Source organism: Pleurodeles waltl, chromosome 8 (genome assembly GCF_031143425.1).
Source record: "Pleurodeles waltl isolate 20211129_DDA chromosome 8, aPleWal1.hap1.20221129, whole genome shotgun sequence".
Classification (NCBI taxonomy): Eukaryota; Metazoa; Chordata; class Amphibia; order Caudata; family Salamandridae; genus Pleurodeles; species Pleurodeles waltl.
This window is the reverse complement of record NC_090447.1, coordinates 1394023449-1394167627: the sequence shown is the minus strand read 5'-3', so window position 1 is coordinate 1394167627 and position 144179 is coordinate 1394023449.

The window sequence follows — 144179 nt, the reverse complement described above, 5'->3', positions numbered from 1 at the left end:
AGTCCACACACCCAACAGTCAGTTGTATTGATCACTAACTGATGTTGATGTAACAACTGGACGAAGGAATTGTTAAAGTATTCAGTTCTTCTGATGAGTTCATGCTGGGGAAGAGTGTGAAATAGGTGCGGAGAGATAGTAGAAGAAGATGTAGAGGTAGGAGAAGAGACAACTTTTTGCTGCAGAGTAATAATGATCCAGTTTACAGATGCCAAAAGAATACACGACAATATAATGACGCATAGAGCAATACTACAACGACTACATATTTCTTTACAATTATTCTTTACATTTTTACTTTCTCTTTTATCTAATGTAGCCTCCATCTTTCTAAGTGGATGCTCACGGCAATCTTCCTCAATCACTGTAGTCACGATTATCTACCGTCCTATGACACTGTGAGGTCCTGCAGGCCTATTGCCACTTACTCAGGTCGTAACTAAGACTCCTACCGTGACCCTGCAACCGGGATAGAGTACTACATAGGAGAGAAATTTACAAGTTCTTTGGTCTTGGTCTCAAATTATAGCGTTCCTGTCCAGAGGCAGTCTGGTTTTGAAACAATGTTCCTGGATTTGTCGTGTTCAAGCGACGATGCGATGGTATTGCTTCTTGAAGGATATCGTCGTCCTCTTTCTCAGAAAGTGTTCCAATTAGACGTGCATCACTGAATGGTACAAATTGCGGAACTTTCTCACTTTCAGAGTCACTGATGCCTCTACGGACCCACTGATCGAAAGGCAAGGGCAAAGGCACTTTCTTGCAGTGCACGGCATGCACCCAGTTTTTCTTTCCTTCGACTTTAACTGCTGTTCTTGTGGTCAAAAGAACCAGGCGTGGCTCTCTCCATCTGGGCTCTAAATTTCTCTGTCGTTGGAAATTTTTCGTGCAGACCCAGTCACCTGGTCGGATGGAATGACCTGGGTCTGTGGAAGCCTCTGGTAGAGCACTCTGAACCTGTTGATGAAGAACACGCAATTTAGTTGTAAGGTCATGCAAGTAGTCAATCAACATCGGGTATGGCAAGTCTGAGTATTTCTTAGGGCGAGGAACTCCCCATACATTAGCTGGGCGACCAAATATCACTTCGTAAGGGCTAAGCCCCAAACGAGAGTGTACTGCTGTTCTGGTGGACAGAAGAGCCAATGGTAAAGCATCAGGCCAATTAAGTCCTGTGCTAGCTTGCACCTTAGCAATTTTAAGCTTCAAGGTTCCATTGTAGCATTCTACTAAACCAGCCGACTGTGGGTGATTCGCCGCGTGGAACTTCTGTTTTATGCCAAGACCTGCACAAACTTTTTGCATGACTTGACCCACAAATTCGCTCCCATTGTCACTCCAGACAATGCGCGGCAAACCAAACCTAGGGAAGAATTCTTTCAAAAGTATTTTGGCAGTTGATAAAGCAGTATTGTCCTTCAGAGGGTAGGCTTCTACCCATCTAGAAAAAGCACATACTACCACCAGAACATATTTGAGGTTGTTGCATCGTTCCATGTGAATATAATCGATCTGCAACACCTCAAATGGATATGTTGGAGGAGCAAAATGACCTGCTGGAGTTGGGGTTCCCTTTCCCGGATTGTACATCAAGCAAACAATACAATGTTTTACTACATTATTTGCACACTTTGGGATCCCCTCATTTTGCCACACTGGAGCCAGAAGTTTACATATTCCTTTTGCACTTAGGTGAGCTGGACCATGTGCCATAGTAACTACAGGTAGTACATAAGCATCTGGTAACAGCCAACGTTGATGTTCTGATAATTCAACCCAACATCCCATCTCATCTAACATTCCTGTACTTTCCTTCCACTTTCTCAACTCATTCTCCGTAGCCTCTCCTTGAATTGATTTCACACTCTCTACTGTATCTTCACACATTCCCTTTTCTCTTACGCAGTTTGCGGGACCTGCAACATACATTCGACTTGTGTTGTCTCTGGCTGTCTTTTTCGCTACCTCATCTGCAAATGCATTTCCTCGACCAACATCGTCCACAATCTTTTTGTGTGCACTACACTTCACGATTGCTATCTGAGTAGGCATTGTAAGTGACTCAAGAAGTTCAGTCACTAATTGACCATGTTGTATCTTAGTACCATGGGAAGTAAAGAATCCTCTTTCCTTCCATAAGCGCCCAAAGTTAAACGCTACACCAAAAGCGTATTGGCTATCAGTGTACACGTTTACTCTTTTTCCTTTGGATAACACACACGCTCTAGTTAAGGCTATCAATTCAGCTGCCTGAGCTGAATTATGTCTAATGCGTGCTGTCTCCACAATCGTATGCAAAGTAGTAATAGCGTAGGCTGAAACTGTATCTCCATTCGGGAGCTTGAAACAAGAACCATCTACCCATAGTGTTCCATCTGGATTCACTAATGGCGTGTCTTTTAGGTCAATTCTACCCTTAGTCTCTTCTTCAGTACGGAGAAAACAATCATGCTGTTCAGAGACATCTCTCTCTTCTGGAAGAGGCAACAAAGTAGCTGGATTCAGGGTATTACATCGTTTGATGTGTATGTGATTAGCCAAAAGCGTCAGCTCATATCCGGACAACCGAGCACTCGTAAGATGCTGCGTTTTTGTCCTATTTAGTAAAGTATCCACTGCATGTGGCACCATAACAATGAGAGTATTATCTAGCACTACTCCAGCAGACTGTCGAATAGAAATTGCTGCTGCCGCTGTCGCCTTAAGACAACTAGGCAATGCTTTAGCTACTGGATCTAACGTAGCTGAGAAATATGCGCATGGTCGCTGTTGATCTCCAAAACGCTGCGTTAAGACTGACAATGCACAACCCTCTCTTTCGTGGACATAGAGCGTAAAGGGCTTACTGTAATCAGGAGTACCCAATACAGGAGCAGAACACAAAGCAATACGCAAATCAGTAAAACTCTTCTGACACTCGTCAGTCCACGGAAGAGGCTGAGGCGTATCTTTTAAAGTTAGCGCCAACAGCGGTTTAGCCAATAAAGAGAAACTCGGAATCCACTGTCTACAATAAGAAGTAATGCCCAAAAAGGCACGTACCTCTCTTTGTGTGGATGGCACTGACATTTGTGCAATTGCCTGAATTCGTTCGGGGGTCAATCGTCGTCCCTCCTTTGACAAGAGATGACCCAAATAAGTCACCTCGCGACAGACATATTGTAATTTAGAAGGAGAAACCTTGTGATTCAGATCAAACAAATGACGCAACAGTGCAACGGTCACGTTTTTGCAAATCTCCTCTGAATCAGCTGCAACTAATAAGTCATCCATGTACTGAATGAGAGCGGCACCGGACGGTAAGGAAAAGGCATCAAGATGACATTTTAGAGCTTGACTGTAAATAGAGGGACTTTCACAATAACCTTGAGGTGCGCGTTTAAACCGGAAGCTTCGGCCTCCGAGGGAAAAACCAAAAATATCTCTACTCTCTTCGGCGATGGGAATACTAAAGAAAGCATTCTTTAGATCAATAACTGAAAACCAAGTCGCTGTAGAAGGTATCATCGTCAACAGAGCAGTGATATCTGGGACTACAGGAAACTGCGGTACGACAATCTTGTTTACCTCCCGAAGATCAATTACAAAACGATAAACAGGAGGCTGAGAAGGATCAGTGCGTTTAAGAACCGGAAGAACAGGACTGTTACATGTATTTCCTCTCGTTTCCTCAACCACACCCTTCTGAATCAAATCATGGACAATTTCCAGAAGTGCTTTCTCACCTTCAGTAGAGATTCTGTATTGCGGAATACGTGGCATTTCAGCATTGGGCTTAAGAGTAACAACATAAGGTGGGATCTCAAGACAACCAACGTCATTCGGACCCGTAGCCCAAAGCGTTTCGGGAAGAGAAAGCAATTCAGGTGGGAATTGATCTTTTGATAAGTACATTGGACTAGTCATTTTCTGTCCTAGAGTGAGGTATACACCAGAAGGTGAACAATATATCGTAGCATGCATTCTTTTTAATAGATCTAAACCCAACAGATTTTCACCACAACCATTCGTCAGAAGAAGCGGAGCTTCTAAATCATAAGGGCCTATTGAAACAGGCAAATGGCAAGAAACTGGATTGCGAACAGGGGCGCCAGAAAATCCTACAGATACATTCGTTAAGCCAGACAAAGGTGCGCCAGGGAGTTTAGAATGAATGATAGAGCTTCTCATGGCACCAGTATCTAAAAGAAATGGCTCTGAAACACCCATTGTAGTGACATTAACATAAGGTCCATTCTGATCCACTGGAATTGACGTAACCCCCTTACTTTGTCCATGGCTGTCCTATTCAAAATGAAGACTTTCATTCCCTCCTTCAATATACTGATCCTCACTGTAATACTGTGTAGACCTAACATTTTGCTGGTCAAAGTAATTTCCGGAATTTGGAGGAACAAAAGAACGCTGCTCTTGGGTTAACACACCTCGACCTCTACCTCTATTTGCTGACTGAGGACCACCACGACCTCGAGAAGCAGATGTTGCTCCATTACGCTGCAACAATGCCAGACAACTGTTCTTAAAATGACCTTCCTCCCTACAATAAGCACATTGATTGGGACATAGCAAAGGTCTTGGAATGAATGGTTCAGGCTTTTGATACAACCTCTGAAACTGCGGAGGCTGTTGAAACTGAGGCTGAACATAACGAGGAGGATAAGCCTGTTGCAAGAGAACTTTAGTTTTTAATTCTTTCGTCTTTTTCTCTTGTTTTTCCCTTTCTTCTTTGTCTCTATTTTCATAATATTGTGCAGTAGCCAATATCTGGGCGGAAGAAGAAACTACCCATGAACTCTCGGAGTCTTTTAGCTTGTGTGATAGTTCAGGAAGCAAGTTATATACGAACTTATCCACAAATAATCGCTGTCCCCCTTCTGTAGCCATATCTTGACCACTGTGATCAATGAATGTCTCCTCGAATCGGGTAAAGAAATCGGAAACACTTTCATCTTTCTTTTGTTTACATGCTGCTAGCTTATCCCAATTAACTCTCAAAGCAGGCATCATTGTTTTCATTAATGTAATAATCCTACCAGGGAGTTCTGAGATCAAAGCGTCGGGCTTTGCACCACCTACTTGACCTCTATCTGCGGCAATAATAGCGTTCCAATCGCCGCCTAATTCTTGAGCGTGATCCTCTCTACGAATTTTAGCCCATATTGTCTGTGGAACTACATTTCCCATCAACATGTCAATATCTGCTAGATTCATAGTACATGCATCAACTGTTTGCGACAACTCTTTATAGTAACCAGCAGGATTTTTGCGTGAATCTGGTAGTGACTGTTTAAGTGCTAAAACTTCAGACCTTTTCCAGGGGACATGTATCCATATGCGCTGAAAATGCGCAGGAATAGCTGGATTAGCACCTGCTGCTGCAACTTCTTCCTTCCATATTGGAGAAACCTCTCTCATGGGGTAGTTTTTCAGTGCTGTCCTAACTGAAGGATCAGAATCAGGAAAAGTCTGTGAGAACAATAGGGATCTGAAAGAAATAAGTGTTCTGACAGCGTTTTCAACCTTAGGACCCACAATAAGTCCTTTGTCAAAGTCAGCCTGAACATCTAACAGATCCTGTGGGACCGAACCCAAATTCATATCCTCCCATTCTTTAGCGAGAGTATCGCACATAACTTTAAAAACATATCTCTGCGTAGGTGCATTCATTGCAGAAAGGTGGACATAATATCAGACGTACTATATTGGGGACCCTTCTTGATCCATCTACAAGCAAGTGAGTCCAATTTTTCTCGCTCTTCGGAGTCTGGGAATTGACTACGAGACTGTCTTCGAGAAAAAGCTGGAGACACATTTAAAGCTTCAAAGAAAGGTGATAAGAGACCAGAGACAGTATCTGCAAATCGCTTACGCATAGATGGAGAATTTGACATAAGGATAGGGGACAAGGTATTAGGTGAATTAACTAAAGGAGCATTAGGAATTGCCAAAGGAGCAGAAGGCAAAGGAGTTAAAGGCAAAGCTGGCATAGGCAATACTTGAGGAGGCAATTGTGGAAAAGCTGGAGCAGGCGGAAGCACAACTGGCGGCTGAACAGGCTGTAACATCGGGGGTGCATTAGCACCTTGTACATAGGGCGGAGGCAATTTCAATAAGTGGGACATTAAGGAATCTTCCTCAAAATCTTTTCTCTTATCAAGGGAAGAGATAGGCAACGTCGGATAGCATTTATCTATTGCCATTCGATGCTGTCTGTCTGAAATTTCCATTGCATTATGTATTTCATCATCTTTGAATTGCTGAGCAGCCTGTATAATCGTCATTCCCTGTGTTTTCCTATCTCGTTTCGCTTGTTTAATTTCTCTCTGTTTGGCTTCCTTACGCCAAAGGCGAAAAGAGTCAAACATTGCCGGCCGGGCTTTTCTTTTAAATAACGTTGCTTCTAAATTATCTAGCACATCAGTTTCGAAACTACCATTTTCTGGCCATTTTAAAACACCATCTTTCTTTGTATATCGGGTCCATGTCTTATTAAAGGCAATAGGACCAACACCATGTTTAGAATAGAGCTCATATGTGGGAGTTCCAACCGAAGGAATCGGACAGGAGTCCTCAAGCTGGGAGTCCCTATTACAACCAAAGCAACAAAGTTTTCCAAACTTAGTCAGACCAGACATCTCACGATTTTTACTGGCTGTTCACAAACATCAAGGGGTAAAACTTTCAGTTTACACATCACAAATGCACTTACCCCTCGGCTTTGGCCACTGCAATGGCCAAATCTAAGGACCTAAGGACAAAACAAAGACCAAAATTTGTGGGCGCGACCCACAAAATACTTAACTAAGGATGTCTTCTTACACCAACAGAGGCCCGTCTATCGTCTCGCTTTACCATACATCATCAAAGAAAGGGCCAAGGCAGGGCGGCAGTCAGGGCAGCAGTCGTCAGTAGCCGTCAGGAAGGAGTAACCGCGCTGAAAAAGACCTTCGGACCACTTCGACATACAGGGGTCGCTTGACGTGGCTCGCGATTCCTCCAGAATTTTCTTGCGGGGTTCCTCACGACCTTCAGGCAGAACCGGTACCGCTGAAGCCGCCCCACGTTGGGCGCCAGTTGAAGAACCAGAACCTTATGGGTCTGGCGGCGCAGGGTACGCCTGAAATCTCCTTGGATTCACCTGCCTCAACTAACAGAGACACGGGACACTCTGTCAGGCGTAAAAGATCAGATTTTATTAGCTGCAGCTAGTACAGTTGTCCAAGAAGTACACAAGGTATGTTCTCAGGAGACTGCCACTTTACTTTGTGGCGCACAATCTTATATACCGTATAAAAACCATTTATTAACTACATACACTCCCAGAACACATAGAAAGGAGCCAGTAAGAATAATGTAAAGATAGAACAGAGCCAATAGAAATGTCGGAAAACAAGACAGCACCAATAGAGGGAATTGGAAAACAAAGTATCAAGTGACTTAAGGTTGCCTCCCCTCCAGCTGTGTTTGTCACCCCTCCCTTGAACTAATTCATTAACCGATCCACAACGAAGTTGCATGTGGTGCGATAAGTTTGTGTGCGTTTGGAGGACAGTTGTGAAATGAGAGAATACTAGCAAAGGACAGCGAAGGCCAGACGATAAGATAAGATCGGCGGAGAATAGTGTGAGCCTACAGATAGTTGAAACAAGGATTAGAAAACCAGACAGGGATTAGTGTACTCGGTCAGACCTTAATACCAGCCTTGTAAAGATAGAGGCAGAAGGCTGTTTTGAACACCATGTTGCAGAATAAGCAGAAAAGGCAGAATGGACTTCGTTCGCTGTGCTGCCTGAGTGAAGGCAACATAAAATGGCGGCGGGCCACAAAATGGCGGGTCGATACGATCGTATTAAAAATCGAATTTCCTCAACCGGCCCTGAGCTGCTGGTGTGGTAACTTTGGGGTTGCCCTGAACCCCCAACGGTGGGCTACCTGGGACCCAACTTTGAACCCTGTAGGTGGTTTACTTACCTGCAAAACCAACAAACACTTACCTCCCCCAAGAACTGTTGAAATTTGCACTGTCTAGTTCTAAAATAGCTTGTTGCCATTTTTGTGAAAACTGTACATGCTATTTTGCTGATTCAAAGTTCCTAAGTTACCTAAGTGAAATACCTTTCATTTGAAGTATTACTTGTAAATCTTGAACCTGTGGTTCTTAAAATAAACTAAGAAAATATATTTTTGTATACAAAAACCTATTGGCCTGGAATTGTCTTTGAGTGAGTTTTCCTCATTTATTGCCTGTGTGTGTACAACAAATGCTTAACACTGCCCTCTGATAAGCCTACTGCTCGACCACACTACCACAAAATAGAGCATTAGAGTTATCTCTTTTTGCCACTATCTTACCTCTAAGGGGAACCCTTGGACTCTGTGCATGCTATTTCTTACTTTGAAATAGTACATACAGAGCCAACTTACTACACCCCGTTAAATTAAATGTTGAAAATATGTCCCTTGCGCTAGCATGTTGCCAGGAAACACTACCTGCTTTCAATGTTTGTGGTGTCCAACATAACTGCATAATGGACCTTAGTTGGCTCTGTCCGTGGTGTAAAGATAACATGTCACTCTGTACTATGTCTATTGCAGAAGAGACAATGGTGGTCATTACAACCCTGGCAGACGGTGTTAAAGCTGCGGTAAGACCGCCAACAGGCCGGCGCAAAAAAATGAGCAATTACGACCGTGGCGGAAACCGCCAACAAAGACAGCTACTTTAACACTCCAACCGCCACGGCGGTACAAACAAACAGCGCGGCGGTCACCACCAACAGACAGGCGGGAGACAATGTACCGCCCACACTATTATGACAGGCCAATCCGCCACCTTTTCCGGGGCGGATTCACCGCAGATAAAAACACAGCGGAAACAGGAATTTCGAAGGGAAAACGGTCACCTCATCACACTCAACGAGGACACCATGGAACCGGATCTCCAAATCTTACCTGCAATAGTCTTCCTGCTCCTGTACCAGGAGCACGAACGCCGGCGGCGAAGAGCACGGTGAATACTGCACCTACGACACGGAGGAGGGGTCGAGGCAAAAAACAGGGACACGCAACACCCCCACCCCCACCCTCACCCACTACAACACACACACACTAATACATATCTATACATTATAGTTACACCCTCCAACCCCCCCAGAAGAATGCAAAGACAAAAGGAAATGAGTGTAACCATTGTAATATATTAAAATGCAGTACGCAAAAATATACATATTTACACTATTAACAAAATATACACCAAGAATAGTAGTCCAGGTATTGCACCTTTTATAGTCCGTGGACCACTGGGCCCAAAATGCATGGGGGAGGCCCACACTCGATACCAGATCAAAACAGAGAGAACACTGCAGGGGCATCAGATAGAAAAACAACAGGCACCTCAGGGGGACGGGAGGGGGGGGCACCTCAGCCGGATGAGTGCACGACGCCAGATCCACGAGGGGGCTCAATGCCTACTGTTCAATCCTGGGGAGTGCAAAGCCACAGTCTCTCAAGTCTCTACAATGGGTGGTTTGCCCACTGCATTATCCAGGGGAGTGCAAAGCCACAGTCTCTCAAGTCTCTACAGTGGGTGGTTTGCCCACTGCATCATCATGGGGAGTGCAAAGCCACAGTCTCTCAAGTCTCTACAGTGGGTGGTTTGCCCACTGCATTATCCTGGGGAGTGCAAAGCCACAGTCTCTCAAGTCTCTCCAGTGGGTGGTTTGCCCACTGCATTATCCTGGGGAGTGCAAAGCCACAGTCTCTCAAGTCTCTCCAGTGGGAGGGTTGCTCACTGCTTCATCCTGGGAAGTGCAAAGCCACAGTGGATAACAGTCTCCACTGGTTCTGGAGGGGGACTGGTGCCCAGAGTGCTTCATCCTGTGAAGGACAGAGGTAGTGGATGCATGTCTCCACTGGTTCTGGAGGGGGGCTGGTGCCCAGAGTGCTTCATCCTGTGAAGGACAGAGGTAGTGGATGCATGTCTCCACTGGTTCTAGATGGGGACTGGTGCCCAGAGTGCTTCATCCTGTGAAGGACAGAGTTAGTGGATGCATGTCTCCACTGGTTCTGGAGGGGGAATGGTGCCCAGAGTGCATCACTCATCCCGTGATGGTCCCAGTTGCGTCAGTGCCCCTGAGGCTCATGGGCTAGCAGTGCTTGAGTTGGCAGTGCCCTGTTCAGTGGTGCTTGAGTTGGAGGTGCCCTGTTCAGCGGTGCTTGAGTTGGCCGTGCCCTGTTCAGCGGTGCTTGAGTTGGACGTGCCCTGTTCAGCGGTGCTTGAGTTGGCCGTGCCCTGTTCAGCGGTGCTTGAGTTGGCGGTCCTTCATGGCCCAGCGGGTCTTGTGCTGGCCGTCCTTCATGGCCCATCTGGGCTGGGGCTGGCAGTCCTTCATGGCCCATCTGGGCTGGGGCTGGCGGGGCCCTCCTGGGCAGCTGGGCTGGGGCTGGCGGGGCCCTCCTGGGCAGCTGGGGATGGGGATTGGTCCTTTGAGATCTCCCATAACACTCCTTTCTGCCACTTCTAAGCCTTATTTGCTGCTGCTTCTTTCTCCCTCAAACGTACATGCTTTGCCACCTGTTTCTCCTGCTTGCGACTACCCACTGTTTTCATCCAGAGCTTCCCACATCCCACCCCTGTGCTTCTCCTCTTTCCACCTCCAAGGACCTATTTAATGGCAGTGGTGACACGCTGCTGGGGCACCAAAGGCGTGCCAAAGGCCAGCCATCTATGCCCGATGTCTGCCCAGTGCAAGAAGTCTAGCCCTCTCCCAATCCATTGTAACAATGCTGTACTCCTTCACTCACTCAATCCAGCTCACTGCTCTGACGCACTGCCACCATGCCTCACCACACATCACAGAAGGAGCCTTCAACTGCTCTGCCTACTACCTGACCAGCACCACCTAACAAGCAAACACACATTACACGTAACACACCACCTACCTCTCTCCAATCAATTAAACCTTCAAATGGCCGCACACATGTATCTCATCCTACCTAATCAATGCTTGCTCACTTGGAAGACATGCCATATCCATCTGGGACCTGCTTGAGACCTCTATATCACATCTCCTATTCCTGATGGGAATATGGCTGAAAATCAGGGCCTGACATCGCCACAGCCATCGTCGCCAGCTACATCAGACAGGACTGACAGCACAAACCCGGAGGTTGGCCGGCCATCATCTATAAAGACTTTAACACATGCATGGCCACCATGGAAGCAGTGATCAGCTTCATACAATATATCAACATCTCAATTTTCATCTGCAGACCACCGTCAACTTCAACTCCACCCTCCATAGCACTTTGGACTTCTGCCCACCAGGACCTCGCCAGCTTTACCAAACGCTTTTATGTCTTTTTTCCGTCGCACCACTCCTGATCACATCAAAGGCCTTCATCCTCCTAGGAAACCTGAACTACCACATTGATGACACTTCAGACCCCAACTTATCAGCCATCCTGGATAGCCTTCAAAACCTTAGTCGTACACAAGAGGTTAAAGAACCTATGCACACTGCTGGGCACAACTTGGGCCCTATCTTTTGCAAACCTCACCAACATCACAGTCAACACACCCACCACTGTCACTTGGTCAGACCATACCCTGGTATACTTCCTGATCAATGTACCAAATCGCAAGAGAACCGTCATGACATGCACAGCCCGCTGTCAATTGAAAAATGTCATGGAGGAAAACTGGGCCGCCATCCTATCAGAAAACACCTCATCTGAGACAGCCATGGTACAGATGAACATCAACAATTTCAACAACTGGATCAGTGCCTTCGCTGAAACATTGGCCCCACTCAGAGGAAAGTAAACCAAAATATCACAAACCCTGGCTTGCTGATACACAGAAGACCTTTGGATGTCCAAAAAAGACTGCAAGTAGCTAGAAAGAAAATAGAGGCTGAACTGAAACCCCTAGGACAGAGACACATACAAAGCCACATTACAAAGATGTCACCAGAAAATCAAAAACATAAAGAAGAGTTACCTCTCAGACTGCATACACCCAAGCACCAATAAAAGCAACAACATTTTTACCATGGTAAGGGAATTCACACCACCTGTATCTTCTACCAACAATATCACCATCTCTCAGGAACTAATCAACCAGCTCTCTGAATACATAGACATTAAAATTAACTACATGTACAGGAGCTTCAAGGACCAACTTAAAATCAGCCATCTCACAGAGACCTTTCCAGTTTCAGAAAGAAAGCACACTCTGCACATCTGGAGCTTCATCACCATCAAGGAAATAGCAAAACCCATGTAAATCACCCATCCAGGGTCCTTTTCTCAGACCCCTGCTCCTACCACATCTTCAAGAAAGGACTCACTCTTATCAGCAGAACCCTCGCTGAAATACTTAATAGCTCCATCATCACCAAAACCTTTCCAACAAGCAGCCTTCAACACACTGCTGAAGAAATCTACTGCAGACCCCACCAAGGTTGCCAACTTCTGTCCCAATTCTTTACTGCCATGCCCAACCAAGGCCATAGAAGATGGCATTTGAGCTCACCTGACCGACCAGAAAATCCTCGACATCTCGCAATCAGGTTTCCAATCTAACCATAATACTGAAGTGTCCCTAATCACAGTCACCAACAACATCAGGTTGATCCTGAACAGAGGAGGGATGGCAGCCCTCATTCTCACAGACAGTCAAGGGCTTGTAGACATTCACAGAAACACACACAGATACCCACACAGAAACATTGATATGTGTGGATACTTTCAAAATCACTCTCACTTTGCTCTGCTGAGATATCCATTAACCTAGAAGCTTTACTGATCCTGGCTCAGTGATGCTTATCTGTTATTTGCCATTCAGCCTGGGAAGGTATGGGTGATATAATGAGAGTGGTATGGCTTGCTAAATTACATGATGCTTTACCTTCTCAGCACACAGGAGATTGAGAAATTTAGGGCCCAGTTCTATGACTTCTGAACTGTGGGAAAAACTAAAACCAGCACCCAGGTACCTATTATGGATGTGTCACGTAGGTTCTCGGTATCCTAATGAGACTACTGGTTTTGGGGGGCAGAATCACCTGCATTGTGGGGTACTGAGCACAATCCGACACCACGTGACACCTGTCAGCCCAATCCTGGGTTTCCAGGGAGTCGCGTTAGTCTCAAACAGGCAAAGACAAACAGAAGCAGACTATAGTTCAATAAGGTTTATTGAAGTAACTGAATCTTAGATAAAATGGCATGTATTACAATAACTAGGATGATAAAACACGCTAGAAGCAAAATTGTGACAAGAAGCGTGAAACACTAAAACAGTCCCACCATGCTGTCACTAGAAATAATATGGATATATATTTCCTACCTAAGCTATGTTAGACCACAGCATTATAAGCCCTAATCCACCCTTCAGGTTTCCTCCCTGGGAAGACATCCCCCTATACCTGAGCAAGGAAGCCTGTTATCTAAAAAAAACACCGTCCCCATATAGACCACAGATTTGGCAGTCTAAGCAAGCAGCTACAGCGAAGACTTCAGCAGTCAGCATGCAATCATGGTTATCGGGCTGGAATCTCCCTCAAATGTGAATGGGACATAGAAGTGTTTTTCTAATGAAACAGCTGATGTTCTAAGAAAAAGTCCCCACGTACGGATATGTATATTTCTGTGAATGTTGGAGACACAGCGTAATACTTTAGCCGGCATCCCTATCTGACTGCAGCCTTCAGGAAAGCAAAAAAGTGAAATCAATGCTGTGCTAAGAACGTAATGCTTTCCTACGTGAAGGAACAACCAGATAAAGAAAATAAAACAACACCACAAATATGGCTAATGCTAGAAAAACAAAGCAATGCTGACAAAAAATGTAACTGGGCTGAAGTGCACAACTGCAGGCCTAGTTTGCTAAAATAACGTGTCTAAAACATGGCTAAAATAGATATACAACACCCTCCGTTGCCAGTTCAAAGGTGGTTAAAAGCCTAAAATGAAATATGAAAGCTGTGAAAACCTATTCATAAAAGCATATAAACATGTAAGTCAATAATGATAAGTTAAAAGACATTTGAGCACGGTGTAAAAGGGGCAATTTAAAACATCAGCAGTGGCGCCAATAAAACTGAATTCAAAGGTAAATGTCATTTTTTAAATCTCCAGTTATATCCGGGACAATTGAAGCCATGATATGTTCCACTTCGGCAGGTGGTAAGATAGCCAGATCATTTCCAAGGAAAACCAAGGAGCACTCATGTTCCAAAGCCTGAGCTCCAGCTGAGGCAGCAGCATTCCGTGTTGTGCCCAAAGTTGAGTTAAGAGCTGCATAATCCACAAAGGGCAACTCATAGACAGCTACCCATAGCAAACGCACCCTCAACACGCATGTCTGGTAATGAGCCCTCAATGAGAACATTATCAGATCAGCGTCCAATGACAGTAAGCACCGCATAGAAAGACAAACTTTCAGTGCATGTTCAAAAAGGTACCAAAGGCATCGAAACACGGGCTGCACACCATCCAAAACTGGTCTAAATGACAGAGACCGGTCACACTCCAGTTCTTCCAGGAGTGGTGCTCTGAAATACTGCATCATGCGTTCACGACACAGTTGCGCTGTTGGAAGTGCTTTCAGTCCTCCTTGTTCTGAAGGGACAGCCATTGTGCAGAAAAAATAGCACCAGCTGAATGTCACTTATTATAGCCAAAGTGATCAGAAATCCACTGAAAACACTTAAAAATATTCAAGGTATTAAGCCAAATATAGAGGAAAAGGTGTGAACAAAACTAGAACCAACAGCCTTAAAGAAATGCACAACCCCAGTAGTACTGGACGTTGTAAATGTTCGTCCCATGAGTTCACCAAAGTGTCTCGGAATGGGACTGAATCTATGCAGATGACCTCGCAACTTGAAGAGTGTAGGTCTTGTGCGCAGATGTAAGCGCCACATGGTTCTAAAACAATAAAGCCTTGAGTCTGCTCAACTTGTCAACGTCTGAAGTAGCAGAATGAGGCCAAATCTCTGCTACTTCCCTTTGTTGTGTAGGGGAAAAAAGGACATTCCTGCAACAGGTGACAATTTGTGAGATCGAAAGAAATTAAGCTATTCCGGCTCGCATTCCACAACAACTCTCACTGTTAAGGAGCACATAGCTTCCATTTGAGAGCACCTGGAACACAAGTCTAATCAAGGGAACTGGAACTCCCTTCAGGTAGTAAGCCAGGTTCGCTGCCGAGGCATTACACGCCCCATGCAAAGACAGTTGCTTACAAGCCATTGCATGGCTCAGAGAAGTTTTGCATACCATGCAATGAAAGCCCTCTTTCATGCCATTGAAACGTTTGTATGAAAAGGGAAGCACTCACACCTCATGTATATAACTATCTCCCAGCCTTTCATATCTGCCTACTGGAATGTGTCTCAAGCAGGATGTGAATTGAAGTGTTGAAATAGGCATATTAATAACCCTGTGTATTAACCATTCAGCAGACGGTATTTCAGCCACAGTAAAAGTTGCTTCCTTTTGAGCCATTATTTGTTGTTGCCCTGTGTAAGGAAATGCCTCCTTGGCATGGTTACCCCCTGACTTTTTGTATCTGCTGATGCCAAGTTATGATTTGAAAGTGTGCTGAAGCCTGCTAACCAGGCTCCAGCACCAGTGTTCTTTCCCTAAAACTGTACCTTTGTTTCCACAATTGGCACACCCTAGCATCCAGGTAAGTCCCTTGTAACTGGTACCCCTGGTACCAAGGGCCCTGATGCCAGTGAAGGTCTCTAAGGGCTGCAGCATGTCTTATGCCACCCTAGGGACCCCTCACTCAGCACAGACACACTGCTTGCCAGCTTGTGTGTGCTGGTGGGGAGAAAATGACTAAGTCGACATGGCACTCCCCTCAGGGTGCCATGTCAAACTCACACTGCCTATGGCATAGATAAGTCACCCCTCTAGCAGGCCTTATAGCCCTAAGGCAGGATGCACTATACCATAGGTGAGGGCATAGGTGCATGAGCACTATGCCCCTACAGTGTCTAAGCAAAACCTTAGACATTGTAAGTGCAGGGTAGCCATAAGAGTATATAGTCTGGGAGTCTGTCATACACGAACTCCACAGCACCATAATGGCTACACTGAAAACTGGAAAGTTTGGTATCAAACTTCTCAGTACAATAAATGCACACTGATGCCAGTGTACATTTTATTGAGAAATACACCGCAGAGGGCATCTTGGAGATGCCCCCTGAAAACATACCAACTTCCAGTGTGGGCTGACTAGTTTTACCAGCCTGCCACACACCAGACATGTTGCTTTCCACATGGGGAGAGTGCGTTTGTCACTCTGTGGCAAGTAACAAAGCCTGTACTGGGTGGAGGTGCTTCTCACCTCCCCTTGCAGGAACTGTAACACCTGGTGGTGAGCCTCAAAGGCTCACCCCCTTTGTTACAGCGCCCCAGGGCACTCCAGTTAGTGGAGATGCCCGCCCCCTCCGGCCACGGCCCCACTTTTGGCGGCAAGGCCGGAGGAGATAATTAGAAAAACAAGGAGGAGTCACTGGCCAGTCAGGACAGCCCCTAAGGTGTCCTGAGCTGAGGTGACTCTGACTTTTAGAAATCCTCCATCTGATTCCCCCAATAGGATTAGGGATGTGCCCCCCTCCCCTCAGGGAGGAGGCACAAAGAGGGTGTAGCCACCCTCAGGGCTAGTAGCCATTGGCTACTAACCCCCCAGACCTAAACACCCCCCTAAATTGAGTATTTAGGGGCTCCGAGAACCTAGCAAGATAGATTCTTGCAACCTGAAGACGAAGAAGGACTGCTGACCTGAAAGCCCTGCAGAGAAGACGGAGACACCAACTGCTTTGGCCCCAGCCCTACCGGCCTGTCTCCCCACTTCAAGAGAAACTGCAACAGCGACGCGTTCCACAGGGTCCAGTGACCTCTGAAGCCTCAGAGGACTACCCTGCATCTAAAAGGACCAAGAACTCCCGAGGACAGCGGCTCTGCTCCAAAGAAGAAACAACTTTGCAACAAAGAAACAACTTTAAAAGGACTCCATGTTTCCCGCCGGAAGCGTGAGACTTTGCACTCTGCACCCGAAGCCCCCGGCTCGACCTGCGGAGAAACAACACTACAGGGAGGACGCCCCAGCGACTACAACACTGTGAGTAGCCAGAGTTGACCCCCTGAGTCCCCCCAGCGACGCCTGCAGAGGGAATCCAGAAGCTCCCCCTGACCGCGACTGCCTGCTTCCAAGAACCCGACGCCTGGTAAAGACACTGCACCCGCAGCCCCCAGGACCTGAAGGATCCGACCTACAGTGCAGAAGCGACCCCCAGGTGGCCCTCTCCCTTGCCCAGGTGGTGCCTACCCCGAGGAGCCCCCCCCATTCCTGCCTGCTTCGCTGAAGAGACCCCTGGGTCTCCCATTGAACTCCATTGCAAACCCGAAGTCTGTTTGCACTCTGCACCCGGCCGCCCCGTGCTGCTGAGGGTGTACTTTTTGTGCTGACTTGTGTCCCCCCCCGGTGCCCTACAAAACCCCCCTGGTCTGCCCTCCGAAGACGCGGGTACCTACCTGCTGGCAAATTGGAACCGGGGCACCCCCTTCTCCATTGAAGCCCATGTGTTTTGGGCACCACTTTGACCTCTGCACCTGACCGGCCCTGAGCTGCTGGTGTGGTAACTTTGGGGTTGCCCTGAACCCCCAACGGTGGGCTACCTTGGACCCAACTTTGAACCCTGTAGGTGGTTTACTTACCTGCAAAACCAACAAACACTTACCTCCCCCAGGAACTGTTGAAATTTGCACTGTCTAGTTCTAAAATAGCTTATTGCCATTTTTGTGAAAACTGTACATGCTATTTTGCTGATTCAAAGTTCCTAAGTTACCTAAGTGAAATACCTTTCATTTGAAGTATTACTTGTAAATCTTGAACCTGTGGTTCTTAAAATAAACTAAGAAAATATATTTTTGTATCCAAAAACATATTGGCCTTGAATTGTCTTTGAGTGAGTGTTCCTCATTTATTGCCTGTGTGTGTACAACAAATGCTTAACACTGCCCTCTGATAAGCCTACTGCTCGACCACACTACCACAAAATAGAGCATTAGAGTTATCTCTTTTTGCCACTATCTTACCTCTAAGGGGAACCCTTGGACTCTGTGCATGCTATTTCTTACTTTGAAATAGTACATGCAGAGCCAACTTCCTACACCCCGTTAAATTAAATGTTGAAAATATGTCCCTTGCGCTAGCATGTTGCCAGGAAACACTACCTGCTTTCAATGTTTGTGGTGTCCAACATAACTGCATAATGGACCTTAGTTGGCTCTGTCCGTGGTGTAAAGATAACATGTCACTCTGTACTATGTCTATTGCAGAAGAGACAATGGTGGTCATTACAACCCTGGCAGACGGTGTTAAAGCGGCGGTAAGACCGCCAACAGGCCGGCGCAAAAAAATGTGCAATCACGACCGTGGCGGAAACCGCCAACAAAGACAGCTACTTTAACACTCCGACCGCCACGGCGGTACAAACAAACAGCGCGGCGGTCACCACCAACAGACAGGCGGGAGACAATGTACCGCCCACACTATTATGACAGGCCAATCCGCCACCTTTTCCGGGGCGGATTCACCGCAGATAAAAACACGGCGGAAACAGGAATTTCGAAGGGAAAACGGTCACCTCATCACGCTCAACAAGGACACCATGGAACCGGATCTCCAAATCTTACCTGCGATAGTCTTCCTGCTCCTGTACCAGGAGCACGAACGCCGGCGGCGAAGAGCACGGTGAATACTGCACCTACGACACGGAGGAGGGGTCGAGGCAAAAAACAGGGACACGCAACACCCCCACCCCCACCCTCACCCACTACAACACACACACTAATACATACCTATACATTATAGTTACATCCCCCAACCCCCCCAGAAGAATGCAAAGACAAAAGGAAATGAGTGTAACCATTGTAATATATTAAAATGCAGTACGCAAAAATATACATATTTACACTATTAACAAAACATACACCAAGAATAGTAGTCCAGGTATTGCACCTTTTATAGTCCGTGGACCACTGGGCCCAAAATGCATGGGCGAGGCCCACACTCGATACCAGATCAAAACAGAGAGAACACTGCAGGGCCAACAGATAGAAAAACAACAGGCACCTCAGGGGGAAGGGAGGGGGGGCACCTCAGCCGGATGAGTGCACGACGCCAGATCCACGAGGGAGCTCAATGCCTACTGTTCAATCCTGGGGAGGGCAAAGCCACAGTCTCTCAAGTCTCTACAATGGGTGGTTTACCCACTGCATTATCCTGGGGAGTACAAAGCCACAGTCTCTCAAGTCTCTACAGTGGGTGGTTTGCCCACTGCATCATCATGGGGAGTGCAAAGCCACAGTCTCTCAAGTCTCTTCAGTGGGTGGTTTGCCCACTGCATTATCCTGGGGAGTGCAAAGCCACAGTCTCTCAAGTCTCTCCAGTGGGTGGTTTGCCCACTGCATTATCCTGGGGAGTGCAAAGCCACAGTCCCTCAAGTCTCTCCAGTGGGAGGGTTGTTCACTGCTTCATCCTGGGAAGTGCAAAGCCACAGTGGATAACAGTCTCCACTGGTCCTGGAGGGGGACTGGTGCCCTGAGTGCTTCATCCTGTGAAGGACAGAGATAGTGGATGCATGTCTCCACTGGTTCTGGAGTGGGGCTGGTGCCCAGAGTGCTTCATCCTGTGAAGGACAGAGGTAGTGGATGCATGTCTCCACTGGTTCTGGATGGGGACTGGTGCCCAGAGTGCTTCATCCTGTGAAGGACAGAGGTAGTGGATGCATGTCTCCACTGGTTCTGGAGGGGGACTGGTGCCCAGAGTGCATCACTCATCCTGTGACGGTCCCAGTTGCGTCAGTGCCCCTGACGCTCATGGGCTAGCAGTGCTTGAGTTGGCAGTGCCCTGTTCAGTGGTGCTTGAGTTGGCGGTGCCCTGTTCAGCGGTGCTTGAGTTGGCGGTGCCCTGTTCAGCGGTGCTTGAGTTGGCCGTGCCCTGTTCAGCGGTGCTTGAGTTGGCCGTGCCCTGTTCAGCGGTGCTTGAGTTGGCGGTCCTTCATGGCCCAGCGGGTCTTGTGCTGGCGGTCCTTCATGGCTTAGCGGGTCTTGTGCTGGCGGTCCTTCATGGCCCATCTGGGCTGGGGCTGGCGGTCCTTTATGGCCCATCTGGGCTGGGGCTGGCGGGGCCCTCCTGGGCAGCTGGGCTGGGGCTGGCGGGGCCCTCCTGGGCAGCTGGGCTGGGGCTGGCGGGGCCCTCCTGGGCAGCTGGGATGGGGCTGGTGGGCCCTCCTGAGCAGCTGGTCTGGGGTTGGCGGGGCCCTCCTGGGCAGCTGGGCTGGGGCTGGCGGGCCCTTCTGGGAAGCTGGGCTGGGGCTGGCGGGCCCTCCTGGGCAGCTGGGATGGGGCTGGCGGGGCCCTCCTGGGCAGCTGGGCTGGGGCTGGCGGGCACTCCTGGGCAGCTAGGATGGGTCTGGCGGGGCCCTCCTGGGCAGCTGGGATGGGGCTGGCAGGGCCCTCCTGGGCAGCGGGGATGATGGCGGTCTTCTCCGCCATGCTGCTCTTCCCAGACTTGCCTGGTTTCTTGTGACCCTTCCCCACCTTTGGAGGTGTCACAGCTGAGACCACACTCCCACCGGGACCCCTGGGAGTGGCTTGGGTGGCTGGAGTCTTCCCCCTCTCCCGCTCGGCACTGGCCAACCGCTGATGCTTCACAGGGGGGGGGGGGACTGGCTGTGCTGTGGCTCCGTGCCACACTGGCTGTCCTGGTGGCCGGTGCACTCCACATACCTGTGACTAGAGGCACCACTGGTCCCGGAGATGTTGTGGCTGAGGTGCTACTTCGGGACCTATGAGATGGACGGGGTGGGGGAGGTGTGGGAAAAAGGTCAAGGCTGTGCAGGAAAAGTTTTTGGGACACACTGGGATGGGTAGCTGGTGGGGGTTTGGGAGTGGAGGAAGAGGTGGTGGTTGTAGGAGGTGTACGTTTGGTGACTTTGGGTGAAGGTGCATGCGTTGGAGGCTGTCGTGAGGTGGATGGCTGTTGGGTGGGTGTGTGCCTGCGTTTGTGTATCTTGGGAGGGGGCATCACAGACACACTGGGAGGGGACACAGGGGACGTGTGAATGTTAGTGGGGGTGGTGACTGCACGTGAGCGGGTGTGCTGGTGGGTGTGCTGGTGAGGGACGTAGTGGCTGTAGAGGTAGTGCATGCAGGTGTGTGTGTATACGAGACTGGGAGGGAGGAGGGAGACGACGAGGAGGGGACACAGTGGAGGCAGTTGATGTTGGTGTGTCTGCATGTGTGTGATGCTTGCGTGAGTGCCTGTGGGATGTGTGGTGCTTATGTTTGCCTGAGGTTCCCTTGTGTGGTGAGGTGTGTGCAGGCTGGTCTGATGATGTGCTTGGGATAGGCAGAGGTACAGGGGATTGGGTCTGGGTGGAGGAAGTTGGAGGGGGAGGCTAGACACAGGGACAATGGCTGCCATCAGTGCTGAGGCCAGAGTTTGAAAGGCTCGGTGAAGGGCCGCCTGACCAGAATAAATGCCCTCCAGGAATGCATTCGTTTGTTGCAACTGCCTTTCTACACCCTGGATGGCATTCAAAATGTTAGACGGCCCAACAGTGAGTGACCTGAGGAGGTCAATGGCCTCCTCACTAAGGCAGCAGGGGTGATTAGGGCAGGGCCTGAGGTGCCTGGGGCTAAGGTGATGCCCACCCTCCTGGGTAAGCGGGCACGGGGCGAAGGCTGAGGGGCTGCTGGGAGGGCGGTGCTGGTAGGGGGGGTGGCGTCTGTACCTGTAGATGTGGGGGGCACAGATGTTGCCGCCACCACAAGGGAGCTCCCATCAGAGGACAAGTCCGTGTCGCTGGTGTCAGCTCCTGTCCCCGCCATGGAGCACCCCTCACCCTCCGTCCCACTGGTGAATTTTAAGTCCGTAGTGTGGCCCTCCATGGCCATGTGGGATGCAGCTCCCTCGTGCTCTGGTGCCACTGCTCCCCCGAGTGATGATGCTAATGCACACAAGAACAGGGAAACCACAAAAAGGGGGTGGGGCGACAGAAGAAAGACATGTTGAGTGCATGGATTACCGCTACCGTTGGTGGATAAGACAGAAACAGAAGCCCCTTGCACTACGCCGCACTCTTGGGCTCTACAGTGCAATTCCTGGGAAATGGCCTACAAGGCTATGGACTACATCTGCACACATAGATGACACAGGGGCATGAATAGCTGCACTTGGCACTCTACATAGGTGGGGTGGGGGGCCACAGGGCCATGCCTTATGGAGGGGCCTAGCCTATGGAACTCGCCCTGGCCTAGGGAAACCCACAGCCCTCCTCCCCCACCCAGACAACTCCACTGCACGCAAAGTCAGCTGAATAAGAGTGTACTCACCCCCTTGTGTCTGCTGTGATGCCCTCAAGCGCCCATCCAACTCCGGGTATGCCACCGCCAGGATCCTGCACATCAGGGGGGTCATGGTCCGACGGGCACCCCTCCCACTTTGGGAGGCCATCCCCAGCTGAGCCTCCGCCATATTCTTGCTCCAGCGGCGAATGTCCTCCCATCTTTTCCGGCAGTGGGTGCTCCGTCTGTGGTAGACCCCCAGGGTCCGGACGTCCTTGGCGATGGCACGCCAAATATCTTTCTTCTAGTGGGCGCTGACCTACATGAAATGTACAGGGGAAGAAGAGAAGTCATTACCAACTGCACCGTCAAAGTGATTGGCCCCTATCCCTACCCTTGCGATGTGGCACATGCACCCACCGTCTTTCATGCACGCAGAACTCTGCCCCCTTCCCTCTTACATCCAGCCCTCTCCACCCAGGCATAGCCCATACGACATGCTCCCTGTGTACTTACCTGTTTGTCTGGAGGACCGTAGAGTAGCGTGTACTGGGGGAGGACCCCATCAACGAGCTTCTCCAACTCCTCCGATGTGAAGGCAGGGGCCCTGTCCCCAGACACACGAGCCATTGTCTCTTCCAGACCAAGGTCACAGCAGCACTTGCAGTGTAGGTCCTCTCCTGTCGAAGATCAGGTATCGACTGATTGAATAGATAGAAAATGCCGGTCACGTCACCGCCGGCGTACATCGTCATTGGCTCCTGGGACCCATAGGGTCTAATGTTAACCAATGCAGCATTGCGCCGCGGTCTTCGATCGCCTACTGCGAAGGTGTACAACGCCAGGGCAGTTACCTCACATCCCATTGTCCCACTTTGGAGGTCAGGCAGCCGCCATTTCAGGGGTCCACATTGCCTAATTTCCAACTGCATCACACATACCTAGGCCTAGTCTCAACACACATACAGGCCACCTATTGTGTATGATTGGTGTTCTGGGTAAACTGTGTGTATGTACCTCTCAGTTGTTTGACTCTGTGGTCGCTGTTGTCCTTCATAGGCACCGTCCGCTGGGACATGTGAGGAGATGGCGGAATCCTCCGGTGTACCGACCGCTGGTGGACCTGTCGACAATGGAGGAAAGACATTTGATAATCACCTACAGGTTTGACCGTGCCACAATCCAGGAACTGTGTACCCAGTTTGAGCCAGACCTGATGTCAGCAATCCACCATCCCACAGGAATCCCCCCTCAAGTGCAGATGCAAGTGGGTCTTTTCAAGCAACTGTGGCCATGGCATCAGGGATGTCCCAGCCTATGTTTTCCAACGTATTATCCAGAGTGTTGTCTGCCCTGCAGAAATACATGCAGAGCTACATCGTTTTCCCTCAGATGGAGGATTTTCCTACAGTGAAAGGTGACTTCTATGCCCTTGGACATATCCCCAACATCAGAGGTGCCATTGATGGGACCCATGTGGCTTTATTCCCCCCACAGGAGTGAACTGGTGTACAGAAACCGGAAGAGTTATCATTCTATGAATGTACAGATGGTATGTTTGGCAGACCAGTACATCTCCCATGTGAATGCCATGTTCCCTGGCTCAGTGCATGAAACCTACATCCTGCGGAATAGCAGCATCCCTTATGTGATGGGTCAACTCCAGAGGCACTGTGTGTGGCTATTAGGTGAGCCCCTGGAAGCAAGACAGTGGGAATGGTTGTCTGGGGTTATCCCTCCAGGTTAGTGTGTGTCTAACAGTTGTCCCTCGCCATTTGCAGGTGACTCTGGTCACCCCAACCTGTCATGGCTACTGACCCCAATGAGGAATCCCAGGACCAGGGCAGAGGAACACTACAATGAGGCCCATGGGCGAACTAGGAGGGTGATCCCGCTGACGTTCGGCCTCCTGAAGGCCAGGTTCAGGTGCCTCCATATGACAGGTGGATCCCTATTCTACTCACCAAAGTAGGTGTGCCAGATCATCGTGGCCTGCTGTATGCTTCACAACTTGGCTTTGCGACGACAGGTGCCTTTTCTGCAGGAGGATGGTCCAGATGGCGGTGTTGTGGCAGCTGTGGAGCCTGTGGACAGTGATGAGGATGAAGCAGAGGAAGAAGACATGCAAAACAGGGACTCAGTGATCCAGCAATATTTCCACTGAAACACAGGTGAGAATACATTCCTGCCTACTACATGTACTTTTCAACTACTACCTCTCTACTGTCTGCCGTTTTCACCCAGTCACTGAGTTGTCACTTTCCCTTACTGTAGGAAGTTGGCTCTGTATGTACTATTTCAAAGTAAGAAATAGCATGCACAGAGTCCAAGGGTTCCCCTTAGAGGTAAGATAGTGGCAAAAAGAGATCATTCTAATGCTCTATTTTGTGGTAGTGTGGTCAAGCAGTAGGCTTATCAGAGGGTAGTGTTAAGCATTTGTTGTACACACACAGGCAATAAATGAGGAACACACACTCAGAGACAATTCCAGGCCAATAGGTTTTTGTATAGAAAAATATATTTTCTTAGTTTATTTTAAGAACCACAGGTTCAAGATTTACAAACAATACTTTAAATGAAAGGTATTTCACTTAGGAACTTTAGGAATTTTGAATTAGCAAAATAGCATATACAGTTTTCACACAAATGGCATATATCTATTTTAAATCTAGACACTGCAATTTTCAACAGTTCCTGGGGGAGGTAAGTGTTTGTTTGTTTTGTAGGTAAGTAAACCACCTACGAGGTTCAAAGTTGGGTCCAAGGTAGCCCACCGTTGGGGGTTCAGAGCAACCCCAAAGTTACCACACCAGCAGCTCAGGGCCGGTCAGGTGCAGAGGTCAAAGTGGTGCCCAAAACGCATAGGCTTCAATAGAGAAGGGGGTGCCCTGGTTCCAGTCTGCCAGCAGGTAAGTACTCGCGTCTTCGGAGGGCAGACAAGGGGGGTTTTGTAGGGCACCGGGGGGGACACAAGTCAGCACAAAAAGTACACCCTCAGTGGCACAGGGGCGGCCGGGTGCAGGGTGCAAACAGGCGTCGGGTTCGCAATAGGTTTCATGGAAGACCAAGGGGTCTCTTCAGCGATGTAGGCAGGCAAGGGGGGGGCTCCTCGGGGTAGCCACCACCTGGGCAAGGGAGAGGGCCACCTGGGGGTCGCTCCTGCACTGGAGGTCGGATCCTTCAGGTCCTGGGGGCTGCGGGTGCAGTGTCTTTACCAGGCGTCAGGTCTTTGAAGCAGGCAGTCGCGGTCAGTGGGAGCCTCGGGATTCCCTCTGCAGGCGTCGCTGTGGGGGCTCAGGGGGGTCAACTCTGGCTACTCACGGTCTCGTAGTCACCCGAGAGTCCTCCCTGTGGTGTTTGTTCTTCACAAGTCGAGCCGGGGGCGTCGGGTGTAGAGTGCAAAGTCTCACGCTTCTGGCGGGAAAAGTGTGTTGTTTCAAAATTGCTTCTTTGTTGCAAAGTTGCAGTCTTTGTAGAACAGAGCCGCTGTCCTCAGGAGTTCTTGGTCCTTCTAGATGCAGGGTAGTCCTCTGAGGCTTCAGAGGTCGCTGGACCCTGTGGAACGCGTCGCTGGAGCAGTGTCTTTAGAAGTGGGGAGACAGGCCGGTAGAGCTGGGGCCAAAGCAGTTGGTGTCTCCGTCTTCTCTGCAGGTTTTCAGCTAAGCAGTCCTTTTTCTTCTTAGGTTGCAGGAATCTATCTTGCTGGGTTCTGGGAGCCCCTAAATGCTCAATTTAGGGGTGTGTTTAGGTCAGGGGGGTTAGTAGCCAATGTCTACTAGCCATGAGGGTGGCTGCACCCTCTTTCTGCCTCCTCCCTGAGGGGAGGGGGGCACATCCCTATCCCTATTGGGGGAATTCTCCATCTGCAAGATGGAGGATTTCTAAAAGTCAGTGTCACCTCAGCTCAGGACACCTTAGGGCCTGTCCTGACTGGCCAGTGACTCCTCCTTGTTTTTCTCATTATCTCCTCCGGCCTTGCCGCCAAAAGTGGGGCCGTGGCCGGAGGGGGCAGGCAACTCCACTAGCTGGAGTGCCCTGAGGTGCTGTAACAAAGGGGGTGAGCCTTTGAGGCTCACCCCCAGGTGTTACAGTTCCTGCAGGGGGAGGTGAGAAGCACCTCCACCCAGTACAGGCTTTGTTACTAGCCACAGAGTGACAAAGGCACTCTCCCCATGTGGCAGCAACATGTCTGGTGTGTGGCAGGCTGCTAAAACTGGTCAGCCCACACTGGTAGTCGGTTAAGGTTTCAGGGGGGCACCTCTAAGGTGCCCTCTGGGGTGTATGTTACAATAAAATGAACACTGGCGTCAGTATACATTTATTGTGCTGAGAAGTTTGATACTAAACTTCACAGTTTTCAGTGTAGCCATTATGGTGCTGTGGAGTTCGTGCATGACAGACTCCCAGACCATATACTCTTAAGGCTACCTTGCACTTACAATGTCTAAGGTTTTGCTTAGACACTGTAGGGGCATAGTGCTCATGCACTTATGCCTTCACCTATAGTATAGTGCACCCTGCCTTAGGGCTGTAAAGCCTGCTAGAGGGGTGACTTATCTATACCTATAGGCAGTGTGAGGTTGGCATGGCACCCTGAGGGGAGTGCCATGTCGACTTAGTTGTTTTATCCCCACTAGCACACACAAGCTGGCAAGCAGTGTGTCTGTGCTGAGTGAGGTGTCCCCAGGGTGGCATAAGAAATGCTGCAGCCCTTAGAGACCTTCCCTGGCATCAGGGCCCTTGGTACCAGAGGTACCAGTTACAAGGGACTTACCTGGATGCCAGGGTGTGCCAATTGTGGAAACAAAAGTACAGGTTAGGGAAAGAACACTGGTGCTGGGGCCTGATTAGCAGGCCTCAGCACACTTTCAAATCATAAGTTGGCATCAGCAAAGGCAAAAAGTCAGGGGGTAACCATGCCAAGGAGGCATTTCCTTACACTTACGGTTTCACAAATGTGGGTCCCAACGTGTGTCATCTGCTTAGATTCCTCATGGACTAGAGCTGTGTGACATAGGTATGTTGACATTACTATTTCAAGAACATTTTGTCACTGTATTTGCAAATACACTATTTCGAAATCACAGACAGACTCCAGATCATTTTGTGCTTTAGGTGTGTTTATTTAAATGCAAAATATTGGAGGGGGAAGTTAAATGGTGAGGGGTGATGGCGGAGGAGTGCCCATGGCAGCGTCCAGTCTATTAGTCTCATAGGTGCATTGCCCATATGGGCACTGGAAGTGGAGCTGGGGCAGTTTAATTATGGACAGGGTGACAAAGTGGGACAGTGGGATGACAATCAGGGTGGTCTCATTTCTTGGCGGGGTCTTGGCATCGTGCTCTGTCTTGTTTCTTGATCTCAGGGACCGTTTGCGGGGTGGTTCTCTGTCTGCAGGGGGTGGGGTGCTGGTGGGGTGGTCCTGTGGCAGGGCGTCCTGTCCACTAGCGCCGGCGGAGGTGGTGGGCAGTTCATCATCCATGCTAGTGTCAGGGGCCCCCTGTAGTGCCACAGTGTCCCTCCTGGTGATAAGTAGTTCCTTCAGCACCCCTACGATGGTGCCCAGGGTGGAGCTGATGGTTCTGAGTTCCTCCCCGAAGCCCATATACTGTTCCTCCTGCATGCGCTGGGTCTCCTGAAACTTGGCCAGTACCGTTGCCATCGTCTCCTGGGAGTGGTGGTATGCTCCCATGATGGAGGGCCTCGTGGAGAGTGGGTTCCCTTGGCCTGTCGCCCCCTGTCACACGGCAGCCCTCCCAGTTCCCCTGTGTTCCTGGGCCTCCGTCCCCTGGACCGTGTGCCCACTGCCACTGCCCCCAGGTCCCTGTTTTTGTTGGGGTGGTGGGTTATCCTGGGTTCCCTGTAGTGGTGGACACACAGCTGATTGACGTGTCCTGGGGACGGAGGTATGGGCCCACTGGGTGGGTGCTGTGCTGGTGTTTCCAGAGGGGGGAAGGTCTGTGGTGGCCTGTGCCTGTGTGAGGGGAACAGACTGTCCAGAGGTCCCCGATGGTCCGGGCTGGTCATCTAGATCCAGTTGGACAGAGCTGCTGTCATCAATGTGGGCCTCTTCTGTGGGTGGTGTGGACATGTTTGGACCCTCCTGTCTGGTGACATTGGGTAGTGGTCCTGCAGGGGTGGAAAGGCATGATTATTGCATCTGTGTGTGTCATGGTGTGCAATGGGTGGGTGACCGTGTACCCCAGTGCTAGCATTCCTGTGTTGGACCTAGTGTGATGATGGTTTAGGGGGCTGTATGGGTATGTGCAGTGGGAGTGCTTTAGTGATGGGTGTCCATGCTTTGTTGTTTCATGCAGGGTTTGGTGTTGGGATGGGTGGTTTGTGATATTGGTACATTTGTGAGGAGTTGGAGTGATAGGGGTGAGGGCGAGGGTGGGGGTATGTGATAGCATGCAGGTATGGTGGGGGATGTAATAGTTAAGATTTGACTTACCAGAGTCCATTCCTCCACCAACTCCTGCGAGGCCCTCAGGATGCAGAATCGGCAAGACCTGCTCCTCCCATGTTGTTAGTTGTGGGGGAGGAGGTGGGGGTCCGCCGCCAGTCCGCCGAACCGCCAGGTGGTGTCTTGAGACCACGGAATGCACCTTCCCCCGTAGGTCGTTCCACCTTTTCCTGATGTCCTCCCGATTTCTTGGGTGTTGTCCCACTGCGTTTACCCTCTCCACTATTCTTCGCCATAGCTCCATCTTCCTTGCATTTGAGGTGTGCTGAACCTGTGGCTCTACCCGGACGATTTCCTCCACCATGACCCTGAGCTCCTCCTTCGAGAACCTGGGGGTCTTTGCCGTGCAATGGGGTGGTGTGGGTGATGTGTGGGGTGGTGTGTGTGGTGATAAATGTGGTGATATGTAGTGGTGTGTTGAGGGAGGTGCGTGAAAGTTGTGTGGTTGATGGTGTTATGTGTCTGTGGATGCTGTTGTACTTGCTGGTGGTGTCTCTCTCTGTGCTTCATTCTCAATTTTTGGTAATAGGGGTTTGTGTGTGATGTGGGTGTGTGTTTTATATAGTATTGGATGTGTGGGAGTGGTGTGTGTATGTGTATCAGGTGTGTGTATTTCGAATTGTCCAATGTGGCTGTGTTTTGTATGTGTATGTGTATTTTGAGCGCGGCGGTGTGTACCGCCAATGGAATACTTTGGTTGAAAGACCACCGCATGGATTCGTGTGTCGTGATAGTGTGGGCGTATTTCTGTTGGCGTGACTGTGTCGGTTTTGTTTTCGCCAGTTTATCACTGACCTTTGGTGTGGCGGACTTGTGTGGGTGTCTGAATTTTGGCAGATTCCGAAATGTGGGTCATAATAGCTGTGGCGGAATTCCGCGACCGCAGCGGTGTGTTGGCGGTCTTCTGCACGGCGGTAAGCGGCTTTTCCCACCAATGTTCTAATGACCGCCAATGTTGGTTAAAGTGTATATCCAGCCGGACAAGGTTTTAATCCCATTATCTACAACGGCTAATACTTTCTGTAAATTTTCCTGTCTAGTTACCTTAAATGGGCAGCAGCTTCTTGTTCAGAAAGTTTCCAAATTTTATTATATACTGCATATAAGGAGCACTTTCTGTGTTGTCTTCTGGGGCCTAACAGGAAATCTTGCAATTCTGTAAAGTTAGACAGGAGACTGAAGTGTTCTTTAACAACATCAAGTGAGGAACTTTTCAACCATTGCAGGCATAATTTCCCTAGACTATGGGGGTCATTCCGACTCCCGCCGGCGGCGGTAACCGCACACTCGGCGGGAGCCGCCGAATGACCAGCGGCCATTCTGGCTTTCCCGCTGGGCTGGCGGGCGACCGCCAGAAGGCCGCCCGCCGGCCCAGCGGGAAAGCGCCTTCAACGAGGAAGCCGGCTCCGAATGGAGTCGGCGGAGTTGAAGGCGTGCGACGGGGGCAGTGGCACCCGTTGCGATTTTCAGTGTCTGCTTGGCAGACACTGAAAATCAATGTGGGGCCCTGTTAGGGGGCCCCTGCAGTGCCCATGCCAGGAACAGGATGGCGGTAAGGGGGTCGGAATCCCCATGGTGGCGCTGCAAGCAGCGCCGCCGTGGAGGATTCCGTGGGGCAGCGGGAAACCGGCGGGACACCGCCGGTTTCCCGTTTCTGACCGCGGCTGTACCGCCGCGGTCAGAATGCCCATGGAAGCACCGCCAGCCTGTTGGCGGTGCTTCCGCGGTCGTTGGCCCTGGCGGTCGGTGACCGCCAGGGTCAAAATGACCCCCTATATGTTGTAACTATACCCAAGTGTTCCGATGACACATAGCAAGGGTCTAGCCTATTTCTTCTAAAAAACCCTGTGGAGTTTACAAAATGTGGACGGCACCCATTGGTGTCTACTGGCCACAGTAACCACCTACCAGGACGTGAAAGTGATGTATTAAATGTTCCATGCTGAACGCACTCATTGAGCTGATCTTCAGTTGCATTTATGTATTTTTGCCAAGCCTAAACAATTTGTCTGTTGTACAGTTCATTAAAAAATATAATTTGAACAGGTATCAGGCATGCTCTAAATAAAGCTTCTCTTCCCCTTATTTGCCAGTATTTAGTTTCCCACTCACTTTTTAAGTCTTTCGACTTCAACCAATATTCTTAGCCTCTAAAGCTAACCAGGAAGCAAAGGAATCAGAATTAATCAATTTTGTAGCAGTCAATAAAATGTGTTGGCTTTCCATTACTGGCAATTTAAAATAATACAACTCAGAATTTTAAACATTGTGCTGAAAGAAATATGCAAACATTTCAGTATACGTTTTGGAACTCCCCACTGGCGGAGTCAGACAGTGTTCCCACTGCATATAGTTAGAAAAAGTCTTTGGGGTCCGTGCTCTGTGAATTAAATGATGTCCATAATAATTATAACAGAACATATCTCTATAATTTTCTTTGGATTGATAAACATGCTCACTTTCAAATACAGTGAAATATTGCAAATCAGACATCATAGAATCAATTGTTTTCACATATCAGTCATCAGAAACTACTCTGGGTGTTATTACATCGTTCATGGAAAGTTTAAATACATACGAAATTTGGATGACCTCCGTCGGGCCATAGATATCAAATGATACTTAATCCCAAACAATCCCATCAGGAGTTGGTTAGCAGAAATATTCACTAGGGACAAGTCACTGTGGGTTTTGTGAGAGGAAAAATTTTCTTTTAGAACATCATCCACCAGTTCAGCTGTAGAGTGATCAGGAAGGTAATGGCAACATATCAGTAAAACGATAATGATGACAAACCCAATCCAAAGGAGCAATGAAAACATATTTAATAAGTGCCACAGATAGTTCCACGGAAGAATAAAAGACTTAGGCCCTCATTACAACTCTGGCGGTCGGTGTTAAAGCGTTGGTAAAAAAAATTGAATCACGACCGTGGCGGAAACCGCCAACATAGACAGCCACTTTAACACTCCGACCACCACGGCGGTACAAACAAACAGCACAGCAGTCACCGCCAACAGACAGGCGGGAGACAATGTACCGCCCACACTATTATGAGAGGCCAATCCGCCACCTTTTCCGGGGCGGAACCAACGCGAACAAAAACACGGTGGAAACAGGACTTGGAAGGGAAAACGCTCACCTCTCCACACCCCACAAGGAACCAGGACGCCATGGAGCTAGAACTCCAAATACTCCCTGCAATGGTATTCCTGCTCCTCTATCAGGAGCACCAAAGACGGCGACGACGACCACGGTGAGTACTGCACCTACAACACAGGGGAGGGGGGAGGGAAAAGAGAGTGGCACACACACGCAACACGCAAAACCCCCACCCTCACCCACAACAACATACACACAAATACATGCTGTAACATTACATTTACACTCCCCCGCCCCTCCTGGAAGAAAGCAAGGACAAAAGGAAATGAGTTGAACGATTGTAATCATGAAAAAACCAGTAGTCAAAATTCGAAATACAGTATATCCAAATATGTACACCAACTACACAAGTCCGGATAGTGCACCAATTATTGCCTTTGACCACTGGGCCCAAAATGCATGGGCGGATCCCACACTCGATACCAGATTTCAAACGGAGAGAACACTGCAGGGGCATCAGATTGAAATGAAACTGGCACCTCAGGGGGAAGGGAAGGGGGGCACATCAGCCGGATGAGTGCACGACGCCACTGCTCCACGAGGGGGCTCCATGTCCATTGATGTATCCTGGGGAGTGCAAAGCCACAGTCTCTCAAGTCTCTCCAGTAGGTGGTTTGCCCACTGCTATATCCTGGTTAGTGCAAAGCCACAGTCTCTCAAGTCTTTCCAGTGGGTGGTTTGCCCACTGCTGTATCCTGGGGAGTGCAAAGCCACAGTCTCTCAAGTCTTTCCAGTGGGTGGTTTGCCCACTGCTGTATCCTGGAGAGTGCAAAGCCACAGTCTCTCAGGTGGATGACTTTCTCCACTGGTTCTGGAGGGGGCTTTGTGCCCAGAGTGCTTCATCCTGCCAAGGACTGAGGTAGTGGATGTGATACTCCACTGGTTCTGGAGGAGGTCTTTGTGCCCAGAGTGCTTCATCCTGCCAAGGACTGAGGTCGTGGATGCCTTTCTCCACTGGTTCTGGAGGGGGCTTTGTGCCCAGAGTGCTTCATCCTTCCAAGGACTGAGGTAGTGGATGTGATACTCCACTGGTTCTGGAGGGGGTCTTTGTGCCCAGAGTGCTTCATCCTGCCAAGGACTGAGGTCGTGGATGCCTTTCTCCACTGGTTCTGGAGGGTGCTTTGTGCCCAGAGTGCTTCATCCTGCCAAGGACTGAGGTAGTGGATGTGATACTCCACTAGTTCTGGAGGGGGTCTTTGTGCCCAGAGTGCTTCATCCTGCCAAGGACTGAGGTCGTGGATGCCTTTCTCCACTGGTTCTGGAGGGGGCTTTGTGCCCAGAGTGCCTCATCCTGCCAAGGACTGAGGTAGTGGATGCCTTTCTCCACTGGTTCTGGAGGGGGCTTTGTGCCCAGAGTGCTTCATCCTGCCAAGGACTGAGGTGGTGGATGCCTTTCTCCACTGGTTCTGGAGGGGGCTTTGTGCCCAGAATGCTTCAACCTGCCACGAACTGAGGTAGTGGATGCCTTTCTCCACTGAAGGGGGTGCATCATGGAAGCTGCCCATGCTCCTGGAACTGACCACCAGGCTCGGACGACTGACCACTGGGGATGGCAGCCATGCCTGCGGTGGTGCCACTGGTTCAGGAGGTCGCAGGGCCAGTAGCGGTGCTGGCGCCGGACTCTGTGGCATCGGTGCTGGCAGCGGGCTCTGTGGCAGCGGTGCTGGCGGCGTACTCTGTGGCATCGGTGCTGGCGGCAGACCCTGTGGCGGCGGTGCTGGCAGCGGGCTCTGTGACTGCGGTACTGGTCGCGGCGGTGCTGGTGGCGGGCTCAGTGACTGCGGTGCTGGTGGCGGGCTCAGTGACTGGGGTTCTGGTGGCGGGCTCTGTGGCAGCGGTGCTGGTGGCGGGCTCAGTGACTGCGGTGCTGGTGGCGGGCTCAGTGACTGCGGTACTGGTGGCGGAGCAGGTGGCAGTGCAGGTGGCGGTCTTCTCCGCCGTACAGGTTTGCGTCGAGGTGGACAGAAGGTGTGACACTGGTCCCATTGTCGGTGCCACCATGCCCTCTCCTGACCTGCCCTTGATTTTCTGGCCCTTCCCCACCTTGGATGGTGGCGCAGCTGTCTTGCCACCATCCCCTTTTGTTTTCCCTGAGCCCTTGGTGACAGGAGTTTTCACCTTCTCCCTCTGGGATGTGGGCAACTTTTTTACTTTTGCTGGTGGCGGAAAGTCCTTGCCCTCGCTCCGTGGCACACTGGCAGCCCTGATGCTTGGCGCACTCCAAAAGCTCGCAGTTGCTGGCATCACTGTGCCCATTGATGTGGTGGCTGAGGTGCTGGGTTGGGACTTGGAGAGCCTGGCCCTTGGGGACGGACGGGGGAGAGGTGTAGGGAAGAGGTCAATATTAGCCAGGAAAAGTTTTTTCGACACACTGGGACGGGTAGATGGAGGGGGTTTGGGAGTGGAGGAAGAGGTAGTGGTTGTAGGAGGTGTACATTTGCTGAATTTGGATGAAGGTGCATGGGCTGGAGGCTGTTTTGAGGTGGATGGCTGTTGGGTGGGTGTGTGCCTGCGTTAGTGTACTTTGGGAGGAGGGCTCACAGACACACTGGTAGAGGACACAGGGGATGTGTGAATGGTAGTGGGGGTGGTGAGTGCATGTGAGCGGTGTGTGGTGATGGGTGTGCTGGTGGTGGAGGTAGTGGCTGAAGATGTAGTGCATGCAGGTGTGAGTGGAGACGAGACAGGGAGGGAGGAGGACGACATGGAGGAGGGGAACACAGTGAAGGCAGTGGATGTTGGTATGTGTGCATGGGTATGATGCTTGTGTGAGTGCCTGTGGGATGTGTGGTGCTTATGTTTGCCCTTGTGTGTTGAGGTGTGTGTATGATGGTCTGATGGTGTGTTTGGGATAGGCTGAGGTACAGGGGATTGGGTCTGGGTGGAAGAAGTTGGAGGGGGGAGGCTGGACACAGGGACATTGGGTGCCATCAGTGCTGAGGCCAGTTCCTGAAATGCTATCTGTTGGGCTGCCTGGCCAGAATGAATGCTCTCCAGGTATGCATTTGTTTGTTGCAAATGACTCTCGACACCCTGGATGGCATTCACAATGGTAGATTGCCCAACAGTGAGAGATCTCAGGAGGTCAATAGCCTCCTCACTGAGGGCAGCAGGGCTGACTGGGGCAGGACCTGAGGTGCCTGGGGCAAAGGAGATGTCCACCCTCCTGGGTGAGCGGCCACAGGACACATGCTGAGGGGCTGCTGGGAGGGCGGTGCTGGTTGGGGGGCTGGCGGCTGTACCTGTTGATGCGGGGGACACAGAGGGGCCCACCACCGCAAGGGAGCTCCCATCAGAGGAGGAGTCGCTGTCACTGCTGTCACCTCCTGTCCCCGCTGTGGAGCTCCCCTCGCCCTCCGTCCCACTGGTGGCTTCAGACTCCGTTGTCTCGCCCTCCAGGGCCGAGTGAGATGCAGCTCCTTCCTGCTCCAGTGCCACTGCTCCTCCGCCTGATGATGCTATTGCACACAAGAACAGGAAGTCCACAAAAACGGGGGGGGAGACAGAAGAAAGACATGTTCAGTGCATGCAATACCACTACCGTTGGCAGACACTACAGACACAGCAGCCCTTTGCACTACGCCATGCACTTATGGTTCCTAGATTGATCATATGCCCATGGGGTACAAGGCCTATGCCTGATTGCTGCACACATGGAAGTCACAGGAGCCTGACTAGGTGTAGATGGTTCTTACCACTGGTGGGGTTGGGGTGCCACATAGCCTGCCTCATAAAGGGTCCTTGCCTACAAAGCTCGCCCTGGCCTAGGGTAACCCACTGCCCACCTCCCCCACATAGACACCTCAAAATGCGTGCAGAGTCAGATGGATATGACAGTACTCACCCCCTTGTGGCACCCATCTAACTCCGGATACGCCACCGCCAGGATCCGGAACATCAGGGGGGTCATTGTGCGACGGGCACCCCTCCCACATTGGCAGGCCATACCCAGCTGGGCCTACGCCGTCTTCTTGCTCCAGCGGCGAATGTCCTCCCATCTTTTCCGGCAGTGGGTGCTCCATCTGTGGTGGACCCCCAGGGTCCGGACGTCCTTGGTGATGGCACGCCAAATATCCTTCTTCTGGTGGGCACTGACCTACAGGAATAGTACAGGGGAAAAGGAAAACCTTTAACCGTCCGGACTGTCACAGTCACGTTCCCACCCTTGCCCTGACGCACATACACTCACCGTCCGCTCATGCAGGGTTCAGTCCCCCCCCCCCATATCTTCCATCCACACCACTCCACACAGCATTGCCCATGCAGCATGCTCACAGTGTACTCACCTGTTTGTCTGGAGGACCATAGAGTAGCATGTACTGGGGGAGGACCCCATCCACTAACTTCTCCAACTCCTCCGAAGTGAAGGCAGGGGCCCTTTCCCCAGACACATGAGCCATCGTCGCTTCCAGACTGAGATCACAGCAGCACTTGCAGTGTAGGTCCTCTCCTGTCGAAGGACAGGTATCAAGTGAGTGAACAGACAGAAAACGGCGGTCACGTCCGCGGCGGTGCGTACCATCACCGCCTGCGTACATCGTCATTGGCTCCTGGGACCCATAGGGTCCAATGTTTTTGTTTTTGTTTTTTAATAAACACATTTTTATTGTTTTTAAAGGAAAAAGGAAAGGGAAGGAAAGGTGCTGAGCAGAAGACACATACGGTACATGGAATTCCATCTTCAACCCATCATCAACACTATTAATTGACAGTAATGCGGACCAGAAAGCAAACAACACTTCGGATCTTGTTACAACATTCATATTCGTGTTCTCCCTTTGTTTTATGGCAGCAAGTCCACTCATTGTCCCCATATTTTCTCAAATTTTCGCGGGCAACCCCTGGATTCATATTCCAATTTTTATTGGTTTGCGCACCAATCAACACCCCTTCTTCATTTTTGGAGTGACTGGTCTTCGGGGGAGTTCCAGGCAGCAGCAATGTCTCTTTTGGCGACTAGCATGGATGTGGCAGCCAGGGCGCGTTTCGCGCGTGATCCTCCCATTTCCTCCATCACCTCTAGCAACACTAACTTCGCTGACCCTTGCACCTCCATTCCCAGGGCCCTTCCCAATTCTTGGATCACTTTGCCCCAATATGCCTGTATCACTTGGCAGGTCCAAGCCATGTTGAAAAAGTTTGCAGGCTCACTCGAGCATCATGGGCACCGGGCAGAGGGGCGGAGTCCCGCCATGTGCAGTCTGGACGGTGTCAGATACGCTCCATATAAGTAGTAGAATTGCACTGTGCAAAGTATAGCCAACACCGCCAGTACCTTAGGTGCCATCATGACCTCCCTCTACTCCGCTTCCTCTAGGGCCCCAACCCATGACTCCCATCTGGTTCTAGCTGAGCCTAGGTCACCGGGAGCGTTGTTAATTAGCATTTTATAGATTTGGGAGATACCTTCCCCCCCCAGGTTCCCCATAAGTAGTTTGGCCTCAAGTGGTTAAATTCTGGCATGTGGCCTGCGGTTGGCAAGTGGACCCTCAGGGCATGTCTCAGCTGGAGGTACCTCAAGAATTGTGTCTGAGTTAGCTGAAAGTCCACCTGCAGATCCTGAAATTATTTCATAGCCTCCCCTCTCCACACATCTCCCACCAAGGAAATGCCCAGCAGGTCCCATTCTGCGAACCCTTCCAGCGCTGCAGGTGCGCTTAACCATCTCCCCCTCCACAGTGGGGACTGAAGGGTGACAACGGTGTTCCAGCGGGTATATCGTAATGCGGTGTGCCATGCCAAGAAAACCACCCTAGTTATCTCCTCCATGTCTCAGGGAAGTGGTGCTCCCTATAGCACGTCAAGGATATGTGGGAAGCCCAGGATCTCCAACTCTACCCGGTAGGCCGGGTCGTCCCATCCCCCGGTGAACCAGTCGTGGATCACTATTAACTGGGTGGCTAAATAATACAGATAGGGGTCCGAGGGACCCAGGCCCCGTCATATACCCCTCTTCCGCAGTGTTGTGCAGCTACTCGATGCATGGCACCCCTCCAGAGGAACAGCCCTGTAGCGCTTTCAAGAGTTCTGAACCAGGAGTGAGGGATGGGGAGGGGAAAGTTCTGAAATGTGTGTAGGAGCCTTGGCAGGGTTATCATATTGTATAGGGCCACTCGGCCCATCTCATTTAGCGGTAGGGTCTGCCATCTTGGCAGGTCCGTCTTGACGCGTGCCAGCAACAGGTTTTTGACCCATGTCAGTTCAGGCAGGAGCGATACCCAGATGCCCAGGTATTTAAAGCTGAGCCTGCGTAGAGGTATTGTGTCCTGCCAGTCAAAGCAGTAGCGCGAATTAGCCAGTGGGATCAGTATTGATTTGGCAGAGTTCATTTTGAGTCCTGACGCCTGTTCATAGCGCTGTAAAAGGCAGAGACTTCGGGGTCCCGGTATACTGGGTTCTTCCATGTACAACAGGACGCCATCAGCGTATAGCGCTATCCTATCCTCTCGGGAGGGGCCCCATTTCCAGCCGCGATATACTGGGTCTGTCCTGATCATCTGAGCCAGAGGTTCAATGGCCAGGGTAAACAGAAGGGGGGATAAGGGGCATCTTTGCCACGTGCCCCTGTGAACCTCAAAGATGGAGGATAAGGCCCCGTTGACCTGTACGCGGGCTGTAGGGTTGGTGTATAACGCCTGGACCATACGACGGAACCTCGGTCCCAAGCCCACGCGTCGGAGCACTAAAAAGAGGAACCCCTAGTCAACCGAGTCAAAGGCCTTTTCAAAGTCGATGAGTAAAAGGGCAAGGTCTCGGGGCAATCGGCGATGTTCAGTCAGAGCCACGTGTAGTCGGCGGATACAGTGTTGAGTACTACGGGTTGTCATAAACCCACATTCGTCTGGGTGGATTAGTTGCGGTAGGACCCTCTTGAGGCGAGCGGAAAGTATAGCGGTGAAGATTTTTACCTCAGTATTAATCAGCGATATTCCTATAATCTGCACAGTGCAGCGAGGGGGGTTGGGGTTTGGGAAGGACTACAATAGTGGTGGCGTCTAACTCTCTGGGGAAGGATCCATCATTCTCCACTTCTGCAAAGAGGTTGAACAAGTGTGGAATTAGGTCTTCTCTAAGTGCTTTGTAATATTCCGAGGGGAACCCGTCGGGACCCAGCGTCTTCCCTGTACCTAGTGCAGAGATGACTGCCCCAATTTCCTCTGCGTTAATAGGTTCTTCCAAGATCTGCACCTCCACCGCGGGCAACAGCGGGAGGAGAACCTCGTCCAATAATCCATGGGCCTGACCCAGATCGATCAGTGCAGATGGTTGGTATAGTGCACGGTAGTATCTGGCAAAGGCATTCGCTATTTTGGGGTGTCTCACAACGAGGTCCCCTTCCCCGTCATAAATTTTGGCGACAATCCAGGAGGCATGATGATGGGACACCAGCCAATACAGCATTTTCCCGGTTTTGTCCCCCCACCTGTAGATTTTTGCAGTGGTAGCCCTCCACAGGTGCTTTGCAGCTTCTAGGGATTGGTCTCAGATTTCTTCACGGATTAGGAGGAGTTGTCGCATCGCCCCTTCGCTTGGGTTTGTTGCACTCTTGTTCTCCAGACATATCGCCCGGAACTCTAGCTGTGCAATACGCTGGGCTCGTGTGTGCTCCTGGTCCCGTATCAGGCTTTTAGCCGTGCCCCGCTGCACCGCCTTGCCCGCTGCCCATAGAATGCCCGCAGAGGTCACTGACCCTTCATTCAATTTAAAGTATTCTCTTTGTGCCTGTCGCAGCTGCTTAGTGTAGCTCTTGTCTTGGAGGTACCACGCATTTAGCCGCCACATAGGACGGGACCGAGCGGGACCCACGACGAACTGGAGAGGGACGTGGTCAGAGACTCCTCTAGCTAGTATTTCAATGTGAGAGAGGGCAGTGCAGTCCGTACTCGGGAATAACACCAGGTCCATTCTGAATTGCAAGCCGTCTGCCGCTGAAGTGTGGGTGAATTGTCGTCGACTTGGGCGCCATACCCACCAAGCATCACAGAGCCCTGTTGCAGAGAGCCATCCAGTGATTTCTGCTGCTGATGCGTGCCTGTATACGGAGAGCGGACCGGCTACATCTGAGGCCGGGTCCGGGGTTGCGTTAAAATCACCTCCCAGCATAGTAAGCCCAGGGGGCAGGTCTAAAAGTAGCTTGGTGAGGTCCTCGAGAGTTCTACGGACCAATGAGGGAGGAGCATAAACACTGACCATGTTGATTGTGGCCCCTTCAACTTTGCCACTGATGGCCACATATCGTCCGTGTCTGTCCCTCCATATTGTCATGGGGAATGTACTGTGTAGTAATTTGGCCACCCTCGCAATCTGCGCGTGAACCCCACGTGATGCAACCTATCAAAACCCCGGCGGGTCAAGAAGGGGCAGTTATCTCCCAGGAGATATCTGTGTATGAAGGCAAACACTGCGGTGCGTTTAATCTTCTCTAGGAGACCATTAACATTCCACTAAATAACCTGTGTCTGATTCATGGGGGAGGGGGACTTTGAAAATTCCCATAGTAAATACCAGAACTCTCCATTACTGGGCCTGGAGACCTCTAAAAACCTTTGCCTTGCCCCCTTCACCGCAGAACATGTGTCCCTCTTCTGTTGATTGTGTCTCTGTGTTTCCTACTCTGTGTATTAACTAATAAACAGAAACATTGCAATAGCATAAAAACAATGACATTGGCCTTTGAAACCGGGCCTGAAGTCACTTGCCCCCAACTCCCACCCCTCCCCATACTTCCCCCCAGAAGCATCTGTCACCCATATATAGCACCTCACTTCCGCAACTAGTGAGGTGAACCGTCAACTGATAAGGCAGTGCTGGTGGTGGACCCCTCCATAATATTAGAACAAGTATAGAAACACAGTAAACGGTAATTAGCTTAAATTGGCATAGCTTTCATCCTCCCGAAAGTCTGTTTCCTTTCCAGAGATGTTTCTCATTTGTGAGATCACAGTACCGGACTGCGGGATAAGTCTGTGTCCTCCACGGGCCCCAACTGGGACTGTGTCGCACTCTGCGGATCATGGCCCCCGAGTGTCTTCAGAGTTCTCCAGTGATTGTGGGCTCCGTGGCTCCACCTGGCGGGTCTCCAAAGGGGAATCCAAGCGGGATCCGCACCGCAACCTGTGCCGCCGCGAGTGCGTACGTTGGCGTCGGTCGGGCTGTTGCCCCCTCTGGTGGTTTGGTAGCGCCTCTTGTAGTGGTCTTGACCCATCTCTGTATGGACCCAGAGGGACCTCTTCTGTCAGCCAGGTCCACGCCGTGGCCGGCTGTTAAAAAAAAAATAGGTCTTATTACTGTAGACCACACGGAGTCTTGCCGGAAACAGGAGACGGTACTGAATGTCCATTGTTCTCAGCTTCTGTTTCACCTCGGTGAATGAGCGAAGCTGCTGTTGTACTTCTTGCGTGTAGTCAGGGAAAAGGAGGACCTTCGCCCCGTTGCAGAGAAGGGCTCCTTTGGAGTGTGCTTCTTTCAGCACTGCATCTCTGTCCTTAAAATTAAAGAGACAAATTATTACTGACCTGGGCGGGGAGCCCGGTGGGAGTCTCGACTGCAGGGCCCTGTGGGCTCGCTCGATCGCGAACCATGGTGTGAGGCGGTCCGCTGGCATCCAAGAGCGGAACCAGGCCTCCAAATACGTGGCCAGGGCTATTTCTGCAGTGGTTTCAGGGAGGCCCACCATACAGAGGTTGTTATGCCTAGACCTGTTCTCCGTGTCTTCAGCTCTTCGGTGCAGCTCTGACATGTGAGTAGTCAGCGCGGAGACTTGGGCCTTGAGAGCGGTCACGTTGTCTTCCATTGTGGAAATCCTGGATTCGGCTTCCACAATTCGGGCCATGGCGTTGCAGAGATCTTGTCGGACCAGGGCCACGTCCACCCTAACTTCTCCTATCTTGGATTCAACGGCTACCTGGGACGCCTGGATTGCTTGAAGGATCGCTGCTAGGTCGCCGGATGTCATCTGTGGTTCGGCACCTCCACTTGGGTCTTCCGTCCGGGACCCAGTTGTGCCCGTGGTGAATTGGTCCATGCGTGTTTGCGCCGTCGTCTGTCGCTCTGACTTATCCTTGCCCATGGTATCGGGTCTCAGTTCCAGACCCACAGGAGCTTCAGCGGCTGGGTCAACAGCGCACACTGGTTCAGGGCCAAGGGCGATTTTCCATGGGGTCCAGGTCCACTGCGCCGTCCAACATTCCGCAGGTCAACCAAGCGATCTCAAGGACTGAAGAAATCGCAGTCCCCCAGCAGCCAGTTCGTCCTCTTTCCGGTGGTTGGTTCACTCTAGGAATCGCCCTTGTCCCCGCTGGTGCTCCAGATCACCCCGAGTGACTTCAGGTCTCAGTCACACACTCAGATGGGGGAGGCGGAGGGGGGAGAATGCCAGCCCCCGCAATTCAGCAGCGCGCCACCATCCAAGGCCGAGCGCCCCACCCCGGCGAGAGGGGGAGAGGAGAAGAACACAAGAGTGCTCCCCTCCCAGCCAGTAGTGCGGGTACTTCACCTCAACACCTGGGTGGCTGTCCCAGCCCACAACTCATCCTCTGCTCAATTCTTTCCTGTGATTCAGTCTCCAGCGGTGGCACGACTCCTTCCCTGTCGCAGTAGGCAAATGGGCGTGCACTGGCTTATGCAGCACCCCAGGTGTCCCTGTGTCTTGTGCCAAGGTGAGGCGCCCACTCGTAGCCCGGAGTCCAGGGCTCAGGCAGCCTCGGACCGCTGTTCCGCCCGCCCTCTGGCACGGACCGGAGAAATACTCTCCCCTCCACCTCCCTTGGCTATGGGGGGGTGCGGTGGGGCCGCAGTTCCCGGCTCGTCCCCGGCCTGTCCCAATCGCGGCCCGCCTCCGGCAGTGAGGCGCACCGCTTCTCGCCGCACCAAAGCGCTGCGGCAAGGCGCGCGGGTGTGTCCAAGCCACCGCAGCGCCCCGGCCTTCGGCAATCCGCACCGCGGCATCACCCTTCGACCGCTATCTTGATCACGGGCGGCCACGGTGGTAAACTTGTTTGTGTTCAGGCCAGGGGGGCCAGGAAAGCTCTCTTTTCTTGTCACCCGGGGAGGCAGCAGAGCCCCGGAGGACAAACGGCGATGTCGATGGGAACGGATAGTGTTCCTTCCAGGAGGTGGATGACGGAGGGGTCCAGAGCACTTTGAAAGTGCGACCGCCATCTTGACGCCTTGGCCAAGCCCCGCCAGGGTCCAATGTTAACCAATGCAGGATTGCGCTGCGATATTCGACCGCCTACTGCCATGGTGTAGAACGCAAGCGCAGTTACCTCATATCCCATTGTCCCACCTTACAGGTCAGGCAGCTGCCATTTCAGGGTGTCACATGGCATTAATAATAACTGTGTCACACCTATCTAGGCCTTGCAGACACACAGTAACCGGCACTTTGCGGATTTACAAATGTTTGCTAATGACATTTTGTGATACCTCAGTGTTGGCTGACTCTCTGCTCCCTGTTCTCCTCCATAGGGCATGTCCGCTGGGGCAGGTGATGAGATGGCGGCATCCTCCGGTGTACTGACCGCTGATGGACCTGTCGACAATGAAAGAGAGACACGTAATAGTCACCTACAGACTTGATCATGCAACAATCCGGGAACTGTGTGCCCAGTTGGAGCCAGACCTGATGTCAGCAATCCGCCATCCCACAGGGATCCCCCCTCTAGTGCAGGTCCTGTCAGTACTCCATTTCCTGGCAAGTGGGTTTTTTCAAACTACAGTGGCCATTGCATCAGGGATGTCCCAGTCTATGTTGTCCAGAGTGCCCTGCTGAAACACATGCGCAGCTACATCATTTTTCCTCAGGTGGAGGATTTGCCTACAGTGAAAGGTGACTTCTATGCCCTGGGGCATATCCCCAACATCATGGGTGTCATTGATGGGACACATGTGGCCTTGGTACCCCCCGCAGGAGTGAACAGGTGTACAGAAACTGGAAGACCTACCATTCAATGAATGTGCTGATGGTGTGTTTGGCCGACCAGTCCATCTCCCATGTGAATGCCAAGTTTCCTGGCTCAGTGCATGGCGCTTACATTCTGAGGAATAGCAGCATCCCTTATGTGACGGGGCAACTCCAGAGGCACCGTGTGTGGCTAATAGGTGAGGACAAGGACCCTATACCCTGTGAATAGTTGTCTGGGTCTGTCCCTAAGGGTTAGTGTGTGTCTATCAGTTGTCCCTCGACATTTGCAGGTGACTCTGGGTACCCCAACCTGTCATGGCTACTGACCCCGGTGAGAAATCCCAGGAAAAGGGCAGAGGAACGAAACAATGAGGCACATGGGCGAACTAGGAGAGTGATTGAAAGGACCTTTGGCCTCCTGAAGGCCAGGTTCTGGTGCCTCCATATGACAGGTGATTCTCTCTACTACTCACCAAAGAAGGTGTGCCTGATCATCGTGGCCTGCTGTATGCTGCACAACCTGGCTTTGCGATGACAGGTGCCTTTTCTGCAGGAGGATGGTCCGGAAGGAGGTCTTGTGGCAGCTGTGGAGCCTGTGGACAGTGAAGATGAGGAGGCAGAAGAAGAGGATATCGACAACAGGAACAACGTTATCCAGCAATACTTCCAGTGAGACACAGGTAAGAAGATGTCACTGCTTCACACACATCTCATACAATTGTTAGACCTATCATATGTCTGTCACTTTCACGCAGTGTATGGACCCTGACTTGCCACTTTGCCTTTCCACTTCACAGATGTGGGTCCCACTGTGTGACCTCTGCTATATTACCTCATGGACTAGAGCTGTGTTACATCGGTATGTTGACAATACAATCGACATTGTTATTTTCCTGAGTTATTGCAAATACACATTTGTGAAAGCACAGACTGACTCCATATTGTTTTGTGATTCAAGGGTGTTTATTTCAGTGCACATTAGTGGAGGGGGTTGTGAAATGGGCAGGGGTGATGGTGGAGGATTGTCCATGGCAGAGTCCAGCCTATTGTTTCACAGGTACATTGTCCAAAGGGGCATAGGAAGTGGAGCTAGGGCAGTTGATAGACAGACAGGATGACGAAGTGGGACAGAAGGATGACATTCGGGGGGTCTCATTTCCTGGCGGGGGTCTTGGCATTGTTCTCTGTATTTGTCCTGGATCTCAGGGACCGTTTGTGGGGTGGTTCTCCATCTGCAAGGAGTGGGGTGCTGGTGTCGTGGTCCTGTGGCGGTGCCGCCTGTCCACTAGCACTGGCGGAGGTGGTGGGCTGTTCATTATCCAGGCTAGTTTCAGGGGCCCCTTGTTGTGCCACAGTGTCCCTACTGGTGTTCACAAGGTCCTTCAGCACCCCTACAATGGTGACCAGGGTGGTGTTGATGGACTTATGTTCCTCCCTGATCCCAAGATACTATTCCTCTTGCAGCCGCTGGGTCTCCTGAAACTTGTCCAGTACCGTTGCCATCGTCTCCTGGGAATGATGGTACGCTCCCATGATGTTGGAGAGGGCCTCGTAGAGAGTGTGTTCCTTTGGCCTGTCCTCCCCATGTCGCACAGCAGTCCTTCCATTTCCCCTGTTTTCCTGTGCCTCTGTCCCCTGAACCGTGTGCCCACTGCCCCCAGGTCCCTGATTTTCTTGGGGTGGTGGGTTTGCCTGGGTTCCCTGTAGTGGTGGACACACTGCTGCTTGACGTGTCCTGGGAACAGAGGGATGGGCCCGCTGGGTGGGTGCTGTGCTGGTGTTTCCTGAGGGGGGAGGCTCTGTAGTGGTATGTGCCAGTGTAAGGGGAACCGACTGTCCCGAGGTCCCAGATGGGCCGGGCTGGTCATCTTGATCCAGTTGGACAGAGCTGCTGTCATTTCTGTGGGCCTCTTCTGAGGAGGAGTGGACATGTCTGGAAACTCCTGCCGGGGACGTTGGGTAGGGGTCCTGCAGGGGTGTAAAGGCATGATTATTGCATCTGTGTGTGCCATTGTGTGCAATGGGTGGGTATCCCTGTACTCCAGTGCTTGCATTCTTGTCTAGGACCTTTTGTGATAATTGGTTTGGGGTCTGTGTGGGTATCTGTAGTGGGCATGCTTTGGTGAAGGGTGTCCATGCTTTGGTGTTGCATGCAGGGCTTGGTGTTGGGATGGGTGGGTTGTGATAGTGGGACATTTGTGAGGTGTTGGAGTGATGGGGGTGAGGGTTAGGGTGGAGTATGTGATAGCATGCAGGTAGGGTGGCAGATGTAATAGTTAAGATTTGACTTACCAGAGTCCATTCCTCCTGCTACTGCAGTATGGCCAAGACTTGCTCCTTCCATGTTGTTAGCTGTGGGGGAGGAGGCGGGGGTCAGCCGCCAGTCGTCTGTACTGCAATCTGGTGTCTTGAGACCACAGAACGCACCTTCCCCCGTAGGTTGTTCCACCTCTTCCTGATGTCATCCTGTGTTCTTGGATGCTGTCCCACTGCGTTGACCCTGTCTACGATTCTGCACCATAGCTCCATCTTCCTAGCTATGGAGGTGGGCTGCACCTGTGATCCGAATAGCTGTGGCTCTACCCGGACGATTTCCTCCACCATGACCCTGAGCTCCTCCTCAGAGAACCTGGGGTCTTTGAGGTGCCATGATGTGGTGTGGGTGATGTGTGAGGTGGTGTGTGTTGTGATGTGTGAGGGGATGTGTTTGTGTGTGTTGTGTGTGGATGTTGTGTGAGTGATGATGTTGTGTGCCTGTGGATGCTAGTGTTGTTTCTGATGGTGTCTCTCTCTGGGCTTCTTTCTCAATTTTGGTTGTCAGGGTTTGTGGGTGAGGTGGGTGTGTGTTTTATATTGGATTAGGTGTGTGGGAGTGGTGTGTGTATGTGTATCAGGTGTGTGTATTTCGAATTTTCCAATGTGGTTGTGTTTTGTATATGTGTGTGTATTTTGAGCGCGGCGGTGTGTACCGCCAATGGTTTACCGCGGTTGAAAGACCGCTGCGTGGATTCGTGGGTCGTGATAGTGTGGGCGTATTCCTGTTGGCGTGACTGTGTCGGTTTTGTTATCGCCAGTTTATCACTGACCTTTGGTGTGGCGGACTTGTGTGGGTGTCTGGATTTTGGCAGATTCCGGGCTGTTGGTCATAATAGCTGTAGCAGTATTTCGCCACTACAGCGGTGTGTTGGCGGTCTTCTGCACAGCGGTAAGCGGGATTTACCGCCAATGTTGTAATGAGGGCCATAATGTTTGATCCAAATTATCAACTTGCTTGCTTTTGACAGTTCTGTTACAGTAGAGGCAGATGAATCGTCCAGAAGCAGTTTGTGCAATAACTGGAGCCGTGTTTGGAAGAGAAGAGCTGGCAGAAATCTCTTGTGGTGGTTCATAGTAGACTATACCATCCATTTGTGTTGAATTTGAGTGGAATTACTCAATTTCGTTGACGTTACTTGTCACAGAATAAGCTAATGGAACTAATGAAAGATCATTTTCCATCCTCCCCAAGAGGTGTCAGCATTGCTGCTTAAAACCTGTAGAGGAACATCCTGGTCCATAGTGAGAGGAATTTGTGTACTACCCAGGAGTCCTCTAGGTCTGCTGTGCAGAATCGGCCATATACTGTAGCTTGACATTGTCGACAGAGACAAAGCGATTTTCTTTCGAACCAGACAGCGGTGTTAAAATGACAGTTCTGGTACCGTGTATTCCCAGGACATGGAACTGGTGCACAATAAGAAGGACCACACTCCTTTTTTTTTCACAGCAATCTTTTCACACATTAGATCCCCAACTTTTGGAATCCAGCCTGTAGATGTTATTGGTACATTCCTTATTCCCAAGGAGGTGGCACTGGTAGATGAGTTGTCGTCACAGAACCGCTGTAAGTCCTGCAAGACGGTGACACATTCATTTATGTCAAAAGGTGTTTCTGCCGTCTCCGTGCCAGGCCCATCAAGATCTGGAACATACTTTCATGTTCCGAACAAGCATTTGTACGAGGTACGCCCACCAGGAACCTTCGGGCAGATTAGGAAGCGCTCTTTGGACTCTATAGAGGTGAGTAAGCCAACTACGACCATGCCTAGTACACTGGCTGTTAAGAATTGCTTTAAATCCCAGTTTCTTCACTCCACAACATTATTTCCCTCGGGAAGAAATGGAGACGAATAATGCAGTTGGGCCCCTATTGAAGCCATGGCGTCCCTGAAGGCCCTTGAGGTGAATGCAGGGCCCTGGTCCGAGGGGAAAGTCGCAACAGCATATGTGCCGATAAAGACTTGGAAATCTTAAATAACAGTTCGAACGTCAGCCGAGCATTGTGGCCAAGCTCATACAAATCTGGAACATGAGTCAACAGTGACTAAAATGTATTTGTATGCACTGTCAGGTGTCAGGGGACCACAATGGTCCAAGTACACACATTGTAATGGTATGTTAGAAATTAGGAGGGGTTCCTGTGCTGGGCGTTTGACGGTGGACCCCTTTATTGCGTGACAGATGTCACAACAAAGGACTGTTTGGTCTGTTTATATAGACCTGGCCACCAGTAACGTACTTGTAACAATGATATTGTAGCTGCCACACCAACATGGGCACAAGCAAATCCCTCATGCGCTGCTTTGATCAATTCTGGTCTTTGGGAATCACAGGATTGCCCACCCCTGGTATTACGACTAGGCCAGTATTGAGGCATTATATGTGGTAGGAATATATATATATTTTTTTTTTGTCAGTTTTAAATATCTTATAGAAGAAAACATAACAAATTACAAGAACATGATAAAGGAAAAAAAAAATCTACAGAACTAAGAAAAACACAAACATGCTTCATCAAAGTAGTTTGGCAAATATATTACAAGGCATAGAAAGTTTTTTGAATAGTTATACAATAAAAAAGATTTTTATATATATATATATATATATATATATATATATAGTAATAAATCCTAGACATGCCACATTTTAAGTCGTATAGCATAAAATGTATTTATTGGTGAAACCTCTCTTTAAAAGGTTTTGGGCCAGATGTATCAAGCCTTTTTGCGTTCGCAAACGGTGCGAATGCCTGTTTGCGAATGCAAAAATGCCTTTCAGTATTTATGAAAGCCATTCGCAATGCAAATTTAAGGAATCGCTAAAATAGCGATTCCTTAAATTTGCGAGCCTGTTTAGAAAATCGTAAATTGCGATTCCCTAAATAAGAAATCGCAAATAAGGAATCCTTATTTGTGATTTCTAAACCACATGTAACAAGCAATTCCTTAATGCAAATTGGGCATTAAAGAATCGCTATTACCACCATGTTGAACTTGGTGGTAGCCATGTGCAAATTTTAAAAATGCATTAAAAATGCATTTTTAAAATTGACATGTAACGCACACATGCCCTTTTGGCATGTGTGCGCCTTACATGTCCTGAAATATTTTTTTGGGGTGCACCAGAGGGGGCCTTAGGCCCCCAGCACCCTGGGGTTTTGAATTTCCTAAACTGCGAATTCCAGTTAGGAATTCTCAATTTGGGAATTGCAAAAAAATTGCAAATATGGGCCTACAGGCCCATAGATGTGAATGGGGTTTGTATCGCAATTTGCGATTCGGTAATAGCATTTGCGATTTTTAAGAAATCGCTATTACCAAATCGCAAATATGATACATTGCATTTTGCGAATCAGAAATAGCGATTTCTTAAAAGTCGCTATTTCCGAATCGCAAATGCCTTTTTTGTTACATCTGGCCCGTTGTTACTGAAATTAGGTTAGTGGTGCTGGCTGTGAGGCTGCCTGTGTAGCCATAAAGTGTTAACAAGAAGTCATAAAAAGCCAAAAAAATCCCACAGCTTTTAAAGGCATGATCTTCTCCAAATTACCATGAGTAGTCATGACTTTAAACAATGCCTGGCAAGGCATCTTGCAAACAATGGCCCTCATTCCAACCCTGGCGGTCGGTGTTAAAGCGGCAGTAATACCGCCAACAGGCCGGCGGTAAAAAAATTGGGATCACGACCACGGCGGAAACCGCCAACACAGACACCCACTTTAACACTCCTACCGCCACGGCGGTAGCAACAAACACCGCGGCGGTCACCGGCAACAGACAGGCGGAAGACAATGTACCGCCCACAGTATTTCAAGGCACCAATCCGCCAGCTTTTCCGGGGCGGTACCAACACCATCAAAAGCACGGCAGAAACAATCTTTAGAAGGGAAACCACTCACCTTTCGACAGTCAATGAAGAACCAGGATGCCATGGAGCCCGAAACACAGGTCCTGCTGATGCTGGTGTATCTGCTAATACACCAGGAACATCAAAGAAGGAGGCAGCAACGACCACGGTGAGTATTGTACCTAACACACAGGGGAGGTTGGTAGTAAAAAGAGAGTGACACACACACGCAACATGCAACACCCCCACCACCACCCTCACCCACAACACCATACAAAAAAACACATGCAGCAACATTACATGTACACCCCGTAACCCCCTGGAAGAATGCAAGGACAAAAGGAATTGAGTTAAATCAGTGAAACTTAGAAAATGCAGATATAGTTAATGATTGTAAACAACAGTATACACAAATATTTACAATATGTAGAGAGGGCCGTATACTGTCCTTTGCAAATGTCGGTGGACCAGTCGGCCAAAAAAGAGCGGGGAAGCCCACACTTGACTCCTGCCTCAAAACGGAGAGAACACTGCAGGGGCATCAGGTCGAAAACACACTAGCACCTCAGGGGGAAGGGGAGGGGGGCACCTCAGCCGGAAGATGGTACTACGCCACTGCTCCTGGAGGGGGAAACATGCCCACTGCTTGGTCCTGGGGAGTGCAAGGCCACAGTCTCTCAAGTGGGTGGTTTGCCCACTGCTTGGTCCTGGGGAAGTGCAAGGCCACAGTCTCTCAAGTGGGTGATTTGCCCACTGCTTGCTCCTGGGGAGTGCAAAGCCACAGTCTCTCTAGTGGGTGGTTTGCCCACTACTTGGTCCTGGGGAGTGCAAGGCCACAGTCTCTCAAGTGGGTGACATGTTCCGCTGGTTCTGGAGGGGGCTTAGTGCCCAGTGTGCTTCATCCTGCCAAGGAAAGTGATAGTGGATGCATATCTCCACTGGTTCTGGAGGGGGCTTAGTGCCCAGTGTGCTTCATCCAGCCAAGGAAAGTGATAGTGGATGCATATCTCCACTGGTTCTGGAGCGGGCCTTGTGCCCAGTGTGCTTCATCCTGCCAAGGAAAGTGATAGTGGATGCATATCTCCACTGGTTCTGGAGGGGGCCATGTGCCCAGTGTCCTTCATCCTGCCAAGGAAAGTGATAGTGGATGCATACCTCCACTGGTCCTGTAGGGGGCCTTGTGCTCAGTGTGCTTCATCCTGCCAAGGAAAGTGATAGTGGATGCATATCTCCACTTGTTCTGGAGGGGGCTTTGTGCCCAGTGTGCTTCATCCTACCAAGGAAAGTGATAGTGGATGCATATCTCCACTGGTTCTGGAGGGGGCCTGGGTGTCTGAGCCACGAGATGTGCAGGGAACAGGTAGCATGATACTCCATGGAGGGAGAGCCACACTCCATCTTGCGGTGACTTAGGCTGCAAACTGCTGGTAGTGCTGGTGCTTCAAGTTGTGGGTGAAGGGTCCAGGCCGCCTCCAGCATCCCCGGACGCCTGCCCACTGGGGATGCTGCTGATGACAGATGTAGTGGCACTGGCTGGGCATGTGGCGGTGCAGATGGGGCGCAGGTGGCGGTACTTGCGTGGTGTCTGCGGCGGAGATGCTGCTGGTACAAGCCATGGTGCAGGTGCTGGTAGTAGTGAAGGGAGACACCAGGCCGTCTCCTGCAGCCTCGGACGGCTGCCCACTGGGGATGATGCTGCTGACTGTTGTTGTGGCAGCAGCGGTGCAGGCAGCGGTGCAGGGGGCAGTGCAGGTGGCGTGGTAAATGGCGGTGCAGGTGGCGTGTCTGCGGCGGTGCCTTCCGCGGTACAGGTTGCTGGGCTTTCAGTACTTATGGTGGGCACCAGTCCCTCACCTGGAGGGTCCGATGCCTGAAGTGCCTTTCCCTGGGTTTTCTTGCCCTTCTCCACCTTGCCAGGCGCTGCTGGGACTTTGGCACTGGCAGATGCAGTTTTGGAGGAGGCCTTGCTGGTTGGATCTTGGTTTTTGGCTGTGCTGCTTGATGGCACCCTGTTCACCTTGGCAGGTGGCGGAATGGGTTGGTCCTTTGCAGGGGTCGCTGGCACACTGGCAGCCCTGAAGGGTGCCCTCTTTAATGCCCTGGGACTTGCAGGTACCACCGCGGACGCCGACTTGGTGGCGGAGGAGCTGGCCTGGGATCTTGACACCCTGGCCCGAGTGGAATGACGGGGGCATGGAGGTTTAGGGAAGAGGTCAAAGTTATCAAGTAAACGTTTTTTAGACACACTGGGACAGGAAAATGGAGAGGGTTTGGGTGTGGAGGAAGTGGGAGTGGTTGTAGGAGGTGTCTTTCTGCTGAGTGTGGGTGAAGGTACATGCACTGGATGCTGTTGTGAGGTGGATGGCTGGTGGGTGGGTGCTTGCGTTTGTGTACTTTTGGAGGAGGGGGTCACAGACACACTAGGAGAGGACACAGGGGACGTGTGCATGGTTGTGGGGGTGGTGACTGCTCGTGAGGGGTGTGTTGTGATGGGTGTGCTAGTGGATGAAGATGTAGTGCATGTAGGTGTGAGTCAAGACAAGACTGGGAGGGGGTGGACAAAGAGGAGGAGGGGGACACAGTGGGGTCAGTGGATGTTGTTGTGTCTGCATGGACATGGTGCTTGGGTGAGTGCCTGTGAGATGAGGTGTGGTGCTTATGTTTGCCTAAGCCATTTTTCTGTGTTGATTTGGGTGAAAGCTGGTCTGAAGGTATGCTTGGGTTAGGTTGGGGTTAAGGGGATTGGGACTGGGTAGAGGAAGTTGGAGGGGGGAGGCTAGACACAGGGACAATGGATGCCATAAGTGCTGAGGCCAGAGCCTGAAATGCTCTCTGTTGGGCTGCCACGCCAGAGTGAATGCCCTCCAGGTATGCATTTGATTGTTGCAAATGCCTCTCAACACCCTGGATGGCATTCAGAATGGTTGACTGCCCAATAGTAAATGATCTCAGGTGGTCAATAGACTCCTCATTGAGGGCAGCAGGGTTGACTGGGACAGGGCCTGAGGTGCCTGGGGTGAAGGAGATGCCCACCCTTCTCGTGAGTGGGCACGGGAAACAAGCTGAGGGGCTGCTGAGAGGGCGGTGCTGGTAGGGGAGGTGGTGGCTGTACCTGTTTTTAGGGTGGGCACAGAGGTGTCCGCCTCCACCAGGGAGCTTCCATCGGAGGAGGAGTCGCTGTCACTGGTCTCCCCTCCTGTGTCCGTCGTGGTGCTCCCCTCACTCTCCATCCCACTGGTGCCTTCACCCTCCGTGGATTCGCCCTCATGGGCCATGTGGGATGCAGCTTCCTCCGTCGCCAGTGCCTCTGCTCCTCCGCCAGATGATGCTAATGCACACAAGGACAGGGTGACAAAACAAAAAGGGGGGGAGAGAGACAGAGGATACACTTGGTCAATGCAGCAACACCACTATCGTTGGTGTACACAACACACATGGATCAGCCCTATGCACTAGGCCATGCCCAACCAGCCACTAAGGTAGTCACAAGCCTATGGGGTACAATTGCTAACGCCAGCATCTGCACACCTGACACCCACAGGGCCATGCCCAGTAGTAAATGCCCACTTACACCATTGGGTTTGGAGTGCTTCAGAGCCTGCACAAAAGGGATCTACCCTGCCATGATCGCCCTGCCCTAGGGTCACCCACAGCCCACATACCCAACCCGGCTACCTCCTAAAATGCGCAAAGTCAGGAATCAGAATCTGTACTCATCCCATTGTGGCTGCTGTGATGCCCTCAATCGCCCATCCAACTCTGGATAGGCCACTGCCAGGATGCGGAACATGAGGGGAGTCCTGGTCCGACAGGCACCCCTTCCACGTTGGGAGGCGAGCCCCAGCTGGGCCTCTGCTGTTTTCTTCATCCAGTGGCGCTTGTCCTCCCATCTCTTGCGGCAGTGGGTGCTCCGCCAGTGACAGACCCCTAGGGTCTGCACCTCCTTGGCGATGGCACGCCAAATACCCTTTTTCTGGTGGGCGCTGACCTAGAGGGAAAAGACAGGAGGAAAGGAAATTACTCACCCGTCCGGACCAGCATACTCATTGCCCCCCAGTTCCCACCCATGCCCTGATGCACATACACTGACCACCTCTCATGCAGCACTAAGGCCAGGACGCCTCAGCACCCCCAACATGTGGCTTACATCCACAACACTCAAAACATGCATTGCCCACACATCATGCTCTCAGTGTACTCACCTGTTTGTCTGGAGGACCGTAGAGTGACGTGTACTGAGGTAGGACCCCTTCCATCAGTTTCTCCAACTCCTCCGCAGTGAAGGCAGGGGCCCTTTCCCCAGACACTGTAGCCATTGTCGCTTCCAGACTCAGGTCACAGCAGCACTTGCAGTGTATGTCCTCTCCTGTTGACGGTCAGGTAGCAAGTGAGTGAGTTGTTAGAAAATGGCGGTCACGTCCGCGGCGGTGCGTACCATCACCACCGGCGTACATCGCCATTGGCTCCTAGAACCCATAGGGCCCAATGGTAACGAATGCTAAGTTGCGCGGCGGTCATCCACTGCCTACCGCAACGGCGCACAACACCAGTGCACTTACCACATTTCCACTTGTCCTTCCTCACAGGTCAGGCAGCCACCATTTCAGGGGGGCACATGGCATGGCACCTGACTGCATCAAAGCAGACATTGGCACATCAACTGACTCTCGACTTCACATACTGCTTCTGTGACCTCACTTCAGCAACAGTTGTGCATTCTATGTGAAAATATGACCTTCTGCTCACCGTTCTACTCCATAGGCTACAACCGCTGAGGCAGATGATGAGATGGTGGCATCCTCCGGTGTACAGACCCCTGGTGGACATGTCGACAATGGAGGACAGATACATTATCATCACATACAGACTTGACCGTGCCACAATTCAAGAGCTGTGTGCTCAATTGGAGCCAGACCTGATGTCAGCTATCCACCAGCCCACAGGAATCCCCCTCTAGTGCAGGTTCTGTCAGTGCTTCATTTCCTGGCAAGTGGTTCATTTCAAACTACAGTGGCCATGACATCAGGAATGTCTCAGCCAATGTTCTCCAATGAATTGACCAGAGTGATGTCTGCCCTGCTGAAACACATGCGCAGCTACATCGTTTTCCCCCAGGTGGAGGATTTGGCCACAGTGAAAGCTGACTTCTATGCCCTGGTATATATCCCCAAAATCATTGGTGCCATTGATGATACACATGTGGCATTTGTTCCCCCCCAGAGAAATGAACAGGTTTACAGGAATAGAAAAAGCTATCACTCGATGAATGTGCAGATGGTGTGTTTGGCGGACCAGTACATCTCCCATGTGAATGCCAAATATCCTGGCTCTGTGCATGACGCCTATATCTTGAGGAATAGCACCATCCCTTATGTGATGGGCCAACTCCAGAGTTGGTGTGGCTAAAAGGTGAGCCCAAGGCCCCCATCCACTATAGGGAGGTGTCTGGGTATGGGGTTGTCCCTAAGGGTTAGTGTGTGTCTAACAGTTGTCCCTCGATATTTCCAGGTGACTCTGGTTACCCCAACCTCTCATGGCTACTGACCCCAGTGAGGAATCCCAGAACAAGGGAAGAGGAACGTTACAATGAGGCACATGGGAGTACAAGGAGGACCTTTGGCCTCTTGAAGGCCAGGTTCCGGTGCCTCCATCTAACTGGTGGATCCTTGTACTACTCACCCATGAAGGTGTGCCAGATCATCGTGGCATGCTGTATGTTGCACAACCTGGCCTTGAGACGCCAGGTGACTTTTCTGCAGGAGGATAAGCCTGGAGATCGTCTTGTGGCAGCGGTGGAGCCTGTGGACAGTGAGGAAGAGGAGGCAGATGAAGAAGATGTGGACAACAGAACAAACATTATACAGCAGTACTTCCAGTGACACACAGGTAAGGGACTGTAACTCAAATTTACATTACAGTAAACTTTTGGACATTGTACATGGCATCCTCTTACCCTCTGTCTATGGACACTGGCTGTTCCCTTTGGAATTACTATTTTCAGATCTGTGTACCCCATTCTGGCTACTGCTATATGTACTGCTGCCCATAAAAGGTCATCCTGTGGTATATTTCACTGAACATCGACGTTGCAATGCTTTGATAATGTTGTAATAATACATCTTTATAATCATTACACTGACTCCAGTGTGGTTTCTGTTTCAAGGGTGTTTATTTTCTGTGTAAAATAGTATGGGGGTAAGTACAAGGGGCTGGGGTGATGATGGAGGAATGTTCAGTTAGAGTCCAGTCTATTGGTGTCACAGGTGCATTGTCCACTGGGACACTGAAAGTGGAGCAATGGCAGTTCAAGGTGGACAAGATGACATAGTGGGACAGAAGGGTGACAATCAGGAGAGTCGTATTTCCTGGCGGGGATCTTGGCAATGTTCTCTGTCTTCTGCCTGGTTCGCAGAGACCATTTACGGGGTGGTTCTCCTTCTGCAGGGGGTGGGGTGCTGGTGGCTTGTTGGTCCTGTGGCGGTGCCTCCTGTCCACTGGCGCGGGCGGAGGTGGAATGCTGTTCCTCAGTTTGGCTAGTGTCAGGGGCCCTTTGTTGTGCCACTGCCTCCCCATGGTCTTGCAGATGTCTGCCAGCACCCCTGCAATGGTGACCAGGATGGTGTATATTTTAGTTAGGTCCTCCCTGATCCCCAGGTACTGTCCCTCCTGCAGCTGCTGGGTCTCCTGTAACTTGCCCAGTACCTGGCCCATGGTCTCCTGGGAATGGTGGTATGCTCCCAGGATGTCGGAGAGTGCCTCGTTGAGGGTCGGTTCCCTGGGCCTGTCCTCCCACTGTCGCACAGCAGTCCTCCCAGCTTCCCTGTTGTCCTGTGCCTCTGTCCCCTGAACCGTTTGCCCACTGCCACTGACCGCAGGTCCCTGATCGTCCTGTGTTTGTGGGGTTGCCTGGGTCCCTGTAGTGGTGGACACACTGCTGATTGACATGTCCTGGGGACAGAAGGATGGGCCCGCTGGGTGGGTGCTGTGGTCGTGTTTCCTGAAGGGGTAAGCTCTGTGGTGGGTTGGGACTGTGGCAGGGTAACCGACTGTCCAGAGGTCCCTGATGGGTCAGATTGATCATTCTGATCCAGGCTCTTCTTGCGGGGGCTGGATGTAGCTGGCACCTCCTCTCCGGTGACGTTGGGTAGGGGTCCTGTTGGGATGCAAATGTATTGTTGATGTATTTGTGTGTGTCATCTTGTGCAATGGGTGTGTTTCCCTGTATGATTGTGCTTTCCCTGTCGGCTTGGCCTTGTGTGAGTGGTGATTTTGTGGGCTGGGTGGGTCTCTCTATTGGGCATGCTGGGATGATGGGTGTCCATGCATTGTTGTTGCGTGCTGGGCTTGGTATTGGGATGGATGGGTTGAGATAGTGGGTGGGGGATATAATAGTTAAGATTTGACTTACCAGAGTCCAGTCCTCCTGCTACTCCTGCGAGGCCCTCAGGATGCATGATCGCCAAGACTTGCTCCTCCCATGTTGTTAGTTGTGGGGATAGGAGGTGGGGGTCCACCGCCAGTCCTCTGTACAGCAATCTGGTGTCTCGAAACCACAGAACGTACCTTCCCCCGTAGGTCGGTCCAGCTCTTCCAGATGTCATCCCTGGCTCTTGGGTGCTGTCCCACGGCATTGACCCTGTCCACGATTCTCCGCCATAGCTCCATCTTCCTTGCAATGGACGTCTGCTGCACCTGTGATCCGAATAGCTGTGGCTCTACCCGGATGATTTCCTCCACCATGACCCTTAGCTTCTCCTCTGAAAACCTGGGGTGTCTTTGGGCTGCCAAGGATGTGGTGTGAGTGATATGTGTGAAGATGTGTAAGGTGATGTGTGGGGTGATGTGTTGGGGTGTATACTGTGATGTACGTGGATGGTGTTCTGTGCCTCTAATTGAGTGGGGGCTCCTGGCTTGTCTCTCTCAGTTGGCTATCTTTTTTTTCGTTGTAAGGGGTTGTGGGTAATGTGGGTGTGTGTTTTATAGTGGTCTGAGTGTGAGGGTGTGGTGTGTGTATGTGTGTCAGGTGTGTGTATTTTGAGTTGTCCAATGTGGTTTGGTTTGGTAAGTGTGTGTGCATTTTGAGCGCAGCGGTGTGTACTGCCAATGGTATACTGCAGTTGAAAGACTGCTGCGTTGATTCGAGGGTCGTGATACTGTCGGCGTATTCTTGTTGGCGTAACGGTGTTGGTTTTGCTATCGCCAGTTTATCACTGACGTTTGGTGTGGCGGACTTGTGTGGGTGTCTGTATTGTGGAGGATTTCTATGTGTGAGTCATGACACTGTCACAGTATCTTGGAGGTCGTCGGCACAGCGGTAGACGGCATTTACCGCCAGGGTTGTAATGAGGGCCCATGTAACTTATCCGTTATTGTTTTTTAAAAAACATCTTTTTATTGGAAATACAAACAAAATAAGTGTGTACTGCAGTCTCAGCCATTGTGTTGGTCAAAATACAATTAATCAATCAATCAATCAAACACATTTATTAAGCGCACTACTCATCCGGTAGGGTCTCAAGGCGTGGGGGGTTACTGCTCAAAAAGCCATGTCTTGAGGTGCCTTCTGAAGGCTAGGAGGTCCTGGGTCTTGCGTAGGTTGGTGGGGAGGGAGTTCCAGGTTTTGGCAGCGAGGTGGTAGAAAGATCTGCCACCGGACATGGTGCGTTGGATGCAGGGGACTGTAGCGAGGGCGAGGGCGAGGTCAGCAGAGCGGAGCTGTCGAGTTGGTTTGTTGAAGTTGATTCGTTCATTGAGGTAGGCCTGTCCGGTGTCGTGGAGAGCTTTGTGAGCGTCGACAAGGATTTTGAAAGTGATCCTTTTGTTGATGGGAAGCCAGTGTAGGGATCTGAGGTGCTGAGGGCGGAGATGTGCTCGTGGCAAGGGAGGTTGAGGATAAGACGTGCGGCTGCGTTCTGGTTCCGCTGGAGTTTTCTCTAAATCTTGGCTGTGTTCCCTGTGTAGAGGGTGTTGCCGTAGTCCAGTCTGCTGCTTATGAGGGCGTGGGTGACTGTTCTTCTTGTTTCTAAAGGAATCCATTTGAAAGTCTTGTGTAGCATGCAAAGGGTGTTGAAGCAGGAGGATGATGTGGTGTTGATTTGCTGAGTCATGGAGAGAGATGAGTCCAGTATGATGCCAAGATTGCGTGCATGGGTGGTGGGTGTTGGGGGTGGTCAAGGGTGGTGGGCCACCAAGAGTCGTTCCATGCTGTCTTGTTGGGACAGAAAATGATGATCTCTGTTTTTTCTGAGTTCAACTTGAGGTGGCTTGCTGTCATCCAGTTGGCGATGGCGAGGAGTCCGGCGTGTAGGTTATTCTTGGCGGTAGATTGGTTCCTCATGAGGGAAATGATGAGCTGGGTGTCATCAGCGTATGAAATGATGGTGAGGCCATGGGGGTGGATGATGTTTGCGAAAGGAGCCATGTAGATATTGAAAAGGGTGGGGCTGAGGAAGCATCCTTGGGGGACCCCACAGATGGTCTTAATCATGGAATTAATCATCACCAGTGCCCACCCTCCCGACCTCCCAAGGCCTTCCCTCAAATTCTCTCCCTTCCCATACTCCAAACCATCTCCCCACCCAGTATTTATGGTGTGCTGTATTCCTCGGTTTCCAACTCTGTCACTACTGTACACAGCCCTCCCCTGTGGAAGTTCCATTTCCCCCAGACCTTGTGCAATTTTTTGGGGCAGCCCCAAAGGTCCACTGATTAATAGTCATGAGTTAGGCCGCTCAAAAATAGTTGCACACTTCTGGGAGGGCTATGCTCTGTCATACCAGCTTCTTCTGAGCTGGCTACCGCTATTCGTGCCGGTCCCCCATCCCACAGGAGTGTAGGTATTTCCTGGTCAATGGCTTGAAAGTATGAGGCTGGGACCAGATACTGGGTGTTGTGAAGTATATAGAGAAAGTGGGGCAAGGCCATCATTTTGAACAATGTTGCCCTTCCCAGATGTGACAATGGTACTGATCTCCATCGCTCAACATATCCCCTAAGCCATAGCAGTGGGGGCTCTAAATTCTGGGTATAGAAGCTAGTGGGCGTTCCAGTTATAGAGATACCCAGGTATCGGAACCCTTCCGTAGCAATCCGGGTACCACAGCCAATCGGGAGACATGGGTCCAGGCTATGTAGTATATAAATCACTGACTTGTCCCAGTTAATAGTGTAGCTTGAGTATTGAGAGAAGAGCATATGAATGTGCATTACCCTGTCCAGAGAGCAATTTGGCTCCGAAACATAGACCAGAATATCGTCAGCATATAACAATATCCTGTCTTCCCATCCCTCGGACCACTGCAAGCCTCTAAGCAGCGGATCACCATGTATCCATTGGCCAGTGGCTCCAGTGCCATCACAAAGTTCAAGGGGGATAGTGGGTCCCCCTGTTGAGTACCACAATGGAGTTTACAGACTGGGTTCGTACATTGGTTGACGACCACTTGTGCCAGTGGCTCTGTATACAGCGGACATACCTAGGCTGTACATTTTGGTCCAAACCCAAATATTCAAAGGACTTCAAAGAGGTAGATCCAATCTACAGTGTCAAAGGCCATCCTCGCGTCAAGCGAAAACACTTGTGCTGCCTGTCTTATTCTGTGCATCCTACCTATGACCCCATGTAGGCGTCTCAGGTTCAGGGCAGTGCTTCGACCCGACATAAACCCGGATTGGTGTGGGTGTATTAAGGAGAGGATCACCTTGACCAATCTTGTGGCCAGTATTTAATCAAAAATTTTGTCTTCCGCATTAAGAAGCAAAATAGGCCTATACGAGGCACATTTCTCAGGTGGTTTGCCTTCTTTGGGTATAACCACTATGCTGGTGATTCGCTGATCCTGGGGCAAAAGACCCTTGACCGTACTTTCACAATACATCGCCAGTAGATGTGGCACAATGGTAGACGTGTAGGTTTATATAATTCCATCAATATCCCATTAGGTCCCACTCCTTTGCCCATGGCAAGGTCTCTTATTGCATGAAATATCTTGCCCTGCGTTATGTCGTGCTCTAATAGATCTTTATCTTGGCAGTTGAGAGTCAGCAAATTTATACAGGGCAGTGTAGTATTCAGCAAATGCCTCCACTATCAATCACCCCTCATGCACCCGAACCCCACTATAAGTCTCAATCTCAGGGACCCATCTACTATTTCTCTCCTTTCTCTCCAGCCAAGCAAGCAATTTACCCACCCTATCTCCCACTTCATATAGCCTATGCTGCATGGCCACATGGTGTGTGGGGGCTGCTTCCATTGCAGTGTCTCTATATTCTTTTTGTTTTAGTGCCAGCTGGTGTTTTCTGTCTACTTGACCAAGGTCCCGTATTCTCGCCTATAGGTCTCTAATTTCTCTCTCTAGCGCCTTTGCACACACATTTGCATCTTTCTTATGCCCTACTATCGCTGAGACCACAGTGGTAGGAATATTTGACAGAATATGCCTTTGGCATGGGTGTGCCGTCAGCCAAAGCGTTTACAGCAGCCATTGTTTCATCATCCAATTTCGTTCTAGAATTAGTTACTGCAGCAACAGAAGCCATAGCTGCTGCTGATTTGGCTGCTTCATCAGCTATGGTATTACAAGTAATTTGTATTATAACATGCTGGTGTCCTAGTGTATGTACAACATAGACATTGGGTAGCGTTTCCTTCAGATCCGCTACTTTCCCTCACAGATGTCTGTGTTTGATGGTGTTTCCTCTTGAATCCCTGAACCCATTCTGGTGCTGGTAAAGCAGATATTCAGTGAAGGACTGGACACAATAATATGAATACAGACAATCAACGTCAGATGTTCTGGATCCATGTGTTCCAGTGCCATCACCAGAGCTTTAAGTTCTGCCAATTGTGCAGTACAGTCCCCTAAGGTCTGCATATAAGTATGCTGTGGATGGAACTCACCATCCTTCATGTAGCCAATCACAACTGCGCAAGGAGCGGAGTATTGATGTTTTGTGCCTATGGCTGTTTTTGGGGCTGAGCCATCAATTTACAGAATCATTTAATATTGGTCAATAGGCAATGTACTTGCTGGAACTTGGTATTCAAGGTCGTATTGCAAAAATTCTTGAGTTTGTAATTTTGAGTAAAAAATAAAGTAAACATCAGTGGCCATTAGAGACGTTGCCCATTGAATCCAACGTGGGTGTAGTGCTTTAGTGTTAGGAACGCTAGCTTTAACAACAGCCTCAAGGGCCGGGATCTGAGATACAACAATGATATGTTTCCCCGGGCCAGAGGTCTCTCTTTGATGGCAGCCATCTAAACAGCAGTGAGAATGTTCTCAGTGGGAGAAAAGCGTTGTTCTGCTGTAGAGTACAAATGTACTTTGTATGCAATCAGGACAGTCTCACCCTCATTGAACGTTACATAGGTGAAACCGATGGCACCAGCAATCACTCTGATGACCAAGTGTTTTTTGTTGTCCCTTGTGTGTAAGTGTTTAGCTGTAAGCATGTCTTGTTTTAATGCTCTGAGAATGCGTGTGTGTTTGACTGTCCAGTATTTACTGGAAAGGTCAGACATATAAAGTCATGTAAACGTTTTAATGCATTGTCCATAATCTGGAATGTATGTTCTGCCAAAATTTAAATAGCGCAACAAAGACTGGAGCTTTTTGATGGTGTTTGGAGGTTGTAGTTGTGCGCTTTTTTCTAAAAATTGGGGCGCTAGACTCTTGCCTTCATCTGATGATTCGTATCCCAAAAACAGGACACTAAGGAAGGCTTTTTTTTTTGTGATTGAATTTGTAACCTAATTCGGCAAATCCCACAACAATGCGGGCTACCCTTCTTGCATGCTGCATGAGGTCATCGTCCGTGAGGTAGATGTCATCTATGTAAGACAACGCCGCAGGGTCAATGCTGTGTAAATTAGATGTGACACAAGATGAAAACAGACCTGGACTGTTCTTGTAGCCTTGTGGGAGTCAACAAAATTATTTCAGAGAGTTTAAAGCGCTGGAACTTGTTAAGTCCCTACTTTCAGGCGCTATACTTTGGCAGAAAAATCTGTTGGAAATATCCTAGGTTGTTTTCTACTTCTTACACACTATATTGTTCAGAAGTGCTGTGCTGTGCTGTGTGCATTTTGTATAGCAAATGTGCGTTGACAACTTTTTAAATGTCTGTAGTCTATTCTGTATGAGTTGTCTGGTTTAGCTACGGGGAACAATGGATTGTTCATTGGTGAGACACAGGGTTCACTTACGCCCTGGTACTCTAACTTTGTGACAATTTCTCTTACAGGTGCTTTAGCTTCATGCTTTATTGAATATTTGGGTTGAGGTTGGGGTTGGGATTTAACGGTGATACATGATAGGGGGAATCTTCATCCCACCCTACGTTGTTGCGAAATAACGTGGGTGCCTGCACCACTGCCCAATCAATGGTATGAATTTCTATGAGCTTTCTGGAAACAAGGGGCGAGAAAGAGAGTTCAATAATCTCTTCCTCATAAGGGAGATTACCGACAAATTCTGGGTGCTAATCCTTCTTGGCCTGCAAAATATCATAAATAGTAGTGAAGCAATCCCAAAAGATGACATCAATTACACGTTCAATGTCTCCTAACTGTATAGTTACTTTATACATCCTATCGGGCGTGGGGAAACGCATGTCCGCAGTCTCAACTTATAAGAAGTCATCAATTGCTTTCATCTCTAGATACTCTTGAAGGTTCCGGCAAACTATGGTGACCTCTGCTGCATTGTCTAGCAGTGCTAGTGCCCATTTCCTATTCTACAGTAAAGCCCTCTTCCTGAGTGGCATGTCGCGTTGAAACTACTGCTACTTTTTTCTTTTTAAATTGAGGTTTTTGTTGGGGAAGTTTCTCTTTTTTCTTAACAGAAACTCTCGACAAGCATTGTGAGTCCTTTCCCATCTTCACGTACTTTGTTCGCTGATCTGACCACCCACCTCTTTCACTGTGTTTTTCCGGTGAGTCCTGAAAGGTACGAGACTGGCATGTATCAGTTTATTGATATTTGTCAAGCGTTTCTATTTCATATATTGTAGCGGTTTGGAGGGGTGTCCGAATGCAGAGATTCTCCCCTTTCTTTTTTAGGTGTTTTTTTTTTTTTTTATCCCAGCGTTTTCTAGAACCTTCAGGTGCTTGCTTGGTAGAATCTTTATTAGATCTACCCTATAATTGTTGTTTAATGAGTCTGTCCCCCAGACTATCTCGACCAATACTAGAGTAGGTCTCTGCGATAATCTTTGCCAGCTCACGTTCTTGATCCTGTGCAGGAATGTCCCGGAGTCGCATACGCACTGCTAGTACAACTGCCTCCACTTTGAGATTACTCAATATTATTGAAAATACTGTGACAAAATTACCCATCAATTTCATCCCCAGCCCCATATTCATCTTGAATTTGTTTTAACACCTCCAGGAGATTGACAAGTGTTGGTGTACCGTATGCGGTAGTATAGAGCACGGAAAATACTGTGCCCCAAGTATTACAGTAATCTACTGTGGGAACGATCCCAAATGGCAAGCTCATAGTGAGTATTCTATGTTTATCCTGAGGACCCGTATGGGGGAAAACTGCTTCCAGTGCATTAATTTTTTGAGCTAACCAAATCGGAATCTCCTCCCACTTGGCAGGTATTTTACCCGTGATCAAATGGACAGTTGCAAATTAATGCCTGGCTAAGCTGCATGTGTTTGCACTGGGGCAACATGTGTTGGGTTAGTATTTAATGTTTGCATTACAAACTGTACTAACGGAGCTCTGTGTATAAGTGGCGAACCTTAGCTACCACCAAAGCTGCTACATCAGGGTGCGGTGTCTATGTGGCCAGTAAAGGCCAGGTAGAACCATCATTGCTCAAAGGACCTAACCTAACATGTAATATTGTATGTGGTAGGGTGCCATCAAGCCAATTATTATGGTCTTGATCAGATAGAGGTATCTGTAAATATGCATAAGCTCGGTATTGTGCAGGTATGTCATCAGGTGTGTGGTATTGAAATGTGTAATGCTCCCATCAACTGCTGGAAAAGTGACCCAAGAATAAAATGATTCTGTTCTGTAGGCTGGATGAGCCTCAACAACAAATGTGACTGGACCCCACTGGCCTGTGAGGCCTTTTGTCAATAAATGTGTGGTGAGGGGTGGTCGCATATTTGCTGCAATTACTACCCGTTGTGGGTTTGCCATGGTGATCGTAAAGATATGTGTTCAGTGTTAAGGACATCAAATGGGGATTGATACTTTTAAGGTTCAAGGTTGAACAACCTACAGCGTTGGATAGGTACTACCTTCTTAGCTGAGGAGGATATCCTCAAAACCATGGACCTCTCCGCATGTCGTATTGAGGTGCCTTTAGCACAAAGTGAGACAGAGATACTTAGAAGGATCTGAAAATTGGTGCCTAACCAAACGTTGGTAGTACCGTGTCGCGTAGGTTCTCATTATCCTAATGAGACTACTGGATTTGGGCGGCAGAATCACCTGAATTGTGGGGTACTGAGTACAATCCCACACCATTTAGCACCTGTCCCCCCAATCCGGGTTTTTTGGCCAAATAGCAGTACCTCATCTCCACCTTAGAGCGGGATGATTGTAGCAGCAGGTCACATGACAGAGAGACTCCTCAGGGGAGTCTCATCCCTCCCCAGGAGGGATCTGAGTCAATCAGATCTCATCCCTTTCTCTCAGTTAGATTATTCTTACATAGGCAAAGACAAACAGAAGCAGAGTATAGTTCAATAAGGCTTTTTGAAGTAACTGCATCTTAGATAAAATGGCATTTATTGCAATAACTAGGATGATAAAACACACTAGAAGCAAAATTCTCACAGGAAGAGTGAAACACAAAAACAGTCCCACCATACTGTCACTAGGAATAATATGGATATATATTTCCTATCTAAGCTATGTTAGAGCACAATGTGATAAGCTCTAATCTACCCTTCAGGTTCCCCCCCCTGTGAAGGCATCGTCCCCCATACCTGAGCGAGGAAGCCTGCTGTCTAAAAATACACCATCCCCATATAGGCCAGGGATGCAGCAGTCTAAGCAAGCAGCTGTAGCGAAGACATTCAGCAGTCAGCATGCAGTCATGGTCATCTGGCTGGAATCTCCCTCTAATGTGTATGGTACAGGGAAGTGTTTTTATAATAAAACAGCTGATGTTCTAAGAAAAGCTCCCCACATAAGGAAATGTATGTTTCTGTGAATGTCAGCGACACAGCATACCACTTTTGCCGGCAACCCTATCTGACTGCAGCTTTGAGGAAAGCACAAAGTGAAATGAATGCTATACAAAGAACGCAATGCTTTCCTAGGTGAAAGGGCAACCAGATAGAGAAAATAAAATAACACAGGAAATGTGGCTAATGCTAGAAAAACAAAGCAATGTTGAATAAAATGTAACTGGGCTAAAGTGCACAAAGGCAGGCCTAGTTTGCTAAAATAACGTGTCTAAAACATGTCTAAAATAGCTATCCAGTTTCGGAAAGTAAGCACACTCTGCACATCTGGAGCTTCATCATTATCAAGGAAACAACAGAACCCATGTAAATCACCCACCCAGGGCCCCCCATTGATCCCTGCTCCAACCACATCTTCAATAAGGGACTCACTCTTATCAGCAGAACCCTCACTGAAGTACTTAATAGCTACATCATCACTAAAACCTTTCCAACAAGCAGCCTTCAATGCACTACTGAAGAAATCTACTGCAGACCCCACCAAGTTTTCCAACTTCTGTCCCATTTCTTTCCTGCCATGCCCTACCAAGATCAAAAGATGGCATTTGAGCTCACCTCACTGACCAGAAAATCCTCGACATCTCCCAATCAGGTTTCCAAACTAACCATAATACTGAAGTGGTCCTAATCACAGTCACCAACAGCATCAGGTTGATCCTGAACAGAAGAGGGGTGGCAGCCCTCATTCTCACAGACATTCAAGGACTATGAGTAAAGTTAGACTTTTGGTCTAAACTTATACTAAAAGTCTAAAGTTAGACCAAAAGTGGAACTTTACTGGGAGTAACGTTAGGCTTTACGTCTAAGTTTCGACTTTTGGTCTAAACTTAGACTTTTGGTTCGAGTTTGTGTTCGATAGGAAAGAATATTGAGGACAAAATATTGAGAAAAAAAATTTCAACTTAGCCATTCAATCAGCTTAGATTTGCTATACCTAGCTCTCTCTCTCTCTCTCTCTCTCTATATATATATATATATATATATATATATATATATATATATATAAAATTACCTAGTGACAGTCGCCAGTAGGTAGTTATAGTTAGGGCCTAGGTTCCATTTCCAAAGCATTTTTTTGACTTGGCTATACCTTTGCAACAGTTTGGTGAATCTTCATGAAATTTTCCAAAAAGAGTGTCCTCTACGGTATTGTTGTGTATGGAAAGTTTCGGGGAGATCCATTAAGTGTGGGCCGAGAAAAAGGGGGTGGGTTGAAAAAAATTGAGTTTTCCATGTGAATTCCCATAGAGAGTTTAGACATGACTATAGTCCGAACCGCTGGATGGAATTGTGCCAAATTTGGGTGAAAGGTAGCTTTTGGTCCAGGAAGTAATCTTTTTGTTATTTTGTGTAAATCTGTTTAGTAGTTTTTGAGATATTTGAAGAAAACCAAAATTGTATATCTGGGTGGAGCCTAAGCCCAGATCTCATGGTGAGATCTGTTTGGCTGCCAACACTTCAACCAGGCATGATTGCACCCCACTGAAATACATTGTAGTGAATGGCAGGTCTTGAGGGTCACAAAAACAAGAACATATAATCGGTAAGAACAGATTTTAGTTACAATATAAATCATTTGTTGATGGTACCATACTCATTTTGGGAGCTGTGGTGTGTTCCGAGGTGATTTTACACTAAGAGGAAGACTTCTGCTGGGATTCCATGAATCATGTTCGAGTGAGAACTGTTTTTTCATGGTTGTCTCATAGAGGTGATGGAAGGTGCTCCAGAAGCTAAAATGAGAGCATATTTTCTGTTAATTCACACTATCTTTTGCAGACATATGAGAACTAATTCTGACATTCTCAGTAAAGCATGTGCTTCCAACAGGAGCAGCCTGTCAGTTGATTCCCATGTGTTCTACTCCAGCCTTCCAGAGTGTTCTAAAGAACAACTAGTGCTCTAACAGCCTTATGACAAAAGTGTGGCACGCCTGTAGCCATCTTGGTTTAATCAAACTGGTAAAACTTAAAACATTTAGGGGCATATTTAAGAGCCCCTAGTGCCACAAGAGCCTCACTAAAGTGAGGCTCCGATGGTGCTATGCACTGCACCGTATTTACAAGGTGGCGTTAAACCACTTTTTGTGGCTTAACGCCGCCTTTTAAATACGGCCCCTTCACAAGCAGCACTTTGCGTGGAAGGGGAGTGCAATGGATGTTGCCGTGGGCGTGCCACAGCAACACTAATTGCATTTTGATGCTACCCCAGATTTACGAGTTTTCGTAAACCTGAGGCAGCGCCAAAATCTAACGCCACCCCAGGGGTGGTGTTAACATGGCACAACGAGGAGAAATGCTTTTATTGCTCCTCGTTTTGTGCTCTTTCTATGTGAGCTGCATTTTGAAGGAGCAAATCGCCATTGAAGATTGTTTTTGTGGAGGAAGGTGTCCCTTACTGCACAAAAACAATCTCCCCCTCAATGCAGCCATCCTTGCACTATGGTGATTGCGTTGCTGTGCAGCAGCAAATTTTGCGCCGGCGCAGGGTGAAATACAGCGGTGCACTGTGTTATTGTAAATATGGTGCATCCCTGAGTTTTGAAAATGCTGATGCGCAAAGCGGCCAACTTTGGCGCAGCGACGCACACTGTCATTTTTACTTACATCTGGCCCTTAGTTTTGAAAGGAACAAAATAAGGGTGCTCATTTTGTCATAGACATTATGGTTAGTGCTGTACAAAATAAAATTAGGACATGTTTTAAGTGAGTGTTCAAAAATCTTTCTTCTATACTTCATGAAAACATTCTGACATGCAGAGTGAAACATGTACTTTCAGCACCAGCAACCAATTAATCCCTGGTGATCAGCAGCTTACAGTGTTCTATCGAGCAACTAGAGTGCTAACATTCTGAATTTATACCAAAAATGTAGCACATCTGAAAGCATCTTGATGGAATCAAAGTGGAAAACTGAAAGCATTTTCTACTGAGGATACTGCAGTAAATAAGGAAGTTAGGGTGCTTTGCAACAAATAAGTCTCCCAGATGGCTACTAGAGAAAAAAGAGCCCAAATGTAGCACACATATCACCCAAATGTAGCCCAAATATAACCCAATGACAAAAGTGAGCAAAACACTAAGGCCCTCATTATGACATTGGCTAATAAATTTCAAATACCGCAGCGGTGACAGCCACCAACATACCGCCACGGAGGCAAACAGCCGTCTGCCAGATTATGACATACACACACAAAACCGACAGAAACCAGCCACAACCACAAGTCCCCCACACTTAATGAAGGCGATAAACTGTCGGAACTAGCACCCATACCGTTACGCCACCAAAACAATGCCCTCCAAATAATGACCCACAAATCACCACAGTGGACTTTAAATGTCGGTAAACCATTGGCGGTGCACACCGCCGCAGTGGAAATGGCTACCCAAAAACAAAAGAAGACAACATTGGCCAGAACAAAAATCCCACACCTGACACAAATACACACACCTCACACACCCACCAACAGCACTATAAAACACACCCCTAGATCACCCACAAATCTTAGCAAACATGAGAAGACCGCTACACCTTGCCACGTCAATTCCAGAGATAACTGCACATACACAACACAACAAATCATTCATCCATCATGTACCACACACCCCACCACATCACACATCACCCTCTGCATGACACACACACCACACAACACCCATGTCCCCACAAAAGCACCCCCGTTTCACTGATGAGGAGTTGATGGTGATGGAGGAGGAACTAGTCAGCGTAGAGCCACAGATGTTCGGAGCACAGGCACAGCAGATCTCCATTGCCAGGAAGATGGAGCTATGGTGGAAGATCGTGGACAGGATGAACGCCATCGGAACAAACCCACGCACAAGGGACGACATAAGGAAAAGGTAGAAGAACCTACGTGGAAAGGTGTGTTCCATTGCAGCAAGGTACCAGCTCGCCATCAGGAGGTCTGGTGGTGGGCCCTCACCTCCTCCCCCACAGTTGACAGCATGGGAGGAGAAAGTCTTGGCAATACTGCATCCTGAGGGCCTCACTGGAGGACCCGGAGGAGTGGACACTGGTGAGTCACCATTACCAACCTACCACCACCCATCCCTACATGCCATGTCACCACCTCACCCTGACTCCTTTCATCCCACTCCATCCCACACAGTGCACCACCCCACATTTCCACACCTAAATGACTACCCCTGCATGCCATACCCACTGCAGGCACATCCCTCCCAGCTCTGCATGCACACCCACCACCAATGAAGGGACAGCATGTAGAACTACCAATCCCACAATCCATCACAATACACTACCAAAGGTGGGAGGACAACACCAATATCATTGAGAAAGGTAGAAATGTGGAATATGTGACAGACAATCACCCTAACATATCATGTACATCCCCATAGGTGTACCAGCCAATGTCAGCGGCGAAGAGGTGCCACTGCAACCCAGTCCCCCACCAGAAGATGCCCTCAATGATGACAGCAACTCTGGAGGACTTGATCTGGATGAACTCCCTGGCCCATCTGACACCACAGGTAATTCGGCTGCCACATCCCAAAGCCAGTCCACCACAGGACAATCGCAGGACAGGATGGGTCAGGTGATCAACATCATGCAGGAGAACCAGCGGCTGCAGGGGGAACACCACAAGGAGGTCAAGCAACAGTTGCAGGCCTTGAATACCACCATGGCCTCCATTGCAGGGGTACTGGATGACATGGCGAACATCATGCATGAGTACACAACACACCATGGGCCCTTTCCAACAGCCAGTGTACTGACCAGCCCTCAACATCTGCTGCAGCAAATGGACAGGAGGCCCTGCGACAGGACTCACCGACCACCAGCACTCCTCCCCCTGCAGAAGTTGAACCACCCTGCAAATGCTCCCTGCGACCCAGACAGACTCCAGTGACAGTTGCCAAGACCAAGACCACTGCCAGGAAATGAGCCCCTCCAGAATCTCCCCCTTGTGTACCACTGATTCAACTTGTTCAAGTTGGACTGCCATTGCTCCCCTACCTACGGCCCCATGGACACAGAATCTGTGCTACAAACAGACTGGGCCACTACACTGGACTTTTCCCAACCATCACTCCACTCTATTGACCTTTCCATTGTATTTTTCTAAGTCAAATAAACACCCTTGAACACAACTAGAGTAATAGTGCTTTATCAGTAAGAAATGTGCAATGTATTGAACTGTATTGAACTGCATTAACCTGTGCACATGTCCTGTAATGGGTGAATTCATCCAACAAATGTGTTCCAGCAGTCTGTTGACATCACAGACCACACCAACATCTGCAATAAAGGAAGGCATAGGTGACAGTCTATTGGGATGCAAAGGTAATGACAAAACAACTGTCACACAGCACATCACTAAAATTGAGACATGTATTGATCAACAGTCTTCCCTGAGTGTCATTGGAAGTACTTCTGAATGATATGTGCCCTGTTGTCCACAAACTCCTCCTCACTGTACTCAGTTTCCACTGCTGCCAGAGGTGCATTGTCACCCCCTGCTCTTGCAGATAGGGCACATGGCGTCTGAGGGCCAAATTGTGCAGCATGCAGCAGACCACCACGATCAGGCAGACGTTCCTAGGGGAGGAGCATAGGGATCCACCTGTCAAATGGAGGCACCTGAACCTGGATTTCAGGAGACCAAAAGTGCATTCCACTATCCTCCTGGTATGCCCATGTGCATCATTGTACTGATTTTCAGCCACTATTCTTGGATTCCTAACAGGGGTCAACAGCCAGATCAGGTTTGGGTAGCCTGAGTCACCTGGAGGAAGTGAGGGATACACATTAGCCATGCACCATGGCATGTGGTGTGACTCCAGTAGGCATACACTGAAATATATTGGGTGGGGACTCAAGCTCACCTATAAGCCACACTCTGTGCCTCTGTAGTTGTGCCACCACCTGTGGAACGCTGCTATTCCTCAGGACAAAGGCATCACAAACAGATCCAGGATACTTGGCAGTGACGTGGAAGATGTACTGGTCAGCAAGGCACACCATCTGGACATTGAGAGAGTGGAAACTCTTCCTATTCCTGTACACCTGTTCATTTGCCCTGGGAGGGACTAAGGCAATATGGGTGCTGTCAATGGCCCCAATCACATGTGGTATACGTCCCATTGTGTAGAATCCAGACTTCAGAGTCTGCAAATCATCAACCTGGGGGAATGCGATGTAGCAGCTCATGTGTTTGAGCAAGGCAGCCAAAACCCTTCCAAGCACATTCGAGAACATTGGCTGTGACATTACCACAGCAAAGCCCACAGTCACCTGGAAAGATTCAGTTGCCAGGAAATGGAGCACTGACAGTACCTGCACAGAGGGGGAATTGCTGTGGTGCTACGGATAGCAGGTATCAGATCAGGCTCCAATTGGTCACACAGCTCTGTGATTGTGGCCCTGTCCAGATGATAGGTGAGTACGATGTGCCGGTCCTGCAGTGTAGTCAAGTCCACAGGGGGTCTCTACACAGGTGCTTGTCTCCTCATCCTATTCTTCCACAGTGGTTGGTATCTAAGTGAGCCAAAAGTAACAAGGGTGTGACAACAGGACCTATGGACACACAGCATCATTCTACAAAGAGCACGTTTATATGTAGGACATCAGATTTGCCTAGGTGTGTATAGTAGACTCCAATGATGCACATATGAATTCATAACATGAGTACCAGCAGTAGCAAATGGCTACCGCCTGTCCTGTATGCATTGACATGTGGAAGTGACCGCACACCACCGGCATTAGGCGTCATGGCGGTAGGCGGTCTGCACCGCTGTACTATTCCTCATTGGCTAACATGGGGCTGTATGGAGTACAGGAACCAATGATGATCAACGCCGGCAGTGATGGTGTTCACCGCGGGAGAAGTAATCGCCATTTTCTTTCGACAACGTCACTTGATTCCTGACTTTCAACGGTTATACATTTCCACTGCATGTGTTGCTGTGACCTGTGTCTGGAACCTGCCATGGCCCCTCCCACAGGGTAAAGGGCCCCAGCCTTCATGATGGAGGAGTTGGAGAAGCTTGTGGATGGGGGTCCTACCCTGCATGGGTAGTTGTATACGCCTTCTGACCAACAGGTGAGAATATCATGGGTATGTTGCATGCAACATGGCTGCATGTAGATGTATGTGTGTGCTGGCAGTGTGTCATTTGGGGGCATGGCTGCAGGTAATGTGCACACAGAGGTACAGGTCATGTGTGTGCTTGATGAGAAGCAAATGTAGAATGTGAGACATTTGTTTGACAGGCTGGATTATCTCGTTCATGGTGTCCCTCTGTCTGTGTTTCCTCTGCAGGTCAGCGCTCATCAGGAAAAGGGGTTGTGGTGTGCCATCACCAAGAATATGCAGACCCTGGGGGTCCATAGGTCCAGGAAATGGTGGGAGGACCTGAGATGCTGGGCCCGGAAGACCGTCGAGGCCCAGCTGGGGATGGCTTCCCAATGAGGGAGGGGTGCCCGTCGGAGCCTGACCCCCTAGTAGCCCCCTAGTGGCCCGCATAGTGGCGGTGGCCAATCCTGAGTTGGATGTGTGTTTGAGGGCAGTACAGTAGCCACAAGGGGGTGAGTACAGACTGTGTGGTATTTATATTTTTGGTGCCTGCCATGGGATTTGTGTGCAAGTTTGTAGTCAGTGGATGCCCCAATTTGCTGGTTTAGCTATTCTTTCTCCCCCCCTCTCCTTTTGTCATCTTGTCCATGTGTGCATTAACATCACCTGGCGAAGGAGCTGGGGCACCAGCGAGTGAGGGAGCAGCAGCCCACGGGACCCAGGAGGCAGAGACCACCAACACCGAGGGGACCAGTGGGACAGAGGGCAAGGGGAGCCCCACAGGGGGGACAGGAGCAACTACATCCAACTCAGATTCCTCCTTCAATGGAAGCTACCTGGTGGTGGCGGGCCCCTCTGGGACCACCCCAGCTACAAGATCTTCCGCCACTCCCGTACCAGCACCACCCTCCCAGTAGTCCCCCACCCAGTTGCCCCTGCCCATTCACCCAGGAGGGTGGGCATCTCCTTTGCCCCAGGGACACAGGCTCTGCCCCAGTCAGCCCCGCTGACCTCAGTGAGGAGACTATTGACCTACTGAGATCCATCACTGTAGGGTACTCAACCATAGTGAATGCTATCCAGGGGCTGGCATCCTAGATGCAGTAATGCAATGCCTTCCTGGAGAGCATTCACGGTGGCTTGGGAACCCTACAGAGACCATTTCAGGCTCTGGCCGCCTCTCTGATGGCATCCAGTGTCCCTGTTTCTTCCGTCCCCCCTCCACCTACCTCTTCCCAGTCCCTGTCTCCTCTCCCCCAACCCATCCCATGCACACATTCTGACAAGCATGCACCCAAAACAACAGACAGGACTCGCACAGACAAACACAGGTACCACACTTCACTCCATAAGCACACAGCCAACACATAGATGCATGCACAACAATAGCTTCTGCCTCCACTGTCTCTCCACCCTCCTCCTCCCTCACTGTCACATCAGCACTCACATCTGCATGCACTGCATCATAAGTCCCAAATCCTGCCACCTGTACTGCCTTGCCCACAGTCACCACAACAGCAGATCCGCAGACATGCACCCCACACACCACATGCGCAATCGCCACCACCACCAGCATACCCACCTCACTTGCAGACACCACCAAAACATACATTCACATGTCCTGTTTGTCCTCCCCTAAGACACACAAACGCTCCCACTCAGACAACCAACAGCCATCCACCTCACACACACACACACTGACCATGCACCTGCACCCAAGTCTGGCACACCTCCTCCTACAACCACTTCCTCTACCTCCACGCTCATTCCTCCTCCCACACCCTGCCCCACTGGTCCTAAGAAGCTTTTTCTTTCCCACCTTGACCTCTTCCCTACCCCACCCCCGCCCTGCCCATAAGAGGAGAGTCCCCTCCCCCCAGCCCAGTCCCTCCACCACTAATTCCACTCTTGTAAATCCCCCTAAGAGTTCCCCCGCCACTAAGGGGAACAAAAGTGGCACTCTGGCCCCCCGTCCCAAGGTCACGCCTCCTCCCCTTACCCAGAAGGGCAAGGACCTGCTCCCTCCCAAACCCAAACACAACGACCCCCCTCCCAGGAAATTCCCCTCAACCCACCTGCCCCCTGAGGTGCCTGCCTGCCATCTCCATGATGTCCCTGCCCAGTGGAGTGCCAATGTTGTCAGGAGTCAAGTTGGACCCTTGGATGTTGCCCTATGGTCATTTGTGTACTTTGGACTGGCCATGGATCTCCTTGTAAATAAATATTTACACTTGTTATCCAACATGATTACAGTGGTTGGACCGCAGGTATGTGTCTTAGTTTTCTTGCTCCTGGGTTCTGTTGCTGTCAATTCACTCTGCAGAGTGTTCTGGGTGTGTGGTATGTGTGTGTATGATGTGTGTATGATGTGTGCTGTGTTTGTGTGTGTGTCATTCTCCCCTCCCTCACTTGTGTGTTAGGCAGCTGTACTTATCGTCATCGTCTTAATCGGCATTGGTGCTCCTGGATGGCCATTGCGTGGTACAGCATCGGGAAGACTTGCAGTTCTGGTTCCATGGCGGCCGCGGACTCCTCTGTATCCCTGGAGGTGAGTGTCTCCTTTAATATGATGTGTTTTTGGTAGGCTTTTGGTGGTGGTGCTAACGCCCCGGAAATCCTGGTGGTCTGCTATGTCATAATATGGTGGGCGGATCATTGTCTTCCGCCTGCCTGTAGGTAGCTATCGCCGTGGTCAGTGGACAGACCGCACTGGCGGTTCGGGTGGTACATTTGGCTGTCTATGGGAGGGATCACCGCCATGGTCATAATCTGGCGGTCGTTACTGGGAGCCTGGCGACGGTACTACTGACATCGCTGGCGTGGCAGTCACCTGACTGCCAAAGTCATGATGAGGGCCTAAGGGGCATACTTACAAGCCCCTAGCACTACCTTAGCATCACCTGTTTTTTACGCTAAGGCGGCTCTAACCAGGCCTCCACTTTACACCATATTTACAAAGTGGTGCATTGCAAGAATTTGTAACCCCTTGTGCCACAGTATACATGCATCAGGTTTAACCCCTTCTGTGCCGAGGACGTAGTGGTTACGTCCTTCGGCACAGTGCTGCTGTGCCGAGGACGTAACCACTACGTCCTCGGCACACAGCCCAGAGGGAGCTCCCCCCAAAGTCAGGGATGGAAGGGGAAGCCCTTCCACCCCTGACCCCCCACCCCCCCATAATGACGTCAGCGCGCGATCGCGCGCTGACTTCATTATGGGGATCTCGCCGCACAGGAAGCCATTTGCTTCCTGTGCAGCGAGTGGAGAAGAGGTGAGTTCCTCTTCCCGGTGGGTGGGGGGTTTGGGCTAGAGAGGCACTGGGGGAAAGGAAAGGCTTTTCCTTTCCCCCGGTGTCTCTTTGAGCATTCCTGCTGCCCGATCACATTGCGATCGGGCAGCAGGAAAGCCCACTAGACACCAGGGATTTTATTTTTCTGTAGTTATGTACTGTTTCTGGCACGCGGGGAGCGGCCCCTTGAGCAAGGGTCACTCCCCTTTAGGGGGAAATCATTTACGGTCATTTCTGCCCCCCTTGGGGGCAGATTGGATACGTTTTAGCCAGATCTGCCCCCAAGGGGGGCAGAAAACACTAGATCACCAGGGTTTTGTATTTTTATGTGTATTTTTGTGGGGGGGGTGCCCCCTTGGGCAAGGGGCGCCCCCCCCAAGGGGGCAGAGAACTGTTGGCCTTTTCTGCCCCCCTTGGGGGCAGATCGGCCTATTTGTTTTAGCTCCATCTGCCCCCAAGTGGGGCAGAAGCCACTTAGGCACCAGGGATTGTGTGTGTAGTGGATGGGGTGGCGCCCCTTTGGGCAAAGGTCGCTCCCCTTTGGGGGGCATGTCTTTTAGGGCCATTTCTGCCCCCCTTGAGTGCAGATTGGCTACTTTTTAGCCAGATCTGCCCCCAAGGGGGGCAGAAAACACTAGATCACCAGGGTTTTTTATTTTTATGTGTATTTATGTGGGGGGGGTGCCCCCTTGGGCAAGGGGCGCCCCCCCCAGGGGGCAGAGAACTGTTGGCCTTTTCTGCCCCCCTTGGGGGCAGATCGGCATTTTTTTTTTAGGTCCATCTGCCCCAAAGGGGGGCAGAAGCCACTTAGGCACCAGGGATTGTGTGTGTAGTGGATGGGGGGGCGCCCCCTTGGGCAAGGGTCGCTCCCCTTTGGGGGGCATGTCTTTTAGGGCCATTTCTGCCCCCCTTGAGGGCAGATCAGCCTATTATTTTTAGGCTGATCTGCCCCAAGGGGGGCAGAAACCACTAGAACGCCAGGGATTTTTTTAAAATGTGTTTATTTTTGTGGGGGGGCATCCCCTTGGGCACGGGGCGCCCCCCCAAGGGGGGAATTGACCTGTTGGCCATTTCTGCCCCCCCCGGGGGCAGATGGGCCTATTTTTTTAGGCCCACCTGCCCCCAAGGGGGGCAGAAGCCACTTAGACACCAGGGATAGTGTGTGTGTGTGTGTTAGTGGTTGGGGGGGCCTTGGGCAAGGGTCGCCCCCCACTTTGGGGGCACATGTACCCAGGCCATTTCTGCACCCCTTGGAGACAGATCAGCCTATTATTTTTAGGCTGATCTGCCCCCAAGGGGGGCAGAAACCACTAGAACGCCAGGGATTTTGTTAAATTTGTTTATTTTTGTGGGGGGGCGTCCCCTTGGTCACGGGGCACTCCCCCAAGGGGGGCATTGACCTGTTGGCCATTTCTACACCCCCTGAAGGCAGATGGGCCTATTTTTTTAGGCCCACCTGCCCCCAAGGGGGGGCCGAAGCCACTTAGACACCAGGGATAGTGTGTGTGTGTGTCTGTGTTAGTATATGGGGGGGGGCCTTGGGCAAGGGTCGCCCCCCACTTTGGGGGCACATGTACCCAGGCCATTTCTGCACCCCTTGGAGACAGATCAGCCTATTATTTTTAGGCTGATCTGCCCCCAAGGGGGGCAGAAACCACTAGAACGCCAGGGATTTTGTTAAATTTGTTTTTATTTTTGTGGGGGGGGGCGTCCCCTTGGTCACGGGGCACCCCCCCAAGGGGGGCATTGACCTGTTGGCCATTTCTACACCCCCTGGGGGCAGATGGGCCTATTTTTTTAGGCCCACCTGCCCCCAAGGGGGGCAGAAGCCACTTAGACACCAGGGATAGTGTATGTGTGTGTTAGTGGATGGGGGGGGGCCTTGGGCAAGGGTTGCCCCCCACTTTGGGGGCACATGTACCCAGGCCATTTCAGCACCCCTTGGAGACAGATCAGCCTATTATTTTTAGGCTGATCTGCCCCCAAGGCGGCAGAAACCACTAGAACGCCAGGGATTTTTTTTATTTGTTTATTTTTGTGGGGGGGCGTCCCCTTGGTCACGGGCCCCCCCCCCAAGGGGGGCATTGACCTGTTGGCCATTTCTGCACCCCCTGGGGGCAGATGGGCCTATTTTTTTAGGCCCACCTGCCCCCAAGGAGGGCAGAAGCCACTTAGACACCAGGGATAGTGTGTGTGTGTGTGTTTGTTAGTGGTTGGGGGGGCCTTGGGCAAGGGTCGCCCCCCACTTTGGGGGCACATGTACCCAGGCCATTTCTGCACCCCTTGGAGACAGATCAGCCTATTATTTTTAGGCTGATCTGCCCCCAAGGGGGGCAGAAACCAATAGAACGCCAGGGATTTATTTTATTTGTTTATTTTTGTGGAGGGGCGTCCCCTTGGTCACGGGGCGCCCCCCCAAGGGAGGCATTGACCTGTTGGCCATTTCTACACCCCCTGGGGGCAGATGGGCCTATTTATTTAGGCCCACCTGCCCCCAAGGGGGGCAGAAGCCACTTAGACACCAGGGATAGTGTGTGTGTGTGTGTGTTAGTGGATGGGGGGGGGCCTTGGGCAAGGGTCGCCCCCCACTTTGGGGGCACATGTACCCAGGCCATTTCTGCACCCCTTGGAGACAGATCAGCCTATTATTTTTAGGCTGATCTGCCCCCAAGGGGGGTAGAAACCACTAGAACGCCAGGGATTTTTTTTATTTGTTTATTTTTGTGGGGGGGCGTCCCCTTGGTCACGGGGGCGCCCTCCCCAAGGGGGGCATTGACCTGTTGGCCATTTCTGCACCCCCTGGGGGCAGATAGGCCTATTTTCTTAAGCCCACCTGCCCCCAAGGGGGGCAGAAGCCACTTAGACACCAGGGATAGTGTGTGTGTGTGTGTGTGTGTGTGTGTTAGTGGTTGGGGGGGGCCTTGGGCAAGGGTCGCCCCCCACTTTGGGGGCACATGTACCCAGGCCATTTCCGCACCCCTTGGAGACAGATCAGCCTATTATTTTTAGGCTGATCTGCCCCCAAGGGGGGCAGAAACCACTAGAACGCCAGGGATTTATTTTATTTGTTTATTTTTGTGGGGGGGGCGTCCCCTTGGTCACGGGCCCCCCCCCCCCCAAGGGGGGCATTGACCTGTTGGCCATTTCTACACCCCCTGGGGGCAGATGGGCCTATTTTTTAGGCCCACCTGCCCCCAAGGGGGGCAGAGGCCACTTAGACACCAGGGATAGTGTGTGTGTGTGTGTGTGTTAGTGGAAGGGGGGGGGCCTTGGGCAAGGGTCACCCCCCACTTTGGGGGCAGGTGTACCCAGGCCATTTCTGCACCCCTTGTAGACAGATCAGCCTATTATTTTTAGGCTTATCTGCCCCCAAGGGGGGTAGAAACCACTAGAACGCCAGGGATTTTTTCTTTTATTTGTTTATTTTTGTGGGGGGGCGTCCCCTTGGTCACGGGGCACCCCCCCCAAGGGGGGCATTGACCTGTTGGCCATTTCTGCACCCCCTGGGGGCAGATGGGCCTATTTCTTTAGGCCCACCTGCCCCCAAGGGGGGCAGAAGCCACTTAGACACCAGGGATAGTGTGTGTGTGTGTGTTAGTGGTTGGGGGGGCCTTGGGCAAGGGTCGCCCCCCCACTTTGGGGGCACATGTACCCAGGCCATTTATGCACCCCTTGGAGACAGATCAGCCTATTATTTTTAGGCTGATCTGCCCCCAAGGGGGGCAGAAACCACTAGAACGCCAGGGATTTTTTTTATTTGTTTATTTTTGTGGGGGGGGCGTTCCCTTGGTCACGGGGCGCCCCCCCAAGGGGAGCATTGACCTGTTGGCCATTTCTGCACCCCCTGGGGGCAGATGGGCCTATTTTCTTAGGCCCACCTGCCCCCAAGGGGGGGCAGAGGCCACTTAGGCACCAGGGATAGTGTTGTGTGTGTTTTTTTGTTTTTTTTTGTTTGAGGGCTGTCCCCTTTGGCAAGGGTCGCTCTCCATGGGGACACACTACTAAAGGTATTTTCTGGCTTCCTTGGGGGCAGACAGGCCTATTTTTTTATTAGGCCCATCTGCCCCTATAGCAGAATCCACTTAGGCACCAATTTCTAAATGTTTGATGGTGGGGTGTTTGTCAACTGAAGAAGTCTTTGCATTTGTGATAAAAAATGTTTTCCTCCTTTTTGTTCTAGTTCAAAGCTTTTGCTTTACTTGCTGTGGCTCCTTGCGGTTTTGGCGGTGGTTGACCTGCAGTTTGCACAGTTGCATGTTTTAGGTAAGTAAAAACAATTTACTCCAAAGGAGTATTGTTGCCATGCATGAATGACATGTTTGTAGGGGGTGTACTAAATGCAGGATTGTGTGTGAAATTGTCCTTAGGTTTGTGCACAATGATATTTGTTTTGTCTTATTTCTAATTTGCCTTTCTTTCTTTCTTTTTAGTGGGATATCATTGGTGATTGCTGTGTCTGTGCAGTGTAGTTGCTGGTGAATCAAGCTTATTCAGGCAAGTGAGCGGTATAGTTTTTGAGTTTATAACTCTTACTAACAAAGCTACACTTTGTTACTTGTCTTACACAGTGCTGGTTGTTGGTGGTGAATTTGTCCAGTTAATTTTAGTAGGAGAGATCATGGCTAGCCGCAGGACGACCGGTCAGCAGGTGGTTGGTATGCTTTTAGAGTCACAGTCTGATCATGATTATGAGACGGACTCTGCATCTGAGGCAGAGAAGGAAGTCAGAGATTCTGGCAGTGATGTTTCTGTTGGAGGGGAATCTTCTGATGATGAAGCCACACTCAGTGCAGATGAAGGGCCTGTTTTAGAGGAGGACACTGATGTGCCAATAGTGCAACAACCTGGGGCTGAAAGGTTTCCCGTTATAAGACCTGATGTCTGGGTTGCCCCAAACATGGAGTAGCCAGAGTTGCCTGCCTTTACTGGTCTCCCGGGGTGTAACGCCAATACAGAGAACTTTTTGCCTATCAATTTCTTTGAGTTGTTCATGGATGATATATTTTTGGAAGAGATTGTTGAGCAGACTAATTTGTATGCGGAGCAGCATTTGAGGGACAACGCTGCTAGACTTAGGCCACACTCAAGAGCTGCCCAGTGGATTCCCACAAATTTGGAGGAGATAAAAAAGTTTTGGGGTTTGACTTTTTTGATGGGGTTGATAAGGAAGCCGTCACTGGCTTCTTATTGGTCTACTAGTCCCTTGATGGCAACAGCTATATTTCCTGCGACCATGAGTCGTAATCGGTATTTGCTTCTTCTTAGGATGCTGCATTTTGTTGACAATGCATTAGCCTTGCCACGAGATCACCCAGATTCTGACCGTCTTTTTAAGATTAGGCCTGTCCTTGATCATTTTGTAGATCGGTTTTCGGAGGTCTATGGTCCAGGCAAAGAGATAAGTGTGAACGAGTCTTTGGTCCTCTTCAAGGGTCGTTTGGTTTTTAGGCAGTACATTCCTAGCAAAAGGGCACGATATGGAATTAAATTGCATATGCTGTCTGAAAGTAGGACAGGATATGTGTATAGTTTTCGTGTGTACACTGGTAGGGATTCCAATATTGACCCCCCTGGTTGTCCTCCCACTTTTGGAGTTACTGAGAAAATTGTGTGGGATCTTGGTAGACGACTGTTCAACAAAGGTCACCATTTGTATGTAGATAACTTCTACACTGGTGTGCAGTTGTTCAAGGAATTGTTTAGAGTGGACACAGTTGCTTGTGGCACAATCCGTTCTAACCGGAAAGGCTATCCAAGGGAGCTTGTCTGTAAAAAACTTGAGAGGGGACAGTGCTGTGCCTTGCGGAACGAGGAGCTGCTAGCTTTGAAATTTTCAGACAAGAGGGATGTCTACATGCTAAGTACCATCCATGATGAGAGTACTTCCCCTGTGACTGTTTAGGGCCAGGTTGCTGAAGTGCGCAAACCTGTGTGCATTTTAGATTATAATAGGCACATGGGAGGTGTAGATAGAGTTGACCAGAGGTTGGAACCTTATACTGCTATTCGTAAGTCTTACGTTTGGTATAAGAAGTTAGCACTTCACCTCTTCCACTTAGCAACCTTCAATGCTTTTATTGTGTTTGGGGATAGGTCTCCAGAGTCAAAGATGACATTTGTGAAATTTCAGGAGTCAGTGATAGAGAGCCTTATTGTGGTGGAACAGGCCAGAGTTCCTAGAGAAGCAGTGGTGGAGGATGTGGCTAGATTGAAAGATCGCCACTTTGCTGAGCACATTCCTCCCACACCCAAAAAAGACTTTCCAGCTAAGAAATGTAGAGTGTGTTTTCGAAGACGTATCCGGAGGGAGACTCAAATGTACTGCCCAGATTGTCCTTCAAAGCCTGGGCTGTGTGTCGGTGCTTGTTTTAAGAATTACCACACCCAGAAGAATTTCTGGCAACAACCATGAGTGTAAACTCATGTCTGTTTTGTATTTTCATGTGTTTAGTTTCATGGTTAGCATTTCTGTCATGTTCTTAGTTAGAGCTTTTGTGTTTGTAGTTTTGTAATTCTTTCTACTTAGTTAGGGGTTCCTCTGTTTAAAAAAAAAAAGAAAGTATGCCATTGTGTGTGGAGTGGGGCTTGGCTGAGAGTGTACATATTGACTTGCTGTTGGCTACTGCAACACACTGCCAGCCAAACACCAGTCCACACACTCCCATCAGCTGGTGTGATTGTTGTATCAGGCATGTGGGCGTATGTAAGTGATGGGCCCTTGAGTGGCGCTGTCTGTCGATGTGAGTGTTGTAATGTGCTGGGCCCGTGGCTGGCGGTGTGAATGGCCTTGTGTGTGTCATGTATGAAAGTTGTGTGAATGGACTGTACTGTAAAGCGGTTGGTGCCTTGTCGCGGCTTTACAGCTCACGAGCTGTGAGTCATTGGTTCAGTTTTTTGCCTTTCAGTTACTAACAGTGCATTTCATTTTTGTGAAAGCTCTTGTTAGTAAAATTTGATCCACTGAACCATCACTCACCCTCGTGCCAAATCCAACCAGTATGTGTGGTAAAAATGACAAAACCTGCTCCGCTGTAATCAGGCGTCGCAGCACACCTGAGACACGCTAGGTGCCTCAGGTGGGACCCCGATGATGAAGCATGCCACCAACTTGGTTGGTGGGTGAGGGGTCTTTTTCACATAACCTAAGTGTGTTTCTTTTCAAAATGTTAGTTTTTGGCACATCACGGACGTATGTGGGCACATCAAAACGATATATTACAAAACTACCTGTGTTTGGGGGGGAGAGGGCACCTATGTTTTTGGTCCTGTGTGCGGCCTTCATCTAGGGAAACCTACCAAACCCAGACATTTGTTAAAACTAGACACCCCAAGGAGTCCAGAGAGGTGTGGCTTGCTTGGATCCCCCAACATTTTCTTATTCAGACTCCTCTGTAAACCTCAAAATGTGCTTAAAAAAGCATATTTTCCTGACTTTTCTTCGTAGGATCACCACTCCAGCACAAAATTCCTACTCCCCAGTGTTCCCCTCAGTCTCCCAAGTAAAATGACACCTCACTTATGTGGGTCCCCAAAGCAGAGTCAGTCTAAAGATGTATAAAATTTGGATGTGTCCACGTTGCGCTTTGGGGCGTTTCCTGTCGCGGGCGCTAGGCCTACCCACACAAGTGAGGTATCATTTTTATCGGGAGACGTGGGGGAACACTGGGTGGAAGGAAATTTGTGGCTCCTCTCAGATTCCAGAACTTTCTGCCACAGAAATGTGAGGAACATGTGTTTTTTTAGCCAAATTTTGAGGTTTGCAAAGGATTCTGGGTAACAGAACCTGGTCCGAGCCACACAAGTCACCCCATCTTGGATTCCTCTAGGTCTCTAGTTTTCAGAAATGCACAGGTTTGGTAGGTTTCCCTAGGTGGCGGCTGAGCTACAGGCCAAAATCTACAGGTAGGCACTTTGCAAAAAACACCTCTGTTTTCCTTCAAAAATTTGGATATGTCCACATTGCGCTTTGGGGCGTTTCCTGTCGCGGGAGCTAGGCCTACCCACACAAGTGAGGTATCATTTTTATCGGGAGACGTGGGGGAACGATGGGTGGAAGGAAATTTGTGGCTCCTCTCAGATTCCAGAACTTTCTGCCACAGAAATGTGAGGAACATGTGTTTTTTTAGCCAAATTGTGAGGTTTGCAAAGAATTCTGGGTAACAGAACCTGGTCCGAGCCACACAAGTCACCCCATCTTGGATTCCTCTAGGTCTCTAGTTTTCAGAAATGCACAGGTTTGGTAGGTTTCCCTAGGTGGCGGCTGAGCTATAGGCCAAAATCTACAGTAGGCACTTTGCAAAAAACACCTCTGTTTTCCTTCACAAATTTGGATGTGTCCACATTCCGCTTTGAGGCGTTTCCTGTCGCGGGAGATAGGCCTACCCACACAAGTGAGGTATCATTTTTATCGGGAGACGTGGGGGAACGCTGGGTGGAAGGAAATGTGTGGCTCCTCTCAGATTCTAGAACTTTCTGCCACAGAAATGTGAGGAACATGTGTTTTTTTAAGCCAATTTTTGAGGTTTGCAAAGGATTCTGGGTAACAGAACCTGGTCCGAGGCACACAAGTCACCCTATCTTGGATTCCCCTAGGTCTCTAGTTTTCAGAAATGCACAGGTTTGGTAGGTTTCCCTAGGTGGCGGCTGAGCTACAGGCCAAAATCTACAGGTAGGCACTTTGCAAAAAACACCTCTGTTTTCCTTCAAAAAATTGGATGTGTCCACGTTGCGCTTTGGGTAGTTTCCTGTCGCGGGCGCTAGGCCTACCCACAAAAGTGAGGTATCATTTTTATTGGGAGACGTGGGGGAACGCTGGGTGGAAGGAAATTTGTGGCTCCTCTCAGATTCCAGAACTTTCTGCCACAGAAATGTGAGGAACATGTGTTTTTTTAGCCAAATTTTGAGGTTTGCAAAGGATTCTGGGTAACAGAACCTGGTCCGAGCCACACAAGTCACCCCATCCTGGATTCCCCTAGGTCTCTAGTTTTCAGAAATGCACAGGTTTGGTAGGTTTCCCTAGATGGCGGCTGAGCTACAGGCCAAAATCTACAGGTAGGCACTTTGCAAAAAACACCTCTGTTTTCCTTCACAAATTTGGATGTGTGCACGTTGCGCTTTGGGGTGTTTCCTGTCGCGGGCGCTAGGCCTACCCACACAAGTGAGGTATCATTTTTATCGGGAGACGTGGGGGAACGCTGGGTGGAAGGAAATTCGAGCTCCTCTCAGATTCCAGAACTTTCTGCCACAGAAATGTGAGGAACATGTGTTTTTTTAGCCAAATTTTGAGGTTTGCAAAGGATTCTGGGTAACAGAACCTGGTCCGAGCCACACAAGTCACCCCATCTTGGATTCCCCTAGGTCTCTAGTTTTCAGAAATGCACAGGTTTGGTAGGTTTCCCTAGGTGGCGGCAGAGCTACAGGCCAAAATCTACAGGTAGGCACTTTGCAAAAAACACCTCTGTTTTCCTTCAAAAATTTGGATGTGTCCACGTTGCGCTTTGGGGCGTTTCCTGTCGCGGGCGCTAGATCTACCCACACAAGTGAGGTATCATTTTTATTGGGAGACGTGGGGAAACGCTGGGTGGAAGGAAATTTGTGGCTCCTCTCAGATTCCAGAACTTTCTGCCACAGAAATGTGAGGAACATGTGTTTTTTTAGCCAAATTTTGAGGTTTGCAAAGGATTCTGGGTAACAGAACCTGGTCCGAGCCACACAGGTCACCCCATCTTGGATTCCCCTAGGTCTCTAGTTTTCAGAAATGCACAGGTTTGGTAGGTTCCCCTAGGTGGCGGCTGAGCTACAGGCCAAAATCTACAGGTAGGCACTTTGCAAAAAACACCTCTGTTTTCCTTCAAAAAATTGGATGTGTCCACGTTGCGCTTTGGGTAGTTTACTGTCGCGTGCGCTAGGCCTACCCACACAAGTGTGGTATCATTTTTATCGGGAGACGTGGGGGAATGCTGGGTGGAAGGAAATTTGTGGCTCCTCTCAGATTACAGAACTTTCTGCCACAGAAATGTGAGGAACATGTGTTTTTTTAGCCACATTTTTAGGTTTGCAAAGGATTCTGGGTAACAGAACCTGGTCCGAGCCACACAAGCCACCCCATCTTGGATTCCTCTAGGTCTCTAGTTTTCAGAAATGCACAGGTTTGGTAGGTTTCCCTAGGTGGCGGCTGAGCTACAGGCCAAAATCTACAGGTAGGCACTTTGCAAAAAACACCTCTGTTTTCCTTCAAAAATTTGGATATGTCCACATTGCGCTTTGGGGCGTTTCCTGTCGCGGGAGCTAGGCCTACCCACACAAGTGAGGTATCATTTTTATCGGGAGACGTGGGGGAACGATGGGTGGAAGGAAATTTGTGGCTCCTCTCAGATTCCAGAACTTTCTGCCACAGAAATGTGAGGAACATGTGTTTTTTTAGCCAAATTTTGAGGTTTGCAAAGAATTCTGGGTAACAGAACCTGGTCCGAGCCACACAAGTCACCCTATCTTGGATTCCCCTAGGTCTCTAGTTTTCAGAAATGCACAGGTTTGGTAGGTTTCCCTAGGTGGCGGCTGAGCTACAGGCCAAAATCTACAGGTAGGCACTTTGCAAAAAACACCTCTGTTTTCCTTCAAAAATTTGGATGTGTCCACATTCCGCTTTGAGGCGTTTCCTGTCGCGGGAGCTAGGCCTACCCACACAAGTGAGGTATCATTTTTATCGGGAGACGTGGGGGAACGCTGGGTGGAAGGAAATGTGTGGCTCCTCTCAGATTCTAGAACTTTCTGCCACAGAAATGTGAGGAACATGTGTTTTTTTAAGCCAATTTTTGAGGTTTGCAAAGGATTCTGGGTAACAGAACCTGGTCCGAGGCACACAAGTCACCCTATCTTGGATTCCCCTAGGTCTCTAGTTTTCAGAAATGCACAGGTTTGGTAGGTTTCCCTAGGTGGCGGCTGAGCTACAGGCCAAAATCTACAGGTAGGCACTTTGCAAAAAACACCTCTGTTTTCCTTCAAAAAATTGGATGTGTCCACGTTGCGCTTTGGGTAGTTTCCTGTCGCGGGCGCTAGGCCTACCCACAAAAGTGAGGTATCATTTTTATTGGGAGACGTGGGGGAACGCTGGGTGGAAGGAAATTTGTGGCTCCTCTCAGATTCCAGAACTTTCTGCCACAGAAATGTGAGGAACATGTGTTTTTTTAGCCAAATTTTGAGGTTTGCAAAGGATTCTGGGTAACAGAACCTGGTCCGAGCCACACAAGTCACCCCATCCTGGATTCCCCTAGGTCTCTAGTTTTCAGAAATGCACAGGTTTGGTAGGTTTCCCTAGATGGCGGCTGAGCTACAGGCCAAAATCTACAGGTAGGCACTTTGCAAAAAACACCTCTGTTTTCCTTCACAAATTTGGATGTGTGCACGTTGCGCTTTGGGGTGTTTCCTGTCGCGGGCGCTAGGCCTACCCACACAAGTGAGGTATCATTTTTATCGGGAGACGTGGGGGAACGCTGGGTGGAAGGAAATTCGAGCTCCTCTCAGATTCCAGAACTTTCTGCCACAGAAATGTGAGGAACATGTGTTTTTTTAGCCAAATTTTGAGGTTTGCAAAGGATTCTGGGTAACAGAACCTGGTCCGAGCCACACAAGTCACCCCATCTTGGATTCCCCTAGGTCTCTAGTTTTCAGAAATGCACAGGTTTGGAAGGTTTCCCTAGGTGGCGGCAGAGCTACAGGCCAAAATCTACAGGTAGGCACTTTGCAAAAAACACCTCTGTTTTCCTTCAAAAATTTGGATGTGTCCACGTTGCGCTTTGGGGCGTTTCCTGTCGCGGGCGCTAGATCTACCCACACAAGTGAGGTATCATTTTTATTGGGAGACGTGGGGAAACGCTGGGTGGAAGGAAATTTGTGGCTCCTCTCAGATTCCAGAACTTTCTGCCACAGAAATGTGAGGAACATGTGTTTTTTTAGCCAAATTTTGAGGTTTGCAAAGGATTCTGGGTAACAGAACCTGGTCCGAGCCACACAGGTCACCCCATCTTGGATTCCCCTAGGTCTCTAGTTTTCAGAAATGCACAGGTTTGGTAGGTTTCCCTAGGTGGCGGCTGAGCTACAGGCCAAAATCTACAGGTAGGCACTTTGCAAAAAACACCTCTGTTTTCCTTCAAAAAATTGGATGTGTCCACGTTGCGCTTTGGGTAGTTTACTGTCGCGTGCGCTAGGCCTACCCACACAAGTGTGGTATCATTTTTATCGGGAGACGTGGGGGAATGCTGGGTGGAAGGAAATTTGTGGCTCCTCTCAGATTCCAGAACTTTCTGCCACAGAAATGTGAGGAACATGTGTTTTTTTAGCCACATTTTTAGGTTTGCAAAGGATTCTGGGTAACAGAACCTGGTCCGAGCCACACAAGCCACCCCATCTTGGATTCCCCTAGGTCTCTAGTTTTCAGAAATGCACAGGTTTGGTAGGTTTCCCTAGGTGGCGGCTGAGCTACAGGCCAAAATCTACAGGTAGGCACTTTGCAAAAAACACCTCTGTTTTCCTTCACAAATTTGGATGTGTCCACGTTGCGCTTTGGGGCGTTTTCTGTCGCGGGCGCTAGGCCTACCCACACAGGTGTGGTATCATTTTTATCGGGAGACGTGGGGGATTGCTGGGTGGAAGGAAATTTGTGGCTCCTCTCAGATTCCAGAACTTTCTGCCTCAGAAATGTGAGGAACATGTGTTTTTTTAGCCACATTTTTAGGTTTGCAAAGGATTCTGGGTAACAGAACCTGGTCCGAGCCACACAAGCCACCCCATCTTGGATTCCCCTAGGTCTCTAGTTTTCAGAAATGCACAGGTTTGGTAGCTTTCCCTAGGTGGCGGCTGAGCTACAGGCCAAAATCTACAGGTAGGCACTTTGCAAAAAACACCTCTGTTTTCCTTCAAAAACTTGGATGTGTCCACGTTGCACTTTGGGGCGTTTCCTGTCGCGGGCGCTAGGCCTACCCACACAAGTGAGGTATCATTTTTATTGGGAGACGTGGGGGAACGCTGGGTGGAAAGAAATTCGTGGCTCCTCTCAGATTCCAGAACTTTCTGCCACAGAAATGTGAGGAACATGTGTTTTTTTAGCCAAATTTTGAGGTATGCAAAGTATTCTGGGTAACAGAACCTGGTCCGAGCCACACAAGTCACCACATCTTGGATTCCCCTAGGTCTCTAGTTTTCAGAAATGCACAGGTTTGGTAGGTTTCCCTAGGTGGCGGCTGAGCTACAGCCCAAAATCTACAGGTAGGCACTTTGAAAAAAACACCTCTGTTTTCCTTCACAAATTTGGATGTGTCCACGTTGCGCTTTGGGGCGTTTTCTGTCGCGGGCGCTAGGCCTACCCACACAAGTGAGGTATAATTTTTATCGAGAGACGTGGGGGAATTCTGGGTGGAAGGAAATTTGTGGCTCCTCTCAGATTCCAGAACTTTCTGCCACAGAAATGTGAGGAACATGTGTTTTTTTAGCCAACTTTTTAGGTTTGCAAAGGATTCTGGGTAACAGAACCTGGTCCGAACCACACAAGCCACCCCATCTTGGATTCCCCTAGGTCTCTAGTTTTCAGAAATGCACAGGTTTGGTAGCTTTCCCTAGGTGGCGGCTGAGCTACAGGCCAAAATCTACAGGTAGGCACTTTGCAAAAAACACCTCTGTTTTCCTTCAAAAACTTGGATGTGTCCACGTTGCGCTTTGGGGCGTTTCCGGTCGCGGGCGCTAGGCCTACCCACACAAGTGAGGTATCATTTTTATCGGGAGACGTGGGGGAACGCTGGGTGGAAGGAAATTTGTGGCTCCTCTCAGATTCCAGAACTTTCTGCCACAGAAATGTTAGGGACATATGTTTCTTTAGCCAAATTTTGAGGTTTGCAAAGGATTCTGGGTAACAGAACCTGGTCCGAGCCACACAAGTCACCCCATCTTGGATTCCTTAGGTCTCTAGTTTTCAGAAATGCACAGGTTTAGTAGGTTTCCCTAGGTGGCAGCTGAGCTACAGGCCAAAATCTACAGGTAGGCACTTTGCAAAAAACACATCCGTTTTCCTTCACAAATTTGGATGTGTCCACGTTGCGCTTTGGGTCGTTTTCTGTCGCGGGCGCTAGGCCTACCCTCACAAGTGAGGTATCATTTTTATTGGGAGACGTGGGGGAACGCTGGGTGGAAGGACATTTTTGGCTCCTCTCAGATTCCAGAACTTTCTGCCACAGAAATGTGAGGAACATGTGTTTTTTTAGCCAAATTTTTAGGTTTGCAAAGGATTGTGGGTAACAGAACCTGGTCCGAGCCACACAAGTCACCCCATCTTGGATTCCCCTAGGTCTCTAGTTTTCAGAAATGCACAGGTTTGGTAGCTTTCCCTAGGTGGCGGCTGAGCTAGAGGCCAAAATCTACAGGTAGGCACTTTGCAAAAAACACCTCTGTTTTCCCTCAAAAATTTGGATGTGTCCACGTTGCGCTTTGGGGCGTTTCCTGTCGCGGGCGCTAGGCCTACCCACACAAGTGAGGTATCATTTTTATCGGGAGACGTGGGGGAACGCTGGGTGGAAGGAAATTTGTGGCTCCTCTCAGATTCCAGAACTTTCTGCCACAGAAATGTTAGGAACATGTGTTTCTTTAGCCAAATTTTGAGGTTTGCAAAGGATTCTGGGTAACAGAACCTGGTCCGAGCCACACAAGTCACCCCATCTTGGATTCCCCTAGGTCTCTAGTTTTCAGAAATGCACAGGTTTGGTAGGTTTCCCTAGGTGGCGGCAGAGCTACAGGCCAAAATCTACAGGTAGGCACTTTGCAAAAAACACCTCTGTTTTCCTTCAAAAATTTGGATGTGCCCACGTTGCGCTTTGGGGCGTTTCCTGTCCCGGGCGCTAGGCCTACCCACACAAGTGAGGTATCATTTTTATCGGGAGACGTGGGGGAACGCTGGGTGGAAGGAAATTTGTGGCTCCTCTCAGATTCCAGAACTTTCTGCCACAGAAATGTGAGGAACATGTGTTTTTTTAGCCACATTTTGAGGTTTGCAAAGGATTCTGGGTAACAGAACCTGGTCCGAACCACACAAGTCACCCCATCTTGGATTCCCCTAGGTCTCTAGCTTTCAGAAATGCACAGGTTTGGTAGGTTTCCCTAGGTGGCGGCTGAGCTACAGGCCAAAATCTACAGGTAGGCACTTTGCAAAAAACACCTCTGTTTTCCTTAAAAAATTTGGATGTGTCCTCATTGCGCTTTGGGGCGTTTCCTGTCGCGGGCGCTAGGCCTACCCACACAAGTGAGGTATCATTTTTATCGGGAGACGTGGGGGAACGCTGGGTGGAAGGAAATTTTGGCTCCTCTCAGATTCTAGAACTTTCTGCCACAGAAATGGGAGGAACATGTGTTTTTTTAAGCCAATTTTTGAGGTTTGCAAAGGATTCTGGGTAACAGAACCTGGTCCGAGCCACACAAGTCACCCCATCTTGGATTCCCCTAGGTCTCTAGTTTTCAGAAATGCACAGGTTTGGTAGGTTTCCCTAGGTGGCGGCTGAGCTACAGGCCAAAATCTACAGGTAGGCACTTTGCAAAAAACACCTCTGTTTTCCTTCAAAAAATTGGATGTGTCCACGTTGCGCTTTGGGTAGTTTACTGTCGCAGGCGCTAGGCCTACCCACACAAGTGAGGTATCATTTTTATCGGGAGACGTGGGGGAACGCTGGGTGGAAGGAAATTTGTGGCTCCTCTCAGATTCCAGAACTTTCTGCCACAGAAATGTGAGGAACATGTGTTTTTTTAGCCAAATTTTGAGGTTTGCAAAGGATTCTGGGTAACAGAACCTGGTCCGAGCCACACAAGTCACCCCATCCTGGATTCCCCTAGGTCTCTAGTTTTCAGAAATGCACAGGTTTGGTAGGTTTCCCTAGATGGCGGCTGAGCTACAGGCCAAAATCTACAGGTAGGCACTTTGCAAAAAACACCTCTGTTTTCCTTCACAAATTTGGATGTGTGCACGTTGCGCTTTGGGGTGTTTCCTGTCGCGGGCGCTAGGCCTACCCACACAAGTGAGGTATCATTTTTATCGGGAGACGTGGGGGAACGCTGGGTGGAAGGAAATTCGTGGCTCCTCTCAGATTCCAGAACTTTCTGCCACAGAAATGTGAGGAACATGTGTTTTTTTAGCCAAATTTTGAGGTTTGCAAAGGATTCTGGGTAACAGAACCTGGTCCGAGCCACACAAGTCACCCCATCTTGGATTCCCCTAGGTCTCTAGTTTTCAGAAATGCACAGGTTTGGTAGGTTTCCCTAGGTGGCGGCAGAGGTACAGGCCAAAATCTACAGGTAGGCACTTTGCAAAAAACACCTCTGTTTTCCTTCAAAAATTTGGATGTGTCCACGTTGCGCTTTGGGGCGTTTCCTGTCGCGGGCGCTAGATCTACCCACACAAGTGAGGTATCATTTTTATCGGGAGACGTGGGGGAACGCTGGGTGGAAGGAAATTTGTGGCTCCTCTCAGATTCCAGAACTTTCTGCCACAGAAATGTGAGGAACATGTGTTTTTTTAGCCAAATTTTTAGGTTTGCAAAGGATTCTGGGTAACAGAACCTGGTCCGAGCCACACAGGTCACCCCATCTTGGATTCCCCTAGGTCTCTAGTTTTCAGAAATGCACAGGTTTGGTAGGTTTCCCTAGGTGGCGGCTGAGCTACAGGCCAAAAACTACAGGTAGGCACTTTGCAAAAAACACCTCTGTTTTCCTTCAAAAATTTGAATGTGTCCACGTTGCGCTTTGGGGCGTTTCCTGTCGCGGGCGCTAGGCCTACCCTCACAAGTGAGGTATCATTTTTATCAGGAGACGTGGGGGAACGCTGGGTGGAAGGAAATTCGTGGCTCCTCTCAGATTCCAGAACTTTCTGCCACAGAAATGTGAGGAACATGTGTTTCTTTAGCCAAATTTTGAGGTATGCAAAGGATTCTGGGTAACAGAACCTGGTCCAAGCCACACAAGTCACCCCATCTTGGATTCCCCTAGGTCTCTAGTTTTCAGAAATGCACAGGTTTGGTAGGTTTCCCTAGGTGGCGGCTGAGCTACAGGCCAAAATCTACAGGTAGGCACTTTGCAAAAAACACCTCTGTTTTCCTTCACAAATTTGGATGTGTCCACGTTGCGCTTTGGGGCGTTTTCTGTCGCGGGCGCTAGGCCTACCCACACAAGTGAGGTATCATTTTTATCGGGAGACGTGGGGGAATGCCGGGTGGAAGGAAATTTGTGGCTACTCTCAGATTCCAGAACTTTCTGCCACAGAAATGTTAGGAACATGTGTTTTTTTAGCCAAATTTTTAGGTTTGCAAAGGATTCTGGGTAACAGAACCTGGTCCGAGCCACACAAGCCACCCCGTCTTGGATTCCCCTAGGTCTCTAGTTTTCAGAAATGCACAGGTTTGGTAGCTTTCCCTAGGTGACGGCTGAGCTACAGGCCAAAACCTACAGGTAGGCACTTTGCAAAAAACACCTCTGCTTTCCTTCAAAAACTTGGATGTGTCCACGTTGCACTTTGGGGCGTTTCCTGTCGCGGGCGCTAGGCCTACCCACACAAGTGAGGTATCATTTTTATCGGGAGACGTGGGGGAACGCTGGGTGGAAGGAAATTCGTGGCTCCTCTCAGATTCCAGAACTTTCTGCCACAGAAATGTGAGGAACATGTATTTTTTTAGCCAAATTTTGAGGTATGCAAAGGATTCTGGGTAACAGAACCTGGTCCGAGCCACACAAGTCACCCCATCTTGGATTCCCCTAGGTCTCTAGTTTTCAGAAATACACAGGTTTGGTAGGTTTCCCTAGGTGGCGGCAGAGCTACAGGCCAAAATCTACAGGTAGGCACTTTGCAAAAAACACCTCTGTTTTCCTTTAAAAATTTGGATGTGCCCACGTTGCGCTTTGGGGCGTTTTCTGTCGCGGGCGCTAGGCCTACCCACACAAGTGTGGTATCATTTTTATCGGGAGAGGTGGGGGAATGCTGGGTGGAAGGAAATTTGTGGCTCCTCTCAGATTCCAGAACTTTCTGCCACAGAAATGTGAGGAACATGTGTTTTTTTAGCCAACTTTTTAGGTTTGCAAAGGATTCTGGGTAACAGAACCTGGTCCGAGCCACACAAGCCACCCCATCTTGGATTCCCCTAGGTCTCTAGTTTTCAGAAATGCACAGGTTTGGTAGCTTTCCCTAGGTGACGGCTGAGCTACAGGCCAAAATCTACAGGTAGGCACTTTGCAAAAAACACCTCTGTTTTCCTTCAAAAACTTGGATGTGTCCACGTTGCGCTTTGGGGCGTTTCCTGTCGCGGGCGCTAGGCCTACCCACACAAGTGAGGTATCATTTTTATCGGGAGACGTGGGGGAACGCTGGGTGGAAGGAAATTCGTGGCTCCTCTCAGATTCCAGAACTTTCTGCCACAGAAATGTGAGGAACATGTGTTTTTTTAGCCAAATTTTGAGGTATGCAAAGGATTCTGGGTAACAGAACCTGGTCCGAGCCACACAAGTCACCCCATCTTGGATTCCCCTAGGTCTCTAGTTTTCAGAAATACACAGGTTTGGTAGGTTTCCCTAGGTGGCGGCAGAGCTACAGGCCAAAATCTACAGGTAGGCACTTTGCAAAATACCTCTGTTTTCCTTTAAAAATTTGGATGTGCCCACGTTGCGCTTTGGGGTGTTTCCTGTCGCGGGCGCTAGGCCTACCCACACAAGTGAGGTATCATTTTTATCGGGAGACGTGGGGGAACGCTGGGTGGAAGGAAATTTGTGGCTCCTCTCAGATTCCAGAACTTTCTGCCACAGAAATGTGAGGAACATGTGTTTTTTTAGCCAAATCTTGAGGTTTGCAAAGGATTCTGGGTAACAGAACCTGGTCCAAGCCACACAAGTCACCCCATCTTGGATTCCCCTAGGTCTCTAGTTTTCAGAAATGCACAGGTTTGGTAGTTTTCCCTAGGTGGTGGCTGAGCTACAGGCCAAAATCTACAGGTAGGCACTTTGCAAAAAACACCTCTGTTTTCCTTCAAAAATTTGGATGTGTCCATGTTTCGCTTTGGGGCGTTTCCTGTCGTGGGCGCTAGGCCTACCCACACAAGTGAGGTATCATTTTTATCGGGAGACGTGGGGGAACGCTGGGTGGGAGGAAATTTGTGTGTCCTCTCAGATTCCAGAACTTTCTGCCACAGAAATGTGATGAACATGTGTTTTTTTAGCCAAATTTTGAGGTTTGCAAAGGATTCTGGGTAACAGAACCTGGTCCAAGCCACACAAGTCACCCCATCTTGGATTCCCCTAGGTCTCTAGTTTTCAGAAATGCACAGGTTTGGTAGTTTTCCCTAGGTGGTGGCTGAGCTACAGGCCAAAATCTACAGGTAGGCACTTTGCAAAAAACACCTCTGTTTTCCTTCAAAAAATTGGATGTGTCCACGTTGCGCTTTGGGTAGTTTACTGTCGCAGGCGCTAGGCCTACCCACACAAGTGAGGTATCATTTTTATCGGGAGACGTGGGGGAACGCTGGGTGGAAGGAAATTTGTGGCTCCTCTCAGATTAAAGAACTTTCTGCCACAGAAATGTGAGGAACATGTGTTTTTTTAGCCAAATTTTGAGGTTTGCAAAGGATTCTGGGTAACAGAACCTGGTCCGAGCCACACAAGTCACCCCATCCTGGATTCCCCTAGGTCTCTAGTTTTCAGAAATGCACAGGTTTGGTAGGTTTCCCTAGATGGCGGCTGAGCTACAGGCCAAAATCTACAGGTAGGCACTTTGCAAAAAACACCTCTGTTTTCCTTCACAAATTTGGATGTGTGCACGTTGCGCTTTGGGTTGTTTCCTGTCGCGGGCGCTAGGCCTACCCACACAAGTGAGGTATCATTTTTATCGGGAGACGTGGGGGAACGCTGGGTGGAAGGAAATTCGTGGCTCCTCTCAGATTCCAGAACTTTCTGCCACAGAAATGTGAGGAACATGTGTTTTTTTAGCCAAATTTTGAGGTTTGCAAAGGATTCTGGGTAACAGAACCTGGTCCGAGCCACACAAGTCACCCCATCTTGGATTCCCCTAGGTCTCTAGTTTTCAGAAATGCACAGGTTTGGTAGGTTTCCCTAGGTGGCGGCAGAGGTACAGGCCAAAATCTACAGGTAGGCACTTTGCAAAAAACACCTCTGTTTTCCTTCAAAAATTTGGATGTGTCCACGTTGCGCTTTGGGGCGTTTCCTGTCGCGGGCGCTAGATCTACCCACACAAGTGAGGTATCATTTTTATCGGGAGACGTGGGGGAACGCTGGGTGGAAGGAAATTTGTGGCTCCTCTCAGATTCCAGAACTTTCTGCCACAGAAATGTGAGGAACATGTGTTTTTTTAGCCAAATTTTTAGGTTTGCAAAGGATTCTGGGTAACAGAACCTGGTCCGAGCCACACAGGTCACCCCATCTTGGATTCCCCTAGGTCTCTAGTTTTCAGAAATGCACAGGTTTGGTAGGTTTCCCTAGATGGCGGCTGAGCTACAGGCCAAAATCTACAGGTAGGCACTTTGCAAAAAACACCTCTGTTTTCCTTCACAAATTTGGATGTGTGCACGTTGCGCTTTGGGGTGTTTCCTGTCGCGGGCGCTAGGCCTACCCACACAAGTGAGGTATCATTTTTATCGGGAGACGTGGGGGAACGCTGGGTGGAAGGAAATTCGTGGCTCCTCTCAGATTCCAGAACTTTCTGCCACAGAAATGTGAGGAACATGTGTTTTTTTAGCCAAATTTTGAGGTTTGCAAAGGATTCTGGGTAACAGAACCTGGTCCGAGCCACACAAGTCACCCCATCTTGGATTCCCCTAGGTCTCTAGTTTTCAGAAATGCACAGGTTTGGTAGGTTTCCCTAGGTGGCGGCAGAGGTACAGGCCAAAATCTACAGGTAGGCACTTTGCAAAAAACACCTCTGTTTTCCTTCAAAAATTTGGATGTGTCCACGTTGCGCTTTGGGGCGTTTCCTGTCGCGGGCGCTAGATCTACCCACACAAGTGAGGTATCATTTTTATCGGGAGACGTGGGGGAACGCTGGGTGGAAGGAAATTTGTGGCTCCTCTCAGATTCCAGAACTTTCTGCCACAGAAATGTGAGGAACATGTGTTTTTTTAGCCAAATTTTTAGGTTTGCAAAGGATTCTGGGTAACAGAACCTGGTCCGAGCCACACAGGTCACCCCATCTTGGATTCCCCTAGGTCTCTAGTTTTCAGAAATGCACAGGTTTGGTAGGTTTCCCTAGGTGGCGGCTGAGCTACAGGCCAAAAACTACAGGTAGGCACTTTGCAAAAAACACCTCTGTTTTCCTTCAAAAATTTGAATGTGTCCACGTTGCGCTTTGGGGCGTTTCCTGTCGCGGGCGCTAGGCCTACCCACACAAGTGAGGTATCATTTTTATCAGGAGACGTGGGGGAACGCTGGGTGGAAGGAAATTCGTGGCTCCTCTCAGATTCCAGAACTTTCTGCCACAGAAATGTGAGGAACATGTGTTTCTTTAGCCAAATTTTGAGGTATGCAAAGGATTCTGGGTAACAGAACCTGGTCCAAGCCACACAAGTCACCCCATCTTGGATTCCCCTAGGTCTCTAGTTTTCAGAAATGCACAGGTTTGGTAGGTTTCCCTAGGTGGCGGCTGAGCTACAGGCCAAAATCTACAGGAAGGCACTTTGCAAAAAACACCTCTGTTTTCCTTCACAAATTTGGATGTGTCCACGTTGCGCTTTGGGGCGTTTTCTGTCGCGGGCGCTAGGCCTACCCACACAAGTGAGGTATCATTTTTATCGGGAGACGTGGGGGAATGCCGGGTGGAAGGAAATTTGTGGCTACTCTCAGATTCCAGAACTTTCTGCCACAGAAATGTTAGGAACATGTGTTTTTTTAGCCAAATTTTTAGGTTTGCAAAGGATTCTGGGTAACAGAACCTGGTCCGAGCCACACAAGCCACCCCGTCTTGGATTCCCCTAGGTCTCTAGTTTTCAGAAATGCACAGGTTTGGTAGCTTTCCCTAGGTGACGGCTGAGCTACAGGCCAAAACCTACAGGTAGGCACTTTGCAAAAAACACCTCTGCTTTCCTTCAAAAACTTGGATGTGTCCACGTTGCGCTTTGGGGCGTTTCCTGTCGCGGGCGCTAGGCCTACCCACACAAGTGAGGTATCATTTTTATCGGGAGACGTGGGGGAACGCTGGGTGGAAGGAAATTCGTGGCTCCTCTCAGATTCCAGAACTTTCTGCCACAGAAATGTGAGGAACATGTATTTTTTTAGCCAAATTTTGAGGTATGCAAAGGATTCTGGGTAACAGAACCTGGTCCGAGCCACACAAGTCACCCCATCTTGGATTCCCCTAGGTCTCTAGTTTTCAGAAATACACAGGTTTGGTAGGTTTCCCTAGGTGGCGGCAGAGCTACAGGCCAAAATCTACAGGTAGGCACTTTGCAAAAAACACCTCTGTTTTCCTTTAAAAATTTGGATGTGCCCACGTTGCGCTTTGGGGCGTTTTCTGTCGCGGGCGCTAGGCCTACCCACACAAGTGTGGTATCATTTTTATCGGGAGAGGTGGGGGAATGCTGGGTGGAAGGAAATTTGTGGCTCCTCTCAGATTCCAGAACTTTCTGCCACAGAAATGTGAGGAACATGTGTTTTTTTAGCCAACTTTTTAGGTTTGCAAAGGATTCTGGGTAACAGAACCTGGTCCGAGCCACACAAGCCACCCCATCTTGGATTCCCCTAGGTCTCTAGTTTTCAGAAATGCACAGGTTTGGTAGCTTTCCCTAGGTGACGGCTGAGCTACAGGCCAAAATCTACAGGTAGGCACTTTGCAAAAAACACCTCTGTTTTCCTTCAAAAACTTGGATGTGTCCACGTTGCGCTTTGGGGCGTTTCCTGTCGCGGGCGCTAGGCCTACCCACACAAGTGAGGTATCATTTTTATCGGGAGACGTGGGGGAACGCTGGGTGGAAGGAAATTCGTGGCTCCTCTCAGATTCCAGAACTTTCTGCCACAGAAATGTGAGGAACATGTGTTTTTTTAGCCAAATTTTGAGGTATGCAAAGGATTCTGGGTAACAGAACCTGGTCCGAGCCACACAAGTCACCCCATCTTGGATTCCCCTAGGTCTCTAGTTTTCAGAAATACACAGGTTTGGTAGGTTTCCCTAGGTGGCGGCAGAGCTACAGGCCAAAATCTACAGGTAGGCACTTTGCAAAATACCTCTGTTTTCCTTTAAAAATTTGGATGTGCCCACGTTGCGCTTTGGGGTGTTTCCTGTCGCGGGCGCTAGGCCTACCCACACAAGTGAGGTATCATTTTTATCGGGAGACGTGGGGGAACGCTGGGTGGAAGGAAATTTGTGGCTCCTCTCAGATTCCAGAACTTTCTGCCACAGAAATGTGAGGAACATGTGTTTTTTTAGCCAAATCTTGAGGTTTGCAAAGGATTCTGGGTAACAGAACCTGGTCCAAGCCACACAAGTCACCCCATCTTGGATTCCCCTAGGTCTCTAGTTTTCAGAAATGCACAGGTTTGGTAGTTTTCCCTAGGTGGTGGCTGAGCTACAGGCCAAAATCTACAGGTAGGCACTTTGCAAAAAACACCTCTGTTTTCCTTCAAAAATTTGGATGTGTCCATGTTTCGCTTTGGGGCGTTTCCTGTCGTGGGCGCTAGGCCTACCCACACAAGTGAGGTATCATTTTTATCGGGAGACGTGGGGGAACGCTGGGTGGGAGGAAATTTGTGGCTCCTCTCAGATTCCAGAACTTTCTGCCACAGAAATGTGATGAACATGTGTTTTTTTAGCCAAATTTTGAGGTTTGCAAAGGATTCTGGGTAACAGAACCTGGTCCAAGCCACACAAGTCACCCCATCTTGGATTCCCCTAGGTCTCTAGTTTTCAGAAATGCACAGGTTTGGTAGTTTTCCCTAGGTGGTGGCTGAGCTACAGGCCAAAATCTACAGGTAGGCACTTTGCAAAAAACACCTCTGTTTTCCTTCAAAAAATTGGATGTGTCCACGTTGCGCTTTGGGTAGTTTACTGTCGCAGGCGCTAGGCCTACCCACACAAGTGAGGTATCATTTTTATCGGGAGACGTGGGGGAACGCTGGGTGGAAGGAAATTTGTGGCTCCTCTCAGATTCCAGAACTTTCTGCCACAGAAATGTGAGGAACATGTGTTTTTTTAGCCAAATTTTGAGGTTTGCAAAGGATTCTGGGTAACAGAACCTGGTCCGAGCCACACAAGTCACCCCATCCTGGATTCCCCTAGGTCTCTAGTTTTCAGAAATGCACAGGTTTGGTAGGTTTCCCTAGATGGCGGCTGAGCTACAGGCCAAAATCTACAGGTAGGCACTTTGCAAAAAACACCTCTGTTTTCCTTCACAAATTTGGATGTGTGCACGTTGCGCTTTGGGGTGTTTCCTGTCGCGGGCGCTAGGCCTACCCACACAAGTGAGGTATCATTTTTATCGGGAGACGTGGGGGAACGCTGGGTGGAAGGAAATTCGTGGCTCCTCTCAGATTCCAGAACTTTCTGCCACAGAAATGTGAGGAACATGTGTTTTTTTAGCCAAATTTTGAGGTTTGCAAAGGATTCTGGGTAACAGAACCTGGTCCGAGCCACACAAGTCACCCCATCTTGGATTCCCCTAGGTCTCTAGTTTTCAGAAATGCACAGGTTTGGTAGGTTTCCCTAGGTGGCGGCAGAGGTACAGGCCAAATTCTACAGGTAGGCACTTTGCAAAAAACACCTCTGTTTTCCTTCAAAAATTTGGATGTGTCCACGTTGCGCTTTGGGGCGTTTCCTGTCGCGGGCGCTAGATCTACCCACACAAGTGAGGTATCATTTTTATCGGGAGACGTGGGGGAACGCTGGGTGGAAGGAAATTTGTGGCTCCTCTCAGATTCCAGAACTTTCTGCCACAGAAATGTGAGGAACATGTGTTTTTTTAGCCAAATTTTTAGGTTTGCAAAGGATTCTGGGTAACAGAACCTGGTCCGAGCCACACAGGTCACCCCATCTTGGATTCCCCTAGGTCTCTAGTTTTCAGAAATGCACAGGTTTGGTAGGTTTCCCTAGGTGGCGGCTGAGCTACAGGCCAAAAACTACAGGTAGGCACTTTGCAAAAAACACCTCTGTTTTCCTTCAAAAATTTGAATGTGTCCACGTTGCGCTTTGGGGCGTTTCCTGTCGCGGGCGCTAGGCCTACCCACACAAGTGAGGTATCATTTTTATCAGGAGACGTGGGGGAACGCTGGGTGGAAGGAAATTCGTGGCTCCTCTCAGATTCCAGAACTTTCTGCCACAGAAATGTGAGGAACATGTGTTTCTTTAGCCAAATTTTGAGGTATGCAAAGGATTCTGGGTAACAGAACCTGGTCCAAGCCACACAAGTCACCCCATCTTGGATTCCCCTAGGTCTCTAGTTTTCAGAAATGCACAGGTTTGGTAGGTTTCCCTAGGTGGCGGCTGAGCTACAGGCCAAAATCTACAGGTAGGCACTTTGCAAAAAACACCTCTGTTTTCCTTCACAAATTTGGATGTGTCCACGTTGCGCTTTGGGGCGTTTTCTGTCGCGGGCGCTAGGCCTACCCACACAAGTGAGGTATCATTTTTATCGGGAGACGTGGGGGAATGCCGGGTGGAAGGAAATTTGTGGCTACTCTCAGATTCCAGAACTTTCTGCCACAGAAATGTTAGGAACATGTGTTTTTTTAGCCAAATTTTTAGGTTTGCAAAGGATTCTGGGTAACAGAACCTGGTCCGAGCCACACAAGCCACCCCGTCTTGGATTCCCCTAGGTCTCTAGTTTTCAGAAATGCACAGGTTTGGTAGCATTCCCTAGGTGACGGCTGAGCTACAGGCCAAAACCTACAGGTAGGCACTTTGCAAAAAACACCTCTGCTTTCCTTCAAAAACTTGGATGTGTCCACGTTGCGCTTTGGGGCGTTTCCTGTCGCGGGCGCTAGGCCTACCCACACAAGTGAGGTATCATTTTTATCGGGAGACGTGGGGGAACGCTGGGTGGAAGGAAATTCGTGGCTCCTCTCAGATTCCAGAACTTTCTGCCACAGAAATGTGAGGAACATGTATTTTTTTAGCCAAATTTTGAGGTATGCAAAGGATTCTGGGTAACAGAACCTGGTCCGAGCCACACAAGTCACCCCATCTTGGATTCCCCTAGGTCTCTAGTTTTCAGAAATACACAGGTTTGGTAGGTTTCCCTAGGTGGCGGCAGAGCTACAGGCCAAAATCTACAGGTAGGCACTTTGCAAAAAACACCTCTGTTTTCCTTTAAAAATTTGGATGTGCCCACGTTGCGCTTTGGGGCGTTTTCTGTCGCGGGCGCTAGGCCTACCCACACAAGTGTGGTATCATTTTTATCGGGAGAGGTGGGGGAATGCTGGGTGGAAGGAAATTTGTGGCTCCTCTCAGATTCCAGAACTTTCTGCCACAGAAATGTGAGGAACATGTGTTTTTTTAGCCAACTTTTTAGGTTTGCAAAGGATTCTGGGTAACAGAACCTGGTCCGAGCCACACAAGCCACCCCATCTTGGATTCCCCTAGGTCTCTAGTTTTCAGAAATGCACAGGTTTGGTAGCTTTCCCTAGGTGACGGCTGAGCTACAGGCCAAAATCTACAGGTAGGCACTTTGCAAAAAACACCTCTGTTTTCCTTCAAAAACTTGGATGTGTCCACGTTGCGCTTTGGGGCGTTTCCTGTCGCGGGCGCTAGGCCTACCCACACAAGTGAGGTATCATTTTTATCGGGAGACGTGGGGGAACGCTGGGTGGAAGGAAATTCGTGGCTCCTCTCAGATTCCAGAACTTTCTGCCACAGAAATGTGAGGAACATGTGTTTTTTTAGCCAAATTTTGAGGTATGCAAAGGATTCTGGGTAACAGAACCTGGTCCGAGCCACACAAGTCACCCCATCTTGGATTCCCCTAGGTCTCTAGTTTTCAGAAATACACAGGTTTGGTAGGTTTCCCTAGGTGGCGGCAGAGCTACAGGCCAAAATCTACAGGTAGGCACTTTGCAAAATACCTCTGTTTTCCTTTAAAAATTTGGATGTGCCCACGTTGCGCTTTGGGGTGTTTCCTGTCGCGGGCGCTAGGCCTACCCACACAAGTGAGGTATCATTTTTATCGGGAGACGTGGGGGAACACTGGGTGGAAGGAAATTTGTGGCTCCTCTCAGATTCCAGAACTTTCTGCCACAGAAATGTGAGGAACATGTGTTTTTTTAGCCAAATCTTGAGGTTTGCAAAGGATTCTGGGTAACAGAACCTGGTCCAAGCCACACAAGTCACCCCATCTTGGATTCCCCTAGGTCTCTAGTTTTCAGAAATGCACAGGTTTGGTAGTTTTCCCTAGGTGGTGGCTGAGCTACAGGCCAAAATCTACAGGTAGGCACTTTGCAAAAAACACCTCTGTTTTCCTTCAAAAATTTGGATGTGTCCATGTTTCGCTTTGGGGCGTTTCCTGTCGTGGGCGCTAGGCCTACCCACACAAGTGAGGTATCATTTTTATCGGGAGACGTGGGGGAACGCTGGGTGGGAGGAAATTTGTGGCTCCTCTCAGATTCCAGAACTTTCTGCCACAGAAATGTGAGGAACATGTGTTTTTTTAGCCACATTTTGAGGTTTGCAAAGGACTCTGGGTAACAGAACCTGGTCCGAGCCACACAAGTCACCCCATCTTGGATTCCCCTAGGTCTCTAGTTTTCAGAAATGCACAGGTTTGGTAGGTTTCCCTAGGTGGCGGGTGAGCTACATGGCAAAATCTACAGGTAGGCACTTTGCAAAAAACACCTGTTTTCCTTCAAAAATTTGGACGTGTCCACGTTGCGCTTTGGGGCGTTTCCTGTCGCGGGCGCTAGGCCTACCCACACAAGTGAGGTATCATTTTTATCGGGAGACGTGGGGGAACGCTGGGTGGAAGGAAATTTGTGGCTCCTCTCAGATTCCAGAACTTTCTGCCTCAGAAATGTGAGGAACATGTGTTTTTTTAGCCAAATTTTTAGGTTTGCAAAGGATTCTGGGTAACAAAACCTGGTCCGAGCCACACAAGTCACCCCATCTTGGATTCCCCTAGGTCTCTAGTTTTCAGAAATGCACACGTTTGGTAGGTTTCCCTAGGTGGCGGCTGAGCTACAGGCCAAAATCTACAGGTAGGCACTTTGCAAAAAACACCTCTGTTTTCCTTCACAAATTTGGATGTGTGCACGTTGCGCTTTGGGGTGTTTCCTGTCGCGGGCGCTAGGCCTACCCACACAAGTGAGGTATCATTTTTATCGGGAGACGTGGGGGAACGCTGGGTGGAAGGAAATTTTTGGCTCCTCTCAGATTCCAGAACTTTCTGCCACAGAAATGTGAGGAACATGTGTTTTTTTATCCAAATTTTGAGGTTTGCAAAGGATTCTGGGTGACAGAACCTGGTCCGAGCCATACAAGTCACCCCATCCTGGATTCCCTTAGGTCTCTAGTTTTCAGAAATGCACAGGTTTGGTAGGTTTCCCTAGGTGGCGGCTGAGCTACAGGCCAAAATCTACAGGTAGGCACTTTGCAAAAAACACCTCTGTTTTCTTTCAAAAATTTGGATGTGTCCACGTTGCGCTTTGGGGCGTTTCCTGTCGCAGGCGCTAGGCCTACCCACACAAGTGAGGTATCATTTTTATCGGGAGACGTGGGGGAACGCTGGGTGGAAGGAAATTTGTGGCTCCTCTCAGATTCCAGAACTTTCTGCCACAGAAATGTGAGGAACATGTGTTTTTTTAGCCAAATTTGAGGTTTGCAAAGGATTCTGGATAACAGAACCTGGTCCGAGCCATACAAGTCACCCCATCCTGGATTCCCCTAGGTCTCTAGTTTTCAGAAATGCACAGGTTTGGTAGGTTTCCCTAGATGGCGGCTGAGCTACAGGCCAAAATCTACAGGTAGGCACTTTGCAAAAAACACCTCTGTTTTCCTTCACAAATTTGGATGTGTGCACGTTGCGCTTTGGGGTGTTTCCTGTCGCGGGCGCTAGGCCTACCCACACAAGTGAGGTATCATTTTTATCGGGAGACGTGGGGGAACGCTGGGTGGAAGGAAATTTGTGGCTCCTCTCAGATTCCAGAACTTTCTGCCACAGAAATGTGAGGAACATGTGTTTTTTTATCCAAATTGTGAGCTTTGCAAAGGATTCTGGGTAACAGAACCTGGTCCGAGCCACACAAGTCACCCCATCTTGGATTCCCCTAGGTCTCTAGTTTTCAGAAATGCACAGGTTTGGTAGGTTTCCCTAGGTGGCGGCTGAGCTACAGGCCAAAATCTACAGGTAGGCACTTTGCAAAAAACACCTCTGTTTTCCTTCAAAAAATTGGATGTGTCCACGTTGCGCTTTGGGTAGTTTACTGTCGCGGGCGCTAGGCCTACCCACACAAGTGAGGTATCATTTTTATCGGGAGACGTGGGGGAACGCTGGGTGGAAGGAAATTTGTGGCTCGTCTCAGATTCCAGAACTTTCTGCCACAGAAATATGAGGAACATGTGTTTTTTTAGCCAAATTTTGAGGTTTGCAAAGGATTCTGGGTAACAGAACCTGGTCCGAGCCACACAAGTTACCCCATCCTGGATTCCCCTAGGTCTCTAGTTTTCAGAAATGCACAGGTTTGGTAGGTTTCCCTAGGTGGCGGCTGAGCTACAGGCCAAAATCTACAGGTAGGCACTTTGCAAAAAACACCTCTGTTTTCCTTCACAAATTTGGATGTGTCCACGTTGCGCTTTGGGGCGTTTCCTGTCGCGGGCGCTAGACCTACCCACACAAGTGAGGTATCATTTTTATCGGGAGACGTGGGGGAACGCTGGGTGGAAGGAAATTTGTGGCTCCTCTCAGATTCCAGAACTTTCTGCCACAGAAATGTGAGGAACATGTGTTTTTTTATCCAAATTGTGAGCTTTGCAAAGGATTCTGGGTAACAGAACCTGGTCCGAGCCACACAAGTCACCCCATCTTGGATTCCCCTAGGTCTCTAGTTTTCAGAAATGCACAGGTTTGGTAGGTTTCCCTAGGTGGCGGCTGAGCTACAGGCCAAAATCTACAGGTAGGCACTTTGCAAAAAACACCTCTGTTTTCCTTCAAAAAATTGGATGTGTCCACGTTGCGCTTTGGGTAGTTTACTGTCGCGGGCGCTAGGCCTACCCACACAAGTGAGGTATCATTTTTATCGGGAGACGTGGGGGAACGCTGGGTGGAAGGAAATTTGTGGCTCGTCTCAGATTCCAGAACTTTCTGCCACAGAAATATGAGGAACATGTGTTTTTTTAGCCAAATTTTGAGGTTTGCAAAGGATTCTGGGTAACAGAACCTGGTCCGAGCCACACAAGTTACCCCATCCTGGATTCCCCTAGGTCTCTAGTTTTCAGAAATGCACAGGTTTGGTAGGTTTCCCTAGGTGGCGGCTGAGCTACAGGCCAAAATCTACAGGTAGGCACTTTGCAAAAAACACCTCTGTTTTCCTTCACAAATTTGGATGTGTCCACGTTGCGCTTTGGGGCGTTTTCTGTCGCGGGCGCTAGGCCTACCCACACAAGTGTGGTATCATTTTTATCGGGAGAGGTGGGGGAATGCTGGGTGGAAGGAAATTTGTGGCTCCTCTCAGATTCCAGAACTTTCTGCCACAGAAATGTGAGAAACAGGTGTTTTTTTAGCCAACTTTTTAGGTTTGCAAAGGATTCTGGGTAACAGAACCTGGTCCGAGCCACACAAGCCACCCCATCTTGGATTCCCCTAGGTCTCTAGTTTTCAGAAATGCACAGGTTTGGTAGCTTTCCCCAGGTGACGGCTGAGCTACAGGCCAAAATCTACAGGTAGGCACTTTGCAAAAAACACCTCTGTTTTCCTTTAAAAATTTGGATGTGCCCACGTTGCGCTTTGGGGCGTTTCCTGTCGCGGGCGTTAGGCCTACCCACACAAGTGAGGTATCATTTTTATCGGGAGATGTGGGGGAACGATGGGTGGAAGGAAATTTGTGGCTCCTCTCAGATTCCAGAACTTTCTGCCACAGAAATGTGAGGAACATGTGTTTTTTTAGCCAAATTTTGAGGTATGCAAAGGATTCTGGGTAACAGAACCTGGCCCGAGCCACACAAGTCACCCCATCTTGGATTCCCCTAGGTCTCTAGTTTTCAGAAATACACAGGTTTGGTAGGTTTCCCTAGGTGGCGGCAGAGCTACAGGCCAAAATCTACAGGTAGGCACTTTGCAAAAAACACCTCTGTTTTCCTTTAAAAATTTGGATGTGCCCACGTTGCGCTTTGGGGCGTTTCCTGTCGCGGGCGTTAGGCCTACCCACACAAGTGAGGTATCATTTTTATCGGGAGATGTGGGGGAACGCTGGGTGGAAGGAAATTTGTGGCTCCTCTCAGATTCCAGAACTTTCTGCCACAGAAATGTGAGGAACATGTGTTTTTTTAGCCAAATTTTGAGGTTTGCAAAGGATTCTGGGTAACAGAACCTGGTCCAAGCCACACAAGTCACCCCATCTTGGATTCCCCTAGGTCTCTAGTTTTCAGAAATGCACAGGTTTGGTAGTTTTCCCTAGGTGGCGGCTGAGCTACAGGCCAAAATCTACAGGTAGGCACTTTGCAAAAAACACCTCTGTTTTCCTTCAAAAATTTGGATGTGTCCACGTTTCGCTTTGGGGCGTTTCCTGTCGCGGGCGCTAGGCCTACCCACACAAGTGAGGTATCATTTTTATCGGGAGACGTGGGGGAACGCTGGGTGGGAGGAAATTTGTGGCTCCTCTCAGATTCCAGAACTTTCTGCCACAGAAATGTGAGGAACATGTGTTTTTTTAGCCACATTTTGAGGTTTGCAAAGGATTCTGGGTAACAGAACCTGGTCCGAGCCACACAAGTCACCCCATCTTGGATTCCCCTAGGTCTCTAGTTTTCAGAAATGCACAGGTTTGGTAGGTTTCCCTAGGTGGGGGCTGAGCTACAGGCCAAAATCTACAGGTAGGCACTTTGCAAAAAACACCTCTGTTTTCCTTCAAAAAATTGGATGTGTCCACGTTGGGCTTTGGGTAGTTTACTGTCGCGGGCGCTAGGCCTACCCACACAAGTGAGGTATCATTTTTATCGGGAGACGTGGGGGAACGCTGGGTGGAAGGAAATTTTTGGCTCCTCTCAGATTCCAGAACTTTCTGCCACAGAAATGTGAGAAACAGGTGTTTTTTTAGCCAACTTTTTAGGTTTGCAAAGGATTCTGGGTAACAGAACCTGGTCCGAGCCACACAAGCCACCCCATCTTGGATTCCCCTAGGTCTCTAGTTTTCAGAAATGCACAGGTTTGGTAGCTTTCCCCAGGTGACGGCTGAGCTACAGGCCAAAATCTACAGGTAGGCACTTTGCAAAAAACACCTCTGTTTTCCTTTAAAAATTTGGATGTGCCCACGTTGCGCTTTGGGGCGTTTCCTGTCGCGGGCGTTAGGCCTACCCACACAAGTGAGGTATCATTTTTATCGGGAGATGTGGGGGAACGCTGGGTGGAAGGAAATTTGTGGCTCCTCTCAGATTCCAGAACTTTCTGCCACAGAAATGTGAGGAACATGTGTTTTTTTAGCCAAATTTTGAGGTATGCAAAGGATTCTGGGTAACAGAACCTGGTCCGAGCCACACAAGTCACCCCATCTTGGATTCCCCTAGGTCTCTAGTTTTCAGAAATGCACAGGTTTGGTAGGTTTCCCTAGGTGGCGGCTGAGCTACAGGCCAAAATCTACAGGTAGGCACTTTGCAAAAAACACCTCTGTTTTCCTTCAAAAAATTGGATGTGTCCACGTTGCGCTTTGGGTAGTTTACTGTCGCGGGCGCTAGGCCTACCCACACAAGTGAGGTATCATTTTTATCGGGAGACGTGGGGGAACGCTGGGTGGAAGGAAATTTGTGGCTCGTCTCAGATTCCAGAACTTTCTGCCACAGAAATATGAGGAACATGTGTTTTTTTAGCCAAATTTTGAGGTTTGCAAAGGATTCTGGGTAACAGAACCTGGTCCGAGCCACACAAGTTACCCCATCCTGGATTCCCCTAGGTCTCTAGTTTTCAGAAATGCACAGGTTTGGTAGGTTTCCCTAGGTGGCGGCTGAGCTACAGGCCAAAATCTACAGGTAGGCACTTTGCAAAAAACACCTCTGTTTTCCTTCACAAATTTGGATGTGTCCACGTTGCGCTTTGGGGCGTTTTCTGTCGCGGGCGCTAGGCCTACCCACACAAGTGTGGTATCATTTTTATCGGGAGAGGTGGGGGAATGCTGGGTGGAAGGAAATTTGTGGCTCCTCTCAGATTCCAGAACTTTCTGCCACAGAAATGTGAGAAACAGGTGTTTTTTTAGCCAACTTTTTAGGTTTGCAAAGCATTCTGGGTAACAGAACCTGGTCCGAGCCACACAAGCCACCCCATCTTGGATTCCCCTAGGTCTCTAGTTTTCAGAAATGCACAGGTTTGGTAGCTTTCCCCAGGTGACGGCTGAGCTACAGGCCAAAATCTACAGGTAGGCACTTTGCAAAAAACACCTCTGTTTTCCTTTAAAAATTTGGATGTGCCCACGTTGCGCTTTGGGGCGTTTCCTGTCGCGGGCGTTAGGCCTACCCACACAAGTGAGGTATCATTTTTATCGGGAGATGTGGGGGAACGCTGGGTGGAAGGAAATTTGTGGCTCCTCTCAGATTCCAGAACTTTCTGCCACAGAAATGTGAGGAACATGTGTTTTTTTAGCCAAATTTTGAGGTATGCAAAGGATTCTGGGTAACAGAACCTGGCCCGAGCCACACAAGTCACCCCATCTTGGATTCCCCTAGGTCTCTAGTTTTCAGAAATACACAGGTTTGGTAGGTTTCCCTAGGTGGCGGCAGAGCTACAGGCCAAAATCTACAGGTAGGCACTTTGCAAAAAACACCTCTGTTTTCCTTTAAAAATTTGGATGTGCCCACGTTGCGCTTTGGGGCGTTTCCTGTCGCGGGCGTTAGGCCTACCCACACAAGTGAGGTATCATTTTTATCCGGAGATGTGTGGGAACGCTGGGTGGAAGGAAATTTGTGGCTCCTCTCAGATTCCAGAACTTTCTGCCACAGAAATGTGAGGAACATGTGTTTTTTTAGCCAAATTTTGAGGTTTGCAAAGGATTCTGGGTAACAGAACCTGGTCCAAGCCACACAAGTCACCCCATCTTGGATTCCCCTAGGTCTCTAGTTTTCAGAAATGCACAGGTTTGGTAGTTTTCCCTAGGTGGCGGCTGAGCTACAGGCCAAAATCTACAGGTAGGCACTTTGCAAAAAACACCTCTGTTTTCCTTCAAAAATTTGGATGTGTCCACGTTTCGCTTTGGGGCGTTTCCTGTCGCGGGCGCTAGGCCTACCCACACAAGTGAGGTATCATTTTTATCGGGAGATGTCGGGGAACGCTGGGTGGGAGGAAATTTGTGGCTCCTCTCAGATTCCAGAACTTTCTGCCACAGAAATGTGAGGAACATGTGTTCTTTTAGCCACATTTTGAGGTTTGCAAAGGATTCTGGGTAACAGAACCTGGTCCGAGCCACACAAGTCACCCCATCTTGGATTCCCCTAAGTCTCTAGTTTTCAGAAATGCACAGGTTTGGTAGGTTTCCCTAGGTGGCGGCTGAGCTACATGCCAAAATCTACAGGTAGGCACTTTGCAAAAAACACCTGTTTTCCTTCAAAAATTTGGACGTGTCCACGTTGCGCTTTGGGGCGTTTCCTGTCGCGGGCGCTAGGCCTACCCACACAAGTGAGGTATCATTTTTATCGGGAGATGTGGGGGAACGCTGGGTGGAAGGAAATTTGTGGCTCCTCTCAGATTCCAGAACTTTCTGCCACAGAAATGTGAGGAACATGTGTTTTTTTAGCCAAATTTTGAGGTTTGCAAAGGATTCTGGGTAACAGAACCTGGTCCAAGCCACACAAGTCACCCCATCTTGGATTCCCCTAGGTCTCTAGTTTTCAGAAATGCACAGGTTTGGTAGTTTTCCATAGGTGGCGGCTGAGCTACAGGCCAAAATCTACAGGTAGGCACTTTGCAAAAAACACCTCTGTTTTCCTTCAAAAATTTGGATGTGTCCACGTTTCGCTTTGGGGCGTTTCCTGTCGTGGGCGCTAGGCCTACCCACACAAGTGAGGTATCATTTTTATCGGGAGACGTGGGGGAACGCTGGGTGGGAGGAAATTTGTGGCTCCTCTCAGATTCCAGAACTTTCTGCCACAGAAATGTGAGGAACATGTGTTTTTTTAGCCACATTTTGAGGTTTGCAAAGGATTCTGGGTAACAGAACCTGGTCCGAGCCACACAAGTCACCCCATCTTGGATTCCCCTAGGTCTCTAGTTTTCAGAAATGCACAGGTTTGGTAGGTTTCCCTAGGTGGGGGCTGAGCTACAGGCCAAAATCTACAGGTAGGCACTTTGCAAAAAACACCTCTGTTTTCCTTCAAAAATTTGGATGTGTCCACGTTTCGCTTTGGGGCGTTTCCTGTCGCGGGCGCTAGGCCTACCCACACAAGTGAGGTATCATTTTTATCGGGAGATGTCGGGGAACGCTGGGTGGGAGGAAATTTGTGGCTCCTCTCAGATTCCAGAACTTTCTGCCACAGAAATGTGAGGAACATGTGTTCTTTTAGCCACATTTTGAGGTTTGCAAAGGATTCTGGGTAACAGAACCTGGTCCGAGCCACACAAGTCACCCCATCTTGGATTCCCCTAAGTCTCTAGTTTTCAGAAATGCACAGGTTTGGTAGGTTTCCCTAGGTGGCGGCTGAGCTACATGCCAAAATCTACAGGTAGGCACTTTGCAAAAAACACCTGTTTTCCTTCAAAAATTTGGACGTGTCCACGTTGCGCTTTGGGGCGTTTCCTGTCGCGGGCGCTAAGCCTACCCACACAAGTGAGGTATCATTTTTATCGGGAGATGTGGGGGAACGCTGGGTGGAAGGAAATTTGTGGCTCCTCTCAGATTCCAGAACTTTCTGCCACAGAAATGTGAGGAACATGTGTTTTTTTAGCCAAATTTTGAGGTTTGCAAAGGATTCTGGGTAACAGAACCTGGTCCAAGCCACACAAGTCACCCCATCTTGGATTCCCCTAGGTCTCTAGTTTTCAGAAATGCACAGGTTTGGTAGTTTTCCATAGGTGGCGGCTGAGCTACAGGCCAAAATCTACAGGTAGGCACTTTGCAAAAAACACCTCTGTTTTCCTTCAAAAATTTGGATGTGTCCACGTTTCGCTTTGGGGCGTTTCCTGTCGTGGGCGCTAGGCCTACCCACACAAGTGAGGTATCATTTTTATCGGGAGACGTGGGGGAACGCTGGGTGGGAGGAAATTTGTGGCTCCTCTCAGATTCCAGAACTTTCTGCCACAGAAATGTGAGGAACATGTGTTTTTTTAGCCACATTTTGAGGTTTGCAAAGGATTATGGGTAACAGAACCTGGTCCGAGCCACACAAGTCACCCCATCTTGGATTCCCCTAGGTCTCTAGTTTTCAGAAATGCACAGGTTTGGTAGGTTTCCCTAGGTGGGGGCTGAGCTACAGGCCAAAATCTACAGGTAGGCACTTTGCAAAAAACACCTCTGTTTTCCTTCAAAAAATTGGATGTGTCCACGTTGGGCTTTGGGTAGTTTACTGTCGCGGGCGCTAGGCCTACACACACAAGTGAGGTATCATTTTTATCGGGAGACGTGGGGGAACGCTGGGTGGAAGGAAATTTTTGGCTCCTCTCAGATTCCAGAACTTTCTGCCACAGAAATGTGAGAAACAGGTGTTTTTTTAGCCAACTTTTTAGGTTTGCAAAGGATTCTGGGTAACAGAACCTGGTCCGAGCCACACAAGCCACCCCATCTTGGATTCCCCTAGGTCTCTAGTTTTCAGAAATGCACAGGTTTGGTAGCTTTCCCCAGGTGACGGCTGAGCTACAGGCCAAAATCTACAGGTAGGCACTTTGCAAAAAACACCTCTGTTTTCCTTTAAAAATTTGGATGTGCCCACGTTGCGCTTTGGGGCGTTTCCTGTCACGGGCGTTAGGCCTACCCACACAAGTGAGGTATCATTTTTATCGGGAGATGTGGGGGAACGCTGGGTGGAAGGAAATTTGTGGCTCCTCTCAGATTCCAGAACTTTCTGCCACAGAAATGTGAGGAACATGTGTTTTTTTAGCCAAATTTTGAGGTATGCAAAGGATTCTGGGTAACAGAACCTGGCCCGAGCCACACAAGTCACCCCATCTTGGATTCCCCTAGGTCTCTAGTTTTCAGAAATACACAGGTTTGGTAGGTTTCCCTAGGTGGCGGCAGAGCTACAGGCCAAAATCTACAGGTAGGCACTTTGCAAAAAACACCTCTGTTTTCCTTTCAAAATTTGGATGTGCCCACGTTGCGCTTTGGGGCGTTTCCTGTCGCGGGCGTTAGGCCTACCCACACAAGTGAGGTATCATTTTTATCGGGAGATGTGGGGGAACGCTGGGTGGAAGGAAATTTGTGGCTCCTCTCAGATTCCAGAACTTTCTGCCACAGAAATGTGAGGAACATGTGTTTTTTTAGCCAAATTTTGAGGTTTGCAAAGGATTCTGGGTAACAGAACCTGGTCCAAGCCACACAAGTCACCCCATCTTGGATTCCCCTAGGTCTCTAGTTTTCAGAAATGCACAGGTTTGGTAGTTTTCCCTAGGTGGCGGCTGAGCTACAGGCCAAAATCTACAGGTAGGCACTTTGCAAAAAACACCTCTGTTTTCCTTCAAAAATTTGGATGTGTCCACGTTTCGCTTTGGGGCGTTTCCTGTCGCGTGCGCTAGGCCTACCCACACAAGTGAGGTATCATTTTTATCGGGAGACGTGGGGGAACGCTGGGTGGGAGGAAATTTGTGGCTCCTCTCAGATTCCAGAACTTTCTGCCACAGAAATGTGAGGAACATGTGTTCTTTTAGCCACATTTTGAGGTTTGCAAAGGATTCTGGGTAACAGAACCTGGTCCGAGCCACACAAGTCACCCCATCTTGGATTCCCCTAAGTCTCTAGTTTTCAGAAATGCACAGGTTTGGTAGGTTTCCCTAGGTGGCGGCTGAGCTACATGCCAAAATCTACAGGTAGGCACTTTGCAAAAAACACCTGTTTTCCTTCAAAAATTTGGACGTGTCCACGTTGCGCTTTGGGGCGTTTCCTGTCGCGGGCGCTAGGCCTACCCACACAAGTGAGGTATCATTTTTATCGGGAGATGTGGAGGAACGCTGGGTGGAAGGAAATTTGTGGCTCCTCTCAGATTCCAGAACTTTCTGCCACAGAAATGTGAGGAACATGTGTTTTTTCAGCCAAATTTGAGGTTTGCAAAGGATTCTGGGTAACAGAACCTGGTCCAAGCCACACAAGTCACCCCATCTTGGATTCCCCTAGGTCTCTAGTTTTCAGAAATGCACAGGTTTGGTAGTTTTCCCTAGGTGGCGGCTGAGCTACAGGCCAAAATCTACAGGTAGGCACTTTGCAAAAAACACCTCTGTTTTCCTTCAAAAATTTGGATGTGTCCACGTTTCGCTTTGGGGTGTTTCCTGTCGCGGGCGCTAGGCCTACCCACACAAGTGAGGTATCATTTTTATCGGGAGACGTGGGGGAACGCTGGGTGGGAGGAAATTTGTGGCTCCTCTCAGATTCCAGAACTTTCTGCCACAGAAATGTGAGGAACATGTGTTTTTTTAGCCACATTTTGAGGTTTGCAAAGGATTCTGGGTAACAGAACCTGGTCCGAGCCACACAAGTCACCCCATCTTGGATTCCCCTAGGTCTCTAGTTTTCAGAAATGCACAGGTTTGGTAGGTTTCCCTAGGTGGGGGCTGAGCTACAGGCCAAAATCTACAGGTAGGCACTTTGCAAAAAACACCTCTGTTTTCCTTCAAAAAATTGGATGTGTCCACGTTGGGCTTTGGGTAGTTTACTGTCGCGGGCGCTAGGCCTACCCACACAAGTGAGGTATCATTTTTATCGGGAGACGTGGGGGAACGCTGGGTGGAAGGAAATTTTTGGCTCCTCTCAGATTCCAGAACTTTCTGCCACAGAAATGTGAGGAACATGTGTTTTTTTATCCAAATTTTGAGGTTTGCAAAGGATTCTGGGTGACAGAACCTGGTCCGAGCCACACAGGTCACCCCATCTTGGATTCCCCTAGGTCTCTAGTTTTCAGAAATGCACAGGTTTGGTAGGTTTCCCTAGGTGGCGGCTGAGCTACAGGCCAAAATCTACAGGTAGGCACTTTGCAAAAAACACCTCTGTTTTCTTTCAAAAATTTGGATGTGTCCACGTTGCGCTTTGGGGCGTTTCCTGTCGCGGGCGCTAGGCCTACCCACACAAGTGAGGTATCATTTTTATCGGGAGACATGGGGGAACGCTGGGTGGAAGGAAATTTGTGGCTCCTCTCAGATTCCAGAACTTTCTGCCACAGAAATGTGTGGAACATGTGTTTTTTTAGCCAAATTTGAGGTTTGCAAAGGATTCTGGGTAACAGAACCTGGTCCGAGCCATACAAGTCACCCCATCCTGGATTCCCCTAGGTCTCTAGTTTTCAGAAATGCACAGGTTTGGTAGGTTTCCCTAGATGGCGGCTGAGCTACAGGCCAAAATCTACAGGTAGGCACTTTGCAAAAAACACCTCTGTTTTCCTTCACAAATTTGGATGTGTGCACGTTGCGCTTTGGGTTGTTTCCTGTCGCGGGCGCTAGGCCTACCCACACAAGTGAGGTATCATTTTTATCGGGAGACGTGGGGGAACGCTGGGTGGAAGGAAATTCGTGGCTCCTCTCAGATTCCAGAACTTTCTGCCACAGAAATGTGAGGAACATGTGTTTTTTTAGCCAAATTTTGAGGTTTGCAAAGGATTCTGGGTAACAGAACCTGGTCCGAGCCACACAAGTCACCCCATCTTGGATTCCCCTAGGTCTCTAGTTTTCAGAAATGCACAGGTTTGGTAGGTTTCCCTAGGTGGCGGCAGAGGTACAGGCCAAAATCTACAGGTAGGCACTTTGCAAAAAACACCTCTGTTTTCCTTCAAAAATTTGGATGTGTCCACGTTGCGCTTTGGGGCGTTTCCTGTCGCGGGCGCTAGACCTACCCACACAAGTGAGGTATCATTTTTATCGGGAGACGAGGGGGAACGCTGGGTGGAAGGAAATTTGTGGCTCCTCTCAGATTCCAGAACTTTCTGCCACAGAAATGTGAGGAACATGTGTTTTTTTAGCCAAATTTTGAGGTTTGCAAAGGATTCTGGGTAACAGAACCTGGTCCGAGCCACACAGGTCACCCCATCTTGGATTCCCCTAGGTCTCTAGTTTTCAGAAATGCACAGGTTTGGTAGGTTTCCCTAGGTGGCGGCTGAGCTACAGGCCAAAATCTACAGGTAGGCACTTTGCAAAAAACACCTCTGTTTTCTTTCAAAAATTTGGATGTGTCCACGTTGCGCTTTGGGGCGTTTCCTGTCGCGGGCGCTAGGCCTACCCACACAAGTGAGGTATCATTTTTATCGGGAGACGTGGGGGAACGCTGGGTGGAAGGAAATTCGTGGCTCCTCTCAGATTCCAGAACTTTCTGCCACAGAAATGTGAGGAACATGTGTTTTTTTTAGCCAAATTTTGAGCTTTGCAAAGGATTCTGGGTAACAGAACCTGGTCCGAGCCACACAAGTCACCCCATCTTGGATTCCCCTAGGTCTCTAGTTTTCAGAAATGCACAGGTTTGGTAGGTTTCCCTAGGTGGCGGCTGAGCTACAGGCCAAAATCTACAGGTAGGCACTTTGCAAAAAACACCTCTGTTTTCCTTCAAAAAATTGGATGTGTCCACGTTGCGCTTTGGGTAGTTTACTGTCGCGGGCGCTAGGCCTACCCACACAAGTGAGGTATCATTTTTATCGGGAGACGTGGGGGAACGCTGGGTGGAAGGAAATTTGTGGCTCCTCTCAGATTCCAGAACTTTCTGCCACAGAAATGTGAGGAACATGTGTTTTTTCAGCCAAATTTTGAGGTTTGCAAAGGATTCTGGGTAACAGAACCCTGTCCGAGCCACACAAGTTACCCCATCCTGGATTCCCCTAGGTCTCTAGTTTTCAGAAATGCACAGGTTTGGTAGGTTTCCCTAGATGGCGGCTGAGCTACAGGCCAAAATCTACAGGTAGGCACTTTGCAAAAAACACCTCTGTTTTCCTTCACAAATTTGGATGTGTGCACGTTGCGCTTTGGGCTGTTTCCTGTCGCGGGCGCTAGGCCTACCCACACAAGTGAGGTATCATTTTTATCGGGAGACGTGGGGGAACGCTGGGTGGATGGAAATTCGTGGATCCTCTCAGATTCCAGAACTTTCTGCCACAGAAATGTGAGGAACATGTGTTTTTTTAGCCAAATATTGAGGTTTGCAAAGGATTCTAGGTAACAGAACCTGGTCCGAGCCACACAAGTCACCCCATCTTGGATTCCCCTAGGTCTCTAGTTTTCAGAAATGCACAGGTTTGGTAGATTTCCCTCGGTGGCGGCTGAGCTACAGGCCAAAATCTACAGGTAGGCACTTTGCAAAAAACACCTCTGTTTTCTTTCAAAAATTTGGATGTGTCCACGTTGCGCTTTGGGGCGTTTCCTGTCGCGGGCGCTAGGCCTACCCACACAAGTGAGGTATCATTTTTATCGGGAGACGTGGGGGAACGCTGGGTGCAAGGAAATTTGTGGCTCCTCTCAGATTCCAGAACTTTCTGCCACAGAAATGTGAGGAACATGTGTTTTTTTAGCCAAATTTTGAGGTTTGCAAAGGATTCTGGGTAACAGAACCTGGTCCGAGCCACACAGGTCACCCCATCTTGGATTCCCCTACGTCTCTAGTTTTCAGAAATGCACAGGTTTGGTAGGTTTCCCTAGGTGGCGGCTGAGCTACAGGCCAAAATCTACAGGTAGGCACTTTGCAAAAAACACCTCTGTTTTCTTTCAAAAATTTGGATGTGTCCACGTTGCGCTTTGGGGCGTTTCCTGTCACGGGCGCTAGGCCTACCCACACAAGTGAGGTATCATTTTTATCGGGAGACGTGGGGGAACGCTGGGTGGAAGGAAATTCGTGGCTCCTCTCAGATTCCAGAACTTTCTGCCACAGAAATGTGAGGAACATGTGTTTTTTTAGCCAAATTTTGAGGTTTGCAAAGGATTCTGGGTAACAGAACCTGGTCCGAGCCACACAAGTCACCCCATCTTGGATTCCCCTAGGTCTCTAGTTTTCAGAAATGCACAGGTTTGGTAGGTTTCCCTAGGTGGCGGCTGAGCTACAGGCCAAAATCTACAGGTAGGCACTTTGCAAAAAACACCTCTGTTTTCCTTCAAAAAATTGGATGTGTCCACGTTGCGCTTTGGGTAGTTTACTGTCGCGGGCGCTAGGCCTACCCACACAAGTGAGGTATCATTTTTATCGGGAGACGTGGGGGAACGCTGGGTGGAAGGAAATTTGTGGCTCCTCTCAGATTCCAGAACTTTCTGCCACAGAAATGTGAGGAACATGTGTTTTTTTAGCCAAATTTTGAGGTTTGCAAAGGATTCTGGGTAACAGAACCTGGTCCGAGCCACACAAGTCACCCCATCCTGGATTCCCCTAGGTCTCTAGTTTTCAGAAATGCACAGGTTTGGTCGGTTTCCCTAGATGGCGGCTGAGCTACAGGCCAAAATTTACAGGTAGGCACTTTGCAAAAAACACCTCTGTTTTCCTTCATAAATTTGGATGTGTGCACGTTGCGCTTTGGGGTGTTTCCTGTCGCGGGCGCTAGGCCTACCCACACAAGTGAGGTATCATTTTTATCGGGAGACGTGGGGGAATGCTGGGTGGAAGGAAATTCGTGGCTCCTCTCAGATTCCAGAACTTTCTGCCACAGAAATGTGAGGAACATGTGTTTTTTTAGCCAAATGTTGAGCTTTGCAAAGGATTCTGGGTAACAGAACCTGGTCCGAGCCACACAAGTCACCCCATCTTGGATTCCCCTAGGTCTCTAGTTTTCAGAAATGCACAGGTTTGGTAGGTTTCCCTAGGTGGTGGCTGAGCTACAGGCCAAAATCTACAGGTAGGCACTTTGCAAAAAACACCTTTGTTTTCCTTCAAAAAATTGGATGTGTCCACGTTGCGCTTTGGGTAGCTTACTGTCGCGGGCGCTAGGCCTACCCACACAAGTGAGGTATCATTTTTATCGGGAGACGTGGGGGAACGCTGGGTGGAAAGAAATTTGTGGCTCCTCTCAGATTCCAGAACTTTCTGCCACAGAAATGTGAGAAACATGTGTTTTTTTAGCCAAATTTTGAGGTTTGCAAAGGATTCTGGGTAACAGAACCTGGTCCGAGCCACACAAGTCACCCCATCCTGGATTCCCCTAGGTCTCTAGTTTTCAGAAATGCACAGGTTTGGTAGGTTTCCCTAGATGGCGGCTGAGCTACAGGCCAAAATCTACAGGTAGGCACTTTGCAAAAAACACCTCTGTTTTCCTTCACAAATTTGGATGTGTGCACGTTGCGCTTTGGGGTGTTTCCTGTCGCGGGCGCTAGGCCTACCCACACAAGTGAGGTATCATTTTTATCGGGAGACGTGGGGGAACGCTGGGTGGAAGGAAATTCGTGGATCCTCTCAGATTCCAGAACTTTCTGCCACAGAAATGTGAGGAACATGTGTTTTTTTAGCCAAATATTGAGGTTTGCAAAGGATTCTGGGTAACAGAACCTGGTCCGAGCCACACAAGTCACCCCATCTTGGATTCCCCTAGGTCTCTAGTTTTCAGAAATGCACAGGTTTGGTAGGTTTCCCTAGGTGGCGGCTGAGCTACAGGCCAAAATCTACAGGTAGGCACTTTGCAAAAAACACCTCTGTTTTCCTTCAAAAATTTGGATGTGTCCACGTTGCGCTTTGGGGCGTTTCCTGTCGCGGGCCCTAGACCTACCCACACAAGTGAGGTATCATTTTTATCGGGAGACGTGGGGGAACGCTGGGTGGAAGGAAATTTGTGGCTCCTCTCAGATTCCAGAACTTTCTGCCACAGAAATGTGAGGAACATGTGTTTTTTTAGCCAAATTTTGAGGTTTGCAAAGGATTCTGGGTAACAGAACCTGGTCCGAGCCACACAAGTTACCCCATCCTGGATTCCCCTAGGTCTCTAGTTTTCAGAAATGCACAGGTTTGGTAGGTTTCCCTAGGTGGCGGCTGAGCTACAGGCCAAAATCTACAGGTAGGCACTTTGCAAAAAACACCTCTGTTTTCCTTCAAAAAATTGGATGTGTCCACGTTGGGCTTTGGGTAGTTTACAGTCGCGGGCGCTAGGCCTACCCACACAAGTGAGGTATCATTTTTATCGGGAGACGTGGGGGAACGCTGGGTGGAAGGAAATTCGTGGCTCCTCTCCGATTCCAGAACTTTCTGCCACAGAAATGTGAGGAACATGTGTTTTTTTATCCAAATTTTGAGGTTTGCAAAGGATTCTGGGTGACAGAACCTGGTCCGAGCCACACAGGTCACCCCATCTTGGATTCCCCTAGGTCTCTAGTTTTCAGAAATGCACAGGTTTGGTAGGTTTCCCTCGGTGGCGGCTGAGCTACAGGCCAAAATCTACAGGTAGGCACTTTGCAAAAAACACCTCTGTTTTCTTTCAAAAATTTGGATGTGTCCACGTTGCGCTTTGGGGCGTTTCCTGTCGCGGGCGCTAGGCCTACCCACACAAGTGAGGTATCATTTTTATCGGGAGACGTGGGGGAACGCTGGGTGCAAGGAAATTTGTGGCTCCTCTCAGATTCCAGAACTTTCTGCCACAGAAATGTGAGGAACATGTGTTTTTTTAGCCAAATTTTGAGGTTTGCAAAGGATTCTGGGTAACAGAACCTGGTCCGAGCCACACAGGTCACCCCATCTTGGATTCCCCTACGTCTCTAGTTTTCAGAAATGCAAAGGTTTGGTAGGTTTCCCTAGGTGGCGGCTGAGCTACAGGCCAAAATCTACAGGTAGGCACTTTGCAAAAAACACCTCTGTTTTCTTTCAAAAATTTGGATGTGTCCACGTTGCGCTTTGGGGCGTTTCCTGTCACAGGCGCTAGGCCTACCCACACAAGTGAGGTATCATTTTTATCGGGAGACGTGGGGGAACGCTGGGTGGAAGGAAATTCGTGGCTCCTCTCAGATTCCAGAACTTTCTGCCACAGAAATGTGAGGAACATGTGTTTTTTTAGCCAAATTTTGAGGTTTGCAAAGGATTCTGGGTAACAGAACCTGGTCCGAGCCACACAAGGCACCCCATCTTGGATTCCCCTAGGTCTCTAGTTTTCAGAAATGCACAGGTTTGGTAGGTTTCCCTAGGTGGCGGCTGAGCTACAGGCCAAAATCTACAGGTAGGCACTTTGCAAAAAACACCTCTGTTTTCCTTCAAAAAATTGGATGTGTCCACGTTGCGCTTTGGGTAGATTACTGTCGCGGGCGCTAGGCCTACCCACACAAGTGAGGTATCATTTTTATCGGGAGACGTGGGGGAACGCTGGGTGGAAGGAAATTTGTGGCTCCTCTCAGATTCCAGAACTTTCTGCCACAGAAATGTGAGGAACATGTGTTTTTTTAGCCAAATTTTGAGGTTTGCAAAGGATTCTGGGTAACAGAACCTGGTCCGAGCCACACAAGTCACCCCATCCTGGATTCCCCTAGGTCTCTAGTTTTCAGAAATGCACAGGTTTGGTCGGTTTCCCTAGATGGCGGCTGAGCTACAGGCCAAAATTTACAGGTAGGCACTTTGCAAAAAACACCTCTGTTTTCCTTCACAAATTTGGATGTGTGCACGTTGCGCTTTGGGGTGTTTCCTGTCGTGGGCGCTAGGCCTACCCACACAAGTGAGGTATCATTTTTATCGGGAGACGTGGGGGAATGCTGGGTGGAAGGAAATTCGTGGCTCCTCTCAGATTCCAGAACTTTCTGCCACAGAAATGTGAGGAACATGTGTTTTTTTAGCCAAATTTTGAGGTTTGCAAAGGATTCTGGGTAACAGAACCTGGTCCGAGCCACACAAGTCACCCCATCTTGGATTCCCCTAGGTCTCTAGTTTTCAGAAATGCACAGGTTTGGTAGGTTTCCCTAGGTGGGGGCTGAGCTACAGGCCAAAATCTACAGGTAGGCACTTTGCAAAAAACACCTCTGTTTTCCTTCAAAAATTTGGATGTGTCCACGTTGCGCTTTGGGGCGTTTCCTGTCGCGGGCGCTAGACCTACCCACACAAGTGAGGTATCATTTTTATCGGGAGACGTGGGGGAACGCTGGGTGGAAGGAAATTTGTGGCTCCTCTCAGATTCTGGAACTTTCTGCCACAGAAATGTGAGGAACATGTGTTTTTTTAGCCAAATTTTGAGCTTTGCAAAGGATTCTGGGTAACAGAACCTGGTCCGAGCCACACAAGTCACCCCATCTTGGATTCCCCTAGGTCTCTAGTTTTCAGAAATGCACAGGTTTGGTAGGTTTCCCTAGGTGGTGGCTGAGCTACAGGCCAAAATCTACAGGTAGGCACTTTGCAAAAAACACCTTTGTTTTCCTTCAAAAAATTGGATGTGTCCACGTTGCGCTTTGGGTAGTTTACTGTCGCGGGCGCTAGGCCTACCCACACAAGTGAGGTATCATTTTTATCGGGAGACGTGGGGGAACGCTGCGTGGAAGGAAATTTGTGGCTCCTCTCAGATTCCAGAACTTTCTGCCACAGAAATGTGATGAACATGTGTTTTTTTAAGCCAATTTTTGAGGTTTGCAAAGGATTCTGGGTAACAGAACCTGGTCCGAGCCACACAAGTCACCCCATCCTGGATTCCCCTAGGTCTCTAGTTTTCAGAAATGCACAGGTTTGGTAGGTTTCCCTAGATGGCGGCTGAGCTACAGGCCAAAATCTACAGGTAGGCACTTTGCAAAAAACACCTCTGTTTTCCTTCAAAAAATTGGATGTGTCCACGTTGCGCTTTGGGGCGTTTCCTGTCGCGGGCGCTAGACCTACCCACACAAGTGAGGTATCATTTTTATCGGGAGACATGGGGGAACGCTGGGTGGAAGGAAATTTGTGGCTCCTCTCAGATTCCAGAACTTTCTGCCACAGAAATGTGAGGAACATGTGTTTTTTTAAGCCAATTTTTGAGGTTTGCAAAGGATTCTGGGTAACAGAACCTGGTCCGAGCCACACAAGTCACCCCATCTTGGATTCCCCTAGGTCTCTAGTTTTCAGAAATGCACAGGTTTGGTAGGTTTCCCTTGGTGGCGGCTGAGCTACAGGCCAAAATCTACAGGTAGGCACTTTGCAAAAAACACCTCTGTTTTCCTTCAAAAAATTGGATGTGTCCACGTTGCGCTTTGGGGCGTTTCCTGTCGCGGGCGCTAGGCCTACCCACACAAGTGAGGTATCATTTTTATCGGGAGACGTGGGGGAACGCTGGGTGGAAGGAAATTCGTGGCTCCTCTCAGATTCCAGAACTTTCTGCCACAGAAATGTGAGGAACATGTGTTTTTTTAGCCAAATTTGAGGTTTGCAAAGGATTCTGGGTAACAGAATCTGGTCCGAGCCACACAAGTCACCCCATCTTGGATTCCCCTAGGTCTCTAGTTTTCAGAAATGCACAGGTTTGGTAGGTTTCCCTAGGTGGCGGCTGAGCTACAGGCCAAAATCTACAGGTAGGCACTTTGCAAAAAACACCTCTGTTTTCTTTCAAAAATTTGGATGTGTCCACGTTGCGCTTTGGGGCGTTTCCTGTCGCGGGCGCTAGGCCTACCCACACAAGTGAGGTATCATTTTTATCGGGAGACGTGGGGGAACGCTGGGTGGAAGGAAATTCGTGGCTCCTCTCAGATTCCAGAACTTTCTGCCACAGATATGTGAGGAACATGTGTTTTTTTAGCCACATTTTGAGCTTTGCAAAGGATTCTGGGTAACAGAATCTGGTCCGAGCCACACAAGTCACCCCATCCTAGATTCCCCTAGGTCTCTAGTTTTCAGAAATGTACAGGTTTGGGAGGTTTCCCTAGGTGGTGGCTGAGCTACAGGCCAAAATCTACAGGTAGGCACTTTGCAAAAAACACCTTTGTTTTCCTTCAAAAAATTGGATGTGTCCACGTTGCGCTTTGGGTAGTTTACTGTCGCGGGCGCTAGGCCTACCCACACAAGTGAGGTATCATTTTTATCGGGAGACGTGGGGGAACGCTGGGTGGAAGGAAATTTGTGGCTCCTCTCAGATTCCAGAACTTTCTGCCACAGAAATGTGATGAACATGTGTTTTTTTAAGCCAATTTTTGAGGTTTGCAAAGGATTCTGGGTAACAGAACCTGGTCCGAGCCACACAAGTCACCCCATCCTGGATTCCCCTAGGTCTCTAGTTTTCAGAAATGCACAGGTTTGGTAGGTTTCCCTAGATGGCGGCTGAGCTACAGGCCAAAATCTACAGGTAGGCACTTTGCAAAAAACACCTCTGTTTTCCTTCAAAAAATTGGATGTGTCCACGTTGCGCTTTGGGGCGTTTCCTGTCGCGGGCGCTAGACCTACCCACACAAGTGAGGTATCATTTTTATCGGGAGACGTGGGGGAACGCTGGGTGGAAGGAAATTTGTGGCTCCTCTCAGATTCCAGAACTTTCTGCCACAGAAATGTGAGGAACATGTGTTTTTTTAAGCCAATTTTTGAGGTTTGCAAAGGATTCTGGGTAACAGAACCTGGTCCGAGCCACACAAGTCACCCCATCTTGGATTCCCCTAGGTCTCTAGTTTTCAGAAATGCACAGGTTTGGTAGGTTTCCCTTGGTGGCGGCTGAGCTACAGGCCAAAATCTACAGGTAGGCACTTTGCAAAAAACACCTCTGTTTTCCTTCAAAAAATTGGATGTGTCCACGTTGCGCTTTGGGGCGTTTCCTGTCGCGGGCGCTAGGCCTACCCACACAAGTGAGGTATCATTTTTATCGGGAGACGTGGGGGAACGCTGGGTGGAAGGAAATTCGTGGCTCCTCTCAGATTCCAGAACTTTCTGCCACAGAAATGTGAGGAACATGTGTTTTTTTAACCAAATTTGAGGTTTGCAAAGGATTCTGGGTAACAGAATCTGGTCCGAGCCACACAAGTCACCCCATCTTGGATTCCCCTAGGTCTCTAGTTTTCAGAAATGCACAGGTTTGGTAGGTTTCCCTAGGTGGCGGCTGAGCTACAGGCCAAAATCTACAGGTAGGCACTTTGCAAAAAACACCTCTGTTTTCTTTCAAAAATGTGGATGTGTCCACGTTGCGCTTTGGGGCGTTTCCTGTCGCGGGCGCTAGGCCTACCCACACAAGTGAGGTATCATTTTTATCGGGAGACGTGGGGGAACGCTGGGTGGAAGGAAATTCGTGGCTCCTCTCAGATTCCAGAACTTTCTGCCACAGAAATGTGAGGAACATGTGTTTTTTTAGCCACATTTTGAGCTTTGCAAAGGATTCTGGGTAACAGAATCTGGTCCGAGCCACACAAGTCACCCCATCTTGGATTCCCCTAGGTCTCTAGTTTTCAGAAATGCACAGGTTTGGTAGGATTCCCTAGGTGGCGGCTGAGCTACAGGCCAAAATCTACAGGTAGGCACTTTGCAAAAAACACCTCTGTTTTCTTTCAAAAATTTGGATGTGTCCATGTTGCGCTTTGGGGCGTTTTTCTGTCGCGGGCGCTAGGCCTACCCACACAAGTGAGGTATCATTTTTATCGGGAGACGTGGGGGAACGCTGGGTGGAAGGAAATTTGTGGCTCCTCTCAGATTCCAGAACTTTCTGCCACAGAAATGTGAGGAACATGTGTTTTTTTAGCCAAATTTGAGGTTTGCAAAGGATTCTGGGTAACAGAACCTGGTCCGAGCCACACAAGTCACCCCATCCTGGATTCCCTTAGGTCTCTAGTTTTCAGAAATGCACAGGTTTGGTAGGTTTCCCTAGATGGCGGCTGAGCTACAGGCCAAAATCTACAGGTAGGCACTTTGCAAAAAACACCTCTGTTTTCCTTCACAAATTTGGATGTGTGCACGTTGCGCTTTGGGGTGTTTCCTGTCGTGGGCGCTAGGCCTACCCACACAAGTGAGGTATCATTTTTATCGGGAGACGTGGGGGAACGCTGGGTGGAAGGAAATTTGTGGCTCCTCTCAGATTCCAGAACTTTCTGCCACAGAAATGTGAGGAACATGTGTTTTTTTAGCCAAATTTGAGGTTTGCAAAGGATTCTGGGTAACAGAACCTGGTCCGAGCCACACAAGTCACCCCATCCTGGATTCCCTTAGGTCTCTAGTTTTCAGAAATGCACAGGTTTGGTAGGTTTCCCTAGATGGCGGCTGAGCTACAGGCCAAAATTTACAGGTAGGCACTTTGCAAAAAACACCTCTGTTTTCCTTCACAAATTTGGATGTGTGCACGTTGCGCTTTGGGGTGTTTCCTGTCGTGGGCGCTAGGCCTACCCACACAAGTGAGGTATCATTTTTATCGGGAGACGTGGGGGAATGCTGGGTGGAAGGAAATTCGTGGCTCCTCTCAGATTCCAGAACTTTCTGCCACAGAAATGTGAGGAACATGTGTTTTTTTAGCCAAATTTGAGGTTTGCAAAGGATTCTGGGTAACAGAATCTGGTCCGAGCCACACAAGTCACCCCATCTTGGATTCCCCTAGGTCTCTAGTTTTTAGAAATGCACAGGTTTGGTAGGTTTCCCTAGGTGGCGGCTGAGCTACAGGCCAAAATCTACAGGTAGGCACTTTGCAAAAAACACCTCTGTTTTCTTTCAAAAATTTGGATGTGTCCACGTTGCGCTTTGGGGCGTTTCCTGTCGCGGGCGCTAGGCCTACCCACACAAGTGAGGTATCATTTTTATCGGGAGACGTGGGGGAACGCTGGGTGGAAGGAAATTCGTGGCTCCTCTCAGATTCCAGAACTTTCTGCCACAGATATGTGAGGAACATGTGTTTTTTTAGCCACATTTTGAGCTTTGCAAAGGATTCTGGGTAACAGAATCTGGTCCGAGCCACACAAGTCACCCCATCCTGGATTCCCCTAGGTCTCTAGTTTTCAGAAATGTACAGGTTTGGTAGGTTTCCCTAGGTGGTGGCTGAGCTACAGGCCAAAATCTACAGGTAGGCACTTTGCAAAAAACACCTTTGTTTTCCTTCAAAAAATTGGATGTGTCCACGTTGCGCTTTGGGTAGTTTACTGTCGCGGGCGCTAGGCCTACCCACACAAGTGAGGTATCATTTTTATCGGGAGACGTGGGGGAACGCTGGGTGGAAGGAAATTTGTGGCTCCTCTCAGATTCCAGAACTTTCTGCCACAGAAATGTGATGAACATGTGTTTTTTTAAGCCAATTTTTGAGGTTTGCAAAGGATTCTGGGTAACAGAACCTGGTCCGAGCCACACAAGTCACCCCATCCTGGATTCCCCTAGGTCTCTAGTTTTCAGAAATGCACAGGTTTGGTAGGTTTCCCTAGATGGCGGCTGAGCTACAGGCCAAAATCTACAGGTAGGCACTTTGCAAAAAACACCTCTGTTTTCCTTCAAAAAATTGGATGTGTCCACGTTGCGCTTTGGGGCGTTTCCTGTCGCGGGCGCTAGACCTACCCACACAAGTGAGGTATCATTTTTATCGGGAGACGTGGGGGAACGCTGGGTGGAAGGAAATTTGTGGCTCCTCTCAGATTCCAGAACTTTCTGCCACAGAAATGTGAGGAACATGTGTTTTTTTAAGCCAATTTTTGAGGTTTGCAAAGGATTCTGGGTAACAGAACCTGGTCCGAGCCACACAAGTCACCCCATCTTGGATTCCCCTAGGTCTCTAGTTTTCAGAAATGCACAGGTTTGGTAGGTTTCCCTTGGTGGCGGCTGAGCTACAGGCCAAAATCTACAGGTAGGCACTTTGCAAAAAACACCTCTGTTTTCCTTCAAAAAATTGGATGTGTCCACGTTGCGCTTTGGGGCGTTTCCTGTCGCGGGCGCTAGGCCTACCCACACAAGTGAGGTATCATTTTTATCGGGAGACGTGGGGGAACGCTGGGTGGAAGGAAATTCGTGGCTCCTCTCAGATTCCAGAACTTTCTGCCACAGAAATGTGAGGAACATGTGTTTTTTTAGCCAAATTTGAGGTTTGCAAAGGATTCTGGGTAACAGAATCTGGTCCGAGCCACACAAGTCACCCCATCTTGGATTCCCCTAGGTCTCTAGTTTTCAGAAATGCACAGGTTTGGTAGGTTTCCCTAGGTGGCGGCTGAGCTACAGGCCAAAATCTACAGGTAGGCACTTTGCAAAAAACACCTCTGTTTTCTTTCAAAAATGTGGATGTGTCCACGTTGCGCTTTGGGGCGTTTCCTGTCGCGGGCGCTAGGCCTACCCACACAAGTGAGGTATCATTTTTATCGGGAGACGTGGGGGAACGCTGGGTGGAAGGAAATTCGTGGCTCCTCTCAGATTCCAGAACTTTCTGCCACAGAAATGTGAGGAACATGTGTTTTTTTAGCCAAATTTGAGGTTTGCAAAGGATTCTGGGTAACAGAATCTGGTCCGAGCCACACAAGTCACCCCATCTTGGATTCCCCTAGGTCTCTAGTTTTCAGAAATGCACAGGTTTGGTAGGTTTCCCTAGGTGGCGGCTGAGCTACAGGCCAAAATCTACAGGTAGGCACTTTGCAAAAAACACCTCTGTTTTCTTTCAAAAATGTGGATGTGTCCACGTTGCGCTTTGGGGCGTTTCCTGTCGCGGGCGCTAGGCCTACCCACACAAGTGAGGTATCATTTTTATCGGGAGACGTGGGGGAACGCTGGGTGGAAGGAAATTCGTGGCTCCTCTCAGATTCCAGAACTTTCTGCCACAGAAATGTGAGGAACATGTGTTTTTTTAGCCACATTTTGAGCTTTGCAAAGGATTCTGGGTAACAGAATCTGGTCCGAGCCACACAAGTCACCCCATCTTGGATTCCCCTAGGTCTCTAGTTTTCAGAAATGCACAGGTTTGGTAGGATTCCCTAGGTGGCGGCTGAGCTACAGGCCAAAATCTACAGGTAGGCACTTTGCAAAAAACACCTCTGTTTTCTTTAAAAAATTTGGATGTGTCCATGTTGCGCTTTGGGGCGTTTTTCTGTCGCGGGCGCTAGGCCTACCCACACAAGTGAGGTATCATTTTTATCGGGAGACGTGGGGGAACGCTGGGTGGAAGGAAATTTGTGGCTCCTCTCAGATTCCAGAACTTTCTGCCACAGAAATGTGAGGAACATGTGTTTTTTTAGCCAAATTTGAGGTTTGCAAAGGATTCTGGGTAACAGAACCTGGTCCGAGCCACACAAGTCACCCCATCCTGGATTCCCCTAGGTCTCTAGTTTTCAGAAATGCACAGGTTTGGTAGGTTTCCCTAGATGGCGGCTGAGCTACAGGCCAAAATCTACAGGTAGGCACTTTGCAAAAAACACCTCTGTTTTCCTTCACAAATTTGGATGTGTGCACGTTGCGCTTTGGGGTGTCTCCTGTCGCGGGCGCTAGGCCTATCCACACAAGTGAGGTATCATTTTTATCGGGAGACGTGGGGGAACGCTGGGTGGAAGGAAATTCGTGGCTCCTCTCAGATTCCAGAACTTTGTGCCACAGAAATGTAAGGAACATGTGTTTTTTTAGCCAAATTTTGAGGTTTGCAAAGGATTCTGGGTAACAGAACCTGGTCCGAGCCACACAGGTCACCCCATCTTGGATTCCCCTAGGTCTCTAGTTTTCAGAAATGCACAGGTTTGGTAGGTTTCCCTAGGTGGCGGCTGAGCTAGAGGCCAAAATCTACAGGTAGGCACTTTGCAAAAAACACCTCTTTTTTCCTTCAAAAATTTGGATGTGTCCACGTTGCGCTTTGGGGCGTTTCCTGACGCGGGCGCTAGACCTACCCACACAAGTGAGGTATCATTTTTATCGGGAGAAGTGGGGGAACGCTGGGTGGAAGGAAATTTGTGGCTCCTCTCAGATTCCAGAACTTTCTGCCACAGAAATGTGAGGAACATGTGTTTTTTTAGCCAAATTTTGAGGTTTGCAAAGGATTCTGGGTAACAGAACCTGGTCCGAGCCACACAAGTCACCCCATCCTGGATTCCCCTAGGTCTCTAGTTTTCAGAAATGTAAAGGTTTGGTAGGATTCCCTAGATGGCGGCTGAGCTACAGGCCAAAATCTACAGGTAGGCACTTTGCAAAAAACACCTCTGTTTTCCATCACAAATTTGGATGTGTGCACGTTGCGCTTTGGGGTGTTTCCTGTCGCGGGCACTAGGCCTACCCACACAAGTGAGGTATCATTTTTATCGGGAGACGTGGGGGAACGCTGGGTGGAAGGAAATTCGTGGCTCCTCTCAGATTCCAGAACTTTCTGCCACAGAAATGTGAGGAATATGTGTTTTTTTAGCCAAATTTTGAGGTTTGCAAAGGATTCTGGGTAACAGAACCTGGTCCGAGCCACACAGGTCACCCCATCTTGGATTCCCCTAGGTCTCTAGTTTTCAGAAATGCACAGGTTTGGTAGGTTTCCCTAGGTGGCAGCTGAGCTAGAGGCCAAAATCTACAGGTAGGCACTTTGCAAAAAACACCTCTGTTTTCTTTCAAAAATTTGGATGTGTCCACGTTGCGCTTTGGGGCGTTTCCTGTCGGGGGCGCTAGGCCTATCCACACAAGTGAGGTATCATTTTTATCGGGAGACGTGGGGGAACGCTGGGTGGAAGGAAATTTGTGGCTCCTCTCAGATTCCAGAACTTTCTGCCACAGAAATGTGAGGAACATGTGTTTTTTCAGCCAAATTTGAGGTTTGCAAAGGATTCTGGGTAACAGAACCTGGTCCGAGCCACACAAGTCACCCCATCCTGGATTCCCCTTGGTGTCTAGTTTTCAGAAATGCACAGGTTTGGTAGGTTTCCCTAGATGGCGGCTGAGCTACAGGCCAAAATCTACAGATAGGCACTTTGCAAAAAACACCTCTGTTTTCCTTCACAAATTTGGATGTGTGCACGTTGCGCTTTGGGGTGTTTCCTGTCGCGGGCGCTAGGCCTACCCACACAAGTGAGGTATCATTTTTATCGGGAGACGTGGGGGAACGCTGGGTGGATGGAAATTCGTGGCTCCTCTCAGATTCCAGAACTTTCTGCCACAGAAATGTGAGGAACATGTGTTTTTTTTTAGCCAAATTTTGAGGTTTGCAAAGGATTCTGGGTAACAGAACCTGGTCCGAGCCACACAAGTCACCCCATCTTGGATTCCCCTAGGTCTCTAGTTTTCAGAAATGCACAGGTTTGGTAGGTTTCCCTAGGTGGCGGCAGAGCTACAGGCCAAAATCTACAGGTAGGCACTTTGCAAAAAACACCTCTGTTTTCCTTCAAAAATGTGGATGTGTCCACGTTGCGCTTTGGGGCGTTTCCTGTCGCGGGCGCTAGACCTACCCACACAAGTGAGGTATAATTTTTATCGGGAGACGTGGGGGAACGCTGGGTGGAAGGAAATTTGTGGCTCCTCTCAGATTCCAGAACTTTCTGCCACAGAAATGTGAGGAACATGTGTTTTTTTAGCCAAATTTTGAGGTTTGCAAAGGATTCTGGGTAACAGAACCCTGTCCGAGCCACACAAGTTACCCCATCCTGGATTCCCCTAGGTCTCTAGTTTTCAGAAATGCACAGGTTTGGTAGGTTTCCCTAGATGGCGGCTGAGCTACAGGCCAAAATCTACAGGTAGGCACTTTGCAAAAAACACCTCTGTTTTCTTTCAAAAATTTGGATGTGTCCACGTTGCACTTTGGGGCGTTTCCTGTCGCGGGCGCTAGACCTACCCACACAAGTGAGGTATCATTTTTATCGGGAGACGTGGGGGAACGCTGGGTGGAAGGATATTCGTGGCTCCTCTCAGATTCCAGAACTTTCTGCCACAGAAATGTGAGGAACATGTGTTTTTTTAGCCAAATTTTGAGCTTTGCAAAGGATTCTGGGTAACAGAACCTGGTCCGAGCCACACAAGTCACCCCATCTTGGATTCCCCATGGTCTCTAGGTTTCAGAAATGCACAGGTTTGGTAGGTTTCCCTAGTTGGCGGCTGAGCTACAGGTCAAAATCTACAGGTAGGCACTTTGCAAAAAACACCTCTGTTTTCCTTCAAAAAATTGGATGTGTCCACGTTGCGCTTTGGGTAGTTTACTGTCGCGTGCGCTAGGCCTACCCACACAAGTGAGGTATCATTTTTATCGGGAGACGTGGGGGAACGCTGGGTGGAAGGAAATTTGTGGCTCCTCTCAGATTCCAGAACTTTCTGCCACAGAAATGTGAGGAACATGTGTTTTTTTAGCCAAATTTTGAGGTTTGCAAAGGATTCTGGGTAACAGAACCTGGTCCGAGCCACACAAGTCACCCCATCTTGGATTCCCCTAGGTCTCTAGTTTTCAGAAATGCACAGGTTTGGTAGGTTTCCCTAGGTGGCGGCTGAGCTACAGGCCAAAATCTACAGGTAGGCACTTTGCAAAAAACACCTCTGTTTTCCTTCAAAAAATTGGATGTGTCCACGTTGCGCTTTGGGTAGATTACTGTCGCGGGCGCTAGGCCTACCCACACAAGTGAGGTATCATTTTTATCGGGAGACGTGGGGGAACGCTGGGTGGAAGGAAATTTGTGGCTCCTCTCAGATTCCAGAACTTTCTGCCACAGAAATGTGAGGAACATGTGTTTTTTTAGCCAAATTTTGAGGTTTGCAAAGGATTCTGGGTAACAGAACCTGGTCCGAGCCACACAAGTCACCCCATCCTGGATTCCCCTAGGTCTCTAGTTTTCAGAAATGCACAGGTTTGGTCGGTTTCCCTAGATGGCGGCTGAGCTACAGGCCAAAATTTACAGGTAGGCACTTTGCAAAAAACACCTCTGTTTTCCTTCACAAATTTGGATGTGTGCACGTTGCGCTTTGGGGTGTTTCCTGTCGTGGGCGCTAGGCCTACCCACACAAGTGAGGTATCATTTTTATCGGGAGACGTGGGGAATGCTGGGTGGAAGGAAATTCGTGGCTCCTCTCAGATTCCAGAACTTTCTGCCACAGAAATGTGAGGAACATGTGTTTTTTTAGCCAAATTTTGAGGTTTGCAAAGGATTCTGGGTAACAGAACCTGGTCCGAGCCACACAAGTCACCCCATCTTGGATTCCCCTAGGTCTCTAGTTTTCAGAAATGCACAGGTTTGGTAGGTTTCCCTAGGTGGCGGCTGAGCTACAGGCCAAAATCTACAGGTAGGCACTTTGCAAAAAACACCTCTGTTTTCCTTCAAAAATTTGGATGTGTCCACGTTGCGCTTTGGGGCGTTTCCTGTCGCGGGCGCTAGACCTACCCACACAAGTGAGGTATCATTTTTATCGGGAGACGTGGGGGAACGCTGGGTGGAAGGAAATTTGTGGCTCCTCTCAGATTCTGGAACTTTCTGCCACAGAAATGTGAGGAACATGTGTTTTTTTAGCCAAATTTTGAGCTTTGCAAAGGATTCTGGGTAACAGAACCTGGTCCGAGCCACACAAGTCACCCCATCTTGGATTCCCCTAGGTCTCTAGTTTTCAGAAATGCACAGGTTTGGTAGGTTTCCCTAGGTGGTGGCTGAGCTACAGGCCAAAATCTACAGGTAGGCACTTTGCAAAAAACACCTTTGTTTTCCTTCAAAAAATTGGATGTGTCCACGTTGCGCTTTGGGTAGTTTACTGTCGCGGGCGCTAGGCCTACCCACACAAGTGAGGTATCATTTTTATCGGGAGACGTGGGGGAACGCTGGGTGGAAGGAAATTTGTGGCTCCTCTCAGATTCCAGAACTTTCTGCCACAGAAATGTGATGAACATGTGTTTTTTTAAGCCAATTTTTGAGGTTTGCAAAGGAATCTGGGTAACAGAACCTGGTCCGAGCCACACAAGTCACCCCATCCTGGATTCCCCTAGGTCTCTAGTTTTCAGAAATGCACAGGTTTGGTAGGTTTCCCTAGATGGCGGCTGAGCTACAGGCCAAAATCTACAGGTAGGCACTTTGCAAAAAACACCTCTGTTTTCCTTCAAAAAATTGGATGTGTCCACGTTGCGCTTTGGGGCGTTTCCTGTCGCGGGCGCTAGACCTACCCACACAAGTGAGGTATCATTTTTATCGGGAGACGTGGGGGAACGCTGGGTGGAAGGAAATTTGTGGCTCCTCTCAGATTCCAGAACTTTCTGCCACAGAAATGTGAGGAACATGTGTTTTTTTAAGCCAATTTTTGAGGTTTGCAAAGGATTCTGGGTAACAGAACCTGGTCCGAGCCACACAAGTCACCCCATCTTGGATTCCCCTAGGTCTCTAGTTTTCAAAAATGCACAGGTTTGGTAGGTATCCCTTGGTGGCGGCTGAGCTACAGGCCAAAATCTACAGGTAGGCACTTTGCAAAAAACACCTCTGTTTTCCTTCAAAAAATTGGATGTGTCCACGTTGCGCTTTGGGGCGTTTCCTGTCGCGGGCGCTAGGCCTACCCACACAAGTGAGGTATCATTTTTATCGGGAGACGTGGGGGAACGCTGGGTGGAAGGAAATTCGTGGCTCCTCTCAGATTCCAGAACTTTCTGCCACAGAAATGTGAGGAACATGTGTTTTTTTAGCCAAATTTGAGGTTTGCAAAGGATTCTGGGTAACAGAATCTGGTCCGAGCCACACAAGTCACCCCATCTTGGATTCCCCTAGGTCTCTAGTTTTCAGAAATGCACAGGTTTGGTAGGTTTCCCTAGGTGGCGGCTGAGCTACAGGCCAAAATCTACAGGTAGGCACTTTGCAAAAAACACCTCTGTTTTCTTTCAAAAATTTGGATGTGTCCACGTTGCGCTTTGGGTAGTTTACTGTCGCGGGCGCTAGGCCTACCCACACAAGTGAGGTATCATTTTTATCGGGAGACGTGGGGGAACGCTGGGTGGAAGGAAATTTGTGGCTCCTCTCAGATTCCAGAACTTTCTGCCACAGAAATGTGATGAACATGTGTTTTTTTAAGCCAATTTTTGAGGTTTGCAAAGGATTCTGGGTAACAGAACCTGGTCCGAGCCACACAAGTCACCCCATCCTGGATTCCCCTAGGTCTCTAGTTTTCAGAAATGCACAGGTTTGGTAGGTTTCCCTAGATGGCGGCTGAGCTACAGGCCAAAATCTACAGGTAGGCACTTTGCAAAAAACACCTCTGTTTTCCTTCAAAAAATTGGATGTGTCCACGTTGCGCTTTGGGGCGTTTCCTGTCGCGGGCGCTAGACCTACCCACACAAGTGAGGTATCATTTTTATCGGGAGACGTGGGGGAACGCTGGGTGGAAGGAAATTTGTGGCTCCTCTCAGATTCCAGAACTTTCTGCCACAGAAATGTGAGGAACATGTGTTTTTTTAAGCCAATTTTTGAGGTTTGCAAAGGATTCTGGGTAACAGAACCTGGTCCGAGCCACACAAGTCACCCCATCTTGGATTCCCCTAGGTCTCTAGTTTTCAGAAATGCACAGGTTTGGTAGGTTTCCCTTGGTGGCGGCTGAGCTACAGGCCAAAATCTACAGTTAGGCACTTTGCAAAAAACACCTCTGTTTTCCTTCAAAAAATTGGATGTGTCCACGTTGCGCTTTGGGGCGTTTCCTGTCGCGGGCGCTAGGCCTACCCACACAAGTGAGGTATCATTTTTATCGGGAGACGTGGGGGAACGCTGGGTGGAAGGAAATTCGTGGCTCCTCTCAGATTCCAGAACTTTCTGCCACAGAAATGTGAGGAACATGTGTTTTTTTAGCCAAATTTGAGGTTTGCAAAGGATTCTGGGTAACAGAATCTGGTCCGAGCCACTCAAGTCACCCCATCTTGGATTCCCCTAGGTCTCTAGTTTTCAGAAATGCACAGGTTTGGTAGGTTTCCCTAGGTGGCGGCTGAGCTACAGGCCAAAATCTACAGGTAGGCACTTTGCAAAAAACACCTCTGTTTTCTTTCAAAAATGTGGATGTGTCCACGTTGCGCTTTGGGGCGTTTCCTGTCGCGGGCGCTAGGCCTACCCACACAAGTGAGGTATCATTTTTATCGGGAGACGTGGGGGAACGCTGGGTGGAAGGAAATTCGTGGCTCCTCTCAGATTCCAGAACTTTCTGCCACAGAAATGTGAGGAACATGTGTTTTTTTAGCCACATTTTGAGCTTTGCAAAGGATTCTGGGTAACAGAATCTGGTCCGAGCCACACAAGTCACCCCATCTTGGATTCCCCTAGGTCTCTAGTTTTCAGAAATGCACAGGTTTGGTAGGATTCCCTAGGTGGCGGCTGAGCTACAGGCCAAAATCTACAGGTAGGCACTTTGCAAAAAACACCTCTGTTTTCTTTCAAAAATTTGGATGTGTCCATGTTGCGCTTTGGGGCGTTTTTCTGTCGCGGGCGCTAGGCCTACCCACACAAGTGAGGTATCATTTTTATCGGGAGACGTGGGGGAACGCTGGGTGGAAGGAAATTTGTGGCTCCTCTCAGATTCCAGAACTTTCTGCCACAGAAATGTGAGGAACATGTGTTTTTTTAGCCAAATTTGAGGTTTGCAAAGGATTCTGGGTAACAGAACCTGGTCCGAGCCACACAAGTCACCCCATCCTGGATTCCCCTAGGTCTCTAGTTTTCAGAAATGCACAGGTTTGGTAGGTTTCCCTAGATGGCGGCTGAGCTACAGGCCAAAATCTACAGGTAGGCACTTTGCAAAAAACACCTCTGTTTTCCTTCACAAATTTGGATGTGTGCACGTTGCGCTTTGGGGTGTCTCCTGTCGCGGGCGCTAGGCCTATCCACACAAGTGAGGTATCATTTTTATCGGGAGACGTGGGGGAACGCTGGGTGGAAGGAAATTTGTGGCTCCTCTCAGATTCCAGAACTTTCTGCCACAGAAATGTGATGAACATGTGTTTTTTTAAGCCAATTTTTGAGGTTTGCAAAGGAATCTGGGTAACAGAACCTGGTCCGAGCCACACAAGTCACCCCATCCTGGATTCCCCTAGGTCTCTAGTTTTCAGAAATGCACAGGTTTGGTAGGTTTCCCTAGATGGCGGCTGAGCTACAGGCCAAAATCTACAGGTAGGCACTTTGCAAAAAACACCTCTGTTTTCCTTCAAAAAATTGGATGTGTCCACGTTGCGCTTTGGGGCGTTTCCTGTCGCGGGCGCTAGACCTACCCACACAAGTGAGGTATCATTTTTATCGGGAGACGTGGGGGAACGCTGGGTGGAAGGAAATTTGTGGCTCCTCTCAGATTCCAGAACTTTCTGCCACAGAAATGTGAGGAACATGTGTTTTTTTAAGCCAATTTTTGAGGTTTGCAAAGGATTCTGGGTAACAGAACCTGGTCCGAGCCACACAAGTCACCCCATCTTGGATTCCCCTAGGTCTCTAGTTTTCAAAAATGCACAGGTTTGGTAGGTATCCCTTGGTGGCGGCTGAGCTACAGGCCAAAATCTACAGGTAGGCACTTTGCAAAAAACACCTCTGTTTTCCTTCAAAAAATTGGATGTGTCCACGTTGCGCTTTGGGGCGTTTCCTGTCGCGGGCGCTAGGCCTACCCACACAAGTGAGGTATCATTTTTATCGGGAGACGTGGGGGAACGCTGGGTGGAAGGAAATTCGTGGCTCCTCTCAGATTCCAGAACTTTCTGCCACAGAAATGTGAGGAACATGTGTTTTTTTAGCCAAATTTGAGGTTTGCAAAGGATTCTGGGTAACAGAATCTGGTCCGAGCCACACAAGTCACCCCATCTTGGATTCCCCTAGGTCTCTAGTTTTCAGAAATGCACAGGTTTGGTAGGTTTCCCTAGGTGGCGGCTGAGCTACAGGCCAAAATCTACAGGTAGGCACTTTGCAAAAAACACCTCTGTTTTCTTTCAAAAATTTGGATGTGTCCACGTTGCGCTTTGGGGCGTTTCCTGTCGCGGGCGCTAGGCCTACCCACACAAGTGAGGTATCATTTTTATCGGGAGACGTGGGGGAACGCTGGGTGGAAGGAAATTCGTGGCTCCTCTCAGATTCCAGAACTTTCTGCCACAGATATGTGAGGAACATGTGTTTTTTTAGCCACATTTTGAGCTTTGCAAAGGATTCTGGGTAACAGAATCTAGTCCGAGCCACACAAGTCACCCCATCCTGGATTCCCCTAGGTCTCTAGTTTTCAGAAATGTACAGGTTTGGTAGGTTTCCCTAGGTGGTGGCTGAGCTACAGGCCAAAATCTACAGGTAGGCACTTTGCAAAAAACACCTTTGTTTTCCTTCAAAAAATTGGATGTGTCCACGTTGCGCTTTGGGTAGTTTACTGTCGCGGGCGCTAGGCCTACCCACACAAGTGAGGTATCATTTTTATCGGGAGACGTGGGGGAACGCTGGGTGGAAGGAAATTTGTGGCTCCTCTCAGATTCCAGAACTTTCTGCCACAGAAATGTGATGAACATGTGTTTTTTTAAGCCAATTTTTGAGGTTTGCAAAGGATTCTGGGTAACAGAACCTGGTCCGAGCCACACAAGTCACCCCATCCTGGATTCCCCTAGGTCTCTAGTTTTCAGAAATGCACAGGTTTGGTAGGTTTCCCTAGATGGCGGCTGAGCTACAGGCCAAAATCTACAGGTAGGCACTTTGCAAAAAACACCTCTGTTTTCCTTCAAAAAATTGGATGTGTCCACGTTGCGCTTTGGGGCGTTTCCTGTCGCGGGCGCTAGACCTACCCACACAAGTGAGGTATCATTTTTATCGGGAGACGTGGGGGAACGCTGGGTGGAAGGAAATTTGTGGCTCCTCTCAGATTCCAGAACTTTCTGCCACAGAAATGTGAGGAACATGTGTTTTTTTAAGCCAATTTTTGAGGTTTGCAAAGGATTCTGGGTAACAGAACCTGGTCCGAGCCACACAAGTCACCCCATCTTGGATTCCCCTAGGTCTCTAGTTTTCAGAAATGCACAGGTTTGGTAGGTTTCCCTTGGTGGCGGCTGAGCTACAGGCCAAAATCTACAGTTAGGCACTTTGCAAAAAACACCTCTGTTTTCCTTCAAAAAATTGGATGTGTCCACGTTGCGCTTTGGGGCGTTTCCTGTCGCGGGCGCTAGGCCTACCCACACAAGTGAGGTATCATTTTTATCGGGAGACGTGGGGGAACGCTGGGTGGAAGGAAATTCGTGGCTCCTCTCAGATTCCAGAACTTTCTGCCACAGAAATGTGAGGAACATGTGTTTTTTTAGCCAAATTTGAGGTTTGCAAAGGATTCTGGGTAACAGAATCTGGTCCGAGCCACACAAGTCACCCCATCTTGGATTCCCCTAGGTCTCTAGTTTTCAGAAATGCACAGGTTTGGTAGGTTTCCCTAGGTGGCGGCTGAGCTACAGGCCAAAATCTACAGGTAGGCACTTTGCAAAAAACACCTCTGTTTTCTTTCAAAAATGTGGATGTGTCCACGTTGCGCTTTGGGGCGTTTCCTGTCGCGGGCGCTAGGCCTACCCACACAAGTGAGGTATCATTTTTATCGGGAGACGTGGGGGAACGCTGGGTGGAAGGAAATTCGTGGCTCCTCTCAGATTCCAGAACTTTCTGCCACAGAAATGTGAGGAACATGTGTTTTTTTAGCCACATTTTGAGCTTTGCAAAGGATTCTGGGTAACAGAATCTGGTCCGAGCCACACAAGTCACCCCATCTTGGATTCCCCTAGGTCTCTAGTTTTCAGAAATGCACAGGTTTGGTAGGATTCCCTAGGTGGCGGCTGAGCTACAGGCCAAAATCTACAGGTAGGCACTTTGCAAAAAACACCTCTGTTTTCTTTCAAAAATTTGGATGTGTCCATGTTGCGCTTTGGGGCGTTTTTCTGTCGCGGGCGCTAGGCCTACCCACACAAGTGAGGTATCATTTTTATCGGGAGACGTGGGGGAACGCTGGGTGGAAGGAAATTTGTGGCTCCTCTCAGATTCCAGAACTTTCTGCCACAGAAATGTGAGGAACATGTGTTTTTTTAGCCAAATTTGAGGTTTGCAAAGGATTCTGGGTAACAGAACCTGGTCCGAGCCACACAAGTCACCCCATCCTGGATTCCCCTAGGTCTCTAGTTTTCAGAAATGCACAGGTTTGGTAGGTTTCCCTAGATGGCGGCTGAGCTACAGGCCAAAATCTACAGGTAGGCACTTTGCAAAAAACACCTCTGTTTTCCTTCACAAATTTGGATGTGTGCACGTTGCGCTTTGGGGTGTCTCCTGTCGCGGGCGCTAGGCCTATCCACACAAGTGATGTATCATTTTTATCGGGAGACGTGGGGGAACGCTGGGTGGAAGGAAATTCGTGGCTCCTCTCAGATTCCAGAACTTTGTGCCACAGAAATGTAAGGAACATGTGTTTTTTTAGCCAAATTTTGAGGTTTGCAAAGGATTCTGGGTAACAGAACCTGGTACGAGCCACACAAGTCACCCCATCTTGGATTCCCCTAGGTCTCTAGTTTTCAGAAATGCACAGGTTTGGTAGGTTTCCCTAGGTGGCGGCAGAGCTACAGGCCAAAATCTACAGGTAGGCACTTTGCAAAAAAAACCTCTGTTTTCCTTCACAAATTTGGATGTGTCCACGTTGCGCTTTGGGGCGTTTCCTGTCGCGGGCGCTAGACCTACCCACACAAGTGAGGTATCATTTTTATCGGGAGACGTGGGGGAACGCTGGGTGGAAGGAAATTTGTGGCTCCTCTCAGATTCCAGAACTTTCTGCCAGAGAAATGTGAGGAACATGTGTTTTTTTAAGCCATTTTTTAGGTTTGCAACGGATTCTGGGTAACAGAACCTGGTCCGAGCCACACAAGTCACCCCATCTTGGATTCCCCTAGGTCTCTAGTTTTCAGAAATGCACATGTTTGGTAGGTTTCCCTAGGTGGCGGCTGATCTACAGGCCAAAATCTACAGGTAGGCACTTTGCAAAAAACACCTCTGTTTTCCTTCAAAAAAATTGGATGTGTCCACGTTGCGCTTTGGGTAGTTCACTGTCGCGGGCGCTAGGCCTACCCACACAAGTGAGGTATCATTTGTATCGGGAGACGTGGGGGAACGCTGGGTGGAAGGAAATGTGTGGCTCCTCTCAGATTCCAGAACTTTCTGCCACAGAAATGTGAGGAACATGTGTTTTTTTAGCCAAATTTTGAGGTTTGCAAAGGATTCTGGGTAACAGAACCTGGTCCGAGCCACACAAGTCACCCCATCCTGGATTCCCCTAGGTCTCTAGTTTTCAGAAATGCACAGGTTTGGTAGGTTTCCCTAGATGGCGGCTGAGCTACAGGCCAAAATCTACAGGTAGGCACTTTGCAAAAAACACCTCTGTTTTCCTTCACAAATTTGGATGTGTGCACGTTGCGCTTTGGGGTGTTTCCTGTCGCGGGCGCTAGGCCTACCCACACAAGTGAGGTATCATTTTTATCGGGAGACGTGGGGGAACGCTGGGTGGAAGGAAATTCGTGGCTCCTCTCAGATTCCAGAACTTTCTGCCACAGAAATGTGAGGAACATGTGTTTTTTTAGCCAAATTTTGAGGTTTGCAAAGGATTCTGGGTAACAGAACCTGGTCCGAGCCACACAGGTCACCCCATCTTGGATTCCCCTAGGTCTCTAGTTTTCAGAAATGCACAGGTTTGGTAGGTTTCCCTAGGTGGCGGCTGAGCTACAGGCCAAAATCTACAGGTAGGCACTTTGCAAAAAACACCTCTTTTTTCCTTCAAAAATTTGGATGTGTCCACGTTGCGCTTTGGGGCGTTTCCTGTCGCGGGCGCTAGACCTACCCACACAAGTGAGGTATCATTTTTATCGGGAGAAGTGGGGGAACGCTGGGTGGAAGGAAATTTGTGGCTCCTCTCAGATTCCAGAACTTTCTGCCACAGAAATGTGAGGAACATGTGTTTTTTTAGCCAAATTTTGAGGTTTGCAAAGGATTCTGGGTAACAGAACCTGGTCCGAGCCACACAAGTCACCCCATCCTGGATTCCCCTAGGTCTCTAGTTTTCAGAAATGTAAAGGTTTGGTAGGATTCCCTAGATGGCGGCTGAGCTACAGGCCAAAATCTACAGGTAGGCACTTTGCAAAAAACACCTCTGTTTTCCTTCACAAATTTGGATGTGTGCACGTTGCGCTTTGGGGTGTTTCCTGTCGCGGGCACTAGGCCTACCCACACAAGTGAGGTATCATTTTTATCGGGAGACGTGGGGGAACGCTGGGTGGAAGGAAATTCGTGGCTCCTCTCAGATTCCAGAACTTTCTGCCACAGAAATGTGAGGAACATGCGTTTTTTTAGTCAAATTTTGAGGTTTGCAAAGGATTCTGGGTAACAGAACCTGGTCCGAGCCACACAGGTCACCCCATCTTGGATTCCCCTAGGTCTCTAGTTTTCAGAAATGCACAGGTTTGGTAGGTTTCCCTAGGTGGCAGCTGAGCTAGAGGCCAAAATCTACAGGTAGGCACTTTGCAAAAAACACCTCTGTTTTCTTTCAAAAATTTGGATGTGTCCACGTTGCGCTTTGGGGCGTTTCCTGTCGTGGGCGCTAGGCCTATCCACACAAGTGAGGTATCATTTTTATCGGGAGACGTGGGGGAACGCTGGGTGGAAGGAAATTTGTGGCTCCTCTCAGATTCCAGAACTTTCTGCCACAGAAATGTGAGGAACATGTGTTTTTTCAGCCAAATTTGAGGTTTGCAAAGGATTCTGGGTAACAGAACCTGGTCCGAGCCACACAAGTCACCCCATCCTGGATTCCCCTTGGTCTCTAGTTTTCAGAAATGCACAGGTTTGGTAGGTTTCCCTAGATGGCGGCTGAGCTACAGGCCAAAATCTACAGATAGGCACTTTGCAAAAAACACCTCTGTTTTCCTTCACAAATTTGGATGTGTGCACGTTGCGCTTTGGGGTGTTTCCTGTCGCGGGCGCTAGGCCTACCCACACAAGTGAGGTATCATTTTTATCGGGAGACGTGGGGGAACGCTGGGTGGATGGAAATTCGTGGCTCCTCTCAGATTCCAGAACTTTCTGCCACAGAAATGTGAGGAACATGTGTTTTTTTTTAGCCAAATTTTGAGGTTTGCAAAGGATTCTGGGTAACAGAACCTGGTCCGAGCCACACAAGTCACCCCATCTTGGATTCCCCTAGGTCTCTAGTTTTCAGAAATGCACAGGTTTGGTAGGTTTCCCTAGGTGGCGGCAGAGCTACAGGCCAAAATCTACAGGTAGGCACTTTGCAAAAAACACCTCTGTTTTCCTTCAAAAATGTGGATGTGTCCACGTTGCGCTTTGGGGCGTTTCCTGTCGCGGGCGCTAGACCTACCCACACAAGTGAGGTATAATTTTTATCGGGAGACGTGGGGGAACGCTGGGTGGAAGGAAATTTGTGGCTCCTCTCAGATTCCAGAACTTTCTGCCACAGAAATGTGAGGAACATGTGTTTTTTTAGCCAAATTTTGAGGTTTGCAAAGGATTCTGGGTAACAGAACCTGGTCCGAGCCACACAGGTCACCCC